General features: G+C 31.9%; 5 protein-coding genes across 8 annotated transcripts in view; 3 read left to right on the top strand and 2 right to left on the bottom strand.

Moving 5' to 3' along the window:
• The window catches only part of LOC125072960 (DC-STAMP domain-containing protein 2-like), a 10,849-nt gene extending 4,282 nt beyond the window's left edge, over positions 1-6,567 (top strand). The window contains exons 3-14 of the mRNA XM_047683596.1: positions 576-735; positions 1,332-1,592; positions 1,988-2,201; positions 2,535-2,688; positions 3,123-3,291; positions 3,512-3,679; positions 3,977-4,120; positions 4,311-4,410; positions 5,775-5,897; positions 6,012-6,051; positions 6,122-6,265; positions 6,544-6,567. Coding sequence (XP_047539552.1) covers positions 576-735; positions 1,332-1,592; positions 1,988-2,201; positions 2,535-2,688; positions 3,123-3,291; positions 3,512-3,679; positions 3,977-4,120; positions 4,311-4,410; positions 5,775-5,897; positions 6,012-6,051; positions 6,122-6,265; positions 6,544-6,567 — 1,701 coding nt within the window. The remainder of the gene's footprint in view (positions 1-575; positions 736-1,331; positions 1,593-1,987; positions 2,202-2,534; positions 2,689-3,122; positions 3,292-3,511; positions 3,680-3,976; positions 4,121-4,310; positions 4,411-5,774; positions 5,898-6,011; positions 6,052-6,121; positions 6,266-6,543) is intronic.
• A 4,164-nt stretch (positions 6,568-10,731) lies between these two features.
• LOC125073037 (ubiquitin-like domain-containing CTD phosphatase 1) lies at positions 10,732-14,257 on the top strand. Its single transcript, XM_047683716.1, has 5 exons — positions 10,732-10,957; positions 11,186-11,367; positions 11,614-11,749; positions 12,466-12,677; positions 13,249-14,257. Exons 1-5 carry the CDS (start codon positions 10,786-10,788, stop codon positions 13,558-13,560), a joined length of 1,014 nt encoding a protein of 337 aa, XP_047539672.1. The 5' UTR covers positions 10,732-10,785; the 3' UTR covers positions 13,561-14,257.
• Positions 14,258-27,818: 13,561 nt separating this feature from the next.
• On the bottom strand, positions 27,819-53,297 carry LOC125073021 (inositol polyphosphate-5-phosphatase A). 4 transcript variants are annotated; one of them, XM_047683693.1, is made up of 14 exons: positions 53,007-53,297; positions 49,805-50,035; positions 40,442-40,609; positions 40,126-40,251; positions 38,615-38,743; positions 38,016-38,177; positions 37,253-37,377; positions 36,826-36,906; positions 36,553-36,649; positions 35,937-36,073; positions 34,118-34,292; positions 33,766-33,802; positions 29,766-29,802; positions 28,826-28,955 (listed from the first exon to the last, which is right to left on the bottom strand). In XM_047683693.1, exons 1-14 carry the CDS (start codon positions 53,085-53,087, stop codon positions 28,952-28,954), a joined length of 1,590 nt encoding a protein of 529 aa, XP_047539649.1. In that variant the 5' UTR covers positions 53,088-53,297; the 3' UTR covers positions 28,826-28,951. The 4 variants fall into 4 exon arrangements, with proteins under 4 accessions (XP_047539648.1, XP_047539649.1, XP_047539646.1 ...); XM_047683692.1 differs by lacking the exon at positions 29,766-29,802 and having other exon boundaries at positions 27,819-28,955; XM_047683690.1 differs by lacking the exons at positions 28,826-28,955; positions 29,766-29,802 and having other exon boundaries at positions 31,302-33,802.
• A 649-nt stretch (positions 53,298-53,946) lies between these two features.
• Positions 53,947-61,448, top strand: LOC125073001. The gene is made up of 10 exons (XM_047683643.1): positions 53,947-54,094; positions 54,281-54,410; positions 54,486-54,628; positions 54,876-55,024; positions 55,573-55,704; positions 56,606-56,780; positions 57,589-57,830; positions 58,445-58,513; positions 60,051-60,149; positions 60,621-61,448. The coding sequence occupies exons 2-10, from the start codon at positions 54,284-54,286 to the stop codon at positions 61,051-61,053; spliced, it is 1,569 nt and encodes a 522-aa protein (XP_047539599.1). The 5' UTR covers positions 53,947-54,094; positions 54,281-54,283; the 3' UTR covers positions 61,054-61,448.
• A 2,001-nt stretch (positions 61,449-63,449) lies between these two features.
• Positions 63,450-132,199, bottom strand: LOC125073000 (mycosubtilin synthase subunit C). Its single transcript, XM_047683642.1, has 17 exons — positions 132,058-132,199; positions 79,077-79,204; positions 78,258-78,405; positions 76,468-76,601; positions 76,153-76,329; positions 71,578-71,804; positions 71,190-71,466; positions 70,849-71,016; positions 70,523-70,681; positions 70,016-70,155; positions 68,468-68,558; positions 66,803-67,015; positions 66,381-66,522; positions 65,128-65,270; positions 64,558-64,704; positions 64,130-64,287; positions 63,450-63,873 (listed from the first exon to the last, which is right to left on the bottom strand). The coding sequence occupies exons 2-17, from the start codon at positions 79,195-79,197 to the stop codon at positions 63,733-63,735; spliced, it is 2,586 nt and encodes an 861-aa protein (XP_047539598.1). The 5' UTR covers positions 79,198-79,204; positions 132,058-132,199; the 3' UTR covers positions 63,450-63,732.
• Between the last annotated feature and the right edge of the window lie 11,980 nt (positions 132,200-144,179).

The raw sequence follows: 144,179 nt of genomic DNA, 5'->3' as shown, positions 1-144,179 counted from the left end.
ACAGAGACTTACTGTTAAAGTCTATATATCAGTCAAATCCGCAACATTCGTGAACAAAAGTTGTGAAGTTAAATTAAAATAGGCATACTATAGCAAGTGTGCTTTATTTAAAGAAAAAAATCTTGAAATTAATAGCCCGTTAAGCCTTTGGAATTGCCACTGGAATCTGTTTTGTCGCATCAGATGTGTTCCGTTAGATTTTAAGCGTAGGTACGAAAAGAAAGAGTGCACTCTTGTTCTTTAAATTATCTCTAATCTAGTATTCACATAGAATTTAACGCCTAAACTGTTCGATAATAATTTGTTCGTAAATAATATTCTATTTAATGTATCGTGTAGATTATGGATATTCCATTATTCGTTTATGTTAATATTTTTATTTTTATATCACGAAAGAACATAATGGTATTGCATTTTTTTTGCTTTTCATTGGTGCTTATGCACACTGCAGGCCATTAGTGACAAAAAAACTTAAACAAAATGAAAAGTTTTATATTATTTCAAACTTTATTTCAATCAACATAAAGTTTCAATTAGACTCTACATTTATAAGATTTTTTTGAAATCACCTCTAGGAACAAATAAAAACAAATGTTCGACACATTACCGAGACCGTGAAAAAACCTTTCAACGCAATGAAAGAGTCCATAAAGTTAATGGTGGCTGGAATAAAACGGGTCACGTCCAAAATGAAAAAAATTATATCTAAAATAAGTTTAATGGTTACTAGTATTGGTGAGTGTTGTATTAGTTATAAAAAAGTTCAATATTAATAAACCATAAGATTTTATTAATTTTATTGGGATTTTTTCAAATTATTAATTTAAGATATGAGAAATTCATATAGCCATCAATAATGTTTCTCTTTTCTATTGTATGGACTAGAAATAAAACAGACACAAAAACATTAACTTAATTATTAAGATAACTTAAGGGTAAAATGCGTAAGTATCCTTTGGTGAGTTTGCTTTCAGCACGAAACAGTAGGGTAAAACAAAAAATTAGACCGATAAATAAGAGACGTGCAATCAGTATGTCTACATTTTTATAATATAATAAAATATAAAATACAGTATATTTTATATACTGTTTTTTATATCAATGTGAATACGTTAGATCAAAATCTGTCTCGTGAGTTTGTAAATATCTGAAAGATCATGAAAGGTGATTTTGCTTACAATAAAACGTATAAAATGTAGGTAGATAAATTCTGTAGAACCTAACTTAGGTTAGACTATTTATTATTCAAATGAAATTCGACAGATTATAGTTTATCGAAAAATAATGTGTTAAGTTTGTAAGAAGTATATTATAGCACGTTTTTTTTTCAGCGGACCTTATTCAATCATCTTATTCTTGGTTAAATTATGTTGCCAATGTTTGCCACCAAAAGTTTGGAACTCCTTATGACCACTGTCTGAAATCAATCGATAGAGGAACGAAGTACTATATTAAGAGCTTAGGAAAAGATTGTTATTGGCTTTCCAATAACTCTGCGGCCAATTCGGCATGTTTGCCTGTGAAGTCGTATAAGACTATTTGTATTGTCTCTGACTACGCTACTACTTCATTTGCTGCAACACTCAAGAGAAGTATTCATGTTTCGATTTTACATATTTAGCTATTTTTCAAACCCTGGGTCGGATCAATAAAAGTTATGGGGTTTTTATTTTTATTATGAGAGGAGAGGCACAGGCAAAACGTTTGATTCGAAACCATCTGTATTTGTGGTGTGTGTACGTGAGTTTGTGTGTGTGTAATATTTGCTGCGCCGATGGCTAATGAATTCCTTAGAATGGCCAGCGTGGACAAAATCAGCTAGAAGATAATCATCATAATAGGTTCTTGAGTTTTTTTTTTGTAGGAAACAAGATATTGCTATAAATAAAATACTTATACCTAATCTTATTTATATGTATTGCTTTGATAAATATCATTATTAAGGCTTAATATAACATCGGTGATTTAACATGGGTCTGGTTTACAGGGCTGCGGGAATATATAAGTCGCATTAATACAACATTCTTCGTCAACGCCCAAATTCATCACATATATTCCTACAGCAGTAATGAAAGTAATACTTCTAGCCTAATGGCTGCTGGTATCGTGACTGAGATCAGGAAAAGGGCTGATCCTCTGCTTACTTGGTTATCTTGGAGTTCCTGTATTACTAGTTTGTTCTTATTGCTCATAATTTTCAGGTTATTATCATTTGATGCCTTTTTAGTATGGAGTATGTTTTTATTTTGTCCTAGTCTTTTTAAATATACGTTCTCATCATTAATTTCATTGAAGTACATTAAAAATTAAATATAGAAGGAGAAAGAATAATAAAAAGAGGGTTTAGAGTTAATTCCATTACGCTGTTCGGTCCAAACCAATCCGGATTGGTTATATACGGATATACGCTTAACAGATTTTTATTTGAAACATGGCGGTTTTTTCATGATGTTTTTCCTTCATTAGGTGAAATGTACGTGTTCTAAATATTGGAACAATTTGGCTCCACGTCATCTTTTTTTTTGTTATTTCAGAGCTAAATATTATCAGCACATGTTCGAAACGAGATCTCGCTATGACAATCGCTATGTCACAAAGGAACTGCGTGATTTGGATTTCAAAAGGTATCAAGAAAGACGAGAAACTGTTCTTCCGTTGAATAGAAGAGAACAAGCCAAATATATTTGTGTTAGTTTTGTTTTGAAGCTCTATTTTATAAAAAAAAAACTTTGTTAAAATGCCTTTTAAAATTGTATAGGACATAATATAATAATTGTATCCCGATACTATAGATTAGTAGTATGGGATTCGAAAAAACGATTCTATAATTTTCATTTAATTGTACATAAGCACAATTTATACTGAAAATATAATGTAAAAAATCAACTTCCAATAATAACTTTCTAAAAACGAAGGTTCCTTCAGTAATTTTCTTACGGGTTAAGTATGAAAAATTATCGAGTAAGTGGCTCTATACGACTGGCCAAAAATTAAATGTAACGTTTAAGGAATCCTGTTCAATGTGTGTAAGTTTCTTTATTGTACCGTCACGTACATAGATAAGCAGATTTAGATGTATGGGGTATGATTATATCAATTATTTAGTATCGTAATTTTTTCAGATATCATCATTCCGTCTAGTTTCATCAGAGAGGGTGTATTTAACTCGTTCGATAATTTTCATGGCGATAACTACTTTCAAGCTCTTGATACACATGGTAGCGGATTATAGCCTGTATTGGGTTTTAATTACAATACGTCATCATGGAAGGTCACAGACACCTTTATCACGTAAATGTCTCGTTTTAATTTTGTTACTACATTATTTTGAGGAAAAAAATGCTTACTTGAAGTTTTAGAATTTTCGATAAATAATAAATTAAGGCTGAAACATTTTTGTTTATTATAACTATAATATTAAAATTGATGTTCTATATTTTGCTTCATTATATTGTTATATTTGTATGTTGAAGTTTCCTAAATATCTTTCTATCTATAATATCTGATTTAGCTGGTCCATCCGACGCTGGCGTTCATGTATCAGGATCTGGTATTGTTCGAGATTTTATAAGATCAATATTGGATTCTATAACATCGCCCTTACTGCCACAAAGGTCGATTACAGTAAATTGTCTTCCCAATCCCTATCCGCCTGATCTACAGCGTTATGTACAAATTGGTAACTAATGTTGAATTTGATTTTATATTGTTGTTTTTTTTTTTGTTATATTGTTGTTGTTTTACATGAGATATTCAATTGTCCGAAGCAAAGAATATACTTGAATTATGAAAGATATATAGTAGTAATCAGTTGCATTCCCTTATCCTAGAAAAAAGGGTTGGTTCTTGTTTCACCATGATGCTCAAAAGGTGGAATTATTTGTAACTTCACTCCCCGACACACGCCAGTTTCTTTACATATTTTTCATAACCTTCAAACACGACCAAGCATTGTAATATGTTCATAATATTACAGCTATATTAATAATACTCCTGTGGTTTTTTGCACTATTCGAGCCGTATGGACTTCGTTTCCGTCATGTCATCGTGGGACACTACCAACCTGATCGAGCGAAGACGAGAGCCGTATGGCTTTACAATCACATTCTAAGAACTAGAGGTAAATTCCGGCAATATTAATCATTGATTCTGTCACATCATGACAGAATCCAATCGAGTTCTAATAATTAAGGAGATTTAAGTCGTTCTTAAAATTGTTTTTCTACTGACGTATTTAAAAAATGCATCAAGTCTGAAGTCATGAATAATAGATAAATGTATTGGTCTGTACGTTATACTGTTATTTACAGGTAGTTTTATGAAATTGGCCAGGAGAAAGTTACATCGTGAATATAAATATTCGAAGCATGAAAATCAGACATTTCGTTACTGGTTGAACTCTATTTTGCCGTAGGTTGAACTCGCTTTATAAAGGTCTTTTTTTATTAGCAATAAAATATTTTCTCCTGTCTATTTATGATTTAAGGTGCTGGCATTTGAGATATATATTTGGCACGCTACCAAAGGCGCCCCATTGCTTATTGTGTAAAACGTTTGAGGAACTGAATGATTCTGATACGAAATTAACAAAGTAAACATAGACGGCAATATTTTTGGTCTTATATTTTTAAATTTAGTTACTTTGAATAGTATCCTATAGATTAGATAGAAAATATATTGCCTCGATTAACTGGGGTTCATAATATTGCCTCAGAGTGACCCAATTTGAACATATCTAACTAATATGGGCAAAAGGCAAATCCCTCCGAGTATTATAGTAAAAAGACTAAATGTATTAAATTCACTACTCCCAATGTAAGATGTGTCAAAACGAGTGTACGTTTAAACGGGGAAGCATTAGATGTTTTAGAATCAACAGAGTTCCTTGGTATGACAATAGACTCTAAGCTCCAATGGGGCCCCCATATAAATAAATTGGCGAATAGACTTAGCTCTGCAGCCTATGCGGTAAAAAAAATTAGACTTTTGACTGATGTGGATACGGCACGCCTTGTGTACTTCAGTTATTTCCATAGTATAATGTCGTATGGCATCCTACTCTGGGGTAATGCAGCTGACATTAATACTATTTTTGTACTGCAGAAGAGGGCTATTCGTGCAATTTATAACCTGGTCCCAAAAGATTCGTTAAGAGGTAAATTTAAAGAAATTAAAATAATGACTGTCGCTTCTCAATTTGTTTTTGATAATGTTATGTATGTACGCAAAAACATAAATGATTTTCCCAGAAATTGTGACGTACATTCTATTAACACTAGGAACAAGAATAAACTTGTTACTCCAAGGACCCGATTACACAGGGTTAGTAACTCTTTTTTGGGGCAATGTATACGTTTTTACAACAGGATCCCAGAAAACGTTCAAAATTATTCAATTATAAAATTCAAAAGAGTCGTTAAAGAGCGTTTGTGTGCTAAAGGATATTACAACACTAATGACTTTTTAGTTGACTGCACACCTTGGGAATGAAATGATCGCCTCCAGGCTGTTTCAAACAACTAATATATACTTATCATTGTACCTACATGGAAAATGGTTAAAAAAAATGAAAAAAAAATATATCCCGCTGAGTTTCTTTCGCCGGTTCTTCTCAGGTCCGAGGTGCTAAATTCCGAACCGGTGGTAGATTTTTGACAATCAATAAGCAAGTGCAAACACTTCTATATTGAATAAAGATTTTTGACTTTGACTTTGACTTTATTATATATTTGAGGCCGATTTGTCTCTGTTTTGTCTTTTATGTGTACTTTCAGTTGTGATAAATTAAATTGCCCGGGAGTATATTGTATAAGATGTTTCTCCGATATCGGTCGTATGTGCACAGTTTGCTTATCGCCTAAAGACTATGGTGATTTGAGCGACATTAGCCTAGAGAAGTAAGTAGAACCTCATTACTTAAAAATATTTAACATTTCAAATTTTTTGAACTTATACAATTGACTTAATTTTTAAGTTCATCTTCATTCCTTACACATACTTGCTTATTTTAGAGGTTCGTCAGATGAAAGTGATATTGACGGAGACCTAGAAGTTAGTATAAGTAAAAAATGCTAAATTTGTTTCTTATAAATAAATAAATCAAGTATTGATATATTTGTAGTCTAAGCAAAAAGGGACTGAAATGGAAAGACTTATTAAAAAACCGAAATCAGAAAAGACAAATAGCTGCGAAATAAAGTCGGAGAAAAAGAAAAACGAAAGTAATGAACAAGCCATATTACCAGACATTGAGGGTCATGAGGATGTAAATGAAAGGAATGAAAGTCATAATAGTTCAATTACAAATACGAACGATGTAAATGGATATGATGCCATTGAAAAACATAAGGTTACCGAACATGAGCAACGAATACAAAAGAACATTACAAGACAATATGATAACAAAAGTAAATTTGACGATAAAGATGATTGTAAAGCTTCTACCGATTCTCCAAAATATAATGATCATTTAAGAAATAAAAAAAATTGTAAACAAGTTAAAAAGTTAAAGGCTAAAAGACACTATCGGACCTTTTTACGCAGAAAATCAAAAGTCCGTGTTCATGAAAAACATCCTGTTTTAAGGAATATGATATATCAATATTTACGGCGTTCGCAAGCACTTGGGCGTATAATATTTTCTAATAATATTAAGGCACGAGCAAAAACAATTAATGCATGTAAAGTTATATTTCAAACAAGAATCGCTAAATATTTAAAACTACGACACAAACGTAGAAATAACAAGTCCAAAAGAAGAAAATCAAAATTAACACTTAACCCTAATGAGAATAATAAATACCAAAAATATGCAAAAGGGTTTACTCAGAGTGGTTATTACATAGCTATTAACAAAAACAATGTTTCCAATCCCACTAGATCTTGTAACAATAAAAACACTAAAAAGTCTTGTGAAGAAGGTGAAAATTGTAAAGAACGCAATATCAGAAACAGTCGTCAAAACATAAACTTATTTCTTAGCACGTGTTCCAATTATTATAGAACTTTTAAATCAATTTCTTCTTCAAGAAAACTATACAATATTCGAAATAATGACATAGCCATTTTTAGCAATAAAATTAACTTCAAACGCAGGAAAACAACAATTAAGGCTGATGTTAATGACAACACTAAAATTAATAATAATCCAATTACTAAAATATGCTCATATCTGTTGGATAATGCTTGGTTCAAAGTTAAGAATCGTAATGAAAAGGAACTTAAAAGTAAAAATAAATCAAAATTAGAAGATCGTGGTAATGAAGATAAATATAAAAAAACTGCGATAAATGAAGTACACGTATGTTGTTAATAATTAATAAAATTACATAGATGCTAACAGTTTCCTTGAGGCCAACTTTATAAGTCATTCGTCAGCATATTTAATAAAAAAATAACTATTAACATCTCGACTTTTCACGGATGTAGTTGGAATTTTTTTGAACTTTCCTAAAGCAGTACAACCGGATTCACCGGTTAACGAGGGATCTATTCAGAAATACACGAAAAACAAAATCAAAATCGGTCAATTAGGTAAAGTTCAGTGACATAAATACATAAAGGTAAATTATATTATAAAGATGAAAAACCACCATGTTAAAATGTCGTTTGAAATAAAAATAACTAGTTTCCAAAGTTCCAACTGTATTAATTAATTTGTTTAAGTTAGTGAATTATTAAATTTTAGGCGGATAGAATTGCTACTACTCCACAATCAAAATTAAATGGTCCCCTCGATTTAAAAACTTGCGAAAAAACTTCCGAAAAACCAGAAATGGTTTACAAAGATGACAATGAACTTGATATTACAAAAGGTACGTTTGACAATGTTTATTATTTACTTATTAAAAAAGGTACAAAATACAAATCAATATATTAAATGCCCAAAATAACTAACATTCATCTGAAAAGGGATTAATAATAATAATAATACTTAATTTATATCAGACTAAGCCCATTTTGTTATATACAAGCGGTCAAGTCTGATGGCGATCACGCTTAGGATGCCCTTTGTGCTGTTATTGACTGCGTACTTAGATTGTACACCTTTTACGCATGGTGGCATAAAATCTATACGCACTATAGAATCGCAACTGCCCCAACAGCACCCCGGATGCATTGTTGTATAGGAATTGATATAGGAATATTGTTTCGCATCAAACATATAGTAGTAATTAATAAAAAAGTTAATATTATACCTGAGAAGATAGACACATACTATTACATACTTTTCTGTGGGACCTTTAAGCAGCTACAATTTTCTAGTACATTGTACTGCTGTCCGTAGGAGATCTACGAATGGTTCTTGAATATCTTCCTTGTTTATCCTCTTTTATTTGTAAAATCATATAAAAATCCGTTGATTGGTTAAGAAAACATTATACAGCCAGGGGCAGAAACTTCTTTGGACGCAATTAGACTAAAATTTCGAATCTGATAACAAAGTTTATTCGTGTAACGTTGTAATTGATATTAATGAGATGCAGAAAGATTTTATTGTTGTCGCTGAAATTCACTTTCATAGAAAACAAAAGAAATAGCATTTACTTAAATAAAATAACACAGCGTGTAGTTGTAGTTTGAATATTAAACAGAATTGTTAGATTAATTAATCTAACTAAAATACTGCTTCTTACAGAATTTGGTGATCCGGTTAATGATTACAATAATGAAATAAATGAAACTTGTATAGCTCTAAGCTCGTTATCACTTAGCTATGATACGAAATCAGATACAAATACGTATTCAGCGGAAGATTATCAAGAATCACCGAAACCTCTTCGAGCTATGAGAAGAAAAAGAAAAGTCAGAGTTTATTCTAGGGCTAGTTCAGAAACGTCCACACACAGTAAGGTTTCCGATATGAATGCAATTAAAAATGATTGGTGGAGTCCGATTCTTGAAAGAAATGTAAAAGGACATTCAAGAAAAATCCGTGTTGATTGAATTACAGGAGATCTCTAAATACAAGTGCCAGGAGAGCAGGAGTGTCCTGGTATTCAATTAAATCGTAGGACATGAAAATTTAAACAAATACTTGCAAATAAATTGTGCAATTTTAACATTATCTACATGGTACGTGATATTGTGAGAGGTTTATAAGTGATCTTGCGATATTTCCACTAACGCTTGAAACTTAACAATATTTATTATATTTATAATCATGTGTTTTTTATTTAATAAATGATGACATCTGTTATTTTATTTGTCACTTCGAAATTCAATATCTCCAAAGGTATTACAATTTGCCAAAAAATAATTCGTGTACTAAATTTCATTACTATTCAAAAGTATATCCATAAAAAATAATAGTTTACTATATTTTTCATATATATTGCGTACTGGCAAATGGGTCATCTGATGGTAAGTATTCATCATCGCTCATAGACGTTGCCACCTTAAGAAAAATGAACGATTCCGTACCTTTAGTTACACTGGCTTAGTCATCCTTTAAACCAGAACACAACAATTCTAAGTATTCCTACTTGTAAATGTGAATCATTTATTAAGAAACAGGTTAAATGATTTAATTTATAAACTGCAAATGTTTAATTTTTAAGAATCCATTGATATAAAAATAGAATCGGGCTAAAAAACTTAATCATCTGAATTATCATAAAATAGATGCAGACCCAAATGATTTATGTAGCACTTAACACTGAGAGTCAATAGTTTGAAATTACAGTATAGTGTGTATGACAACTGACAACGATTGGCATCTGTACTCAATTATTTTACAGTATTTTAAAATCTGCATTACATTAATAAATCCAAGAAGTGCCAAATATCCTGGTTCTCCACCTTCAGGTCATCGGACCACCATCGGACAGGTACTTGCTGAATCGCGTTCTCCGCTCTAGGACTCTCTTTTTCGAACTACCTGTCCAGCCAAAGTGCCTGTTCAGTCGGCTAATATGACGGTAACTCAGGTTCATATCCGATTTTATCTTTAAAGATTCTTCGAGCATAGCAAAAATGGATACTAATTGCGGTTATGGTTCAAGCATAACCGCAATTAGTATCCATTTTTCAGCACCGTATGTTATGGTAGGTGAATTATAATTTAAGAAGAATTTTGGGGCGCCCGTTAGGTCATCCCTCGTGAAACGTGTAGAGGCACAACTTGTCCACGAGGTTAGACGAAACTACGTTCTGCGAGCAATCGTGTCGGCGATCCTTTTCAGTTAATTGACGTGGAGGACCGTAGTTTCCTGTGATACAGACATGGTTCAGAAGGAGACGTGGGAACTGAGTTGTCTCGGCACTCCAACACGCCTGACACACAGGTTTTTCAGACGACCATGAGAAAAAAGGCAATTGGGATGGCTTTAGCGTTTATAAAATTAAAAATTCTATAAAAATATTATAAGATCAAAGAGCATTTTACTTAAATAATTGATCAATTTATTAAAATGAAAAAATGCTAAAAAATAAAAGATAATACATGTTTATATAGTAACAATTACTCCAGAAATTAAAATATAAATGTATATTTTTTTCCATGAGTAACATGGAAAATCGGTTAAAATAGATTTTTCTCCATTTATTACTTAATTATTAATTATTGTATTAATTGTGTACGATTATAAAATTGTTAAAAGTAGAATTATAAATTACATGGATCTGTGCAATAATGTTAAATACCGTTCCATTTCATTTAGACATAACTAACTATAATATCGATTACCAAAACCCTAGACGAACCGTAACGTCAAAATTAGTTTGTTTATGTGTCATATGCCAGTGTCAATAGATTCACATTTTATTTCATACTTTTAATGGAAAATGTGTGATTTAAACGATAATCCAATTAAATTAAGTGTTAAGTGGAATGGAAAAGAATATGAGTTACCGGAATTGTCTCCGTCAGATTCGGTAGCGATGTTAAAAATCGCGATCGAAAATGCCACTGGTGTCCGACCCGAAAGACAAAAACTTCTCAATGTTAAGTTTCAGGGTAAATAATTCTTCTATTATTGCAACAATATCAGATATTTATACAAAAGAACAACTACAAACTACGATTGTGATTTTGGATCATACTGATCTTCGCATCTTTCTTTTTAATGATATTAATAGCAATATAAAAAAAAAGAATGTCATTCTGTATATTGCAATTTATAACTTGACTTCACATGCTGTTTTCTGATTCTCGAAACGAATAAATCACCGTTATTATCTTTAGGTAAAGTGGCAACAGACAATTTTACATTGTCTGTCCTGAATCTTAAACCAAACCTCAAGATCATGATGATGGGCTCTCTAGAAGAAGCAATAGAAGGCGCCAGAACAAAACCAGATGTTGGCGATGAGGTGATCAATGACTTAGACATTGAGGAAGAAGAAGTAGATATTGAAAATCAGGAGGTATACAATCTATTATTAAATATAAGTATTCAATTCACACTTGTCAATTCTGTGAATTGCACATTCTTATATATTAATATTTTATACTATAACCATCTCCTGTAATGTGCTGTGTCTTCTGATATAAGTTTTATATATATTATTTTAGCAGTTTCTGCAGTACGGCATTACAAACAAAACCATTTATTATAGATTAATTTGATGATAATTTCAAATGTTTAACGGGTGTTGTACCTTATTTTGCAGATTTACTTGACGAAAATAAACAAGAGAGTGCGGGATTACAAAATTAACGTGTTAAACGAACCTCGTCCAGGCAAAAGGTTACTCGTTTTAGATATAGACTACACTCTCTTTGATCACAGATCTGTTGCAGAAACTGGTAAGGATTATTTATTGTAAAACTAGATATTACTTAACTATTGTTATATTATATATATGTTTTTACAATAGACAGCATATATCAATATTTATTCTGTAGATACTATATGGATATGTATTTATATATTTTTTTTTTATATAGTTTTATATAAGTATATGCATATATTGTTAATTAATTTTTAATTACCATCATGGTTTTTCTGTTTGACCTAAAGGTTGACAGGCAGAGAATGCCTTCAGGCATTAAGTCCGCCTTTTGTCCCATTAACTTTATGGTGGTCAATAAAGCATTTAAATAAATAAATTACTTATGAGAATAATGATTATGTTATATTGCATATGCTGTGAGATTAATGATCTAATTTATCTGGTAAAGCTTTCTATCCATCGGAGACGGTAACTGAAATGTCTGTATGGCACATCCATCTATTTAAAATTTTAATGTTTTTAATGTTATTTGTTCTTTTATCAGAGAGAGTTCATTTTTAATTTCTACATAATGCATTACAATTGTTTTGATTACAAAGCCTCACTACCATACAAATACTCTTAGTGTTTTTATGTTGTTTACCTAATAATCACACTATGATGAAGATTTTTTATAAAAAAAGTCAAGGTTTTCAATAAAACGCATAATATTTTATAATCAAGTTTTATTTCTTAAGCAATTAAGTTAAATAAAAGTATTAAAAAAAATATATTTGTTTTTTACCTCAGGTTACGAGTTAATGCGTCCTTATCTTCATGAGTTTCTCACATCTGCGTATGAGGATTATGACATAGTTATATGGTCCGCAACAGGAATGAAATGGATTGAAGAGAAGATGAAATTGCTCGGTGTTACGACCCATCCAGACTATAAAATTATGTTCTATTTAGATTACCTTGCTATGATTACCGTTCATACTGCAAAATATGGAACTATTGATGTGAGTAGTAAATATTATACATATTTAAATTCTACCAATAACCTAAAATCTCTTCTAATGACCTAAGAGATCTTCATGCAGTTCCGTCTTGGTGTATAGAACTTCTTATCAATTATTCTACCATATTACAGTTTGGATGTTGAGTGTGCCAGTGTAATTACTCGTAACATCTTAGATTTCATATCTTGCATTGGCGACTTATATCGGTAAAGGTTGTCACTTAAGTGAATTGAATTTACCTTTATTACTTTATTATTACGCGAGAGATGCCATGAGCGACAACTATTTATACATAATTTTAAAAATATTGGTTGACCATCGAATTTGTTTACATTATTTTTGGCATAGGTAGGTAACAAATGAGCCACCCTATGTTAAGTGGTCACCAATAGACATTGACGCCGTAAAAAAACACAGGAACACAACAATACAAGGTATTGCTGCTTGGCGGTAGAATATATGATAACCTACCCACGGTAGACGGATTGCACAAAGCCCTACTTACACTGACTTAAAAATTTAAGAGTCAGAATTTAATCCGCTGAAAAATTTAAAATGATTTATTTTCCAGGTAAAACCTCTAGGCGTTATTTGGGGTAAGTATCCACAATACACTTCAAAAAACACGATAATGTTTGACGATATCCGTCGTAACTTTATCATGAATCCGAAAAACGGTCTTAAAATCCGACCATACAGACAAGCGCATTTGAATAGAGAAAGAGATAGAGAACTGCTGCTTTTGTCTAACTATCTAAGAGAAATTGCTTATTACAGTGAAGATTTCGACAGTATAAACCATAAAAAGTGGGAAAAATACAGACCCGAAAAGTACAGGACCCAGGCGGGTAATAAGAGAAAGGCTGAGGACAGTCCGTCTTAAACGCAGGATTGACGATACAAATAATTGTAAGCCTTATTTAAAGGGCAATAAAGCTTATAACTTATCGCTTAAAAGACTGCGGAATTAAGACTTGTGTTCACGCATCATGGATACAGTAAAACGATTTTGAAAATTTTTAGAAATATAAAGATTTTTTTGTTACGGATATAATTTCAAATGCATTGTCTTTGGATCATTCCAAAACTTTTTTTTTATATGGGGCAAAAGACACACATTCGATGCAACTTTCCACAAAATTTCCATTTATCCAATGATTGACTTAATTTCTAGTCGCGATTTTTCACTAATTCAGCTTAATTTGCCCGGAGAATGTATTTGTACTCATTTTTTACTATTTGAATGTATTTTCATAGTAAGTATACTAAATATTGAAAAAATATTAATGTTGCCAAGACTAAAAATCGAATGTGTGCTCATCGCCTTAATTATTTATAAAAATAATTTAGCAATTCAATATAAGAGGTATTAAATAAATTACGTTATTTTAAAGTGTTATGTCGTATTTTTTTTTTTTTACTGCTAAACAAATTTAAGTTAACATTAATCCATTTTTAGAATAAATCTGTGTGTTATAGTTTCATGTAATAGAACAACGTAGATAATAATTTAAACTATAAATACTTAAAAAGATAATCTTAAGGATATATTATGTAACGTTTATTACATACATATGACATGAAAAGTAAATTATTTATTTATTAAAATCTTAGCGGTTATTTACGTATATGGTTTTAAAAAAAGAACATGTCGTCTGATGTAAATTTTATTATCTGTAACGAATTTCTTTTTTAATCGAATTATTATTGTGTAGCGAACAAATAGATAAATATAGCATATTTTTGTGTATCGTAGCAATATAGCATGTGCGTAAATTGTGTGTGTTTATTTAATCCATCGTCAATAAATATACGACATAAATGTTATATTTTTCTCATATCTCCCTTTATAAATAATTACGATCCAAATATGTCTTTTTTTTCGTGATGTTAATTATAGAAGAATAAAAAAAGAACAAGTTAAACAACTTTAAATTTGTTTTACTACTCAGTACAATATTAAAATTAAGCTTGGGAATACATATATTCATAATCTATTATTAATAATATACTATTTTCCATGTCACTAGAAAGAATACAACAAAACGATTATAATCGCAATTTTCTTAGAGAGTGTTCGTAAATAAATAAATATACCCCTATTTTTTAAAATAGCGGAGAAAACTCGAATCAATATCCAAAAATCAAAAACTCAACTATTTTGTTAGGGATTATTAATTAAGAATTACATATTAAAATTTGGGTCATTTTTCAAAATTTAATAAGAATTGATTATGGTGTACTTGTGATTGGATTAATAGGAAATATCTTCGACATTATTACATATGCGTCACAGAACAATAGTGCGATTCATCTCTATATTCAAATATAGTAGAATCATAATTATTTATGAAAAGAAAATTAGTTCGTTTATAATTATTCTGGATATCCACCAATTTGTAACTTATTAGAATACAGGACAAGATATATATTTAAAATATTTTTTTTTGTTATAAACCTAATATAAAATTATATTATTATTTTATTCAACACAGCAACGAAATCACGTTTGTTTATTAAACACACGTTAAATATAAATGTATTGTCTTCATGACGCATTTCAGTGAATCATATTTATAATTATTGTTACGCAGGTTCATTAGTATTTCCTCGTTTCTTCCTGTTACTATCAATACAATAGTTCCATACATGCTCTGGTTTTCTCATAACAAACACACATTTCTCACTATTTTAAATAATTTAAAAGTAAACTGAAAATAAATAGTAAAAAATGGATCCCGATTCGGATATAACATCGCAGTCGAAACGAGTGTCTAATAGAACAAGTTTAGTATCACCCATTGAAGATAAACGTATATCAGCAATAAAAAATGAAAAGAAGGCAGACGAGTACGATTCTTCAGAAAATGAACCGTCTGAAACAAACGGGATAAAAAAACCAGTACGCCAAAGTAAAAATCTATCTGAAGAAATTTTCATAACAAACGACGAAAATAATCAACAAACAACAGATTCATTAAAACAAGAAACAGTACCAACAGAAGAAAACTTTGAACACAATGAAGGTAAGCAATCAACTGAACTAAAAAAATCGAATGAAATACAAGTAGCAGAAGCTGGAAACCTTAATATTGTTATTGAAGATGAAGGGAGACAAAAGAGCGAAGGTTGCTGTGGATGTTTTGTAGAGGTTTGCTATTGCGTAACATGGTACTGGCGAATCATGACAAATTCCATAGTGTCTTTTTTTAGAAGTTGCGGCAGTTCCTTAAGCAATTTATGTCGCACGTGTGGTAAAAGCGCTAACAGAGCTAATGAAGATTCTGATGGGAATTATTTTTATAACGGTCTAAACGATACTTTCAATAATGAAGTTAACACAGACGCTTGTGGAAATATCAATGAGGTTAATGAAGCTCCAAATGTAATAACTAATGATTGTTCGGTTCCCGATGGCAACGATGGTGGGTATGATAACTGTGGCGTCGATGCAAGTATATATGGCAAGTGTGTTGTCGATGGAGGTGTTAGTGACAACTGTGGCATTGATAGAGGTGGATATGACAACGTTGGTGTTGATGGGGGTGGTAATGACAACTGTGGCGTCGAAGGAGATGGTAATACTGGTGCTTGCTGTGACAGTTAATTTATAAAAAAACAGCAGAAACTTAAGAAAAAGTATTACCATATAAGTACTTTAAATATGTTTGTATGTATATTCAAAATTAATTTAGTTATCGTAGCGTAAACAGATCTACAATAACATATTAATTAGTATTAGATTAATATTTTGTAAGAATATATATTATCTGTGTATCTATTCATCTACCAGCTCGAGTGACACAAATCGCGGGGCGGGGGAATATATAAATTGGCGCGGTGTCAAGTGAAGACGGTGTGTGCACAGCGGGCTGGTACCTATACAAAATATAATATATTTCTTCTAATTTTTAATACCGAACCTACATCATGGATTAAAAGATGAAAATTGAAGTAATATTTTTTATTGTTTTTGTGTATTGTTGAAATGAAAAACAAAATAATTTTCTACTATGTATACATAAATATATGTCAATGGATTCTTGATTCTTATGCATAATATATAGTATATATTTTTTTTCAAGGCGTGAAATAAATTTATGTCAAATTACTAAAATAATTTTACTCTAACATTTTATGTTAAACGTTTAAATACAACAATAATTATTCGTCAAATAACGCAAGTTATAATAAATAATGGAGTCGATCCGAATTAACTATTGCACATTTTTGAGATAGTTCATGTTGCAGTCCGAGATAAAGCTGTCTTAGAGCACTTTTAAGCGAGCATTACCATAACCTGAACCTATTACATACCAGATTTGTTGATCTTCAAAATGTCTACAGAAAATAATTATGACAATATGAATATTTAATTCACAACATTTTTATAAGGCTTAAGCAATGTTTCTGTGTTATCGGTTTTAATCTTTATTATAATAAAATAAATTGTAATTATAAGTAATTTTCAATGAATAAAAAAGTACAAAAAACTTTACTATTAATCTGTGGTGCAAATGCCATAGTTGTTTACTTGTTTATGTATATTATTCAACTTTTAGATAACGTTATCTACTATTAAAACATTATCGATTTAAAAAAAAAAAACGTTATCGTGATATTTACTCTTCAACGATACCAATTGTTATCCAATAATGAGAATTATAGCTGAACACTTTTTAGATACGATTTTGTTTTTAATTATGATTAATATATAAATATTGGTAAGTTATTATTCCCAATATTTCTAAATATACCATAAAAAGAGGAGTAAGTTTTTATACCAATTAGATGAACAGGCATCATCAAGCATATATGCAGTAAAGGCTTGGCGAAAACTAAATGGTATTATTTTCCCTAAAAAGGCGAGGAACCCAGCCAGTGGGACATATACAGATTGTAACATAATTAACGTTTACTTAGAACAATTGACAATAAAAAATATCGCAATTTTGTTATAGGACATAAAATTGTAAATATATTTTTAATTACTTTTCCATCAACCAAAAAATAATGCTTTTTAATATTTTCGTTTTATTTATTTGATACTTTTAAGCGTTGCTGTCAAGTGTCAAAAGTTTTTAAATAAAGTGACGGTAACAGTAAAGTGTCTAAAACAACAAAACAATGATACCTATAATATACATATATACATAATAATTATTGACTATCGTAAAATAATAAAATGTTACTATTCACTAGTTCAGAACTGGCACCGATTGAGTATAATTATAAACTTCATAAGGAAAATTCACGAACGACTTACAAACCCGAAAGACAAGGATTTGAATGAGTCATAGAATATTTTAAACTGAGTGCTTTTTAATTATATTACGAATCAATACTCTAATAGATACGCAAATAAAATATACAGGGCTTTATAAATGTAAATGTCTCTTTAAATATTTGTCTAATAATTAAACTGATTATACTTGACGGTACGTATAAAAAATATTTTAGATATTTTTTAAGTGTTAAAATGTCAACCGTTGTTACGTCACAACCTCGAGCCCAGGACTCTACAGAGAACCAAGATGATGGTGCAAAGACAACAATAAATCATGATGACAAGAATGAAGCATGTAAAAAAACAACCGAAAACATAGACGAGATAGGGGAGGCATGCTGTTGTGTTTTGGAGTCTACCGAGGATATGTGGTGTTTGTGTCAATGTATAACATGGTGCTTTCGTAGTTTGGGTCATTGTACTGAAGATTGTTGTGAAGGTTGCGCTGAATGTATAAGCAATTGCTGTGAAAATAGCGGAGAAACAAGTATCCAGGCTGATGATGGATGTTTTTGCTGTGACTGTGATTGTAGTGATTAGGGGAACTCCAAAGTTAAACTTTTGTATTTATATTTAATGTTTTATTGACAAAAAAAAGCTTTACATATTTTCCTAATTCATTAAAATTGGTGAAATCTTGATGGTGACCCTTGAAAAATATCCATCTATATGTAATGTTAATATGTGGTAAAGTTGTGTACTCCATGCTGCTCCTGGGCTGTGCTTCGGTCAGCCCTCATAATGGATCATTTGACAAACTCTCAATTTAAAAATATTTGATAAGTATTGCATAAATATTTTATGCTTTAACTCCAACATCTGACCATTTCTGTGTCAAATTATATTATAAGAAATGATAAATAAATTATTTATAGCTTCAGTTATTTGTATTAAGATGAAAAGTAATACTCACAATTTTGCCAAATGATGACAAGTTTTTCATTTGTTTTTTTTTTTAACAAATGAAAGAATTTTATACATGTTATAAAGTAATTTTTGATAAGATGACTATTGTCAATCTCTCGGTAACCGAGGTGTTTACTAACTAGTAAGTTAATAATATATTTGTCGACAATAATTTTACTACATATTTTTAGCTACTTCATTGAAATTACAAATTTCTTTGTTTTTATATTCCATTATTGAATCAATTAACTTTTTAAGAACAATCTTCAAAATTATTATTATAAATTTATTTTATAAATTTAATTTTTCACTTTTTATACATTTACATAAATATTTTAGCAGATGAGAAAGTTGTACAAATATACTTTTTTATATTAAAATCTGCATCGTTGCCAAACTTCTTTATAGATATAATTATGTAAAAATATATATATCTGTATGTTAAAATACTTTATTAATTGTTAGTAATTAATAAATATGAATAATATTAATTGACACTTATATAGTCCATATTATAAAAATATATACAAACTTAACCTATGTTATGTAGAATTAATTTATTCATGTAAGTACTTAAAAAATATTACATTTTTATATTGTGACTGTTAAACAGTAATTATTGTTATGCATTCATATGAATAAGAATATACTTTTTTATTTTGTTTTAATTGTTTTCGTTTTTTACAGTTCTTAAAATAAATTGGTTTTTAATAGTCTATTAGCGTTATAGCGTTAAAAACTAGTATATTTTTCGTTGGTATCCATTATTATGTAGTTATGATATGGATTGGTTATTTATATAGCTGCTGCATATATAATACTAGTAGTACCCGCGGCTCTGTTCGCGTTTTGGGGTTAGTCGTCAGGTGTGACATAAAAAAAGCCCATATACTTCCTTGCGGGTCAAGATTGCTCCATACCAAAGTTCATCAAATTTGGTTAAGTGGTCTGGCCGTGAAAGAGCAACAGACGAGAGTTACTTTGCATTCATAATATCAGTATAGAAAGCTGTATTTAAATATAAAATTTACTTACTATTAAACAGTACTCAAAATTAAAATAATTCATACAGATTTGTAAATCTTGTACCTAATGGAAACAAACAAAACAGCAGCCTACAACCATGCCAGAGGTCACTCACAAATTGCGCGCCCCATTAATTATTTTTTAATAAAATAAAATTCCATTTTTTGAAATGATTGATGTGCGCCACAGGATGATATGAAAGCTACATTGTAAAGTAACTTGGTATGCCCCCAATAGAGAGGAAAATCTGATGGCAGAAACTGGGTAATGTAGAATTCGTATCCATTAAAACCACCGCCATTGCTGTTTTCGCCACGGATCGGAGGATCTGCGGGGATCGTGTCGATCTCTTCCAGCGTGCGTGCTAGGATTAATGCCGCCTCGTAGGATATCGTGCAATATATGCCGCCGCACTAATCGGACGGCACACTCTTCGCTGCGAACTTTCGAACTTAGTCCTGCAGCAGCGGACGCCCGACCGTCTGTGTGACCAAACTTTCTCTCTTGGTTCCCCAAGGTTAGGCGGCATATTTGTCTGTCCGACTGGCTGACAGTGCATTTGTGCATGGCACCCGCTACATACTTGATCCGGGAACAGGGCACTCAAAACCTGGAAACTACCAACTGGTAACTGGTTGACTACCAACGCGGACGTGCGAGTCGGGTGGTTTCCTTCGGCAGTCCCTTTTCGGCAGTTTGTGGAACCATAGCGTCGCCGTCTTATGAGATGCTATCCGTAAGCCCAACCGCAGAACTTACTGACGACGGTTTTTATCACAAGTTCGGTGAGATCTTTGGTTCTCTTGAAACTTCTCAGATGCCAGCAAACGTGTCGTCCGTATAAAAACGACGCTGATACCTTCAGAGAGGATGATGCGCCGGACTACATAGTACATAGTAGTTATATTCCACAACGGAATCTCCTAAAATACCCCTGTGGGACCCCGCAGAACACCGACATAGACCCTACTCTAATAAAGCCTTCTGGCGTAACTAATCAAAGACAGATCTTGACATTTTACTACTTATTAGTAATGGTTGTATTTCTATAACTAATGTTCACGATCGTAAAGTAATAAAAAATGTAAACTTCATAACAGATGTATATCGATTTTAATTCCTAATATATAAGCACATAGTTATACTAGTACGTCCTACATAAACCATACATTTGTATTTATAATAACATTTATAGATTTATACACTGATCAAGCGCACCACGTCCGTCAGTCACACGTGAGCCATTGGCGAAATTGGACGTGTCAGAAATATTCCTCTTGTGTGTGTGACATCTACACAAAAGCATAAAATGACTAAAAATAAAACTTCTACAGTAAATGAAAGGTTTATGATTTGAATTTACAATTTTAATTTTGGTCCTTCGAGCCGGATAAAAATATTACACGAGTTATGGAATAATAAATACTTCGCAATAAAATTAAATCTGTAAAAAAAGCCGTAGAAAAATTCTCCTCTTTCTTTAATAAGAAATACTACTTCGCTTAGTGAAGAGGAACAGTTTATTGTTAAGATACCGTAAAAATAAGCAACTGAAGTTTTAGGCGAATCATTTCTCCACGCTAAACGGTGCTTTATAGTCTTAAAAAAACTAACATCTAAGCGACAATTTCAATACCTTTACGCTTCAGAAATTATAGGTATATCGCACGTGCAAACATCTAGAAAACGTGCTGATCGGAGATATAGAATAGATCGATCTTCGATCGATCGATCTGGAACTACTTCTTAATATCAGAAATAGTTCCAGATCTTAGTATTTATCGCTTAAATGCTGTTACTCGTACCTGTGGTACTTCGACCGCGCCTTAAGTATTCGTAGCTTAAAACTTTTAGCACACGGCTCTTCGAACGGAGACTATTACGTCATTTTCAACATTTAATCCAATTATACGAATGAAATGACCACGACGATGCAATCAGGACATTTTCAACTTCATAAATGGATTTAAATTTTATGGGCGATTAGTCACACGGATCTACGATAACATTGTATGCGACCGTGCACCGTCGCAAACTTATCAATAACTAATGCTTAGCCATAGCAGTAGCCATAAAACCATGGTTATAGAGAAGTACTGATTTTGAATCATATAGTAAAATCAAACTATTACATAGGGCATAATTGTGGCCCACACGTCCCAAATTTCAATTTCGACCCTTTAGGTATTTAAGTCCATTTATTTTACAGCAAAAAATTTATTTCAACAACTGTGCCATTACAGTTTGAGTTAGAGGGATGACGTCATACCTAGCGTTATCGCACATCAATGGAACCAGTTTTGTGCGTCTCTGCCATTTCAGAAAACAATTTGAATATCTTGCTTTGTTATGAGTAATAATGCAATATATACAGAGATGCATATTTCGATGCCTCGCAAAAACTTACGGCTCGTTTGTACATTCGCACAATAAACCTTAATTATCATATTCAGTATTCCACGTTTAGAACATCTTGGAGGTGGTTGTATCACTGTGTGATAAAGTTTGAATTTCGCTTCACAGAAATTTTAATCATGTAATGTCTTGGTTAACTCCACGATAATATTTCACGGTTACCATTAGTATTAGGTTGGCTGCGCATGCCCCTAACATTAAAAACTTTTGTTCAATATAGGACGATAGACATTCACGATTTGACCCAAGAGAATCCATATCGTCACCAAGGCAGGAAAGAAAGCTCAGCTGACTTCATTTCGAGTAGGGTTGTTAGTTTAAAGGAGCTCTGTTTTTTCCATTCGGACAGTTACTGAAAAACCTTCAGTAACAGTCTGTCTGGACCTGAGAAAGCATGTAAAACCGTGTGCCTGATCTATGTTCTGTCGATTCGGATTTCCCATCCCAAGGGATTTTGAAACTCGGCGGGATATATATATTTTTTTAATTTAATTTTCTAAGTATAGTATTATACATATATATTTCATGTTTTCATATACAATAATAATAAACATACTTTCGTTATTTGAAACAGGAACACCATATATCATAATCGAGGTTAAAATAAAACAGCATTTTCGTCAACACATTTGAATTTTAATCACATCACAATACATAATAAAATGACTAGACATCGATTTTCATAACAGTTTATAATTTGTTAAAAATTAAATCATTTTTATACCTAGTCCTAAAGAGTATTATAATTCATAAATAGTGGAGATATTCTCTAGGAACAAATCCGTAGACGTGACGCTTGTACAGTGTTACAGATTGCTTCGCAAAATCAATCTGTAGGGATCAGGCGCAATAACGATTCTGACAAAGGAAACAGACAGATCGAATTTTACCGTCTAGTATTTCATTTGTTTCTAGTATAATTTAAATATATGATTAATGTAAATATTTCGTATTTTTATTTTGCATGCGTTAGGTACTTATAGGAGAGCATTTGCGATATATTTAAGTGTGCAGATTAGTTGGCAGTCACGCTAATTCGGGATCGGATCCATGTCGGGCCTTCGAATATTCGGATGAAAAAAAAGCTATAAAATATATTAATCAATAAAATTAATTATATTATTCATTCAATTGAATTTAATTGTCAATACTATTTATGACGATTAAGATTTCAACTAAAGTACGGTTAGAAAAACAAAACATGTTAGAAAATTAAAAATTATTTACAACTTTTTTGAAGATGAGCGGGATTTATAGGTCTGCTTTTGCGAATACCTGCTAAAACGACGAATGCTTAACCTGTGTATAAACAACATATATATTCAAACTAATTTGTACGTGAGATTAATAAAAATATATTAACATATAGTATATTTGCATCGCTACATCTTCAGAGCTAAACTAAGCTTAGTTAAAATTAATGGATGGTTTATTTGCTAAAAATCTTTGTAAATTTTAGTGATGTGATATGTTATTGACAGTTGATTGTTTTGTTAGCTGTACATAACAATTGATAGATTGTTTTGGTAAATTTACAATTTGTACAAATTAGTTTGAATCGCAAAATAATAAAGTATTTATTTCGTTATGAAAATAATTTATCGCATCGCTTATTTTAGTAGGAACCAATTGCATGTGTTTATAAAGCACGTTGAAATGCAGTGCAAAATATTTAAACTTACCGTGTAATAACTTTGGAACTTATTCATTATATTTTCTTCTGTAATGTAAATTCACTCTAACTATAATGATTGACTCAATTTTGTAGAATCTCATAAAAAACAGATAACTATTGTAAAGAGATTCTATATACTGCAAAAATGCATACAATTTAAATATTTGCTATTGGAAAAAAACATATTTAAAGATCAATTTATAGAAATTTATAAATGTTTTTTTTTTTTTTTTTAATATTTATAAAATCTAGGTGTATATATATGATTATTTTAATCAAGGTTATATATGTATGGCATTGACCAAAGATTAGAGAGGAGGGAAGTAAATCAGTTGTCATAAGAATACCTTCCTGTAAGCATTAAGAATGTCTTCATCAATTATGAAATGTTTATCATTTATTTTGCTCAAAGCGATTAACAATCACTCACAGTCTATTCCAATAGAAGCAGGAATGAGTGTAAACAAATTTAGATTTACGTATTGTATGCGATTGCTAATAACTTCACTATATTTTATTACAACATTATTCCAATTATTCTTCTTAAAAGTGCAGATAACAGCTCCGTCGACGTTCAAAATTGTATTCCATAGAGAAAAATGAATATCATAGATTATATTACTCAAGCTCTCGACCAATGATATCGCGTCAATTTAGACAATAGTTTATTTGTCTTTTGTCCTCTTGCGGTTGGAATAGACTATCAGTTCACAAGTTTTCTTTGTAGATATGTGCAGAACTAGTTATGGTCTCCATACATAATATTAGTATTTTGGAACTATTCCATATACATAAATAAATAGCGTATTGCTCTTTGTTTAATGTATCTAGGATATCTTGATTGCCTTATTTAAATAAAATAACATTTTTTCAACGGCAATTTGAAACAATTACATCTACAATAAATCTATGTTTATACGGACACGTACGAGATATGATTTTATTAATTCGAACACTACACAACATTAAGACACATTTTATTAAAATACACGTTAACTCTAATATGGAATGAATTATAAATTATCTGTTGGATTATAAATATTATTTATTTATAACATTAATTTTCTAAAAAGCTAATCTCAGAACAGTAAGTACAGTTATATTTAGATTGTTGTTAGATACTTAAAAGTGTATTCGCAATTTTATTTATAATATTATTATAAATGTTACAGTTTGGACGAAATTACTTTTGACTTAATTTATGTGTATGTAGTTTATCTTTAGACACACACATACGCAGTAATGAACATGCTTAACTTTTTTCAAGCAAATTATATTATATCATTTTAAATGTAGCAGTTCATAAATGGTTCGCTACTGCTAATGGTCTCCTTTCTTAAAGTTTAGGAGTTTTATTAAACCAAGGTGCGAACAGATAGCAGAAGATAGATTGTGTGGTGAAGAAATGTTCTAACCCACAGACCCCACTGATGACATTGATTAAGATTAAAAATTGCCATTAAATAGCTTTAAAGTAATGATAACATTATGGAACATTATATATTTCCATTGGGATGGAACATATCTGCACAACGCAGTCCAATTATAAACAAATGACACTTGAAAAATTCTGCGATGGATTGTCTGAGCTTAACGCTTGGATTTTGGGTGTATATATTACAATCACATTATCCGGTGATTCCGGTCAAAAGTAGTTTAAACCGGTTATGAGTTTCATCGTTATAGATCTATTCGCTCACAGAGGCGCCACTCTACGTTAAATTGTTTTAGGTGTGTAGCATGTGTGAGTGACGTTCGTGCTTGCAATATGTCTTAGTGTGCGTGAAACAACTAAAGAGTACAGAAAAAAATTACGTTATATTTATTAAGTTTATTTAATTAAAAAATCCGATAATTTAATGAGGTAGGTTCGTCGTGACTGAATACATCTATAACATATTCGATATAATTCATATTATACTTACTATTCTGAGTATCGTTATATTTTACTAATCCTACTTTAATAACGACTTTTAACTAACTAAACTAGCTTCAATTATGGAAGCTATAGGATTATTCTTCATTATTATTACAATACGACACATAATTATTTTGTATTATAACAGGTACTGTGATAAAATCTACTAAAATACATATTTGTTAACTAAATCCTTAAAACTTATGCAATAAAATCCGACTCGGATGTCTGTTTATTGATATTGTTAAATTAAGAGCATTATTTAAAATAAGTACTAATTTTTCTGGGCTATAGATTTAAATGAGTATTGTAACACTGAAATAAGACTATGTAATAAAAAAAGTAAAACAAATAATGCCCCTAAAATGTCTTCAAAATTTAATATATTTTGTTAATTATAGTTAAACTAAAATCTAGTCTATGGTACTATAATTGAATCTGAAAGATTGTAAGTGTTGAAATCGATTTTCGCTCGAATAAAGTCCATAATATTTACATTGCTATATTAATAATTATAAAGTTATGACAACACTGTTAAAACAAATTTCAATATAATTAAATATAACGAGATAATAATATATATTTTGTTTAATCGTGCATTTTTTTTTTAATTTAACAGGAAAATAAGTACCGTCCGCATACATTCTGTTTGCTTGATTGTCTTTGTATGTTAACATACAAAAAAAATCACGTATATAAAGAAAAAAGTATTTCGTCTCTTTTAAGTTTCAGTCGGTAAAATTTATTTATATCAATTTAATTTATTTTTTTTACTACGGTGTAAACTGCACAATTACTACCTTTACTTTTATTATTTAAAAATTACTTCTCTATGGTTAAAAAAAAATGACAATAATTATACAGTTCTATGATCTAATTGCCAGAATATACTTATTGATGCATTTAGCAAATCAATTACCCTGTGGTATTACTTTGGCTCAATTTTACATAAGATTCATTACGTCATTAAATTCGAATTAAAACGTTTTTAAAAGAATGAAAAATTAAGGATTATTAAAGTATGATAATATAATTATATTAATAGATTAGTCATAGACACCAATTAAGATATGTGAAAAAAGATTAGCATATTTTTTGAGAAATATAATTATAATAATTAATTTAATGTCGTTGGAAACAATATCATAGTAATTGACAAATATATTAAAATCTATTAATAAATTATGACTTGAACATTGATCTGTCTATTATGAGACAGATTAAAAATAAATTAGCAACCTTTAAGCGGCCATTTTGAAAAAAATAAGCTTCAAGGATAAATTCGTACCCTTTTATTATTTTTCATTGTTACTCAGTTAAAAAAAAAATTTTACTCAAAATTAAATGAGTGGCGCAATTTAAATTTATAACGAACAGAACCAACTAATTTCTATCTTTTTTTAACTTAATACATAAGAAAGAGATAACAATTTAGTCTGGACAAATTACTTTAGAAAATTTTATAGTGCTTGATTTAATATATTTACCAGTTAGACGGTTGTAGTTGTAGCCTTAAGAATGTTTAGAGAGAGATAGAAAATCGTTTTAATAAATATTTTAGACAAGACAGAACTTTTTATAAACGAGAGTATCAATAATTCTAAGACTAGAAGTTTTAATTGATTTCTAATTAAGTTACTAGACAGCGGATTATTCTGCAAGAACTCACTTCTTATCTCATTCGTGATATTAACATGAACAACGGTCTTATTGCGTCATTTAAATTAAATTATAATCAATGTAAACGTCGCATGTTACTTTTTGTCATTTCACGTTGTTCGATGAGTTCCGAGTTTGTTCTTACAGAAGAGCACGACTGGTGACTAGTGAAAATATTTACAGACTTCTAAGTAAATGGCCTCATTATATTTAATAAATTATTATTATTATAAAAGTAAATTTATTAATAATATAATGCGTTAAAAATTCAGAGAAAACTGCAACAGTTTCCTAAGAAATGTTTTAATTTTTTATTATCATGTCATGTTACGAAAGCGAAATATATAAGAAGCAAAATAGTGTTCAAAGCAATATCATCTATAAAGCTACGGCAACATCTTCGCGGTCAGTTAGTTTCCCATTTTGTATGCCGCCTATATATCGCCTTGAAGGATGTTATCCTTCTTATACATAACTCCTAAGATAGAAGTGTAACTTTATTTTGATGTAAAAGGCATAGTCAGTGTTGCCTGCCTTGATTTTCGCGAACATTGGCTCAGATACACGCGTTTTAGTTTGGCTCATCTAAGCTTTCTAAGCTCATCTAAGTATCGCCTAGTTTATCATATATTATTTTATTATAACTATAACTGATTTGAATTGGATACGCAGTAGTGAACTATTATTATTAGTAAATTATCATTTAATATACATTACATTTATTGAAATGATGTGAAAGGGAGGGAAGATGTATGTCCACCTATTGTCGTGTAGTTCTTAATCATACTTTGACAGCTAAGTGTGTGTCATAGGTAATGAAACATTTTATTAAATCCAATATGGCGGACATAATGCAATATGCCAACTAAAATAAATATTTGTCAAACGTGATTTTGGTATTATATAATTAAGCCCGGTTTCTATAAATAACCACTCGTTTTGCTTACGAATAATAGAATTTAATGATATTTCTTTTATCCAAAAGCAAAACCAATCGTTTCTAGAATACGGTAACCGAGCGTTAAAACTAATTAAGATATTACTACAAGTATTTAAAACGGGATATTTCTCATGTTTCTTATTTTTATTTGGTGGAGCTATTATCGAGATCCACCAAATAAATGGTAAATACCCCCTTTTAAATACTTGTAGTAATAAATATAACCATGTTAATTTAAATTTTAAATTTTTTCGTACGTTGCTTGTGTGTACGTTAATTACATAAAACACATAAGTGGGTACTCATCACTTATATATCAGTTTCCTTGAATATGTACGGTGCTGTATTGAACTGTATGTAGCGTGTTCCGGGCGACTCCAGCTCGGGTTCCGATTCGTCCGTCGTAACATGTTTAGGAGACGATTCAGAATGATACTCGTGACGGAAATTACCTGGAAAATTTAAGTTACACTTTGTAATATACGTCAGAAATTTTACGTTCATATAATTATAATAAAGGCGTGTCCGGACTGTGTTTTGTACATATTTTATAGTGCACAGATAGAGAACTACTGGCTATATCAAATCCTATTCGACTTGATTGGGGGTATTTGTTAACAATATCGTCTTCCTCTTTCAAATGTCAAATCAGTGATGACAGAAAGGGAGAAAACATCGTTTATAAGTGAGACCGTATGTGTCCACGCAATATAGTGACGGGCTAATGCTTCGACTATATATTCGTTAATGGAGTTAATTTATCAGGTGTGGAGGTAATTGATGATCTGTCAAAGTACTGTCAAAGATCTGTTAAGATTTCAGTTTGATTACTTTATACAAAGATCAAGTAACACTGATCTGTTAGTATGATTCCAAATCTATCACTTTATAGAAAGGTCGTAACAGACACAAGGGAGATGACTGAGATAAATTTCTATTATCCCTTACACAATGAATGCTACACTTGGCAATTACTTTAATTACTAATAATTACTTTGGCAATTAAAATGTCGCTTGTGACTGTTTACACGAACTCTTCAAACTAGCATAAGCTTGGTAGCAGTAGTGTTGAGTGAGAGGTCGTACTCTATGCCCTAAGTTTGTTTGGAATCTGTGTTTATATTATTGAATATCCAATTGTCATATTAATATAAAAATAATTTATCTTTATTATTCATAGATGTATATATTTAATGGGAAATTAAAACTAACATAAATAAAGCCTGCAACAGAAGCCCACGTAACTAAAACAAGATACTTACAAGCAAAGCGTCACAGGTGCGGGTACTACAGTGGTATCTGAAATTAACTAAAAATCAACTAAAAACAATAAGCAATAACTACGACAAATAACGACATAAAAATAAACCTTACTCTATTCATCATAGGTACTATATTTCTTTGCAATATGATAACTATGATGATCTCTATGTACCTTATTATAATTTATTTGTATTAAATGGTGAAATCGAATATATTTATTTTTGGAATCTAATGGTGTTGCCACGCTGCAGTTTAAAAAAAAAATAGTATTTGTTAATAAACATTTTCTCACTTTTATAATTTTTTTTACAATATTCATTCAACAAATAACTTTGAACTTGTAAGTTTTCCATCGTAAGACATATTTTTGATGTTGATGATGATGAGATCAGAATTTACTTGATACATAAATAATAAAATAAAAAAGTTCTCGTTCGTTCCATATTTGAAATTATATTTTTGTTGTTGGGTATAATTTCAATATAATAATAAAATAAATATACTATGGGTAACTTTATAGGCACGACTTTGAGGATATGAGCAGTATATATAAACGTCAACTAATCTGCATCGTCAAATAACCGACAGCGGTGACGTCACGGCACGTGAGTAGGGGGACAATTTTCTGCTTTTTTTTCTGTAGTTTAAGAACCAGCAAAGGATATTACTGTCCAGATGGTAATTTGATAATGATACACATACTCAGACGTAAACACGTACGCACTCCCCCCACACACGCACAACACATATGTACGCATGCACACAAACACACGCATAAACAATGCACACACGGAATTGTACAGATAATAACTTGATTTTAATAAAATTCCTCTTATGTCGTTTTCGAAACAAGAGGACTCATCTTATCCATACTAATATCAATGTGTGATTAATATCTTACTGAGTCAACTGATTTATCGCGACGCAAAACAGTTACAATGTTTGTCCCAAAAATTTGTTTTCATGAAAATATTTTTAGTTTTCAATGTTTGTTTGTTTATATAATTTTCAATGTTTACTTATTATTATCACTTTAATTTTATATAATAAACATAACGTTACAACAGGCAGTATATATATAATGTAAGTTATGTACAGGTTGCGTATTATCAGCGATGCGGCCAAGTCGTCTTTATACGATATAAGTTTAAGCGTTGGGCATTGGTGTTGGACGAAATATACGCCACCAACCTTGGACTAAGACGTTATGTCACTTTTGCCTGAAGTTACAAGCTCACCCTTTAAACCAAAACACAACAATACATATTGCTACTTGGCGGTAGAATATCAGATGCGCGGATGGTACCTACTCAGACGGACTTGTACTAAGCCCTACCACCAAGTAATTTCAGAGCCGTACAAGAGATGACTCACTATCATTTATTATTGAAACTAAGAGTTACAACATTTTCATTACTGAACTGATTGTGATGAAAACGTTCTAGGCGATAAAATCCTATTTGTTTTTTAATAAATTGTTAAATAGTCAAAAAAGGTCGTATATAATATAAACATTTAAAAAAAAAAATTAAACGTTCAGTGGGGAATGTTTATTTTCAATTGTAAAGCACCACGTGACAAGATTTCATTACACACAATCGTATCATTTCGATAATGTCGACTTAGAAATTAAAACAGGAACTCGTTGCTTCGTAAAGTATTCATTTATAAAACAGTTTTCACAAGCTGCCTAATAATATAGAATTCATTACTAAATCAACACAATCGAAAGTATAAATAAGACGGAGTCTTAGTGTTAAAAAAGCGTCAAGATTAAAAAGTTATAATTTGGTTTATTCATTTAATTATATATATATATATATAATTTTATCCTATTTTTGAAACGAAGTTCTTTCATTTTAACAGTAGAGTGAACTGACAGAAATCGTAATTCGTAACCTGTTTCTATTGTATATATATTTTTTTTCTAATAACATTTTTTTTGTCATTCACATATTCTCAAACTTTGAATGCACAATATATATCGAAAGCAACTTCGTTCCAACTGGGTGTGCCACGATCCTTATCACACCTCACGAATTTTTATTTTAAAATATTTGTAGTATAGAAGTATATTTGGAATCAATTCTAAAATAATAAACCATATTGAAAACATTGTTAAAGGTTATTCATAGAATACTCGTCAATACGATTCTATCGAAAAAACTGTGATATTTTATTAACGGTCTCTGTAGAATCATTTCGAAGCCATGCTGGTTCAATATTTAATTGTATCAAATGTGTACCGTAAAAGATTTCTAGAATTTTTTTTTTGTTTCAGAAAAATGACATAAAAAACAACACACTGTATTAGACATCCCGTGTATCATGAGTTGTCTCATGTACTCCTTGCGCCATTTTAATTAACATACACATAAATTAGTGGAATCAACTATTGAGTTTTTCTAGTGTTTTGCCGGTTTTTCTCAGTAGAATCTACATTCGAAACTGTTTACTTTTATGATTTGAATGAATGAATGAATGAATTAAATAATATTTTGTATTTAAACTTCTAATCATATTCTTGGTAAGGACTAACCTTTCCAGCTAACCATAATTTTTTTTATTACGATGTATTATATGAATATCCCTTAATTTTTGCATTGAATATATATTTGGTGAAACGTATGTACAACTGTCCTTATCGCACATCATGTGTTAGAAACGATCAGACATGTCAAACTATTATATATAAGAACCACTTGAGCAGAACTAGACTAGATTAATAGACCATTTGGTATAAAACTTGCACTTTTGGTATAAAAAGTTTCATTTTAAATAGCACAGCTGAACTTACAACTATTATGTACGTTGCTATTATTAATAATTGGTTAATTAAGTTATTAACAGCCGCGCTGTCGTTATATTCTAAATAGGAGTCAACGATAAATCTAACATACTTATTACTCAAATCTAATATTGCAACATAATGCATGCTTCATAATATAATTAATACTATTGTAAACAATCATGCTTCGGAACTTCATACTTTTAAGTAAGCGTCAAATAAAATAAAAATGGTACACTACCACTTGTAACAATAAAGGTAACTAATTAAGTGCTACATCAAAATACAATTTCAGCAAAAACGGCCTTCGTTAATCGAAAAAAAAAAAAAAAAACAACAATCGAAATTTAAATTTGTATCGTCCAAAATTTAACTTTGATTTCGAATTATAAATGTTTTTATTGGTCTGTGTAATGTAATGTCAAATTCAAATTTCGATCTGTCAAAAAATTGACATAAATTCCAACGAAAGCGTACGACGTGTGGGTGTTCGTCAATGCGTCATGAGGTGCAACATTTCAAGCCACTACAGTCACAGGTCACCGTCCGCGCCCTCCGCCTACAGAACCCGTAACATTTCAAGGCGAAACAGCAGAGCCCGCACTTTTTACTACCATCCGACTTGCAAGACTCGCGACTATTCAGCCTTTGCAGCTCGGGAACACCTTCGTCACACATCCTGCCCTTCTCTTTCTCGTCATTCCCACTCAATAGCATGTCCAGCCTGGATTTCAATTGGGACGGCGATACGCTTCTGTCCCTCGTCAATTTATTCGATTTGATATCGATATTCGGTCCCACGATATCGATTATTTCCGTCAAATCATCGGAACCGTTCGACGTGTCCGCGTTCGGTGTGTGAGATTCTACACTCTCTGGTGTGTACGGGTCGAGAAATTTGGTGGGACTCAGTAGTGTTGTATCGATATCGTTAACGAAAATGCCATCGCAGCTGGAATAGTCAGCGCTAGTGATTTCGACGAATGGTATTCCAGATGTCTTTTCGTTCAGGGAGCCGGTTCGGGTGCGTTTGAGCCTTTGGTCGTCGGATAGTAGTTTGTCGGGATGGCTCGTAGAATATTCAATATTTTTTAATTTTTTAGTGTACAAATCGGGATCTGTAGGTAGGCGGGGAATTCTCTGCGTTGGGGTCATTCTAGCTGCGCAAGCGCACAAGGCACAAGACATACTCTCACAACACTGTACGATACCTCGATCGCTTTGCAGCATCACGCGGAGATAAATCGGCTGTGGAGAGAACATTTTCAATTGGTAGAATGTGAGTTTAATCTTAAAATTAACTATATATTCCTGGAAGATCGTGTGACTAGCTTCGATATTTAAAAAATTACGTTAAGCTCGCATATACAGCACAATATTAGTTTAAAAAGTATTCAATGACTACCGAAATAGTAGCGGAATTAATCTACTGCAAATGAGTTTTAAGTTCAAATTGGGTGAGTTTGAGACAGTGGTAGGAATTATAAAGTTTTTCTACATGCAGTGTTTTATTAAAGATAAATCGTTTTGGTGGGGGTATGTTAAAGTTGGTGTATGGCTTACCTTATGGTCACCCATGCAGGCTGCGTCTCCTATCACGCCGTATTCGCTTCTACGACGGGTGGGCGCATCTACTAGTCGTCTGAGTTCAGCGGATGTTTCGCCGGATTTAGGCGAACCTTCTGATTGGTTCCTCACTAACTTACGACGACCAGGAGAAACATCAGAATCCGATACTCTGAAATTGATTTTTATGATTGCTGTTAATCATTTAGAATAATTTTATATTTTACCTTCTCTTAAAAAGAAGAGGTTGCCTTAGCCCAGTAGTGGGGCTTTTAAATAAATTACTTATATTAAATAATGGATTTTCTAATTTAAAGGATATTATAGCACGCGATTTTTTTATTTTTTAACAGTAAGTTTAATTTATACTATTAAGAAATAATAAATTTTAAATTTCTCTGCAAAAGGGCCTAAACCCAGCTAAAAATCAATTAATCATGATCTAAGAATTAATTCATCACAGCATATACACGCACACCCATTTTAAAAAACATCCTTCGCGCGACTTTTAAACTTAACTGCTTATAACATGGTTCAAAATGGAAAGAACGTTTTATATCTTGTTTATATATTGAATACAATGAATTACAAAACACAATACGACATCAACATTCCGGTAAATATGTAATCATACACCTTGTACGGAAACTGGAGTGCTTATTATTGTCCGGAAATAACAATTGCGATTCACTCTTTGATACTAAATTTACTTTTAATATCAAGGATTTAAATGAGTATACAAATCAATATTAAAACAGTGAATCACAATTCCGATTCTCTGGACGAAAAATGAACTATTCCTCGTGTCTCCAGTGGAGACGATACGACTTGGTGCTACAAGTTTGAGAAACGTACTACTACTTAACTACTTAACTCCAAGGTCAAAGTGGTTCAATTGAAAACTTTTGATACTTTACGGGCCTCAACTTATCTTGTTTTTTTTTAGGGGATTTTGTGTTAAGCGCATTCCATCAATCGAGCACGTAAGCGTTCCAAACACCCGTATGGGGTAGCAACCCATTAAAAGCAATTACAAAGAAAATAAGGGTTTACAGTTTACAAATTGTGCTGACCCCAGTGAATGGGATAAACGAATGGTGATGAAATGATCGATGATGATTTAAATATGTCGTTATGTATATTGACTGACTCATCACAGTTTTGTTTGACAAATTTACATTATACAAAAAAAAAAAGCTACCTAAAAATAAATATAATAATTTTTATGGATTTCAAATTCCTTTGTTAGAAATTAAAAAAAAAAGAACATTATCAACTTCTTGCAGACATAACAGTGAAACAATAACTACGAGTCACGTGACTAACGGGAAATGGTTATTCTAGTAAATTAGTACTAATCAGTACTTTCGTCGCTGAAGTACATTGGATCAATTACGGGACACTTTTATCACAATCGTTCCATGACTTACTGTTTTTTATTTGCGAAATAAGTCCCTTTCAACCTGTAAAATTGCTCCTTTTAAAAATAGTACTTCTTTTTTTAAATCAAGGCAAAGATTGTGACGTAATAATATGTTTATCACGATGAAACTATTTAAAATAATGACTGAGTTCATAATGTTAAAACTATGATGACTCCTTTAGCACATTAAGGTCACGGTGATCACAATCTCAAGACTTGTCGGTCAAGCTTTACGTGTAATTCAGTACTATAAGATGGTTGAATCGCCATCTTATAGGTGCTTCTATGAGGCTACTTGGTTCAAAAATGTTTTGAATTTGACCAGCAAAGTCCTTTAGCTAGTCCTTTAGGGAGAGCTAGTGTAGTGTGGGGTGGGGTGGGGCGGGGTCTCACCGCGCGTTGATGGCGTGCTGCAGCGCGGTGGGGTCGGCGATGCTCTTGCGGCCGACCACGGCGGGCACGCCCAGCACCTCCAGCTCCGACGCGCTGCTCTTCTTCTCCAGCGTCTTGCCGGGACTCATCTGTTTGTTCTGGTCATTTTATTAGTCAGTCTGGCGAGCGGACTCCCGAGCGAGGCGATTACGTTTGCCCGGGACGCTGGCATTGCAAGGCCGCTTTCGATATCATCGATGCCCCACCAGTCACAAATGTGTTTGATATGTTCCTTGCATCACGAAATTGAAACGTCGTAAGTGCCATGACATTCTCGGTGCTTACAACTTTTCGTTTCGTCGTTCTTTTCGTGGTCACGAGAAAACTATTCCCTATGATATATATGATGATGTTTTAATAGCTGAGAAGATGTCATCATGAATATTTATCGTTGCAGCGAACTTTAGTTCTAATTTTTACCTGTTTATTTGAATAAATTGTTTACATAAACGTTTTTGTGTATCGTGGAATATGTGTATAAAAGTAACGATCGTTAATTTGATATTAAAATGAATATAACTATAATCGAAATATTCTGTTTGTAAGTAAATAATTTTTGTAAATCCGGCAAGGCTACCTGACTGTTCTGTCGCGCCGGCGAGCCGGAGCGAGCCGGGCTGCTGTCGGACGACGATATCCGACCGCTGCCGCTATCCGAGTCAGCCACTGACTTCCTATGAGTCGAGAACATTTATATAACTTTTCGACCAAATGTGTTTTTTTTTTCAAAGAAATTTGGTCGCTTTTGAGGGAAGGAAAGATGATTAAAAAAAATATAATTTATCAGTAGCTGTGAAGTAGGAATATGGAGCGAATTAGAGGAAATCTCATCGGGCCAAAGTCCGCGTACCTGGAGCTGTGCCTGGCGTCGGGCTGCAGCAGCAGGCGCGCCGACTGCGACAGCAGCACGCGGTCGCACCACGCGGGGCACCTGCGCGAGACACACATACACGTCAATCTAACAACCCTAGTCACGAGCTGACAAAAAAGAAAGAAACTCCTGGAGTTTCTTTCGCCGGTTCTTTTCGGGTCAGGGTATTTTCTTTGCCGATAAAGTAAGTTTAATGCTTCTGTATTTAATGATTTGATTTAATATGTTTGTTCGTTTTGACTATTCTCGAGTGAGACTAGAAGCATTATTTATTTTTTTTGTAAATAATGCATATAATTTTCTTTTAGGTCTGTATGCTAGAACCGGTGATTTCTCGGAAAATTATGATTTAAATATGCTACAAAGGCCTACTTGAGTAAAGTCGGGCTGGCCGTGAATAACTTACCTGGTTTTCATATAGTGTGTGGGGAGATGCACGTCCTCTTCGAAGGGGTAAGTAGGGGGGAATTTTACGGGAAATTCGAACAAATGAGATCGAAGTGATTCCAGCTCGCGATCGAATTTTTGTAACTGAAAGAAATGGCAATTAAGAAAATTTAGAATTTAAGACGACTTCATTTATTATATATAGTACGTATTTGTCAAAATCTGTCATTCTGTGGAGAAGATTTGACTGAGTTTTAACTAAATTGACCACACTCAAATGGCTCTCCACGACATTCATGCACGTAATCGTAGTCGCACACACGAATCAACCGTATGAACGTAAATCAGTTTTCAACGATTCACGTGAGATGGGAAATGAGTTCCTACTGAAGCTGTACCTAGTGTTTCTTCGCATCTTTACAAGTCAAAATTCAGTACAGGGGACTTGTGTTATATTTTTTTCAAATTGTTCTTTTTCCAAAAAGTGTACTATAGTGTAGTGTACGAAATTGGGCATGGGATGATGATGATATCGTCCAACCAGCCAACTACTTCGGCCCGATCTAGGGTTTGAATCCAAAACCTCAGAATCTGCGGCATTATATCAAGCCACTAGACCTAAGAAGGGTACAATTTATTCCAACTAGAAGAGTAGACTCGTAACCAACTTCGACATTGAATTAACGCGATATTATCTAGATCTTAAATAGTCATCAAATTTATTTGTAATCATTCTATGATCGGATCAAGGCACATAGTTTTTGGTTATTTCTTCAACTTACCCAAGGTTCCCTGAATATCTTCTGATGGTCGACATGGGCGAACTCCTTCTTGCCAACAGTAAGTACTATGCGATCGTCGGACTTGGATCGGTATTGCAGTTTGGACGAGTCGACGTTGGCACCGTTTTGTAGTCGACATGATGCCAGTTCTTCTGTTACTTTCTGCGATAACAATTTTATACAAGGGATTACTTTTAATTAATTCTAGCCATATACCGCTCAGGTATACTACCGCAAAACTTACTATTGTTTGTGTTCCGATCTGATGGGTGAGCCAGTGTGACTATAGTCAAAGTCAAGTCAAAGTCAAAAATCTTTATTCAATATAGAAGTGTTTACACTTGCTTATTGATAGTCAAAAATCTTCCACCGGTATAGGTAAATGGAACGTAATATTTTAGCGCCCAGTATTGCAAAGCATTGATTATTTGGCCTACCTAAACAGTCTTGGTAAAAGCTTAAAACAGTTCGTTACTCGTAAATCATTTTTTTTTCAGTCACTGTTACAATAACGATTCGTTAAAAACAGTAACCGGGTATAGCAGAGTAACCATTTACAAGACCAAATCAAAAATAAAACCTATATAATAAGTACGTACCTTAACTACAGCTCCTGTATCCGTCCTAAAATTGAAGTCTCCGAATATAAAGTATGGTGCGGCGTTCACATCTGAGTGTAAATGACGGAGAGTGTGTCGTAACGCACGTCTTCGACTTCGACAATATACCTGACAAAGTATTTATTACTTATACATTAATTCATATAATACTTAATTAAATACGATGATAAAAATGATTAACATTATAAAAAAAGCGTAATGTGAGTCTCGGGACGGAAGACACGTGATAATTTAAACTAATCTAAGTTGAACTATTTACCTAATATTGAAATTGTTTAACTTAAGAAAAACTTAGGTTATTACCAGTGGCGTAGCTAGGTGGGTAAGGGCCCCGGTGCATAGAAAAAGAATCGGGCCCTCGCCCCCTCTTTAACGTATATTGGCATTCAAAATCATAGATAGTAATAAGAATGGGATACAGGATACAGTGAGTTGAACATATCATTAGTAAGTTAAATCCATACTTCATCTCTATTCAAAGCTCTTTTCGTAGCTTAGGTTAGAGGGCCCTCAGGGGCCCTGGTGCACTGCACCACCTGGCCCTACGATAGCTACGCCACTGGTTATTACTTAAAGTTTATGTATATTAATATGATAATGTAAGGAAATATTATTTATTAATAAAATCTTTTATTGGTTATAGAATATATTTATTCGTAGTTACGAATGTCGTTTGTACATTATTAGTATCATTATTGCCTGCTTACCGCTGCCATATGCGCAAGAGAAAGGGAAGCCAGACAGACTGGCGCCGTAACGCGTTACGTAACGAAGCGACTTACCATAAGAAGTTATCACTTCAATTATCCCAGTATTAATATAGTAAAATATATAGTAGTAATCAACATTGTTTAAATATCTATTCATTCACGAAAGTATTTAAAATATATTTAAATAAAATAAACTTAATAAATATAATCTAATTAGTATTGTTTTTTCTGTCTCTACTCTTAGTCGTCTCACGCACACAGCTTTACTAAGAGACGTCAATTAATGTCGATTGACCATTTTTACAAAACGGTTTTTGAAACAATAACAACTAATTGAGGCTCTTAAGCTATTGTCAGATCTTTGGAAGTTTGAGACTAAGACCTTCGTTAATAACAGTTTCAATGAGGTTGGAATGATTTTAAAAATCGTTTCGTATACATTGTTAATATGACATCTTGTAAGCCTGAGCACACTCACTCATACTAATGCACGCCGATAATAATATCGCGGAGGGGCTTTGTCAGTGATTTAATATAGACGGATTAGTACCTAAATAAGTTTAAAATATTATTTAATATACTTGGAAACTGTTAATAAATTATTTGAGCATAACAAACGTAGTTTACACGTGAAGCGTTATCAGAATATATTAATCTATGTAAGTAGTACATAATATAACAGAACTTGCAAATCACATGGAAACACGCGAGCATAGGACATGCAGATACATATATAACGAGAAAGATACTAAAAAATGCAACCAAATAGTTTTTACTCACCGAAGGAAAAGGCTCCATAGCCAACAGATTCGACGCATCGTGAAAAAGATGTATATTAACGAACTCGATCGCTGTACCACGGATAGACCATCGCGTCCTGAGGAATCCTTTCCGAGACCACTTGCACTAAAAAAAATAACTCAAATATTAATTGTATTTCTTTGTTTTATTTTATTTGAATTTAGAATACGTTACGTCAAAATAAACGTATATTTTTTATAATAGTAGGTACTTTTCAATTTGGTGTTATAGCTAAGGTCTTTCATGGCAAAGCTATTTATTTATTCAAGTGCTGGTTAAACTGTAAAGAACTTACTTCGGGAAAGAAATGTTGAGGAAACTTTGCCTTTTCCTTCGTCGTAACCTTCTCAATGTTCCCACTATTCACCTCCTTCCCCACCACATCGACGTAAGACTTCAGCTCGAAGTCCCACATCTTGAGATCTGTCAGAGTGGAATGCGCGAAGTACAAGTTGCCTAAAGCCTAAAATAAATAAATACAAAATTTAATATAAATATTCTCACTTAGTGGTCGCATATAGTAAATAGGCAATCATTGTATAGACACGAGGAGGAGGGGTAAGCTGATTCGTTTCTATAATAAGATCCCACAGTGATTTTCACTTGGTGGTAGCTTACCATTAAATTCAACAGTATAACATGACGATTCAGAAGTACTTTTATGAGTAATATTATGTACCAAATCATATGCAACTAAATTAAGCTTCGACTATTAACTCTAGCCTTTATATAAATGTTGTTTAAATGTATGGTTCCTGTTTTCAACAGAACGTTGCTTACATTTCAGAGTATATAAACTTCCTACGGAAGAAACGTGTTTTCGAAGGATGTTTTTTTTTTTAATAAAACGGTAAAGATATATATAATTTATATTCCAATAATTAATTCCATTATCTTTATTCAACATAGAAGCATTACACTTTCTTAACGATTGTCAAATCTCTATCACTGATTCGGAATGCTTTTATTCCTTCTCAGGTCCGAGAGGAACGACGAGCATGTTTATTTTGGAAAAACATAATTTACAATTTACTTTTTAACTTCTAGAGGTTGATATATGATTATAGTTTATTTTTAATATGATTACGCGTAACTTTCTAATATATGAGACAAAATCAAATGAGACAACGACGCTTATAGTAATCCCTATTCCCTATTCGTTTTTACCTTAGGAGGTCCACCTCCTAAGGTTAAAACTATAAAATTGGTTATACCACGAAGTACCTAATTTTAGTAATAAGAAACAAAAAAATTGGCGTACAACCAGATAATTCGGGTAACAAAATAACTAACAAATATAATTATTATTCGGGGCAATTGAAAATATTGATACATATTATTCTTATTAGTTTCTACGAAAATAATAAAAATGGGTAAATTAAAAAAAAAATCGCGTGTTATATTTCACACGATGTAAAACCTTTTTGAAACACAAACTATTCGCTTTAAATTCAACCTTGAAATACTCTCTTCGTGACAAAAGATGTCACACTTCAATTAAAAAAAAAGTATTCAAAAGATGTCACCGCAATTAGAAAACCGTAGTCAAAAATGTGTCATTATAAAAACATTCTTGTTTCTTTTGCTGACGTACCTAACCACTAACCGCGAACCAAGTGTATGCCAAAGTTCACGTACAAGTTGGATGTGTGAAATAAAATATTAGCTTTTGTAAATATGTCAAGATTTTTGAAACTTGCTATATTTATATTATTATGAGAAAAATAATGTCACTGATATCCGAGACGACCCATTATTGGAACATGGAAATCTAAATTGGAAATTACGTTTTCAAATTTGGGTAAGCACCATCAGAAAACCTACATGTGTTGAATAAAAAAACTGCCACATGTATGTATGACCTCGCCGGTGAAGGAAAAAACATGAGAAAACCTACACCCTATCGGCGATGGAAAACATCGTAAGAAAACCCACACCCTACCGATAAAGGAAAATATCCTGGGAAAACCTACATGATTCGGATGAAAATCTGACATATACCTATATCTAGCAACCGGTTTAATGCAGGATTATTGCATAGGCTTCAAAGCTCCACAAAAGATTAAATCTTAGAACAAAATGTTTTTGACTTTTCGATATACAAATCAGTTCAAATTAAATTAATGTATTCTAGAAAATTCGTCAATAGAACATTTTTAACTAAAATGCCTGATAAATCAAGCTACATGAAAAAAAAAAAAAACAAAAAAACCTTTTTTAAACAAGAAACTATTTTGGGTTCATCGTAAACAAAACATTTGCTTTTTATAACCGCATCCCGTCACATAAAACTATTTGTAATTCGAACGACAAAATTACTTGCGTCACAATTTTTCTAATATGCGCTCGTGTAAAGATTGAGAGCCTACCCATAAACTAATATCAGGTTATTGATCAGATATGATATCAGCTTAATCCCTGACTTAGCGCCGCGTTAACCTATTGTTCCTATTAAGTTATTAACCGCTTTAAGCACAAGTTTTTATTGCTTTTATTATAAAAGAAAAGCCGTTACACAAGTGGTATCAACATTAGATCAAGTTTCACCGTTACCCGGATATTAAATTAGTAGGACCACAGTATATACCGACTATACCGTGACCTTACGTCCCGGAACAAACTCGCTTTCAAGGTACTTTTCTAAAAATACTCCCAAACTCTCGTTATGACAAAACGAATTCAAGAAATCAATAGACAGTAAACTGATATTAATTGCTTTAAAAATAAAACTTGATTAATTGAAATATGTTCTTCTAAAAAATATAGTAAACTGGACAAAAAAATATCGTTTTTAAAGTAAAAAATATAAAGCCCGATTAATATAAATATCGGAATAATTTTCTTGCCTTCGTCGCCGCTGCTGTGATAGACAATCAATTCAAATCAATATCCATTATTAAATACTACCTCCTTATCCCGACTTCACTCGGCTATATAAAAGATTCTACCGATCTACTGATTTTTTACTATTAACTTTAAATTTTAACCATTTACGTAGCGCACATACGTAACAAAAGCACTCAAAAGCAAGAATATTTCAAATCGGACCAGTAGTTCCTGAGATAAGCGCGTTCAACCAAACAAACTACTAATGTTAGTATTGTATGAAAAGACTAGCACCGGTTCGGAAATACCTGAAAAGAACCGAAAGAAACTAAGAAAAATGTGAATCTAACTAATATAGTATAGGATCATTACCGATTGTTTTATTAGAGCGCAACATTAAATGTTTGTCGAAGTAAAAAGGTATTATTATGATTCTAATTGCAATCCACTTTTAGAACAACTGCTTCCTTTCTATTTCATATGAGAGTTATATCTATCTATCTAATTTGTATATTGTGACCATTTTTAGGATAAAAACCTAATTTAACCTCTTCAAAATAATAACCATCATACTATGATTTGGAACGCTGTTCCTGTCTAAATATTTAGTATTTTATGGAATTTGTATACTACGTCCAAACAAAATACGGAATCAGACAATGATGTCATTATTCTGTATAAGCTCATTATTTTTCTTGATATCGTTTCTATGTATTGATTCATTGCACACACGCAAACAATATCTCACGTGTTATTATTTTCTTATATTGAACAATAAGATGAAATAGTTTGACAGAAATGGACATTTATTTTAGTAAAACTTGTCCTCTTATCGCTATATCATACAAATATCGTCCGTGGAAAGGAAGAAACACTACAGCTCCAAAATTGTACTTTTGGAAAATGAGCTCTAAAGTTTTATGTATACCCTACATTCTTAGAAGAATTTGTGCTGAAACGAGATGGTTATAAAAACAAAACTGAAGAGAACGGATACCTCTGAGTCTAAAAGTAATCAGAGAAAATTTATTCTCTGCTCGACCAAAGATTTTCCTATTGAGAAATTTTATTTTTGATTATGCCAATTCATAGAATCAAGTAAAGCATACTATTCAACACTAGATGATGATAAAAAATCGTGTAGCTAGTACTTGTTGATGTTCAGGAAAGATGTTTTATATAACTTTAATAGTATTTGACTGACGTAACTTTGTATTTCTATTATTGGCAAAGAGTAACTACTAAGTTTCATGTCGGTTCTTCTCCGTAGAATCTACATACATACTATGTTCTACATACTGATTCAAAAGTACTTGTAAAAGCCTACTTGAATAAAGTATAATTTTATTTGATTTGATTGAATCCAATGGTGAGTCGGTTACATGTTGCAGATTTTCAACCAGCGCAAACAGATTTCCACGGGATGTTTTTCTTTCAAAACTGGGCTCGAGATTCATTATAAACACAATTGGTACATCCAAATAAGCATTGCGTGCTGGGTTTGAACTTGCCTATATAAGTCTATCAAAAATATACTTTTCATAAAGTACTATACGTTTGCCATATACTTTTTAGACCACTTTAAATTCCCCTACTATATGTATACTAAATTTTTGATTGCTGGTGACTCGCTCGACTTAGACAAATAATAAGTTTTTTTTTAATTACTTTAATTAAATACTTGGTCTTTTAGATAATTATCCACATGTATACTTGGCGGTAGGGCTTCCACAAAGCCGTCTAGGTACCACCCACTTGTCAGATATTCTACTGCCAAACAACAGTAGTCAGTAATGTTGTGTACCTACGGGCATAATGGACATAACATTTTAGTTCCCTAGGTTGGTGCCGGATTGGCGATGTAAAGAATAGTTAATATTTCTTACAGCGCCATTGCCCATCGGCAGTGGTGACCACTTACCATCAAGTGGCTCGTCCGCCGACCTATGCCATTAAAAATGTTGACTGATATATTCTGTCAGTACTTACACATATTACTCAATGACAAGCTCATTACTGTTGGAATAAAATTATTATTACTATAATTTTGGCGAAGCGATCCCATTTCTTCTCAAAGGAATACTTCGAAGTCTGTTCGCGAGAATGTTACCACGTAGGCCTTATTTAGTTGTGGTTATTTATAATACTATAGTTTTAAAAATACTAATACAACACCCATGTCGTTACATCACAAATTTGTACATTATGGTTCAACAAATAAATTATGCCATTCTAAAACACGTACGTACATCACATGTATCATTGTGTATCATGTTATTGAAAAATAAACTTTATTCCCAACGGGATAAAGAAGATTCCACAATAGAACAATTGCTCGATATTGTTTACGAAGGTGCTATTAAAATTAGCACAATACCTTTAAAGGTGAGTTAGTTCAATAGTTTTACGTCATTCGGCCATATTGGATTTATTTGGTCCTTCGACCCGCATTCCATTCCACATTCCATTGAACACGTAATATTACGGATATATTAACAATTAATACCTACATACAATATCCTCTAAATACATCATTCCTGTAATTCCATTTAAAAGTTGTTTTCCATATTTTCTTAGAATATTAGACGTTTCAAGTGTAGCACGGTATTTTATATGTTCACCGTCGTATTCGACGTCACTTGTCACGTCATGATTTGGATTCATTTGTTTTCTTTTTGACAAGTTCCATTTTTAAAATGGCATTTCTATGAGTTTCAAATTCGAATTTGAGAACCTCTACTTATTTAAGGTTAAAATATGAGACGTTCACAAAAATAGAATATCACTTCTGTGACGTCAAGGTTTTGTTACATTTATTTCTTTGTTAATTTTAGATTTTCAAGTGGACCTTGTATAGTTTAATATCTCAATGCCAAATTCGAGGGCGACATTTCTTCTAGAAGTTTCTCTTACACGTGAACTTAACATACGCACATACGCACAACTTAACATATGCCTATAGCTAAATTTAAAACTTGTGTAAAAAGTAAACACATAACAAATTATTTTGTACAGGATTATATAAATGATGAGCTTGGAGTTAACATTTGTTGATGTCCATACATAATACATAAATATAATTGTATATGATTATTACAAGCAAATTGTTATTAATTGAAAAAGGCGTAAAAGAGAGTAAGAAACTACTGTGTTTATTGCCGTTTCTTCTGAGTATCAACATTCCGAAACGGTGGTAGATTGATATTCAAGTTATTTTAGGAGCCAACTTAAATAAAGTATATTTATTTTCAAGCCATTTTTTTTCCTTATTAATATTACAATTGAAATGAATGATTTTAATTTTCATTAGATTATATCAAAAATTTATACAATTAATTTAATTTTAAATTGTAGATATTAATGCTAAGTAAAAGTCATTATACAAAATAGAATCTTCTCTAATAATTTCTCATCGTACCAGGTAGTACCAGTACATTTTAACCATTTTCAAAAAAAGAATGGGTTCCAAATTCCGTTATATTTTTATTTATATTTGTTACGCCAGAACAGCGTTCCATTTATGAACCGATTTGGAACGATATTGTTTTGTTTCACTGAGTATATAGTATACCGGTTTGGACCTATTTAAATTTGAAAAAAATAAATCTACCTTAGAGGGTGAAAACATACGGGATGATTTTTTTCTATGGGCTCGTATTCACTTATCAGACTACACACGTTGAAGTCGGTTATTTCTTTAAATTTAATATATTTTCACTAAATTTTCTCGACATAACACCAAATCTGCGTTAATGTTCCTAAAGATCGATTTGCGTTTTCTTTTTAATTTTGATATAAAATGAGAAAAATATTTCGACATGACAACGCTCGTGAGCGATGTTCCGTCTTGCATAACTTAAGTACAAACGATGATTTAAAATTCAAACCACATAGATATAACAATAAAATAGATACCTCAAGTCCGGCTAATTGTATGAAAATTTACCGTTGCATTTTTTTGTAACTGTAACGTCACGAAAGCAATTGTTTAATTAATATTATCTCGGAATTAAGTCAAAATTCTCGGATATTGATCTATATAGTCTACATTATTATAAATCATACTTTTATAGTTAATTTTTTTTTATATTAAACATACATTAATGAATTAGATTTTTTTTTTCATTATGGATTTTTTTATCTGTATTTTTTATGCTCATAGTGTGACGTTCAACAATTTATGAGTAACCTGTATAACTTCTGAAGCGACATTTTATTTTACAAGACAGTCGCCCCGACTTCTCACGCGCAGAAAATATAAGTCATTAATTTATTTCGTAAACACATACGTATTTAACATATAACTCAATTGGTCAAGGCGCACACTAGTAAAGGTCCCGTCAGAATGATTTTTCCGATCTTCAGTAATCATCGTCACATATCAGCCAATATAAAGATAACCTTAATAAACTATATCTACTTCTAAACCTTCCTCATTAATGCCTCTGTCCATCAGTGAAAGCCGCGTAAAAATCCGTGCACAAGATCTTGAGTTTATCAAATTCAAACATTCAGACAAACTTGGCATGAATTCGTTTTATGTATATGTAGTAACGTTACAAAAACTTCCATACGAATATATGAATACTCAGTAGTAATAATTATTAAAGTAATTCTAAGAAATAATATGTTAAGTAGGCCATATATTTTTTTAACATCCTAAGTATTCATTAAAAGTCTTCGAAGGATTATTTTTTTTTATATTTTCATAAAGATGTAGGCAGTTATACTGAAATTAACCATCAATTATAAATCTTATATGTTTTTTAGTATAATTTGTATTAATTCACTGTAAACACAATTTTGTTTTCAAATCAATAAGGAAAAAGTTTGAGGCCTATTTTTGTCTGAGCAAGGATACAAATATCATAAAACTAACCGTTTCGCTACAAATGCACAACTCCCTTTTTTGCGAAGTTTGTATTTGCGTAAACATTTTTTGCAAATATGGGATCGATGTGGCTTTTTCACAATTTCATCATTATAATTGAAAATTTAGTCAAAACGTCACCGACGTTCACGTGAATTTTCAGCTTCTTGGGAATATATGCAAAGATAGCCTTATTTTTCGAGCTAATGTGACATTTTTTTAAACTTGATTAAATTAATTTCCAAGCATTATTCGCCTAATTATATTTTTATCCGTCCCAGTCTGTTTTAAATACTTTAATGTATGAAAAATACACGCAAGTACGTAATCTTGACCAGTGATTAAGACTTGACATCCAAGTGTTCTGTAGGCTGGACCAAGGACCGCCAAGTAGCTATCCAGTTATATAATAAATATAATAGTATGTAATCCAATAATATTGTAAGATATTATACTGCAAGTATTTCATATGTATGTTTTCCGCCCACTAAAATCCCCTATGACGTTGGATATAGTCATATGATATTCCTCTTTTGTGTGTTAACATATTACGATTACTGTATTTAATATAATTATTCGCATAGTATATGTGTGTGTGATCTATGATTTTAGATAATACAAATTAGTATTCTAAACTGCTCCGCCTGTTGCGTTATGCTCGCTGTACGATTGCTTATAACGATTTTTTTTATGGATTTCTCGATACTTCCGCTCAAACGGACGTGATATGAAAACTATCAAATATTTTAACACAAATTTGAAGATGCCGTTAAGACAATCTCTGTCTGTCTATGACGTACTTTAAAAAAAATATTCCCAGCGAGATGTATTTCAAATGTTGGAACAGTGTTAGGAATATTATATATTAGTAAATAGGTTCTATATAAGCCCCATTGTTATATTTAATAATTATAGTATGTAATTATATACATGTACGAAGCCATAAAAAACTTAAAGAAATACACAGATATAGCCTGTGGTGCAATAAACTCAAAGAAAAATGCGACTAAAGCTTTCCACTTTAATATTTTCGAGATCGTTTAAAGCTTGAGAGTACTCAAATGTCTTTGAGACGACGATTAAAACCTCTTTGTACTTCCATTCGCATCTTGAAATCTCTTTATGTTGACATTTTTAGTGACGAACTATATTTCTATCTTTTTGATTTAACAAATTGACTGCCTCGTTAGTCGAATGGCTCACATAAGGTCCTAGTTCAAAGCCTACGTCGGGCTGTTGACATTCAGATTTTTGTATCGAATAAATTTCAGTCATATTTAACGTCTGTAATTTCGAAGTGTGTACACACTCGTGCTTTGGAAAGCACGTGACAGCTTCTGCGCCTGAACCGTTTCCGTTCGTAGATTTGCCGTCCCATCGGATTATAAGAGTGGGAGACTGCATCAGCGTTTGCGAACAAACTTGTGTATTATAATATGTCCTGCAAAGTTGGCTGGTCTCATTCAGCCGTCGTGACTGAAATCGTTCAGGACATCGTCATGTCTATACAACCCTGCACTACTTCAATGAATGAAATCTTACCTGTTATATAGTATAGTTGTCTAATTTAAGCAACATTTCGTTTTGTTTTTTTTTTTCAATTAATTTTCGTTATATTTTGTCATTCTCTACCATGGAAAACACATAAATAATAATTGTGATGATTAACACAACGGCTTCATTAAAATCATTATTAAAAATACTTATGTTTTTTTATACTATATCCTTTAAATATATAACCCGGTATCCACCAAAGGAAAAACGAATAAGTTTTGCTTGTCATATCCCTTTTCAAAAGTAGTTATAACTTATATAATAATATTTTATACTAAAATCTTCTCCGAAACGCATTACATCTTCTGTTGCAAGTTCTATCTATATTGGTTAAGTAGTTTTTACAAATAGGCATAACAAAACAAAAGTCTTCTTATTAATTAGACCAGATCATAAAAATATAAATACCGTAAATTTTTCTGGAGAGCTAAAATCTTCATCTAAGAATATCCTGATCTTGTCGTAGAGTCGTAGTTCTGGACAGTCACAGAGTCTTTGGACAAAATCTTGGACATATTGCATCGACTTCTCGTATGCTTTACCGCCGACTTCTTGTAAATGAAGCGCTATAAACTTTGGGTCCATGCGGGAAACTGCTTGAAGGAACTCCGATGTCCATATTGGGAGCATAACAAATGGCTGAAAAAAAATATAGAAGCTTTAGTACGCTACGCTGCTGATTAAGCTGAAATTCATGTATTTTTTGTAAACATATAATAAGTTTTATTCGTTTCAATATTTGAACCAGCCTAGTGAAATAACCTTTCCAGACCTTCTTCTGGAGAGGCGAAGAGGCTTTAGCCCAGCAGTGGCTCATGTACGGCTCTACCTTTACATTTAATATCAAGTTTTCTTTTTTTATAAGGCTGGCATCATTATATGGATTGTACATAACACTGTTATAAAAACATATTTACAAAAATATCCACCGAAAAATATTTTCGGTTTTCTCTGGAAACCTTTGCATAGATATTATATAAATAAAAAAAATAGGATCTGCTTCGTTTATCATTATGTTTAGGAAAATGAATGTATCATTTTCCTAAGCATAATGAAAATATTAAGACAACCGATTACATAATAGGTATATAACCCAGTCCTTTCAACCGCGGAAAAGCCTTCATGGCTTAATATAAAAAAAAATATATAAATACATTTCTTCCTCAACTCATTTGTTTACGCCCAAAAACGTATACGACAATATTTATTTATGATAATATTATTAAAAGTGTAAAATCTAATGTACTTTAGAGAGAAGTTTAGTGCATCCCTTAAGATTAAAATTGTACAAATTTCTTTCTTACTGCACTTTCAAATTACGTAACGAAAACCCCAATCTCGATAGTCGTAAAAGGTGTGCGATGATAGTTAGCCAGCTATGGCCTTTTTCAGTTCCGAATTTAAAGATTACAATATTTTTTTCCTATTTTTATTTCAATATTTTTTTTATTGGTAACTCTAAAGCTTCTCAATAGCTACCCACCCATAATAAAACTTAATTGTTTTCAATCGCAAACAGAGAAGGACTTGAAGAAATATCTTTACTGAACTGTTTAGAGTTCCACTAATTATATATAAATTTGGCATTTCAATATAACAGTAGTAAATATATTTCTCTCTCTTTCTAATCTTTAGGATAAAAAAGGCAAGTCATATTTGAATATGTCATCTTTTTATTCATCATAATTAATTTTTAAAAATGGAACAACATGGCAGTGATAACCATACAGACAAATTTCAATATGTATTCCAATTTAATTTTTTTATAATTAAACTCTTTTCAACTTTATCATACTTATTAATTTGTATTTCATAACTTAGTTATTCAAATATAAGTAAAGAAGACAAAGTTTTGTATGGCAAATGACAAAATCACTCGGCTATTAAGTCTGCATACAGTTGTATATTTATATTACATGTAAAGTGTTACACAAATATAATGATAATATCTCAATTACAAACGACATATCTATCACAAATTAAAACTAAAGACTTAATGCATCATTGTTATCTAATGAAACAAATAATTAAATTTGAAGGTGATATTTGTAAAATAAATCAAATTCTCTCATATATATAATGTAACATTAAATGTATGTATACATCATACTAATTTTATAGGGAAGCCTTGTTGCTTTTTTTATATTTTTATAAGCAAAGACTATTTGATAATTCATCTGATTGAATTTTTTATAATATACCTTTTATAAATAGATGTATGTACAATGACAATTTCATATATCCCTTAGATGCATTACAGGCATTAGTATTAGCAGCCCGTAAATGTCCCACTGCTGGGATAAAGGCCTCCTCTCCCTTTGAGGAGAAGGTTTGGAGCATATTCCCCCACGCTGCTCCAATGCGGGTTGGCGGAATACACATGTGGCAGAATTTCGTTGAAATTAGACACATGCAGGTTTCCTCACGATGTTTTCCTTCACCGCCGAGCACGAGATGAATTATAAACACAAATTAAGCACATGAAATTTCAGTGGTGCCTGCCTGGGTTTGAACCCGAAATCTTCGGTTAAGATGCACGCGTTCTAGCCACTGGGCCATCTCGGCTCTTACATCGGCATTACAGGGTATGCTTTGAAATCTGGACAAGAAGTTAGAGAGAAACAGAATAATATTAAATAAAATATATGTGCTAATAAAGACAAAGCGATGAATACATATATAACTGATATATCAATAATACCATAACAGAAGGAAGTCAAAGTCAACGTGCTGGTCATTGGATCAACATCATCTGGATTGATACTACTCGTTTGATAGTATATTTTTTTTATTTTTAAACAAATATCATCGGGTTAAATATTGGGTTAATAAAATGCAAAGTAAATTAGTATACATGCATTCAAAAATTCATTTATAAATTTTTTTATTTTACTTTAAATACATTCTCATCTCATGTAGGTCTTATAGCTGACATAAACATATTATTTTTTAATGCTTATTATGTTATGTTATGTTTTAACACAAATTGAAAAAAATTAAATGCCACAGGTGTTCTGCATAAGGAAATATATTTAATTGATTAGAAGCATAAAAAAATTGTTTTTTATTTTTGTTATTCTACCAATTATTAACATTTTCCTGTTTATGTGATGCTCATAACAATAATCCTGATTGGCTGGTGATAAGGCTTAGACGGACTGTAGGATATAAAAGTATATTTATGTCGAGCATAAAATAATAATGCCTGTACATATATATTGCTTTTAATAGATATATTTTTCAATGTTAACATAATTTCAAATAAGTAAATAAATATAACTATTGTTTTAAAGAATATTTATTGATAGGTCCTTCGAAATTTTGTAACATTTTACGTTGAAATAATTATTATGTTTCCTCTAAGACCAGTTAAATAACATAAGCTTGTATAAAAATAGAACAGGCAATATGAACCATTTAAAAAATAATTCCATCAAGCAAGCGTGACAAATTGCAATCAGCGTGCATTGACATGTAAAACACTTGTTTCAAAATTAGAACAGTTGACATGCGCAACATTTTAATTAAAATTATGTAGGTAGGCAATTATTGTGACTTCCGAACGTAACGCTGCCTTGACAATTACGTGATTTAATGAAACAATACTCACGTCCTCGAATATAGATCCGACGTTAGCGGTCACAAGTAACAACGGCACTTTATCCGAACCCATTTTTTTGAACTTCAACATCCCGAAAACGAAGTAAAAACAATATCGCTCATACAGAAGGATTGTATATGTAACGTTATATTAAAAGTACTGGGCGGATTTGGCGGGTGTACGCCATGACTCCGAGCATCACTGATAACATTATTATGGTTACTATTTTTTTTTATACAATTTTAACGCGATATCGCGAAATCGGCCTCCTCGCCCTTTCAAGTATCTGACATTTGTAAATGTATGAATGGGTGACGTTATGTTTTATGTCTGATCCGTAGTAGACTTCATGGCAATCGGCATACAGTTTTACGCATTTAAAGCACAAAGTAGCCTTATTATTGTGCATAAATAAAAATTATACCATTTTTTGAATAATAATCTACATTCTGTGTCTTTATAAAACATTTACCCTTTTTTATGTTAAGAATTTTGAATTCATTATTGTATGCTGACCAAACATTGGTGAAACGGAACGTAACATTCAATAACAAAACACTGTTGGATGTTGACCAATGACGTCGTTTCTAGTTTTACGTCACGCCCTGTTTTCAGGGACGTACTCGCTTATTTTGATCGTTAACGTAAATAAAGGGGAAGTAAATCTTGAGTTAATAAATACGCACGCAAACGAGGAATGACGACAACATTTTTTTTCCATTTTATTATTAGCTTAAGTAGAATTTCCATTAATTGAAAACTTTCCTATAGCGCATACCGGAAATTAATTAATTAATTTATGAAAGTATAAACAAAAAACATCAATTTAATTGTAATAAAATACGTTTATTAATAATCTATTTTGATTTATCAGCAACTAAAATTGTAAAGCAGGAAATAGTATTAGTTTTAATAATCCGACGACTTCTTCAAATACGCCTCTGTGGGGCGTGCCGGTATCTTCTGCTCATGTGCGCTAGCTATTTCGTCCCTAACCTTTCATCAGACTTTGTAGTTTATATTTTAATATGGAAATCGATTGCTCCATGTCTATTCTTGTGAAATAGGTCAGTTTTACTGTTCACGTTATTTTACAGGTAAGCTTCTCATAGTTATTAATAAAACGAGCAGTAAGTAATCGTATCTCAGTCAGCACTTAGATAAAATATTTAGTTTGTCACTATAATTCTATAAAATGTTACGTTTAATTGTGTTTAATTCTGAAGCTTAATTTTTGAACGATGTTATTTGCTCGAAATTATATTTTTAATTTAAAATTTCAGAATATGGCGCTAATATTAGTATGGATGTTGTTATTGGCTAAAACGGTATTAGGTCATGTTTACAATGCGGTTGAAACGGAAATGTTTGCGATACCAATCAGCCCTAACTTATTTAACTGGACCTACCAGGGTAAGTTTCTAATCATTTAATATTTTTTGTAAAGGTATTAAAACTTGATTCGAAAAAATTATACATATTTTGCAGAATTCGACCAGCAGTACCGTTTCCATGCTTCGTTGATAGGCAAACCCGAGTTACCATCTTGGCTGCGATACATATACAGCGGGAGACACCACTCCGGGTTTATTTTCGGCACACCGCCACGCAACACCAAAACACCGATCACTGTAATTGTTTATTGATGTTTATGTTACAAGGTTTTAGTTTATTTTATATTGGTATTTATAGAAATCGAATAGGTGTAGGGAATTATATTTTGCCACATGAAAAAATATTATAGATAGTAGTAATAGCTTACTTATTTGTTTTTTTAAAAGGTATATTTCCAACAAACACTATTCATTATTTTTTACCAGACAAAAAGATATTCTAAGAAAAAAATTGAGTCTTAAATTTTTTTATTTTTATTTTCAGTTGGAAGTTATTGGTTTAAATAGACAAGACTATGAAACACGACGAGTGCTATTGAATCTTAAAGTTCAACCCAAAGAGAATATGGCCAAACACGAGGTGGAATTAAAAATTGACAATCTAAATGTCGAAGACCTATTGGATGAGCACAGGTAAACAGTTTCAAAGAGTTGTTACACGTTGTTATGGTTTTGTTGTATCGTTATTGCTTCTCAGCTAGGGTAACTCAAGTAACTTATAAGGCCTTCTACCCTAAGGTCTTGGGCTCAAATTCCGGATGGATCCAATAAAAAAAAAGCGTTTTCTGCCAAGAACTTACAGCCTACAATAACATTGTTAATTAAAGATTGCTGCTGAATGATTTTCATTAGCAAAGTTGTGTTTTAGTATAAAAGCAGGATTTAAAAGTTGGCAAAGTTTTGCATTCTCGTAAATCCGTAAGAAATTAAATCTTGTGATCACTCTCTGCGAGGGTTGAGTTTCCATCCCATCAATTTATGGGAATAAGGTAATATAGAATGAAAATTGGTCACACAGAGTTTATACTCTCAAAACTAAACAATGAACAAAATATCTTTTATCATAGGTATTCAAATTACCAAACTGAAATAATTATTCAGAGTTTAGCATCTAAATATATAGCAGGTACACTTACAATATTAATACTTATTTAATTGAATTGCCTATAAAATCTTTACAGAATGACACGTCTTAAAGATATTCTTAGAACGAAACTGTGGACGGAGAGCAGCAAAGATTTGTATCCAACTTTCCTTGCGTCTGCCATTGATTTAGGGGCAAGATTGCCGTTAAAACCGAGTGATGGAGAGGGGTAAGATTATAATACAAGTTCTTTTTTTAAAATTACTAACAGGATACGTTAAAATGCCACTTATGATCACTTCTCATCATGTATGATCTAGACCCTCTCTTAGCGGTCTAGATGTGGGCCACTTAGACAGTGTAGGTAACATTGTCTTATCCTGGTCCTGGTCGGCCCAGTAAAAAGTTATGGGGATTTTCTGTCGAGGAATTCGCAGTGTCAGCCCAAAGTTTACATTGTGCTATTCAAAGTCGTGCATAAAGTCGTAGGTCCTGTTCCTGAACACTGTGAATACAATCAGTCAAGAGGATAGCTTCATAAAACGACAATATAATCGGGACCCTAACTCGATGTTATTGTATTAAATAATTATTTCGATATTAAAAATACCAACCAATGGTTTACTATCAGATCTCGCCCGTCCACCTGATTTTTATTATAACTTTTCTACTATAACAATCTAACTAATAGGATACGCTGTCGTAAGAAATATCTTATTCTTTATGGATTATTTAAAATATAATACTTTTTAATTTGTCTTCGTTATATTTTCATGGAATGGTCGACGGGTCAAATTTGTGACAATCATATTACTTGGCTGTTTATCTACATATTTTTAAACATTAAAATACTTACATCATTTTCAAGCGCCTACGACTTTTGTCAAATCAAAACAATCATAACCTCATATTTATTAAATGAACGAACTTTAATGCGATTTGTGTCATTTATTTTACCGTTTTAGTTATTATTTGTAACAATAGGAATGTGCTTTAATATATCTAACTCTTAAACTGGAATCTCTAATCTGGGAAACATTATTCTTGTGCTCAAATACTAAATGTGTACTAAACATTAAATCTATATATATATATATATAATTATTCACTATTTATAATTCGTATTTCAGGCTCGTAGTCAGGTTAGGTAGTTCAGTGCCGTTCTCCTCTGAGTTAAAGCGCCTGAGGGAAGAAGTCCGTCCACTTTCCCGTTTGCCGAGCTGTCCTCGAGATTACAAGCGGACCACTGTCGAAAGACTGTTCAGAGATGCTGGACTTAATCTGGACTGGTGCAGTTTTGAATTGGTAGGTTAACATTAACTTTGTTTCTTATTCTATATCAAAAATGAAGCAATTCATTGAAGTAGAATTGTTAGTACTTTCAACTAGCATGGATATAACGTGAAGTTTTTACTGGAGAATCTACAAAAGAAGAACCGGCATAATACTGAGTAGTTTATTATTTTTTCTTCAATCTCCTACATTTAAGCGTAACTATTGAGTTTCTTGCCGGTTCTTCTCGGTAGAATCTACATTCCGAACCGGTGGTAGCTTTACTTTAAGTAGTTTGTTAAATGACGATTCAAAAGTGGTAGTAAAAGCCTACTTGAATCAAGTATATTTTGAATTTGATTTAAAAAAAAATAAGAATACTAGCTTCAACTTATTTATCTCTCATATCTTGTATTGTTAAGTCCCTCAATAGGACCCGTATCCTAGAGAACCAGTGTCGGTCTATATTGAAAGGGCAAGGTCATCGATGTGATATCAACGTCGTCATCACAACTGATTTAAATGCCAAGAGTCTATTCAACGTAATCGTTTGGAGAATTTTGGCGAAAAATCATTATATAATATATTTCTCTCTACGATTTTTATTATCTATAACGAAATTACGCAGACATGCTTCATTTCGTTATAGATAATAAATCATGAGTCATCAAATCATGAGTCACAAAACATTACGAATAGTTCATAGATTTACTCTAAGGAATCTTCCAGTTCCATCAATTGTAGAATGCATGCATTTTAGTAGACATATTATATCTCTATTATTATTTTTATCAAAATCCATTACGACGACGACAACTCGTCATTTGTTTTATAATTTCAGTACAACACAATCTACAAGCAACGCACGACGGAGCACCTCGAGTACCTGACGGAGGCGACGGAGGCGAGCGCGCCGGCGCGGGGCGGGCCGGCGGCGCGCGCGTGGGCGGCGCCGGCGCGCGCCGGGCTGCCGTCGCGGTCGCTGGCGCGCGCGCTGTGGGCGGCGGCCGCGGGCCCGCTGGCGCTGCTGCTGCTGTGTGCCGCCGCGCTCTCCGCCGCGCTCTGTCTGCACTACGCCACCGTGTACGTATGCACTCACACACACACACACACACACACAGCACACGCACGTGCCATTCAAAGAGAGCAGTGAGAGTGAAACACACACTCTTTTACGCGTATATCACGTGTTGTAGTGTTATTTTTTATAAATATAATTGCGTATTTGTAGTAGAAAACATCAAATTATAATACTTTTATAGGTATCTCGTTGAAAATTGTGTTGATTGCAAGGCACGGTAAATAAAGTTTTGTCTTGGTTTTTTTTCAATAAATGTGTACTAAGCCTTATTAAAATACAAGCCTACCGGGATTATGACCATAGCCAATTATGTTAGGAATAATTCATAATTACTTATCAATATAAGCTGGTTTAAAAAAAAAAGGAATCCTAAAACTTACAGCACCGTTTTAAAATTCAAAATATTCGTTAAACTTGCTGTTTATTACTTCCCAGAATTTTATCATCTTAATAAACAGGTGCTTTCTATCGAAATTCGACGGGTTCAATTTCAAAACAAGCTATTTCAAAATCAATATATAAATAGGTACATCACGAGATATATTATCCAGTTATAACATTAACAAAGTTCCATAAAGTTAAACTCCATTCTGACCAGTATATCATTGATTTACAGACGTGACGCTGTTTCAGAGAGATTTGTTGACGAAATTTATCATATCTGCGAAGATTACAGAAATCGAAGGTTTGATTTGTATTCATGAGATAAACTAACCGAATTAACTGTTTTATAGATGAATATTAATATCAGTAACAACAACTTAACAATATATATTTATTTATTAAATGGTGTTGTAACAATTTTAGGTATTTTCTTAAGCACAAAAATGTCCTCCTTTGATTAACTTTAAATAACAAAATAACACTATATTAATATAAAATACAATAAAGACATTCGGGATTCGTTTATCTTATAGTTCTTTGTTAGCTAAAGCCAGCGTAGTTAGGGGCCTCAGTCGGGCTGCCAGGGACGCAACCTTCAGGGGGCGAGGGGGGGGAGGTAATGTAGACCCTGTTGGCTGCTGGATCACAGCTGTATATAAAAATCTTTCTCCTTTATTACATAGGCGTCGAACACTAAATAACATGATGGTGGAATTCAAATCTATCCAAAGATGGTCATGATCCTAACGCTTCTGCCTAAAATTTAGATTTAACGCTATGTCAAAGTGTATGCTTTTGGTTTACAGGTTAAAATTTGTATATTTTATAAATTATATCAAGTTCAATGGCAAATATATTTATATATTTTGTTGTTTGTATTACTATATAGAATAAATTCCTATAGTATATAACAATCTGCCAGTGAATCAGTTTAGTTGATAGATATTCATTATTTATGTTCTATTGGTAGTATTTTACTGCCGTGCCGCGAAAAGCATAAATGTGTTGATGGGGGAATAGGTATTTGCGCACACACGACGCACAGTAATATTCCCTTCGCAGCTGATTCCTTGAAACTGGACGTCATGGCCACCAATATTTATTAGCTGTTTGCACAGTGGTGGTCAAGGTTCGACCTCGAATGGGTATTAATTGTTACAAATTTGAGAAAAAAAAATTATGATATTGTATGTATTGAGCAAGTTTATTTCTAGTATTTGTTTAAACTATCCCTATAGTTTGTCAGTAGCTATCGAACAAAAACTTGAAAAAAGTAGTTCGAAACAAACAAATGAAAAAAAGTTACTGAACTGTTTTGTCTTTTCGTATTATAGTTTTATGTACAATGAAACTTAATAATCATTATCATTACATATTATAAAACAAAGTCGCTTTTCACAGTCTGTCTCTCTCTGTGTATGCTAAGATCTTTAAAATTGCACAACGGATTTTGGATATGGTTTTTTTTAACAGATATATTGATTCAAGAGGAAGGTTTACATGTATAATACATGCAAAATATAGCAGAGAAACACTGATTTTATTAGAGGTCTCTAATGTGATGTCGTAAAATAAACACTTTTTTGCACTTACATTACCAACGCTGGCTGAACCCTAGAAGAAAGATCAAAATAGTGTACTATAGTAATGTACACTTTAAAAAGATCTTCAAAATAGTCCATTATAGTATATATCCATCTCTTAGGGATAACCCACAATAAACATTTTTTATGCTTTACTTTTTACGAGAAATAATGGCTTATTTCCGAAGCGATTTTAAGCAATAGCCTCGATTTACTAGAATGTCGTTTATATGTTTGCATTTTTTATTATTATAGAGCTCATAAATCTGCTAAAGTGGAACTGTGCAGATACGGAACTGGCAACACCGAGCAGACACATGCAGATAACAATAGTAACAAAAGTGTGGGAGTAAGGTAATCATTACTTACTTTATACAATGCATAATACGTCTATTAATACATTTACTTGGTGGTGTAGCTTTGTGCAAGCCCGTCTGGGCACTACCTACACATATTCTACCACTAGACAACAATATTCTGTATTGAAGTGAAGATTTGTTAATATCTCTTACGGCGCAATGTCTGTGGGCAATGGTGACCACAAATGCATTTGCTCATCTATCTACATATATAGTAGTATCTATATTATAAAAAAAATACAAATACATTTGCAAATGTTCACGCTCTTAAAAGATCGTACTAGTTTTAAGACATTTAGTAAATCTACTTTTTTAGTTAGGTTTGTGATGATTTTTCTAACTAGATTGACTTTAATAATTAAACAAGGCTTGTTATAAAAAAATATATAAAAATGTATATATAGCTTTTCATTATATTATAACTAAGAAGTCATATACCTACAATTTATTTTTAATTCTATTTCAGCCCCAATAACAGTCTCGTCAGACCGTACAGTCCAAAATCGACAACCAACCTCGCTGCTAACTACAACCGCCCTCAACCACCTCCTTACATCGGCTCTACCACTAACTCCCTCCACCACAGGAAACCAACCGACAAAACTCCAACGAGCTGTCACACACCTGAACCCAACCGAGGACACATGGCCTTGGAAGAATCATTAAAACTCCTAAACGAAGCGAATATTTCAAGCGAATTCGACAATTTAATTCTCCGCGATCAAATTGTCGACCCAAACGACGGTTCAGACGATTACGTACCAATAAAATCGGAATCGGCGGGTTATTTGTCGATGAAAGCGGATAAAACTGGTTATGTCAACATGAAACCGGATTTGGACGATATAGTTGTACCGGAATTGGCTAAATATGGAATTTCTGGCATTGGACCGATTTGACATGAAGCTGACGGTTCGCAGCCGCAAGTCAAAACTTGGTTTTGTTAACCAATCCGTGACTGGTTCGAAATAATATTTATCAAACATGTCTAATCAAGTAAGAAGCACGATAAATATTAACGTGTAGTTGTACCAATAAAATTAGCCAATAACGTGTTGAATAGGGAAATTACCGGACTATAATAACGACTGGTTCGATAATGGCGCCAGTCCTGTCAAAAAAAGTTGATACATTACTACCAAGTTTCGCTTATTTTCGTCTGATATTAATAAATCATCTCTGCCTTTTACTAAACTATTTAGATTAATGGACATCAAATTTGTTTCTTACTCTACTGTAGTGGCGGACTAAGCCCGTCAGTGACCTGGGGCGGCAAAGGTGAGGCCCCCCATTCATTCACGGATTCCTAGGGGAGTACCCAGTACAAAAACGGGAATACCCCAGCGTATTGAACGCGTTCAGTTACCGCGGGATTTGATTTGGAGTGCCCCCCCTAAGACTGGAGGCCCATGGCGAGCCGCCCCTTCCACCCCCCCCCCTGTTAGTCCGCCAATGTTCTACTGTTGGATGTTTAACTAGTCTTAATAGAATAAAAATAAAAATATGAGGGTCAAATATTTTTTGCGTCTTGTATATTTATACTATGCTTTATTTTGCTAATGACACGCAAACCGAAATAGCATTTACACGTGTAGTGAGTTGCATGCGTAGGTTTTATCATGGTACTGTAATCGTATAGAAAACATTTTAGATATTTGTGAGTATTATACATTTCTAGTCAAATTTACATAGTCAATAAAATAGATATTAATCTGTTGATGCGTTTGTTATTTGGACACCTGTACGAAAAACAGCCTAGGGGTTTGTAAACCTAATTGAATCGATAGTAATCTAAGAAAAAGTATTGTTGTGTTTCCATATAAATGGTGAATTGTGTGATTACACAATTGAGATCCCGTGGTTGATAGTGAATTGTCGATTTGTGAATGACAACCTTAATCACTAACCGTCTTGCTACATTACTCAAAAAAAAAACATTTTTTTTTTTAATTTTATTTAATAACAAATACACTGAGATTACATTTAAATTTTCAACATTTTTCACGTCTTTGTTACAACTTTGTCATTTGATAAAGTGATCTCTTCTAACAAATTTAAGAGTAAGCAAAGATCGTAACTACATTAATAATTCTAAATAATTCATGTATATCTTAAACATATAATAATCACAGTAAAACTAATCATAGCTTTAAAAGTTAACTGATCAAAAATATGTTGCTAGATATTGTAATTGATAAAGAAACGAAAAATTTCTAGTATGCAATTGTAATTATTTACAAAACAATATCATATTTAACGACACATTGCCATTATCATTAATTTCTGTATCCATCCTTGGCTGCCGAGCGACCGTGGGTAGGCGGGCGAGGAGAATTAAAACCACGTGTTTGAAGGTTTTACAATATAACAGTAATACAATCAGCACTTTCTGTATTATAATTAACGACGCTACACCAGGCAGGTTTTGCTTACACGATATGCAAATGCATTACACAAAAGAGCCTGAAGTTGCGTCAGAGTCAACAAACGTCCAACTCCCTTATATCCAATGTTACTGTCAAAAATGTCATTATTACTTTTTTCGTTTCTTGACACTCTCAAAAAACAATGGCCCGTCATATTTTATTTGAAAATCTAAATTCATGTCTTCCTTATAAAGGAACGAAACAACTTAATATGGCAACATTTTTCAACTGTCAAGTAAGATAACGGGTCAACACAGGTAATTTTATATATGCTAGGTTTGTCTTACTTATGGAGCATAGAGGTTAGAAGAAATAAATATCTCGTGACCCATTATACTTCACCGAAAAAAAAAAAATAATTGAATTTTATTAAATAAAGATTTCATAATTTGTCAAAATGGAGCTACTTAAGCTAGGGATTACTTGAAATTAAAATGTATGCGACGATTACTTCGGATTTATGAATATCATTTGCAATATCATTGAAATAAGCGCTTTCAAAAGCGTTTGCCTAGCTTTCACTCTATAATTCACTTTAAACATAAATTTTGATCAGTCACTTTAAACATTAATTACATAAATATATGTTTATAATTTCAATCATACTGACCAAAATTTACATGGATATTTTATCGTGACAATTAAATTAAACGAAAAAACTAAGACTTAAAATTAAGAATACACTACTTTGTACTAGATCTAAAGACATAACAATTTATCACAATTTTGAGGTTTTATTTTTTATTTAATTACATATTAACATTGCATTCATGCAACTGGTATTGAAGCAGTTCTATTGAATGAAAGATTGAAGGTAAACTGGATTTGTCATTATTAGCCTATAACAAAGAATACATTTTTGGTGCAGCTTAAAAGTAAAGTTTTTTTTTTTAATTGAGTGTTACCAGTAACATTGTCAGTTGAAATAAGTTGGTATTTGAAATAATTTAGAGGCAAGTTTCATATTCAATTAAATTAAACGTAATGGTAGATAACTGGGTATAATCATAATATTTATACGACTACGTTTATTACAAGATATAATATTTTTTTAGAAAAATATATTTTTCAACTATTCTATTTAATAAAAACTGGAATGACTAATTCAATGGTTATACGTTTAAAATTTGTAATTACAATAAATACTTTTGTTTACTCGACCGGTTTCCAGCAAACGACGGCACGCATATCGTCGGGGGCTTTCCCAAAGGTCCTTTCTCCATTTGAATCCACGTACTGGTTTATTTGGTAATCGAGTAGTGTTTGGAAGCCGAGAACGTCGGTACCTAATTGCTGTAATAAATAAATACAACTTTCATTTCAAGCACAGCTTAAAATATAGAAAGATTTCGAAATTTAAATTAGTAAAGCAGCTGACTGTCACACTAGTCAATTTAACATTATGACGTCACATCCGTAGCCAAAATCTGCTCTTATTGGGATCATTTTTTAAAATTATATTTTAATGACAATAATATTAATTTTAATATAATACATGAATTAGATATGACATAAAAATAATAATAGTATCAACGTAAGCGTTTCTCACCTGTGTGAGCGGGCTGGTGTTGGTGGTGAACACCCCGCGGAAGCGGCGCTCGCGCGCGACGCGCTCGGTGCCGAGCTCCAGCGCGCGGATGGCGGACACGTTCTCGCGCGCCGACAGCTCCGCGCCCGTCGCCATCATGAACGAGTGCAGGATCGCACCTGCGGAAAACTTGCTATGAACACCTGGGGCATCATCAGCCATTCGCCGCGGCAGCGTCGCTCGACTTCGACTGTTAATTTTCAATTGTCAGCACAAGATTTGAGTATGTCATCACTCTACCTAGCGTAAGCGTGTTCTGTTTCATATTTAACGTGTGGTCGGGCCGAGCAGTCTAGCGTTCCGTATGAACGTTATAAAATAGGGCGTCAAAATTACTAACTTCGACAATTTTTCGGATTGAATGATTAAATTTAACGAGTGAATCTTACCCTTTCCTTCAGGCAGCATGGTGTCTCTTACAGAGCCCTCGACGTATTCGAGGAAGGTCATGATCTTGGCGAGTCCGCCGCCGAGCTCGATGTCGGGCTCGTCGCGCGCGTCGAAGTTCAGCGCGACCGCTACTGGTTTGCCGGACTCTGTGGACAAATAATAGTATTGATAGTGATGTTTTTTTACCTTTAACTTTAATTTGAATGGTTAGCGATTTTTAAGATACAATATTAATATATCCACAACAAATCAAAATATACTTTATTCAAGTAGGCTTTTCTACTGAGAAGAACCGAAAAGAAACTCTGTAGTTACTCTTTTTTAACATCTAAAAATACAGTTATGTTAGTTAAATACTATTATATATGTATTTTCTGCCTGGAAGTCAACAAGTATTAACTCCACGCTTTTTTATCATCTATATAATCTTGTATCGAATAATATGCCTTCTTTACCAATGTATTTTCTACAAATGATTTGAATTTATGAAACGTCAAAGTTAAAAATGTCTGTGGAATGTTATTACAACGTATAATTTATTACGTAAGACAGGCTCTAAGAGCACTCACCGTCTTCCAGCACGAGGCTGAGGCCGGCGGCGAGGAGCGGCGCCCAGCAAGCGCCGACGCACAGCGCGTAGTCGCCGCGAGATATCTCGTGTCTGACGAACTGCTCCAGTTCTGCCTTTTCGTAGAACGACGACACTATCATCCTGGCAATGAAAATATTCAATCAAATTATGTTTATTTCAACTTTTACGGGTATTATAGAATCTTTTACGCTGATCTCATTACTATTATTTAAAAATAATCGCAGAAAGACCATGAATTTTTACGCTAGAGTATTCATGCTAGTTGAGCAAAACATTCTGCCAATGTTACTTGTAAATGAGATGTCAGGAAGTCATAAGCGACATTGACAATACCATTGTATCGTATAAAGCATCTAATCGACAAAATAGCGTATCACTGTAAGAATGTTTTCGACATTTCACGAATGATGCGAATTTATCCTAACAAAAACAGTTAAACCTCTTAGAGGACGAAGCGCATAGTACAAACAAATCCGTATATAACTGTTCTACACATAGAACGGATGCGTGATTTTTCACTTATTCCTAATTAAACTCTAATTGACGCTGTCATTGACCTCTTAATACAGTAATTGACATTTGACAATGTTCGTGAACAACTAGACAATTTTAGTAACCATATGTTGTGAGAAATCGTACCTACCGATTTTTTAATGGATAAATAAGAACAATTATTTATATATCTAGTAAAGAAATAAGAGCTCTTATGAGCAGGAGCGGTCCAAGGTCAGAGGTAATAGGAGTCATGGCATCAAAACGAAAACACAAACCTTCTAAAAATAAACTATTTATGTAAGTTTCCTAATAATCAGTATTAAGTCGATGTTTGTCTAGACATTTAAATCAAAAATATCTGCTATACTGTCGAAGATTTTCTACGTTATAGCGTGTAAAACTTTGGTTGAGAGCAGGGATGTTAGAAAAAGAGCTGTCAGGTTTAGGTTCTAAATATTCATCCAGGGATAGACGTCTCAAATATAATATGATCAACTGATTGGTCAATAAGAATTTATTCATAATATTATACTCATTAATTTCTCATATGTTCTTGGAAAAATTAATCAAAGTTAATAACACTGACCCTTCTAAAATCTTTGTCTACGACTACGCTCGCCTAAGAGAACGTATGTTGGATGTGTGTACAGACCTTATAGTTTGTACGAAGACCACGTTGTACTCGTATGACTGTCGCGACTAAACGGTTCTATTTTGAATAAAATATCTACTCACTCGATAACTCGTTCCTTGTGTTCGTTCCTCATGGGCCGGATCGTGAACTGCTTTTCGTCGCCATCCCTTGAGCTCTCAGCGTCGGTCGTCAGATGGGACAGGACCTCGCCTAAATTGTTCGCTTCTAGGAAGTCACTTATTTCTGTTCGGAAATTTAGGAGTTACGTACATTTAATATGTCATTTGTAAAATTTAATATGTATCACAAATTTATAATAGTACAGTTTATGTATACATCTATATGCTCTTTCGTAAAGGTCTTAAATAGGAACCAAAGTGTAGGAGTAACGTAGTAAGTATTTGTTGATACAAAGTTCAGAGACATTTTGATATGCATTTATTTGCACTTTCGTAAACTATACTTCTGAGGAAGCATCTCTTGAGTTTTCTTGTGTTTATATGAAATAAATTTATTCACTTACCGATAAAATATCCCTTGTCTCTTAGTCTCGTTATCGTGTATATTGAATTGAGAGAATTTCCTCCCAATTCGTAGAAGCCAGCTCTTTTAGAAATGGCGCCTCTGGCAGCTCTGCCGAGGACCTCACCCACGGTCTCGAATAACACCCTCGCTACTTCCAGGTCGTTTGGGTTCACTCCCGTATAGTCTATTTCCAGAGGAATTGACGTATCATCTGTAATTGGGTGTTGGCGTTTAAAAAATATATTACATACATTGTTTATTTTTTATCTGTGAAAATTTACTTCTATGTTCAAAATACAGATACGTGAATAAAATACTATGAAGTTCTTGAAATTAAATTTTTGTCTTTTTCCAATAAAAAAAAAGATCAGTTACTACAAATTGACCGAAATGAAACACTTTTCTTAGCTAGGTATAGATATATACATCGAAGAATTTTTTCGAAGAAAGAGGTATGTCATAATCAATATTAAGTATTAGCACTATTGGTCGAAAAAAAAAACATAAATGCATTTGCAGTGTACCTCATTTTTTAAATTCCGAAAAAGATCGCGAAAAATTATGCATATATTATGTACGTAACAATTGTTGGATTTTACTGTTAATAAAAACTTTAAATATATCCATTGTATAAAGTTGAAAAGTAAGATACTAAGTATCTATATTTCGAAGTGAAAGAGTCATCCAAACAAAAATTATGTTCATGTTTTTTCAGAATCATACAAAAATCTAAAAAAATAGGGTTTATTTGTTGATGTACTTATTACTATTAGTCTATGAAGTCTGGTGCCTGGAGACAGACAGTACATCGTAACGATACGACGAAATAACATCAACTATTATTTTAATTATCGTTCATAATATAATTAAAGTTAATTGTAAAATAATCAATACTTAATCGATGTTTAACATCAATTATTGTAGAGGTTAAGATTTTTTGTTTTTATTTTGAAATCGTCTTTATAATTATAATGCCTATAATAATAGTAATTGCAGAGTTTCTGGTAGTTTATGGAACACAGTTGGTGGAATACATTTTAAACGATTGTAGCTTTAATTTTATTTTACACTTTATTTAAAATAGCTATACAACAGTGCTCGTAAGCGCTTTTTGTATAAAAACTGTGAATTTACATTTTTGCTTTTGCCATTTTTTTATCTAAAAATTACACTTCGTTAAATATTTTTACATTAGAGCTATTCTGTTAAAACAATTCGGAGCAGAAGACGGTTGTGTAATTTCTAAATGATTGCAAATATCACATGAATAGACAAACAATTTTTTGCTTATTGGAACTGCTTATTAATGCTTTTGTACTAAAAATAAACTCTCTTTCTCGTATTCTACGTTAGTTGAAACTTAATTGTATTCTGCAAAATATTTTAAAGCATATTACATTTTATTGTTTCCATTGTAGTAGGTCTTTGCATATGTAATATCATTGGAATAATATTATTCCAAAGTTCATATCTATATAATTCAAATTCTAAATCTGTTCATTGATCATGTATAATTACAGCCCAAATTACGTTTGTAGGGAAAGGGATTTTTTAAGAGTTGCTGTAATATTGAGATATCCGGGAAAAACTGATAGTAAATTTTTCTATGGGATCAGGTTGTCAGGCGGGTCAGCTAGTTTGAAGTAAAATGAAATCAACTCACCGTTGTTATTCGTATTCTCGTACATTTTAAGCAGTCCTTGACGATCGACTTTACCGTTGACGAGGAGAGGGATCTTTTCTATGACGATCACCTGTAATCACGATCACCTGAATAAAAATAGTCTAAACATGGAAATCAACCATGTTTAGACTATTTTTATTTCACTGAGCAAGCAGATATTCCACCTGATGGTAATTTGCTTAACATGTGAGGACTTAGAATGCATCCTGTACACTTTACGTTGGGATTCCCCCTTTTTGGAAATCACCAACTCAGGGAAAACTACACGAAAAGATAATTTCAATACTATTTATACGAATCAAATAATCTAAAGGTTAAATCTGCAGAAGTAGCGCTGTGTTTTGAGTAGTTTTTTCATAATTTATATCCCACAGTGAGGAGCCTTTGAAAAGTATAAGTCATTACTAAAATTTTTGTAAATGGTGGTGTTGGTTCTCAAATAGAGTCTCAAATAAATTAAAGGAACAGTAAGCCTTGATATTTTTCTCAGCACTCGGCGCTGTCATTATCAAATAGGACACAGGGTGAGAAACTAGATTTCACAAAACACCTGCACTAAAATCGTGATTATGATAAATTTAACTTATATAAATTTCCGTAAACCTAATTGTCAAAAGCGGAGTTAATATAAAAAAAGTAATGGACTGATTTTCATCGTGATAAAACTTCAAGGACTTGAATTAACGTATAAGAATTGAATTAAACATCACTTATAAGTAATTTTGTAAATTATTTTTAAGTGATATTTTGAAGCTATGAACAATCGCACGACTCACATTTTATTATTAAGGCTATAAAAACCAGTGTACCATTAAGATTTTCATTGTATTTGTTTACCCGGATCTTTAGAACTTTTTCTTTAAATTGGTTTATGTCAGTCACTATTTAATTCTGGATCTCGTTTAGTGACTATTCACTCCGGCATAGATCCTACTCTAACATAGTTTTCTTATAAAAGCCAATGAGATTAACACAACTTTACTACTTTGTTTTTTTTCTTATTTATTTTTGGGGCTTTGGTACGCCTGTGCAATTATCATCCTTCTTCTCCCTTCTTCCTTTTGTTTAAATATTTTTTAATATTTATAGCTATTAGATAGAGTTCCAGGATTCCAGATTCTGATAAAATATCTGATAGAATACGCTGAACAAATCCAAAATCGAACAAACATGCTTTTAAATTAGTTAAGAGTAACTTTCTCTGATTCTGAATCCTGTCACATTCCATCAACAAGTGATATAGATCTTCAAAACTTCCACTCTTATCACAATTAGGAGAATCATTTTTTTTTCATACGGAACCTGAACTTTTTGATGAGGTATGTCCGGACCTAACACAATGAGGTGTAATAATATACCTCTAATCTGTTTATTACTACAGTTAATCGTCCTTTTATTACTTTTTAATGAAATCATTTATTCCTGTTTCTTTCTTCTATTCCTTCTTTCTCCATTCTTAATGGTGTATATTTACTAGTCAAGTTGTTACCACCTAGTTAACTTAATTAGGGGTACCTGTAAACTTACCTGTGGTATCATATAGTTTGTAAGTGAATTTTTCAGAGCGGATTCGATATGATGTCCAGAGAGTCTTGCATCCGGTTTCACGGTCACAAAAGCCAATATCTCAGGGTTGCCAGAAGTTAATCCGTAACAAAGGACTACAGCTGTTGAAGAAATAATAGATGTATTAATATTTTTATCGGGTAATTAGTAAAACCAGAAGAAAATACAGCGTGTGTTCTTCTTTAAAAAATGAAATCCCGTCGTGATGTCTATCACCTAACAGCAATACTTAGTATTGTTGTGTTTCGGCCTAAAGGGTTATTGTACCAATATAATGACAAAGGGCAAATTTTAGTTTCCAAGTTTGGTTATGGAAGAAATGGGTAAAATTTCATACAGTGCCAGTGTCTATGGGTAGTGGTGTCCGCTTACCATCCGGTGTCCCACTTACCCGTTCGTCTATCCATGCCATAAAAAAAAAATCGAAACATTTTACATATAAGTGACTTTGGTATAATAGTAAGTTACCTTTATCTACACCCTGGATGGAACTGACAGCGCGCTCGACTTCCTGAAGATCCACTCTATGTCCTCTGATCTTCACTTGCGAGTCTGTCCTACCAGCGAACAAGATAAGACCCTTGTGAAGGATACCGAAGTCTCCAGTGCGGTACAGACGGCCAAAGTCTATAGAATGATAGTACAAAAATGTAAAAATGTTGATTTGCAGTATTATTTTTATTGTATTTAATGTGAATTTAAAATTTGTCATATTCTTTTGACGTCAATTGCCTTTAATGGATCAGTTTAGAAGTGTGGTCAATTATGATTTATTGCTTAATATTTAGACCTACCAGGATGTGCAGCATATGGGTTATCGCAGAATTTATCAGTTCCCTGTCCCCCCACATAGCCTTTCGCGAGGTTCCTCCCCGAAACCCAAACTTCACCCGGTTCTTCTTCCCTCGATGGATTCATTTCTTCATCCAGGAGATAAACGGCACAGTTATCAAGGGGAGCACCTGTTTCAAATTTAATAAATTAAATCAAATTCTTAGAATACATTTAAATAATTTAAATAAGTTAAAGCTTTTTCAATGACACAATAACAAAATTTGTCCATAAATATAACCTTGTTGTACACCAGTATCTTTAGTCTTTAATGCCTTGTACAGTATAAGTAATATCGACAAACCTATCGGTATGGTCGGGAACATGTCCAATTGACCAGTTTTCTCTAGCACATAGTAAGTTACATCTCCCATAACTTCCGTACTGCCATAAAAGTTGGCAAGTTTGTAGTCATTCTGATCGCCAAAGTATTGAAAGAATTGCGAAGCGAGTTCCTTGCTTAGAGTTTCTCCTGAGCACACCCAGAGCTTGAGATGTTGTAGGGGCCTTTCAGAAAGGTTCAGAGACAAGTACATAAGAATCGAACGTAGAAGTGTTGGTACGAGAACTAGACGTTGAATCTGAAATACACATAAAAAAAGTATTAAGATTTAATGTTTAGTTGACAAAGTTTGAACTGCACCATAAATTAAGTAGGTAGAAAATTATAAATAAAGACATTAATTATTTACCTGATATTCAGCAAAAACTCGCACTAACTTCTGGGGATCTCTGGTGGTCTCCCTTGAGAGTATCAACAGTGATCGTCCGTGCAACAACGGTCCCCATATCTCGCAAACAGAATCCACAAACGTCAAAGCCGTCTTCCAAACGCAAACTGATTCTGTGTCTGCATATGGAAATGTTCGGAACTGCCACCAGAGGCGGTTACAGATTGCCGAGTAGGGCAATCGAACTCCTACAAACAAATGAATTTGACAATTAATATTAATGGACTTAAGAACTTAGATTGCTGTTGGTAAATAATTAGGACTATGAACTGAACTCACGATATATTGTTTTTTAGAATATGATTTAGAGGGTAGAGTTGACCCAATTATCATCTACGAAATAATAGTTACCACAAAATTAAAGCAGTATGTTTGGAATTGATATGTTTTTTTTTTAGCATTAGCATTAGCAGCCTGTAAATTTTCCCACTGCTGGGCTAAAGGCCTCCTCTCCCTTTGAGGAGAAGGTTTGGAGCATATTCCACCACGCTGCTCCAATGCGGGATTGATATGTTTAATAACTACCCATTCGGTTTCATACGGGTAAAATAAGGGTATATTGTATATATACCCTTAGTTTGAATTGTATTGTACTTTTAGATTGAAAAATAAACAAAAAAGAATAATTATTTTTCTGGCTAGGAAAGTTGAAATTCTCGGCTATTCTATATTATCTCTCCCTTGAATTGCTCTGTTTATTGATGGTAACTCGGATGGAAATCGGTTGCTTTGTTTGAAAGATAAGCCTATAGACGGCGGAAAGCGACTTTGTTTTATACTTTGTAGAGATTCAAGTATGTTTATTTATAATTGGTAAAACTTAAATGATTTCGATTTGATTTACATCACATAAAAGATTGGTTAGATATAGTTAAATTTATTCTGAGCTACTGAGTATCAATAAATTAAATCTATCAAAGTTAGTTATTAAGTTATAGTCTGGCCTCTGTTAACATTAAAACTAGTTTTATCATTAAATATTTAATAGAATCTTGATTCCATTAATTATATTATTTATTTTAAATGATATCAGAAATGAATTGTGTACAAAATGAAGGTCCATTTGCAATATCCATTTAAGAATAATCGATCTTCAGAAATTAATGTAAGCTTTGAATTGTATGAAACAATTAAATTACCCGTGACCTCAAACGCGCGGAACATTACGGGTATTAAAAAGTATTTTATGTTTATTGAGTGAACAATTGCCATCAACAATAATTGAAATCATTTATTATATATAGTAAATGAAGAAATAAGTGTCTTAAGTTTCAATTAGGTTTGATAAGTTCTTGATTAAATATTTTAAAATGGTTGTGCTTTTAATGTTATGAGTAAATTTAATTAAAACATTTTCAACTGTTTTTATAATGCAATTAAAAGTAATTTTGAGCGGAAGCAATTGCGGTTTTCAACGTGATTACTAATTATCTTAAAAACATATATATAAATACATAAATTATGGAAAGTCTTTATACAAAACAAAGACTCTCCAGCGATCATTTTTTTTATATTCCGTGACAACTCCCTTCGTATCTCGTGAAACATTTTTGATAGGTGTTTTTGTACAACTTTTTAATGATATAGTACACGGGTGAGCAAACGGGCCACCCGATGGTATCTGGTCACCATAGACAATGGCGCTGTAAGAGAACTTAACCAATCCCTCCATCGTGAATGCGCCACCAACCTTGGGAACTAAGATTTCATGTCCCTTTTTGTAGTTACTCTGTTCACTCATCCTTCAAACCAGTTTACAACAATATTACTGTTTGACGGTACAATATCTGACGAGTGGGTGGTACCAACACTGGCGGGCTTGCACAAATTACTGTCAATGTCACACGTTATATTTCGGATAGTGCTTTGCGATGACAACAAAAGACAAAATTAAGTGATATTTTAAACATCGTTATTTGTAAATGGCAAACCATATATAATCCTTTAATGGCTCGCTGGCATTTGGAAAATACATAAAATTTTTTAACGATGACTTCACGTAGCCAGCCAATTGATTTATAAAAGGGTATATAAATATATATGAAACTAGTTGTTGCCGGCGGTTTCATTCGCGTTTGTGTTTGTGTGGGATTGGTCGTCAGGCCGTTGGGTATAAAAAAGTAACCTATGTCCTTCCTTGGAGTTCAAGCTTTTTGCATACAGACAGACAGAGTTACTTTCGCATTTATAATATTAGTAAAGATAAAATGTATGTTTTAAGTACTAAATACATCGTTGGTTTAGTGGCCACGTGCTGAATCCAGAAGTGATAATTAAATTAAAAAAATATATGTTTATTTTTCTTTTTAATTTATCTTTCAACATAAACAATAATGTTTACTTTTAAATGGACAAATACTTGCCCTAACTTTATGAAAATTGGATCAAAATACTATTCACTATTAATATTTTTGATTCGTTACTTTATAAGGTTAAATTAAACATAAAAAGCTTTACGACGGCTCGCAATGTAATTTTTTCTGAGAAGAACTAGCAGGAAACTCAATTTACCTCTTTTATATGAATTAATGTTGATGGATAACATAATGACGTATTAATTCTTTATAATTAAATTAAGATATGTTATTATCACGCACACAAACACAAAAGTGCGAGCGTCACTATTAGTAATGCACGCCGATATTTGACGTGGGGCGGGACGTCTTTGTAAGTGTAATAGGTCTGTAAACTGTATTCTATGATAGCAATAAATAATTTGTAGTACTATATATTTTGGTACGTAGCCTTGTGCAAGCCAATGTAGAGCATTTTCCAGTCCGCCTAGTTATTTAAAATAAAAATAAAAATGAAAATGTGCAGATTTAGTTATTGAAATTAGTTTCTAGTTCGAAATTGTAGATATATTAGAATCAATGTAATTGCTCATTACGGGGATAGGACTAGTAATATATAATAAATATGGCTGAATTGTAACAATAAGCGAATACTAATACTTTTAAAAATGCTTATGTCTACGGTAGAAGTTGTCACCACTTTAAATAAGTGGGTCTAGTAAACTGCGTTCTTATTATAAACAAATACAACAAAAGCTTATATTTGCATTTCAAATTACAGTGATGAGTATGACGACGTGTCTATCGTAGCGAGGCATCTTTTTGTTTAAGAAGAAATCGTAATGTCACCAACGCCTCATGACAGGAAATTATCTATCATTGTTTTTTTTTTATGAATTAAGTAGGCAAACTTGAAAATGGGTTAACTGATGGTAAGTGGTCACTACCACTCATGGACATTGGCTGTGAGAAATAGTAACAACTCCAACAATCTCGGGAACTAAGATGACATGTCCCTCATGCAGTTACATGAACTTACTCTTCAAATCGAAACACGACGATACTAAGTATTGCTGTTTGGCGGTAGAATATCTGATCAGTGGGTCCAGAAGGACTCACACAAAGCTCTACCAACAAGTAATTGATTTAATATTATTGTTAATAACTTTATTATTAATTAGTCTGACATTTTTATTAATCAACCACATATCTACGAATAGTTTCGATAAAGGCCATCCCGTGCCTTAAGTACAAACAATTTAAATGTGTATTTTATGTAAATAAATAATCTTTACCGTTAGTTTTTTCCGTTTTATGTACATACAGGTAAAATTCTTTCCTATAAGTATAATTGCATGTGGAAATATTCATCGAGGAATCAAGAAGTGTTTACTATAATTGCTTTTTTTGCGCTCCATCAATTGATGACGAGATTTCATTGAAATTGTTTTTTTTGTAGCATTGTTATAATGTATTGTGATAATTTTTATTGTCACGGCAACAATGTTTTGATGCGTTTGTTATTGGCAAAAAAGTAAAAATTTCACTATCGTTTTCAGGAGATACCTCCTGAATTTTATGTTTCCTTGGTGATGTACGTGTGGTAGATTTTCATGCAACTCATGCAGGTTTCCTCACGATGTTATTTTTCTCTGAGCACGAGATGTATTCATCTTATTAATTTCGCATAAATATCAACAAATTAAGCACATGACAATTCATAGATGTTTGATAGTTTTAAGTCCGCAGTCTTCATTATAAATTCACATGTTCTAAGCTCTCGCGGCCGCGGATTACGGAATCTTGTAAAGTTTATGTTTGATAAATGATATCTCTTCAATTAATTTGATAAAAATCAAAGTAATTTATCAAATTAATTGAAAATATATCATTTATCAAACATAATACTCATATAAAAAACCGTTTCGATTTTATTTTATCGTTAGAACGAATAAGTTTATACCAGAAGTTTAGTTTAACATTGTCACAAAGTTGACTTTTTATTGAACGGTAGTTTTTCCTCATTTCATCAAGCCTAAAAGACTTTTCTGTTTCAATATCTAGCCTCTGTTTTGTTGGTATGTTCAGAACCAATAAAAAATTAAATTTTCTGTCACTCATTTATTCGGTCATGTACATTTGACCCTGTAAAGTTGTTTTTATCTTTTCTCTTCCCTCTTAACAATGTTAGAAATCTTTATTATAGTATTGTCCTGTCAAAAATGAAAAAAAAAACTCTTACCTTTTGGTATTCCCGTACTCCCAGATGTATAAAGAACAATAGCAATAGAGTCTGCATCAGTTTGAACCAATATTTCATCTTCATTTGGTCTGTCAGCTGGTAACGCACTGGCTTCTAGCGACAACTCCTCAAAAGAGACTGGTGGCACTCCACTACCAGCAAACATTGAGGGATTGGCTGGAAAATATTATTCAATATATTCCAAAATCTAATCGTAAACTACATTAATCTGATAACTTTTGTTGATCAACAAATGCTGCTCAACTAAAATCGAAGCGAGTGAAAGACAGTCTTCCAATAGTTTCATTCATTTACCTGTATCGTCGTAAATAATAAGAGATGGTTCAGCGTCTTTTAAAATGTGTGATATTCTTCCTTGCGGGAAACTTGGTTCCATCGGCACATATGAGGCCCCTGCCTTCCATATCGCAAGGAGAGCTATAACGGTACTGAAAGCAACAATTAATCATTACTGATGTGATAAAGCAGGTGAGCATTTGTGAGATCAGAAGTTTGCGTTAAATAATTTTATTAATGGTAGTAATCTTAAAGGTCTGCTTTTTAGGGTCGGTGAGCCTAGGGAACGGTGAACGAACATGGAGAGAGTTAAGGTACATAACCTTAACGTCTTTCCCGAGTTACTGTGTGATTGTGAAACTTGAGATAAAATTTAATATTTGTTTGGCCCGACTCACCAGCCTGTAAACTTTTAAACAATTCGGATCCATTACTTGATTAACGAGGCCGTCGCAACTTAAAGTAACCTTCTTAAAATCATCGCTAGTTGGGTGCAAATTGCAATTTAATTATAAATGAAAATAATTCTAAAATGAATTCATTATTGGAATATTACATATTAATTATATAAAAACATTAAAATAATTATAATAATTATTACTTTTTATAATACATTTATTTAAATAAATGAAGAGTAAAGATATTCAGGAGGAATGTTATTTAATTAGACGTTGAACAACTGCGGAAACAAATCGTGAACATCCATGAAGTTTTTCCATCTAGTCATAACATATCCAGTTTTATGATAACATGCATTTTTAAAATCTTTTTAATGTATATGCAGATTGGTGAAGCTTAAATTAGTTATAAGTCTATAAAATCAACGTATCGATCAAATTTTACACACATTTATAAGATTTATTACATCCTTAGAGATTTATCTACGACACGAGAAATATAGATTTTATTAAATTCGTTTTTAAAAAAGATTTATTTCTACGCAGTCTTCTTCCACTATTAACGTTTCATTTGACGCAACTACACATGAAAAATTTAAAAAATCGATTCATTTTTATTTACTCGAAACGAAAATCGAACAAAAATTCAATCACATACTTTTTAAATTATCAAATCTTCACAGACTGTCTCGTGTATTTGATGTACAGATGTATTCATTCAGGTTAAATTTATTACAAGCCCCTTTACGTTAAATTTATTATTATCGCCGTTTATTACTATGAGTGATGCTTACAAGATGTCTTAGTGTGCGTGAGACTAAGAGTAAAGACATAAAAAAAATGCAAAATAGATTATATATGTTGAATATATATATGAATAATATATTTTATTAAAAATTAATTCATTTAAAGTGAGCAAGCATGCCTTCGTGAGTAAATAGATGTATATCATTTATTTATTTTGATTGAGTTTTGTACTTTTTAATTCCAGTTCTTTGTATTAAAAATTTAAACAAAATAATTAAATATATAAAATATAATTCAAGGTGTACGAAAGACTAAGCTTCCTAAGCGATCCGCGTACTACTACCAAAGTTTCAAAATTAAATGTAAATAAAATGTATATTAATTTACTTGTTATAGGTAAGTATTTATAGTAATATTAGACGACCCCCGTGGTCGAGTAGTGTGTACATCGGTTTTTATGGGTACGCCACTCCAAGGTCCCGGGTTCGATTCCCGGCCGAGTCGATGTAGAAAAAGTTCATTAGTTTCCTATGTTGTCTATGTCTTGTTACTAATGATTTTCTATAACACAAGTGCTTCAGCTATATGCATTGGGATCAGTGTAATGTATGTGATGTTGTCCAATATTTATTTATTTATTATTAGTATTCAACAATAACTCACTTGTGTGTCGGCTGCATGCATACAGCGATCACATAGTCTTGATCCCTGTTGGGTCCGGTGGGGCGCGCATGTGCAGCGATCGCGCGCGCCATGGCATTTGTACGTCCTTCTAGCTCCGCGTAGCTCATGCGTACATTGCATGTCTCATCTAAATTAAAATATTTTAAATAATATTTCTTATATTTGGATGAGCCGAGATGGCCCATTGGTTAGAATGCGTGCATCTTAACCGATGATTTCGGGTTCAAGCCCAGGCAGGCACCAATGAATTTTTATGTGCCTAATTTGTGCTTAGAATTCATCTCGTGCTCGGCGGTGAAGGAAATCATCGTGAGGTAACCTGCATATGTCTAATTTCAACGAAATTCTGCCACATGTGTATTCCACCAACCCGCTTTGGAGCAGCGTGGTGGAATATGCTCCAAGCCTTCTCCTCAAAGGGAGAGGAGGCCTTAGCCCAGCAGTGGGAAATTTACAGGTTGCTAATGTATGTAAAAATGTAAATATTTGGATCAAATTATAGAAATAGCGGTATTAGGAAACATCCTTTAGAAACCGGCAGAATTCGGCATCTGTCCAGATAAGAAAGATCTAAAGTAAAATTATATGCAGCAGTAGTGCAATCTTCATTCCTTTGTTTCCATCTTTCAATAGTTCAAAAACATTAAACAAAGCCATACTCAACAGATCTTGCCGTTTTTTTTTAAATGTAAAATAAATTTGTTTAATTATTATTCACCTTCAAAGTTTTTTCGACTCTGATTCGTGCCTAAATGAGTTCTGAATTTTTGTAAATGAAGTATAGTTTTAATTACAAACCGTAGTATATAAGAGCCGTTCTCTCAGTGGCACCCATGTGTTCCAGATGTTTGGTGAGAGGCGCCGCAGGCAGCGGGACCCGTTTGCCTGTCACCACAGACATTCGTGGTAGGGAACCCATTGTTTAACTGAAAGAAACAAAAACACTATTAATTGATTATTAAGAACACATATCAACGAAAACCGGTTACGATTTTTAATTCTATCTTAGGGCGGTCCCACGCTGGTAGCTCTCGCATGTAGTAACAAATCAAGAATCGATTTTGAAAATGTTAAAAATCGATTACTGTGTTTGCAATACGAAACGATCACATTGAGTGCCGAAATATTGACTCGATAATGTTATTTATGGAAAAAAGACAATCGAATCATAAGTGCTAAGAATTTTTACAAAAAGGCACGTATAAGATGTTTTAGAAAGAATCAGTCGACCCATCGTTACAAATTGTATCGTTACACGTTGCGCACTGTAACGTTCAGTTCTCTGCGTTAATGTAACACTCGAATATACAAACAGACGAATGCTCGCGGTGTGTGACTGCCCTTAGATTAAGCTAGCTTTGCTCGGTAGCTATTACAAATACGTATACTTGTATTAGTAATGAATATAATGAGCAAAATAAATTTAAAGTAATATAATGAAGACGAAAAAATCAATCAATTTTTTTAAATAACTAATACATTGTATATATCGCCGAGGAAACACGCCATGGAATGTAGAATCTCTTAAAAATGTTCTCAAATATTTAAATATAAATTATCAAATTATATCTTAAATATTTTTAGCCGTAAGGATAGCACTGGGGCACTGCAATGACAAATTATTCTATAGACTTCCTTATATAGAGTTAATATATGATGTAAAAAATAGACAATTAAATTAGTGTTTTTGATACAAGAATCTAAAATAGTCCGGTAATTATTTCTTGACTAGATAATCGTCGTTTTTTATTTAACACTAGAGGCATCACGCAGTTTCACTGGCTTTAAACTTCCATGAACCGTAGCGTGATAACAAATCAGGTTATAACCTTAGAAAATGGGTTATAAAATGAGAAATAGTTCCAGAGACAAGCGCGTACAAACAAACAAAAAATTCAGCTTTTATTTTATTTTAATATTATTTTTGTTAGCTTGATAAATCTAATTTTTAAATCAAGATAATTCGAGTGCAAGAAGACGAAATATAATTACAGTTGTCTAGTTATAAAACAACCTACGTACTTTTTTCAATTTGATCGTTAATTATATGCAGTAAAAACTTATTTGCATTTAATTGTTTAATCACAGACTATATAAGCCAAGCTCGACGATAATATACCAGAAAATATAACGTTCCTGATTTTACTATTAATATATGAACGTAGTCAAATGATTATTTTAAAATTGCGTAAATGTTCACGCATAATTCGTTTATAAATCATATCGTTCTCAGCGGTGAAGGAAAATATCGTAACGAAACCTGCATATATCATATGAAATATTGTTACTTGGATAACCCACTTTGGAATAAGTTTTAATCGTTATCCTCAATTAACCAAAATCTATTATAATAAGAGATTAAATTTGTTTGTTTGTATAACGGGGGTAACTAATGATGCAATTATAAAAATGTTTTCACGTTTAGAAGCAACTTTATTCCTTTGGTTATAAATTACATTTATATCATATATTTCATTTTCTTATAAATAAATTGCTAGTATTAAATATACAAGCATTAACTAGAGAAAAAAAAATGCAGAATATAATGGAAATTCAGTGGAATTATAATTAGTTTTTATTATGATTTTTGTTTGCAATTGTTAGAAATACTTTTTATGCAGTTATATTATTATTATAATATTTAATAAATACATATTTGTCGATTTTAGAACGTTATTCGTATAGTATTTGAAGATTTTCCTGCGTTTAAAAATAGAATGATGATCACCGGATTCAAGAAAATGATTTTTGACAATTTGATTAATTCGACTTCAGAATTTAATAAAAATAAATAACAATAAATAAGTAGGTATTCCGTGTACTGGTGTATTTATTAGAATAATTTCAAATTTGGAACATAATGCAGACGAATAGATGACGCCTTTGCCTTGCAATGACATATTGACAATTATATTTTAAACGACTGACATCTTTAATTTGATAATTATTTGATTTCCACAGGGAGCTGCTGGTAATATAATAAATATTCTATTATTTCCACATTCTGTCATAAAATGTGTTTTTATTAAAATATTATGCATAATTAACCTTGAGGAAATATAAAGACATACGTGGGTGTAAAGAAGAAAAAACTGGTCCTGTGCGGTCATTTGTAGGTAACGTGAAAACCTGACTTCGTCGGGAATTTAACAAAGACAAAAAATTTGCTAAGTTCAAAGTGAATTCGCGACAGGGTTCTGTATTATTAAATTATGTTTACAAGATGACAAGCATTATATACAGAATTAAATATAATTTTAAATCTTCTATATATACTTATAATAAAATCGGAGTGTCTGTTTTAAATATTAAAACAACCGCTTTTTACTAAATGCATATGTATGTATACACGGTACATATACCAAAATAACATCTTTTTCAATTTTAGCCATTGGCACTGTAAGACATATTAATCATTCTTCACACAGCTAATGCTCCACCAACCAGCTAACGTGTTATGTCCCTTGTGCCTGTAGTTATACTGGGTCACTTACCCAACAAATCTAAACACAAGAGTATTACTGTTTGGTAGTCGAATATCTGATAAATAGGTACCAGATAAGCTAGCTCGAAGCCCGACCAAGACATACGATCTTCACGATGCTTTCCTTCAAAGCCGTTTACGAGATCAAGAAACATAAATTGGGCATATAAAAAACTCATTGGGGCTCGCCTGACAATCTTCCGAAAAAAAAGAAACAAACCGAAGAAGTTTTATGAAGTACATTGAACTCGACCAAAACTTTTTAAAAAAAAATTTTCTGAATTATAAAAAACGAAGGTGCTTAATTCGTCCTCATTTTTCTCATAAATCTCCTGTCATATTTTGGAAGACAGGTCATAAAGTGAGGATCTTTTCTTTTAAATAAAAACATTGAACTCAGTAATAAGCCTTTGAATTATTTGTATATTTATGTACATACATATTTAAAAAAAAGATACTCAATTTATTTAAACTATTTGAGATACCAATTATATTACTATACATTTTTGTTTATGTTTCGAAATAATCAAAGTAAATAACCAGTAGATGTTTTTATTTGATAAAGGTTAAAAAAATAACGTACAACAAAAGAAAACATTAAAAGCTTCGCGACGTGGGATCTTCGACATCTTTGTGACTTTTAAAAACAAAATATAAAATGTCGCGGACTCGTTATTTTTTTATTGTTCTATGTCTGCCGCATCAATTATATATATTATAACTTAAATGTCAACTCGAACAAAAAAGGTCAGAAAGTTCTTTTGAAATACGCTATTTATATTACTACTATCTACTAAACGTTTATATTATAATACATTCAGGGGCGCCGGGAAGGGGGTGCAAGAGGGTGAAGTTGCTCTACCTGGTAGAGTCTACCATGAGAGAAAGACCAAAAGAAATGAAGAAATAAAAATGAAAAAAGTACCATTTGCTTATTTTCAAGGAATTTGACTGCAAGGAACAACTGTTTCGATTGCTTTAATAAAAAAAATGCTTACTTGGTTATAGGGCTTTGTGTGTGTATCTTAGTACTCACTAATATAATATATTCTACTATTAAACAACACTTAACATTGTCGTGTTCCGATATAGAGTGAGTGAGTCAGTGTCACTACAGGGACATCTTAGTTCCCAAGGCTGTTGGCGCGTCAAGGGTTTGGGTTGTCTATGGTCCAATGGTGCCAAAATCTATGGTCGGTGTTGACTTACCAATAGATGGCACATTTGGTAGACTGCCTACATATTTAACTCCTTGTTTATAAGATGCGCTACGTGTAATTAGTGGTTCTCAAACTGTTATATTTGTTTAACTAAATCAACAAACGCATCGAATAACGTGAACTTCAAAGTGTTAACCACAAATAGGTTGTGAATGGAAGTGGTCAGCGGAGGTGTCATATCTATTAAGATTTTCGTTTCGCAATTGTTTCGGATATGTATAATGTATATATTCAAATATTTATGCAGTCGTATAAATATATAGGCAAAATAACCCATTGGTCAAAACACGTGAATCTTAATCGAGTGTGAGTTCAAAACTGGAGCACCATTGGACTGTTCTCGTTGACTAATTTGATATAATTTGGTCGCTTAAGTATCCGCTAATTTGCATTTACGTGGAGTGGTGAGGCTTCAAATCTTCTACTCTTAAAGAGAATGGAATAATGGAGGAAGAAAACGAAAACCCAAAATGGTCATATCCCTTCTCAAAATATGGCATTTGCGGTTCGCAGTTCAAATTATTTGTAAATATTTAAATCAATTGAAATTATTTTATTACTGTTAATCAGATATATAAAATGGACTACAATAAGTAAATAGGAATTTAAATTCGGAATATAAATTCTACTGAGAAGAACAAATCAGAAAATTTGTTTTAACACTTTTCCACCAATTAAATTTATTTACGAGTATGTCTTGCATAAAAATCAACGAATAGGTACTCACTCAACAATTTTCTATCGAATTAAATGCTTATAAAGTCAAATACACATTATATATACACACATACAAATATCCCAAGCGATTTCTCATAAAAAAAAGTTTACAACACTTACTCGTAGATTAGAATCGTAGATCGGGATTGAGCAATTATCTAGACTGTCTGACAATGGCACTTCAACGAAAGCCGTACAAGACCCGCATATAAATACAACTGGGTTTACGAACAAACTGCAGCTTGAATGTTAAAAATAAACAGCTCCATAAACCAGTTTTATTTAATGGCGGTGCATCAAAATAATATGCATCAGGCTTTATCGATAGATGCTTTGTGTGGATTAATATTTTACATTAACATTAACAGCCTGTAAATTTCCCACTGGTGGACTAAGGCCTCCTCTCCCTTTGAGGAGAAGGTTTGGAGCATTTTCCACCACTGCTTCAATGCGGGTTGGTGGGATACACATGTGGCAGAAATTCGTTGAAATTAGACACATGCAGGTTTCCTCACGATGTTTTCCTTCACCGCCGAGCACGAGATAAATTATAAACACAAATTAAGCACATGAAAATTCGGTAGCGCTTGCCTGGGTTTGAACCCGCAATCATCAGTTAAGATGCACGCGTTCTAACCACTGGGCCGTCTCGGATTAATATATGAGTTATTTTTTTTTAAATTGCTTTTTAATGCTCTACCTAGTAAACTAGAATAAGCGTCTTCAAAAAACGTGCCGTGACTTCGCACGGGTGCAATGATGATTATTGTAGACCTTTCAAATTGTACAATGCATTATTATGATCTAACTCGTAGGGTTCAGCCAGCGTTTGCAATGTAAGCGCAAAAAAGGTGTTTATTTACGATATCACATTAGAAACCACTAAAATTATCATGTACACTATATTACACAAAAAAACCTTACTCTATACTCACTCTATCTATTAAAGGAAACCGCATCAAAATCCGTTGCGTAATTATAAAGTTCGAACAGACAGACAGCGGGAAACGACTTTGTTTTATACTATACAGTGATATACATCTCTATTGGTCGGCATATTTTTCCGATAACTTCAATAATCACCAAATTTCAGCCAAATTACATCCAAATGTTAATGAATTATACACCTAAACCGGAATGTATCGATTCATCTACAAGAACATAATTATATACCGTATAAAATTGTGTTTATTTGTTTTTGATTTTATCGCGTACAGACTCACCGGAAAGTTTTTTACATTTTAAGTTAAAAAAAAATTGTCACCAAAATATCAAAAGATGACTTAGTATAAAGTACGTGCTTATATCTTGAATGAATATATTCCGGCATATCAAAAAACCAACATAAAAATAAATATATGCACAGGCAGGCTACCGTCCTGTGTTTTAGGCGATCGGTTGTATGGTATAGAAGTTGACCAAACAGCGAAGTATAAAAACCACATATATCAATATAATTGCCAATTGCTTGACATCTTCTACAGAATTTATCATGGGGAATGTTCCGAGGAATTGTTCGGATTAATCCCGGCTGCTGAATTTCACCTTCGGACATCTCGTCAAAATTCCAAATATCACCCGCACCACCTAGATGTCCGAAAATCCACAACAGCGCGATTTTTAAGACATTTTCTGCCTCGCACAACCACTCTGTGGAACCAGCTTTCGCCGGCGATTTTTCCGAACCGATACGACTTGGGAACCTTTAAGAAAAGAGCGTACTCTTTCCTGAAAGGCCGGCAACGCACCTGCAACCCCCCCGGTGTTGCAGATGTCCATGGGCGGTGGTAGTCACTTTCCATCAGGTGAGCCTCCTGCTCGTTTGCCACCTTATGACATAAAAAAAAAAAAAAAAAAATTAAAAATTTAATGTGTGAACGCCAACACGAACGGAAAGTGTTCAGTTCACCGCATTCTTCTAAACTCCTGACGGAAAAACCGAATAAATTATAGTACAGATCTTGAGTTCGAACTCAAGACCTGTAGTGCTAAGAACTAGCCATTAGACGACGAGGCCGCTAAAATGCTACCTATTATGAGTAATCTTTACCGCAGTGGGATAACAACTGCTGTTTTGATTAAAATAATTAAATAAGTATATTCTAGCGTACACAATTATAATCATAAATATTTATTATATTTAGTCATATATTACTATGAGCGATTTGTTTCCATAACAGAGAATAATAACTTAATGCAAGTAATTACTATTAATCGATACAAAACGATTAGATTATATCTGTATCTCTAAGGTGTAGCGTGAACTTTATAATCATTTAGATAAAATACATTTTACAAAAGGTGTTATTTTTTTTTTTAAATTAAATATATGATTTCGTCAAAGGAATAATAACAGAGTTTTTTTGGTTGACAAGCATTCTTGATCTGAGAAATGTTGCCGTTTAAAAAAAAACATAAACGTTTTAACCCGTTTATAAGGCTGCATACAAGCGTCTAAAGTTTATTAACAACTAGGTGTCGCGCACGGCTTTGCTTGCGTTTTAGGGGTTATATAAAAGTATGTCTTTCCGTGGAAACTTACTTACTGTACAAAATTTCATAAAACTCGATTCAGTGATTTGGTCGTGTAAGAGCATCAGACAGAAAGAGTTAATATCTCAGCCGTCTCATTTAGCGTTTGCCACTTCACAAAGCAGTGCTACTTTATTTGACATTTGTTGCTCAAGAAGATTTCGTATACAAATTAAAATTGATCAAAAATTGATTTCCTTCATCATCTCAAAGGTAAGTGAACCCATGTAATGTTGGCTGTAAGAACAGCACGCCAAGGTTGGTGGCGCACTGTGGCAAATTGTCTTTTCGCCTACGAATGTCATACAAAATACTTTTTATTTTTATTTACTTTCAATTGGCTATTTGACTAGATTTTAAAATCCATTTTATATTATTTAGTAGAGGTTAAGGAAGCCAGTAAAAGTAGTTTTTTTTTTTTATTCTAGTAAATATTTGCTGAACAATATCAAATTAAAAAATCCATATTTAAATATCGCGCGAAAACGCTACTTTGACAATATGGCGCTACAATGGGGTCGGTGACGTCACTTTCCTGTATTGTAATCTGTGGCACATATAATCCACATACAGTAGGCAAACGATGTTAACCAGCAAGTGACGTCATCATAAGCCCGACCAATCAGTAGCTGTGTCACGTGACAAACAAAATGCATTTTTATATTTGAATAAATTACTTATAACTTTCGTTAATAAATAATAATTTTTAATCTCATAATACCTATACACTGATTACAATAATTGACACTTTATTTTTCGCACTGTCAAATAGCCTATTATGCACATAAGAATGTTCTCATTGTAGACATTACCCACACCTCACATTGTCAACGCGCTTCCAACCATAACATAGCAGTCGTCATGTAATTTTTATATAATTACACTGTAATTATTTGTACAAATAATATGTAATATTGTGATATTATCTAAAAAATAGTATTATTATTACATACAACACTGCTGCGATGAATATTCGTTTTAAACGAAAAAAAATAATAAAATAAGCCAAGGCTTTGAGGAAATATTACGATCAAGAATCTATGCATCATTATTTAAAATTTTGAAAGTAATTTTACAAATAATCTTATTTCCATCAAGCGTTTTGCGAGGTTCACCTTCTTTTTTTTTCATAGGCAGACAAATTGTGACTTTAGGTTAGTGCTTAGACAAGAAAAAACAATTATAATTTAAATAAAAATAAAAAAAAACAACTCTATACACTGTGTTCCCAACCGTAGTCTAAAATTATATCTCTTGTACCTGTAATAATACTGGCCCATTCATCCTTCAAAATATTCAAATATTGAAATAAATCAAAGTTCATTAGATCGAAGCGATTACCTTTAAGGAGATCAGCATTTCTGCTGTTAAGGAACCAAGTTTATTAGACAAAAGGAAAAAACAACACGATACGAAAAACTGTTAAAGGATCAGACGCCAAGTCAAATTGGTACGAATGTTAGTATTTCTTTAATGATTCCTTCGAATATGAAACTTTTATTGTACATTCTAACAAGATACCTTAAAGGCGTGAGCTTTGTAAATAACTAGTTATCAATGCGGACATACCGAGCCATTATTTTATGTAAAGATGGGAATGATCTGACGCAATAAACAGGTATAAAGGCATCATTTCGCTGGTTCTGTTGTGAGATTATGAATTAAATTAAATACGAGGGATTGTAATTCATTAATTCATTTATGTTAAATAGTTTTTTAACCGCGACCTGCTTAAACTTTTATTGTACAATCTAAAAAGATATTTTAAAGGCGTAAGCTTTGTATAAAACTCGTTACAAGTACGGACATACCAAGCCATTAATTTTTTGTAGATTTTTTTTAAAATCCTAATTTTGATATATCTTCTAGTTTTGAGGTTGTTAAACTTATGCATGTCCGTGAACTAACCAAGGCTCATGCATAAGGAGCGGGTGCAAGTTCTGGCGATCTCGTCTTAAAAAAGTTTTTCTGGGGTGCCTCTCCGTCGGTCAAAGACTTAACCATCATCGGTGAGGCACCGTGAACATTTCCTTCGTAAGTAAATTCTAAGTGTTTGTAATCGAAGCAAATGGGGGATTTAAAGTTGAATGCAAAGATCTTTTGTTGTATTCATCTATATAATGGGTTCTATCAGCGGTTTAACCGTCTTTTTATTCTGTTAGTATATGTCGGTCGAAGGACCAGTTTATAGCGCCAAGTTTCCAACTCCGTTAAGTCAATAAATCCATCCTGGGTAGTGGTATTCCTTTTAATAATGAAACTCCGCAGATATTTTTAACTTTGCCAATTAATATATTTATTTTTTTTGTTTAAAAACAATACTAAATAAGACATTATTATCATAATACATAAAAAAAATTAGTATTTCTTTGTACTTGATATGACGCAAAAGATTAACTAATGAGTTTTTGCCGGTCCTTCTCAGTAAAATCTACATTCCGATTCTGTAGTAGCTTAACATTTAATACATATAATCCTGTAAAACTGGAACAATGTATATTTTGATTTTGAATCTTAGCAAATAACTGGTTTAAACCAGTTCAACCTTCCCAATTAAATTTAAAATTGGTACTGTTGATATTTGTCAATGATAATCTAGTTATATTGTAACTACAACGACGATAACTTGATCAAATTAAAAATAAAAGCATGTTTTGATTTTTTTATTACTTACAAACTCTTTTGTAGAATGGTGGAGTTAGTTTGATTCCTCCTTTTGTAAGGGGTCACCACCGCCCATAGACATTGGTGTAAGAAAATATAAGCACTCATTATATCGCCAATGCGCTATTGACCTTGCGATCTAAGATACTAAGACTCGTGTACCTGTATTTACACTGGCTCACTCATCCTTTCAACCAAATCACAACAACGCTTTACATAAAGCCCTACCACTTAGTAGAAAAAGATTGTTAGGAAATCCATTCGTGCTTATATTTTACTTTTATTTCAACACGGAAATAAACCTTAGACATCGAAGGTAGTGGTAGACTAAGCACAATAGAAAAAAAAATCTAATAATAATATAATACTAAAATGTAATTTGATATTGTGTGCAGACAAAATCTCACCCACACTGACAACATCGAAACCGACAAAATTGAGAAGCTATATACGTACGTACCTATTTATAAGCCTCCAGCGTGTAACAATTACTTGTACTTGTAAATGTATGCTTATAACATTAAATCTATAGTGACTGTATTCAAGTATACATTTATTAACACGGGCTCAACTAAACACTTCCTTATATCACTTACGTATACTTAGATAATGAAAATCATTATTCGTATAACCTAGCCCAATCGAAGTAGGAATAAAGATAAACAAACCTTAGATTTACGTATTTCATTAGATTTCTTAATAACTCAGCTATATTGTGCACTACTAAGAGTTTATGATTAATATATATTTATTTATAATACAGCACTATTACACTTAACTAGGTATATCCACTTTAGTTTTTCTTCCGAAATTCTGATAAGTTTCGTCGACGTTCAAAACGCCATTTTTTCGCAAATCCATAGTGAATATCATGGATTAATCAAGCTATCGCGTCAATTTGCTGTCAAATATTGTTTATTTAGCTTTACAAATATTATGGTTGGAAAAGAGTATTTTATAATATCATTTAATGTACGGCCGGGATACGGTATTCATTTCCTTAATAAAATTTCATAGTTATGTTTAACTTGACCTATTAAAAAATTTAAAGCTCATGTCAAAAAAACATTGATAAATAAGGAATATTAATCAATACTAGATTACATTAAAAATAATACAGCATGGACTTCGAATATATTGATTCAGGATATAGAAAAAAAATTGTACTATAATTAAAATGGTGGAAAAGAGTAACTACTGAGTTTCTTACCGGTTCTTCTAGGTAGAACCGGTGGTCATTTTACATTTAATTAAACACTGTAACATCACGATTCAAAAGTACTTTTACGAGCCTATTTGAATAAAGAATATTATGATTTGTATCTTGTTCTGAGCTGAGATGGTTCAGATCTGTGTGACTGAAATTCCACTACTGAATTTCCAAGAGTCAGTAAAAAGTAAAAGTAGCCTTTAAATGCTCCATTGCTGGGATTAGGCCTCCTCTCCATTCGAGGACAAGGTCTGGAGCTTACTCTGGCAGGCTGACAATTATTGTTCTAAAAATATTTTATAATGTTTACATGTAATATTTTATTTAAATAATGATTTATTTTAACGCTTAATTGCTTAATAAAACTAAATAAATAACCTAGTTAGTGCGATGTTCAATAACGAATATTATATTGTTAATTTAATTTTAAATACAAATTAAATATCACCTCACTAACTATCAATTACATAGACAATACATATTATTACTAAGTAAAATTATTCATATAATTTCTAGTGTTACTATACAAAACACATCTGTCTAGTAAGGAGTAAATGACTAAAAATATCGAAGAGTCTGTTATTAAATACAATTATAACTCCAAATGAACTGAAAACATACCCAATCTCAGTTAGAAGAAATAATTATTACGTTTACGTTATTTCATTTTACAAACTGCTATTTTTATTAGAGGTCGTTTCGATAATGGTGCACTGGCTGCAATCCGATATAATTGTAGGGGAACGCTTCATAGAATAAAGCAAATTATTTTTAATTCACGCGAACTATTGAGAGTATTTCGTCATTTATTTAATGAACTTCTTTAATTTCTCACGAACGGTTGTATTTTTTTTTTATTATTTTTACATGAACTGTTATTAAACAAAGACATTTTTTTATATGATAATATAGATTTTATTTTGAATTTTGTAATTTATACTAATATTATAAATGTGAAAAGAACTCGGTTTTTCTCTGTCCGTTGCTCTTTCACGGCTAAACTACTGAGCCGAATTCGATGAAATTTCATATGACGCAAGCTTGAACTTGAAGGAGTACTTTTGCTTGTTTATTTCTAACACGTGAATACTAACCCCTTAAACAAATGAAGCGGCAAGCAACTATAAAATATATATTAATTAAAATACTAATTACAATTAAAATTTACTGTCGTAATAAATCTTGAGCAATTCGAATCAATTCACGTTGAAACATTGACAAAACGAAGGTTTATATCAACTGTTGGAATGTTTAACTGTATATTTTTCAGGTATTAAAAAACACATACATAACGTATAAATATTCATTTTTATTTATTACGAAGATATAATTTAATTGATTGTATATAATATCTTAATTTTAACGTAATTTTTGTACTAGTGACAATTTAATTATAATATCAATTAGTGCCCTATAAATTAAATTAAATTAAATGAATTCAATACAATTTTAGATAAACTGTTACAATGGTTCTAACTATCGTAATAATTTTCAAACTCAATGAATTTTCCCACCAAAGTGATTCAATGCGAACATTGTTCCATTAAATTATAATTTAAATTATGTTATTCAATTGATTGCTTAACCCGAGTCAATGAATCAATAGTATTATTCATTTAATAACAATTGTCAACGCTTAGCATTAATTCTTAGATAATACTAGAATCTGAGTGAACTTTAATTCGTGCAATACAATGATACTGTAGTATCCTGTCACAAAACCTTTTGCTTATAAATTACTTTATAAAATATATATATATATATAAATTTTAAGAATAGTATTCAATAATTACCAATGTGGTAAGTGTGTATGACTAATAGAATTTTCAAGCTCAATATTCCGATGCAATTGCCATTTCTGCCGAGAAAAAAAGGCAAAGAATAAAAAATAAACTACAGAAAAACATATTTGGTTTATTATAAAGAAAAATATATGGTTTTCTGCCTTAGTTCAGATGAAGGACTCGATGCCAAAACTTGAAAAAACGCTCGTAAATGTGATGTTTTGAGTATACTTTTTTCAAATGTAGTTTGAATATCTTCCTGCACTTTTGCGAAATGTATATTTTTTTTTAATTTGTGTAACATTACTAATTGTCAAATGATGAGATTTCTGAGACGGGCAACATATTTTTGTATTCCAATGAAAATCACACATTAGCATATACACTAACATGACAAAACCCGATTTAAATTGAAATTTGTAAAACTGTATAGCCTCACAAACGTTAACGCCCCCATTTTAACTCCTTTGCCTAATAACCCTAGGACTCAAACTATCAACACACCAAATGTTATCTAAATCGGTCAAGCGTGAAGAGGTAACAGACAGAATTACTTTACCATATAATATTAGGAAGAATAAACAAATACTACTTTACATAATATGAACAAAACGCCGGCGTTACCGCGTAATTAAATATACAAAAATATTTATATACGTATTACTTTATAATGGCTACATTACATAATGGTTGGTGTAAAATCTACGTTCTCAACGCGTTGTGCTAGGTTAGTTTTGAACGCGTGAATGTTCGGAAACCGGTTTATACGATTTGTTTTTATTGACATTAGAACGCAATGATTAATCATACTTTTGCGTTTAATATATTTTTTTTTAAACAAGCAATGCAAAGAGAAATTAAGACATTTTTAAATAATCAAGATAAATATGATATCACGTCAATTTGTAATATATCTATTTATTAATAAAAAAAATGTCTTTGATTTTAAAATCTTATTCAATTAGCGATCGTAATAGGAGTCGACAGACATCAATTACCAATATCATATCGTAAAATAGTGCATTGAATATTAATTAATTTAATACATGTATAAGGATACCATTCGTTTTGTTTCCACAGGATTGGTCCTCATTTTTGGAATACCAAAAAACTCATTCCTAGATAAATATATAATCTTGATTGTATATAATATCTTTCTTAACTTCCCAACGAATATTATGAATAAAAAAGATGGAAATAGACCACCAGATCATAAATAATTGTTCGACACTGACCATAGACATTAGCGCCGTAAAAAAATAATTCCTCACATCGCTAATGCGTCACCAACCTTGGGAACTTGAATGTTATGTCCCTTGTGTCTGTAGTTATACCGGCTCATACACCGTTTTCTTTCTACCCTTTTATACATAATAATATCAACCTTATAACAAAAATATATCAAAAGAATAACACCTCGCCTTATTGCCTCCACTGATGACAGGAGGGCTGGTTCGTTTTTGGCCCAGAGGATCGGAATTGCGACTCAACGGGGAAATGCTAGCTGGCATTCTTGCCACCATTCCACGCAAGATTTATACAGTAACTATTTTTAATTCATACTTGTATATATTTAAGCACTTATGTTAATAAATTATAATAAAATTACCGTAGATTGTGAACGTCCTAAGATTTCTCTTGAAATTGGCGAACCCTACATGTTAACGAAACTTTGAATATAATTACAATATCTTATTTCGACTGAGTGTTACAAATTGGGCTCAATGTTTGTAACTTGTCACATCAAAGTCGATTTTAATTTCAATTAATTAAGCGGAATTATTTCTAGAATTTCCTAGAATATGACAGATGTATTTATTATTTATATCGTTTATACCATACTATTGCTTATTTATGTTTATTTTTGTATCATTTTCAGTTGATGGAATGTTGTTACGTCATCATTGTGCTACACTGAGGTATCTAAGATGTTCCTTGTGCCATTAATAATCCAAATGAGCACACGACATCTTCCTTCATCACCAAGCATGAGTGTAAAAAGCAGGAATATAATAGCGCTGGCCTTTGGGTTTGAATTCAAAATTATCGGTTAAGATTTATTGTGAATGTATTCAGCAGTGCATGCTCGGTTTTGAACCAACAATATTTGCTAACGAGACCCGTGTTCTAATCACTAAGCTATCTCGACTACATGATCGAATAATAACAGTAAGTCGATTATCATATTAGACAACGTTAATATATAATCTGTAGAAATTTTATTTATCGACATTGTATTGCATTTAAATTTTAAATACATAATAATTGCAACAAATAATAATTCTAATTATTAATATATTTATTTATTCAATAAATATATTAATAAAAGTACAGTGAAGTACGCATTTTATAACTTTATCGTGCAACGATTTGATAACTTCCTTGATGTAATTTTTTAAATTATATTCTAGAGAATATAAGGAAATGACTGCAAACATTATGGTATTATGAGGTTAAATTTATTTTGACGTTCTATTGTATAAAAGTTTTAATATATTTTTTTATACAATAATTTTATAATAATACGTAGAGAGCCGAGATGGCCCTGTGGTTAGAACGAAAAACTCGTGCATCTTAACCGAAGATTTTGGGATCAAACCCAGGCAGGCACCACTGAATTTTCATGTGCTTAATTTGTGTTTATCATTCATCTCGTGCTCGGCGGTGAAGGAAAACATAGTGTATTCCGCCAACAGGCGGAATTTCTTTAAAATTAGACACATGCAGGTTGCATGTGTCTAATTTCAGAGAAATTCTGCCACATGTGTACTCGACTAACATGCATTGGAGCAGCGTGGTAGAATATGCTCCAAACCTTCTCCTTAAAGGAAGAGGAGGCCTTTAGCCCAGCAGTGGGAAATTTACAGGCTGCTAATATAATAATACGTAACTTATAATATTTATGTCGAAACTAGTTAGCCGTCCTGACGTCATCCGATTCAAAATTTTATTTATTTTACTTGTCGAAGTATATATCTTGAATCCGATCGCAGTGCTACCGATCCGGTTCATTTTAAACCACCCATCCTTGGATGCATTCCTCGCTTAAAATAGCATTTAAAAAAATCCAAAAAATCTATCTCGGTTTAGGAGTTACACCAACAAAAGAGATTAAAGGACTTTAAGGTCCTCCTTTTAGGATTGATAGAAGTTTGTTATCCTTTTATAACCCGCAAGAGGGAGATGACAAGAGTCTTTAATCAATGGAATTTAGTTTCGTGGCTGTTTGTGTAAAACAGATTAAATAACAATACATAGTACTTGTGAACAATGACAAAAGGAACGAGACTATTTAATAGAAGTGATGCGACCATGAAAATAAAGTGTTTGTGAACTTAATTTTTTGAAACTTGACCGATTTTTTTTTCTATAAAGTACACTGAACCATCGAAGCGTGTCGTTTTGCGCTTGCTCAATTTTTTTTTTCTTATAAATTTGTAGGCGAAGGTCGATCCCAATGGAGTGGGCTATGTAAATGATTATTGTTATAACATTAATTGTTATAACCGTTATAACTTTACCGATTGCTTTTATTACAATAAATTATAATCTTCAAACGATTTCAATCAATAAGGTCTCGTTTTGCCGTCATTTTATAATGATATATAATTTTATTATTTTATATAACTGTACGGATTTGTTCACTCACGAAGGCACGCCCCTCCAATTTAAACTATCGACTTGCATTAGTATGAGTGACGTTCGTGTTTACAAAATGTCTGTGTGTGCGTGGAACGATTAACATACGAGTAAAGACAGATAAATAAAAATATAAAAACACAATTGTCAATGAACATCGTGCATTTTCCTATAATGATGAACATGAGGTGACGATGACCCCTTGGCCGATTTTGGTCACGGCGTCCAATTTTAACGGAATGCATATATCAAACTATGCATGTGATATTAATGTGCTCGTATGTGTGCGTAATCACGCGCACAAGTCCATTCTCTATTCGGTCACTGATATATATTATACAAGGTATTGACAGATTGAACGTAAATAGTTATTTATTAAATCTTTGCTTTTCAATGCTGTTTTGGTTTGAAATGAGACTGAGGCAGTATAACTATGGGCACAATGGACGTAAAATATTAGTATCGTATAGTATCTCAAGGTTGATAGCGCATGATGATATTAAGGGATAGGTTTTAGTATATCTCAAACATCGATTACACTTCTTGTTGCAATTTGCTTCACCGGCTCTTAAATTAGTTATTTAAAAGTCAATTGTTTGTTAGATTAATTTTTAATGAAAACTTTATTCGGTTAGTCGATCATAAAACTGCATTCATAATAACGAAATTAAGCAACTTTATTTAACAAATAAAATTCCAAGGAGTAAGCGATTTTATTACTTTCATTTTTTAATGATAAAGATACTATACGTAGTATCATTAAAACGCACACATATTGCACATAGCGTTCGTTAATCTCTATGAATTTAGGTTCTGACTTCTTGTCCAGTCTCTCGTCAAGGTTATTTTGTACCTCGGACATAATACCTTGGAAGTGCCATCACGCGTCAAGCATACTAAGAATTTATGTTTGATTATTTTAATAATTAAATACTATATAATTTATTTATACAATCGACTGTCAATTTTTTTAAACTTTAAATTGTTTGTGCGCGTATTCGCCGCCCTGAAATTATCTGTGTCATCATTGGACACATCTTGGCACAAATAAAAGCTGAACCAAAAAAAACAAATTGAATTCACTTCGTTTCTCTCGTGAAATGATACGTTGCCCTATACATTTTATAATTATTAATCAATGTCGCTTCATATCACACAATGTCATTCTGACATTTCACGCTTAAGTTTTGGGAGTTGAGTTTCTTACAAAATAGCTTTACAGATAAAGATAGTCATACTGCCTAGGCTACACTATACAGAAAATGATAATAGCTTTTGACAATGAAAGCACGTAGAAGCAGACAAGCAATTCGTTGTATTTTTTTAAATGTTTCTTACTCCAGAAATCTGTTATTTAAGATCAGATTTGAGTTGGTTTAAGTCAGTTATTTTATTTGTTAAAATTTTATAGTATGAGTTATCATTTCACAAGGTTACATTGAATATAAAGCTACTGCCGTTACGCTGTATAGATTTTATCGAGAAGCACCAACAAAAAACTCAGTAGTTACGCTTTTTATCATGTACATGTAATTATCTTACACAATAAAATTTACGTTTACTGTAAAATAAATCAAAGATAACTCCACTATCTTTTATCTATATAAAAATACAAGGAAAATTAACAATCGCTGTCTAGATTATGCAGCCAGACCAGCGCTGCGGTCTACTAGCATTTCTAGTAAAGTATAAGTAATGTAACAGCTTGTAGATCCCACTGCTGAGCTAAAACCTCCTGTCGTATTGATGAGTTTTGATATTTATTGGTAGCCAGGTATACCAACGTGGTAGAGTTTAATGCAACATTCAGATTTGCTCACGATATTATCGTTAACATACTAACACGATAAATTATAAATACTAAAATACGCAAATAGAAATAGAGGGATTGTCTGAGTTTGATTCCGAAAACTTTGCTTAAGATTCAAGTGCTCTTACCGCTTGGTCATCTCGGATTTCTATTTACTAGCTCGCTTGTATCATTTCCCTTATAATCCTTGTTCTGTGACCCGACGTAGTGCACTTTTCACGCTCGTTGAACTGACCGTTATTGCTTATTTACATTTGATATTTGCGATGTGTTTTGTTTTTATTGCATAAGGATGCTTGTTAGACTTAATGTTTTTGTTGGTTGTTTCCTAGTAAAAGTATTGAGAATATAGAGCCAGAGGACTTAGGTATAATGTTTTGCTACCGTTTTTAAAATTCAAGGACTAAAGTTTATTTAGTTGGTGATGGGATTTTGTGCAAGTCCGTCTGTGTCACCACATAACTCAACCGACTACTACACAACAGTTGTGTAGTATTATTGTGTAACAATTTGATAGGCTGGAATGTGGCAAGACTCAGAATCAGAGAAAGTTACTCTTATTAATTTAAAAGCATATTTGTTCGATGTTGGATTTGTTCAGAGTATTCTATCGGATCCTTTATCAGAATCTGCTAGGATGCTCCTGGAATTCTATTTAAGGGCTATTAATATTAAATAATATTTAAACATAAGGAAGAAGGGACAATGGGGCTAACGTACCTATGTAGGACCAAGTCCCAAAATTAAATAAGGAAATAAAAATAATAATAATTTGGTGGGCTAGTGAGCCACATGGTTCATAAGACATAACATCTTGGTTAGCCAAAACATGTTTCTATTATGCGATAAGGTTTTCTTCTCAATAGCGTATCTAAGGTGTATCTATCTTTTCTCTAAGTCTAGAATTAAGCCTTTGTATGAATATTCTTGAACTCTGAATGAGACTCATCTCTACAAATAATAATGTCAACTCCAATAATATTGACTGTGATTACTTTTGTCTCGTAATGGCGTATAATTATCAAAATTTATTATGTTATTTTAAATATGAAAACGCACAAAATTTACCAAATATTTTCATTAAAGTTGTAATACGCGGCTTGAAATATTTAAATCAAGTATAATTTTTTTTTAAAAAAAGAACGTTTTTATTTGATAACGATTGCGAAAAACGATTGTTTTTTCTTACGTTAACGTTAACATAAATTTTTAGGGACTTTCATTATTTCGTATAAATTTTATGTTATTTAGGAGCTGAGGGGCTGAATTTGTTGCTAAAATACATACCCGTATTTAGAGCTTCGGAGACCAGGTCAACAAAGGGACCTAAAAACTTTCAAATAATTTATTATTAACCGAATTTAATTCTTTTAACATAAATTTAAATTACAAGAATGAAACTTATATTTCATTACATCTAGATATTATTATTAAATTAAAGTTGTCCGTTTATTCTAAATCTTCTTATATTATTAAATTATATTTGTTCACTGTCCTCAACCTCTTTCCTATGGAGGCCCGATAGCGTAACTCTGTTCAATGATTGGCTTCCCTTCTGGTTAATTGATTATGACGACAAATAGCTGTCTTACCTAAGTCACTTGTAAACAAATAGATACTAAATACACGTTTAGCCATAAATCCTGTGGCTTATCTCTGCCCGGCTGCATTCGATTGCGGTCCGATCGATTGAAAATTTAAGGAATAGAAAGTACACCTGTATTGGCGCACGCACACTACTGTATAACTCCTGAACAGTTAGCTAGACTCCGTGAGAAAGGCAGTTGTTACGAAATTCGGTCAGGAGAATAAATAGTATCAGTTTATATTTATTACTAAGTATCGCCCGCGGCTTTGAGGGCGTTTATGGAGTTGGTCGTCAGGTGTAAAAAGTAACCTATGTTCTATGGGTTCAACCTCATAACAAATTTAATCAAATTCAGTTCAGTGTCTCAGCCGTGGAAGAGCAACACATAGACAGACATTATACATATATACTGAATATTTGAACCGAGGTTGCAGATGTCCATGGGCGGTGGTAGTCACTTTCCATCAGATGAGCCTCCTGCTCGTTCAGTAGTTAGAACGCGTGCATCGTAACCGAAGATTGCTAGTTCAAACCAAGGCAAGCACAACTGAGTATCCATGCGCTTAGTTTGTGGTGTTTATAATTCATTTCGTGCTAGCCGGTGAAATAAAGCTTCGTGAAACTTGCCTGTGTCTAATTTTAATGAAATTCTGTCACATGTGCGCCATCAAACCGCAATGGAGCGGGTTGGTGAAACTAGCTGTAAATCTTCTCCCCAAAGGGAGAGGGTGCCTTAACGCAACTGTGGGACACCTACAGGCAACTGAATATTTATTTATAAACATAATGTAAATTACGTAACATAAATTTAAATATGTATACACACGGGGCAAACGTAGTATATAAATAATCAATAATAAATTAGTAAGATGCACTTAGCGTATATTTGAATGCAGTTCGTTTGCAGATTCCGATTTAATGCAACATGACCACTACTATTGTTTTCTATTATATGAGATTTATTTAAAATTCTCACAAGAATCACGTATGAGAAATTTAATGTGTTAAAGGTAAATAACATAACAGGTGCACTTGAATCCGAGGGTGTATATAACAAAGACAACATATCTGGAAGTGTTAAAAATTGGTTCCAATTTAAGAATTAAAATTTAAGAATCTATTGGACTTAATAACTTAAGGGACTTTATTGTATAACTGAACTCCTTGGTGCTATAAGTTTATTTTTTTAATATATAATATGCAACATACGTTTATCATGTGAATAATCTAAATTTAAAGCGGATACTTATATAATCATATTATCGTATACATACTAAAAAAACCTGCAAGGCTTATATTGTTTAAGTCGATTTTTTCCGGTTAGATATTAAAAAACGACTACTGATTGATTACTATGAATATTTTTATGAACTGAGGGTCAATTTTACTAACAAAATGTCATTTTATCGCAAACGAATATTAGTAATCGTTGCCGTTTAGCTGTTCTACTAAGATATCCAGTCACGATTCTGTCGAAGTTGAATCGAAATAGAATCGAGAACTTACTGGTCTTTGCATGAAAAACTTAAATTTGGATAATTGTATCGGACATTTTTTTTAAAAATTATTATATAATGCAATCTATATATATTATCACCCGTTATATTGTCAAATTTGTCGCTCCTTTTGAACTTCAATAATACATTAAAGTCACGTTGACATCCATTTGTCAAATAAACAGTGAACGTACTGACGTTCGATGACGATGCCGTCGGAGCAAGCTCAAAACAAACATTAAGGCTTAATCAAAATCCGAATGTGAAACAAATTTGATGTGTACGTTCACAATTAAGTATATTTTTTAGACATTACTAGTTCGAAGACTTTAAAGTGAGTATAGATCGAAAATCCATAGTAAGGTGTCGGTAAGTTTCGTAAGCAGTCATTAAATTCATAAAACGCAGCGGCCGACCTTCGTTTATTACACAATAGTTTTGGGGGCAATTACTCTTGTATTTTATGATTTTACGTCTAACACGTATTTTTTGTTTTATATCATTTCATACTCGTATACTATATATTATTTCCATAAATATGGCAAAAAAAAGATTTTATTTGACAACCTGGTCAATGTTCCAAAGACATTGTATTGCATTGTGAGAACTATTAGCCATCGCTTTTTCCACCAATGCGTCACTAACCTTAAGAACTAAGATGTTTTTATGCCTGTAATTACACTGGCTCACTTAACGTTTATACAGTATTAAGGGATGTGTTTTTGTTTTTTGCCTGTATAACAATAAAATATGCAATTATTTTTTAATTTTCTAGCATAAAATAACAAACGTCAGTTGAAAAGAGAAATACAAAACGAGTATTTAATCCAATGATAAAATTCAAGTTATAAATTGGACAAATAAATATTCAAAACTATCTGAGTATCAAATAATTAAGTTAACTTATATGTATAAAATAAGACTGCATTTCTCGCTACCAGTAAAAGAAAGTTGCATTTGTTTTGTCATACATCTTGTATCATGAGCTACCTAAAAAAGGGGGAAGGATCACAGGAACTACAAAAACAATAGTAACCCATAATCTTCTACTGACGATTCCGTATCGATGTCATAGCCTCATAACATACGAACGTTCCGTAGTTGTCAAGTAATTGATTAAAGAAAAAAAAAACACATCATATAATTATTTATAGATAACGTAATGAAAAATAAATATTCCATTGACCTTAAAAATCGTATTAGAATATTTAAAAATATATATATAAATATATTGGATAAATTATTTTCTATAATTACCTAACATATTTTTTTATAAATTATAGATAATAAATACATGAATAAAAAATACTCGACTTATGTAAATATAATTGATAAATGTCATGATTTAAACATTATTCAAATAACCTTTAATTTAATTTAACAACCTCTATTCTATTTTTAAAAAAGGCTATTTTTATTATTTTTTTTATCCAAAATAACTCGACCTTCGTTTTCTAAATTTGATATTCAACGGTACTATAATAAATACGTTTTTTATTTTAATTACTCTATAAATAGAATATCTAGTTAAATGTACTAAAATGAACGTACTTGGAATTAGAATACGTAATGTCTTAATTGGAATTTTGTAATTATTCTCATTTATTTATAGAACTTGGCAACCATATTTGCACAACTCGAACGTTGTGATATTTAATTATTGCCTGTTAAAAAAAATCGCACATCACTCAGCCGTATTTTTTTATAATACTAATAATATAAGCGAATTATGAGCTTCTTGACCTGATGTTATGTCCTCAACGTCCATATAAATTGGCACTAGGACTAATAATTCTTACACGATCAATCCAATGTCAATCACAAAAATTAAAATGCAATGTTATGTCCGCTCTGTAATTATAAACCAGGGTAGGTTGTATTATTATATCTAATTGTAAAAAAAATTATAATTGTTTAAACCTACCGAAGCTTGCAATAACCTATAAGAGTAATTTTGAAAGAGTATTATAACTCCAACAAAATCAAGGTCTACAAAATTCAAATAGGCTGATCCAGCATTTATGAATTGTCATTTTATAAAATTAAATTTTGCGATTTAGGGACTTTATAAGGGGTTTCTACGTAGTGATAGGTATTGTTGTCTTCCGGTTTGAAGGGTGAGTGAGCCAGTGTAATTACAGGCACAAGGGACATCGTAGTTTCCAAGGTTGGTGGCACATTGGCGTTGTAAGGAATGGTTAATATTTCATACAGCGCCATTGTCTTGTTGACGACCTCCATGGTCGAGTAGTGTGTACACCGGTTTTCATGGGTACGCCACTCCGAGGTCCCGGATTCTATTCCCGGCCGAGTCGATGTAGAAAAAGTTCATTAGTTTTCTATATTGTCTTGGGTCTGGGTGTTTGTGGTACCGTCGTTACTTCTGATTTCCATAACACAAGTGCTTTAGCTACTTACATTGGGATCAGAGTAATGTATGTGATGTTGTCCAATATTGTCTATGGGCGATGGTAACCACTTACCATCAGGTGGCTCATTTGCTCGTCTGCCTACCTATATCATTAAATAATATTAAAAAAAATAAGGGGAAGAAAAGTAAATGTATGTATAATGTCTATAAATCAAAAAATAACTACTCCAACTAAAATAATAATTATATAAAAATACATTTGAAAATAAATTTTAAAGTAAATAAATGTTAATGATTTTGATGTCCGACATACCGAGGAGATACATTGTAATTTTTATAACATGTATGCGGACCGGCAAATGCTCACCACCGCCGGCATTGTCTATGTAAGATATATTTACCATTGATTACATCGCCAATACTCCACCAACATTGGGAACTAAGATGTTATGTTTCTTGTACCACTATACTAAAAAAAAAGGCATGAGCACCTACACAGATGGATTTGCTAAAAGGCCTACCTACTAAAGTACATTTATTGAAACCATATTTTGAATAATAAACAAATACATTCTTTTTTTGAAAATATTTTTTTAGTCGTACTATACAGACTGGCGTAACAAATTATATTCGTATTAAATCGTACGAATCACTTATAATATGACGCTCTCGATATACGAAAGACGCATGAATGAAGAGTACATTTGGTCACAAATCGTACCGGACAATGTATCTCCTTGGTTTGTCGGAAGTGAGCGGTCCACAAGGTCTATCTTACACATTTAGGTCAACAAACTTTGTACAAACGATATTCGACCTTATCACCGATACATGGAGATAAAAATTCAATAACAAAATACAATTGCATCTTCGCCTGAAGATCCACAGATTGCAATTCTTTGGTACTCGTAGGTCAGGAAACAATCAATCAGGATGTATGTTATTCTAATTTGTGGTTTATCTTTAAGCTTTAAGACGTATTTTCGAGTGCACGGAAGAATTTGATTGTTTATCGGCTACGATAGGATACGCTGTTTGTCTTACACGAGCATTGACTTCACTTTTGTTCTTGTGTTTGATTTCGAATAATAAGAGACAATACAATAATCGTTAATTAATTGGATGGGGAATCATATATTTTTTTAAATTATTATTATTAGTGTCGTAAACACTTAAGTAAACTGCCAAATAAAAATCCATCAGTAATAAAACTTTTAACGCGAATAATTTCCAAAAATTAAACAATACAATTGTTTTTAAATAATATTAAAGAACTTTTGCTTTTTCGTTTAAAATTTGTTTTTTATTGAAAGGACACGCTCGCTTTCACCACAGATATTAAATAAGAGGTCACTATCATATTTGCTTGTTGGAAAATTAAAAAATAAAACTTTACTTAGCCGTATCATTTGATTTTTTATCTGTTTTATCTATATTTACATATTAATTTTTACATTATCTATACTTTTTATATATATTATTGTTACTTCATTTAATAAATTGATAAACTTTTTTTTTTAATCTACACTTATTTAAACCTAAGTTTATGTAATAAAAATAACAGCCTTGCATATATATTTACTTTGCGAAATATATGTTTCTTCGTTTCTACGGTGAAGGTCTTATTTAATTTCAATTCTAAAAAACACGCGCCAAAACACGTGGACGAGAGTTGTCGACAAAATTGATCTGGATTGTTCTCGTGGATATTTTGTATGCACGACTTGTTATATTACAACACTGACAAGACGTAACACGTTGAATTGTACGTCCATTGAAATAAGGCGTATACGTATCCGTGGATGTATTATTTTATTTATATGCAAATTAAATTTATATATATATTAACTTGCACAAATTGTATATATATGTATAAATAAAAATCATTTAAAGTTGAACTCTTTTTTAGTGTGGAAACACTTGTATAACAAGGACTCGCATCCTTATAAAAAAATACATTAACAATACTTTTAAGCTACCAGCGTTAGTTATTATCATCTTATTATATATATGTATATATAGTAATTTAAATATTTATTTGTATTAGAATAATTGTGTTCTTTCCCACGTATTTTATATTAATTCCTTTTCCCAAAGGCTGGCTGGAAGAGATCGTAGTTTTAGCGATTAGGTAGACCGCTGTTTCATTTCATGCAAGTTTTGTAAATAATTGATGTAATATTATCTTGAATTAATAAATAATACATAAGCGTTTAGTGGAGTGAATATATTTAATTTTTATCTGTAGATATCATTTTTATTAGAACTCAAAATTCATCCAAATCTTTGCTCAGCCAGGTAACACACATACGACCAACTATTCATTTATTTTATTCACCTAGAATGCAAACCATGAAGCGTTTTTTTTTTTACAATATAATTCGCAAGATAAAATAAAGTGCTTATTAATATTCATACAATCGAACGTTCAAAAGAGCGTTCTAGAAACCAAAAACTATATATCCGCCAAACCAGTAAGCGATTCGTTAAAAAGTTAATCGCTGATTCATAACAGCAGTGCAGTAGCGTAAATAATCTCCAATCCTTGTCCTTAATAGATTACCCTTAACTCATTTGGTATATTAATGAAGACTGTGATACAATCTATTTTTTAGGCTCACGGGGCTGGACACGTGAACGAAAAAAAAAATACGCCTACATTATAGTATTCGTATGCAAAGAATGTCACAACTCAATTAGCAATTCAAACTATTTTCGGACATTTTAATGTTGTAGTTTTTATATTACAGTGCTGAATTTTTTATTTTCTTTAAAGCGAGATTAGCGTAACGACTTCGTGAAAGTAAAAGTATTTTCCATTTTCCCCCTTCTAAGTTTCGAAATTCTTTCTTAGCGTTTGCATACGTTGTGGTTGAGTGCATGTGTGGCAATCGGCAGTCAGGATTATTGTATCGTCTACTAATGTCAAAGATATAGGGTCGGTTCTGACCCCTTGGTCTATCATCATATGTCAAATCAAGCGTTACTTTTAACCAGAGGAAAATAAGATATTAATATATTACTGGGAAAAAGTGTTGCTAGTTTGTTCGAAGGAAATAAAAAAAATATCCAAAGCAAACGAAATATAAATCGTTTAAATATTTCCCTTCTTTGGTTTTATATTTCCGTACTTAAGACCTAATAAATATATTATTTGAATTGTTAAAAATCAAGGTCTTGTATTTGCATAATATCAATTAAATCGCTAAGCGTAAAGTCTATCAACTTTTATAATATACGAACCGATTTTAATTACAAAATGTAGATAGACGTTTTGTATTTCCTTTCTTTGTTTTATTATGTATTATATAAAATGTACACAATACCTAACGCCTCCTTGGTCTGGTATCAGGCTATAGAAAATGAAATATCGAGTTCAAATATCAAACCATAATTATTTATTGAGTTAGTAACTTGTCAGTGTTTAAACTGCGTCTGATTTTTATCCGATCTTGTCGAGTCCGTTAAACTATGACGAAAATTGTATTTGGTTTTGCACACGTTTGTGACCTATAATACATCCCGCGCGGTTGGTCTGTTGGAATAGAAATCACTACATTTAACAATTATTTGACAGAATATATATTGATGGTTAGACCAACAATAAATGTACGTACATCAACATTAAATTAATAAAAATAAAAGCAATAAAATTGCGAAAGTAACGATACCATAGAATTATACAATTAGTTTTACTTTCCCCGAGATGGTTCAGTAGATAGAATATGTTGATTAAAAGCGAAGATTACGCGATCAAATCCGGTGAATTTATTTGTGGATTATTATAATTTTTTTCAGTTTAAGTCAGTCAAACATTTTAGCGTAAAAACGTTACATAAAATCGTTGCACTAAAATTAGACTTTTAATATTCTAGTCTCTTACCGTCGCTCTGTGATATTTAACGGTTAGTTAAGGCGCTCTTAGCATAATTTAAGCAAAGTTAGCAAAGTTTAGATTTATCATGAACTCTCTAGAACAACTGTTCGTTCTTAATTTAAATATTCATAACACAAACATTTAAACAAATTTATTAATGCAAAACATATGCAAAACGTATTGCATAATTGAAATTTCTAAAAATGTTTGCGGTAAAACAATTATTTATACTGTTAATACAAGTTAAATTATATTAACGTATGAATAAATTATAATAATTAGACATTACTTTAATCACGAAATAAATATTAAATGTATTTTAATTCCGATCCAGTGACAAGAAATGTTGGGTCAAAAAATCGCCATCATAACATTGTTGACACAACAAAATGGCGTTTTTAAAGTGCAAAATAATTCAGCTAATTGGAACTATATCCTATATAAGGATAATAATCAGACTCCTAAGGTAACGTACAAGTACCCACGAATCCGAAGCCAATTAACACGATGGAATAAATTATATTTTATTTACCACAAAATTTAAAAAAATAGATTTTAACCAAAGAGTTCTTTACTCAGCGGTGATTTTAGAGCTTTTTATTTAATATCTCAACAATTTTTTTCATGTAATAGTTAGGTGAACCAGCATATGCACCACCTGGTGTTAAGTGGTGACCACCGCCCATAAACATTGGCGCTGTTAGAAATATTTACCATCCCTTACTTCGGCAATGCGCCACCAACCTTGGGAATTAAGATGTTATGTCCCTTGTGCCTGTAGTTACTGGCTGGCAGAATATTCGATGAGTGGGTGATATACCTACACAGGGTTTGTACCCTACTTTTGTTTAAGCCCCACAACTAAGTCAATTAATTACTGCTTAATATAATAAGCTTAATACCATACATATTATACCAATACTTTAAAATTATAATTAATATACTGCTTGAAAATTTTGTTCGTGTAGATAGGTAATGAAAATGTATTACAAACAATTATTCAAACGACTGAACGTAGTTCCCTAGTGTACTTTTAGAAATGAAGTCTGGCTTTATTTATAGGTTTAGTTAATCTATGAGGTCCATAATGTCACGGGAGCTCGGTATATTACTCAGTTTGAGTCTAAAATGTATGTACAAATTTGAAAGTGACATTAAACAGTGCCTAACATTCTGTAAGAACTCCACTTGAAATGTAAACTAATATTATAAACGGGAAAGTAACTCTGTCTGTTGCTCTTTCACGGGTAAAACTGAACTAATTTGATTGAATTTGCTATGAAACAAGTCATAGTCTTAACGCCAAAATCTGAAGACCACACGACTAAAACACGAGCGAAGTTACGTACGATAGCTAGTATGTTATAAATTTACAATCAATATCGCCATGTCGTTTTCTGACATTTCATAATCGTGCTTCGAGTTCGTCAGTTTCGAGTATGTTCTCCGGAACAGCTCTAGCGTTTTCGCAAACTTATAATGCGACCAAATAAATATACATTTGCATGTATATTGTGTGCGTGTGTGCGTATTTGAATTTTAAAGTTGTTTTGAATGTGTAACATGTAGTTGTGTGTCTCGGTATCTGATTATCCTACAAAATTACGAAGTGGCTTTGCAGCGAATTCTGAGCATTGGCTAGTTACAGAAACTTATATTAATTATATTATAAATTAATTGACACATCCCTTCTTATCGATACATCGCTTTAATCCCCTCCCTTAACGCTGATAATTTTAAATAAAAACTTTTTACAGAATTCATAAAAATTATATACCAACTCATCATTTATATACAAATGATAATCAATCACAAGAGTATTTTACTATATTAATTATATAGATATTTTCATCGCCGGTCAATGGTGAATATTATGATATGTTTGGGTTTGATAATTAATGGTTCAAGAGATCATCAACGAGTCGTTTATCCGAGACAACGCGTTTGCTTTTGTTAATGAGTGAAATAACACTCTAAACGATTTATATTGATGTGTACTGATGTATACCATATATCTATATGTATATCTATCTATACTGTATATAAAACATCCAACAGAGTATAGAAAAATTAAATTTCGAACGTAGATTTATTATACGTTAGTAACCGCTGCGAAAGGGTTTCTAGAACTTACAATTTGAAGGAGGAGAACTTAACTTCGTATAATTTTATGCCGTACTTAAGTTAAGACAGCTTATCTTTGGATACTTTGAAAGTTTTATTTAAACGTATTCCGGTTTCAATTTAAAGTTATATTATAATTGAGCTTAATATTATTAATTATTAATAAAGAACTACTATGAATTAATTGCAGTATTAAATATCACTCTGTCGGCAGCATGTACACTCGATATTTTTGTAAAATTTATTAAGGAAGTATTCAGGGTCAAATAGATGTCAAAGAATTATTATTATTTATATTCGATAGCTACGGATATCGATAAATAGAATTTATCGATAAAAAATAACATTATTAATAAGCTCAACATTCACAAAACAATTAATAATATAATAATAAGCATTGCTCAGTCAATTGCAATGCATACGGCATCTGATCAAAATTATTGACTGAACATTTATGCAAGATTGGGTAAATCCTCTAGTAATTTGTTAGAGACCTAAAAATACAACTACGCTAGTGATTCTTCCATAGAAACTACTAAACGTATATACTAAACACTACACGTTACTAACGACTAACTAAAATAGGTATTAAATGTTAATTTATAATAACCAAGAAAAACTAGAAAGATGTATTGAAAATCAAATTATCAAAATCATATCTTTAATTTAATTTATGCGTTAACCTTTTTGCAAAGTATATTTTTTCAGTCTCGATTTCAAATCACCTATTGTGAATCTCGTGTTGTATTCTCTCATAATTTCCTAATTACTATTTTAGATAACCAGAAGTCTTGTCTTATCTCAAAATATCACAAGTCATTATCATTAGTAAATAAATAGACAGGCGTATATATGAGCGAAAGTCGAATTACCAAGGGCTTAATTCCAGTGGATCGACCTTAAATTCTTTTCCGCTATTGTATCTAGAAACGTGACATAATTTTTATATTACGATGCTATTACTACAGTATGTTCCAGTGGAATGCGTAGATTAATAAGAAGGTTTATATATTTCAGTACTGTCTTTCTCTTTCTTATATATAGTTACCTAGATCTATTTAAAAGCTGTCTTCAAGCACTTATAAAACAATAATTAAATCGTATATACTATACGGAGTTACGCAAGTTAGCGTTTTAGGTCCAACGTTATTACTCATATCTACATTTGGGGATGCCTTTTGTTCTGCGTAGACGATAAGTTGGTCTTTGTTAGCAAGTGGCATCCCACTTGGATAAGAATTGACATAAGAAGGCAAGTTTTTAAGTCTGACTAGACATCAGTTAGCTAACACTAAAAATTGATTAATTTTTCAATTATATACGCACTCAAACACAAGGATATATAAAAGTTCTTATTTTTTGAGCCGTAACATACAAAAGTATACTGATCTGCAAATTGGTCATATAAGTAAAATATCTGAGTATTATGGTCGAGCAATGACAACGCATACACATAAATATATGTTAATGAAACGAATCAGAAGAATGGTCTCGATATTGAGAATACTGTGGATAAGTAGCTACAAAAGGACTATGAAGACAAATATTTTGTACATCCGTAGAGCAATCTATCCTGATCTGAACTTGACTTATATTCCGGTTTGGGACTTTAAAGGACCCAATTTTTTTATAATTTTAGTCGTATAACTTGATCAATAAATACCTAGAATTAAGGAGACGAGGAATGAAGCAGACTGAGGCTCATAAACTGACATATTCTAAACTCAGTGATTTTTTTTCATTCCATCAAAACAATAAAAATGAATATACTTACACACATACACCAAATTTTGTTGTTTGATATGTGTGTGCAATAAATATATTATACCAGACAAAAAAATAATACCTTGGAGGAGGCTAAACTACCCCGTATAATATTAAAATTTTAGATTTGATATTTCTTGCATCAAATTTGATACCACTTGCGACTTTTTATGTCGAATATATTTTATCTATTATTATTAATGTATAATTTCTCTCCGGCTTATATAAAAAGATCATATCAATTTTCTCAAATCAAATCAATGTTATCTTATACTAAAAATATACTTGGTTTTATTTGTAATTCGTTTATACATCAATCAATCCGAGTTGAAGCTTTAAACAGTTCTCGTTGACACTCGCCGGAGGGTTTCTGACATAATACTGTCAATACTCAAAAGGTGAGCCGCAATAATTTGATAATTAAGACGAAAAAAAATCCAAAACTAGGTGGTTTCGTGAGCAGCGATTTATTTGGCATTCGTATGCTGATTAGTCCTTAACATTTATAGCACTGATTTAATTCGAAAGGTACTAAGCAAAAATTTATCGAATTTTATCCGACGATAATATTGAGCAAATTTTGTCCGAAACAATTAAAAAAATAGATAGATTTAAAGGCTTAAAATTGTGAATACGGATTAAAATCTGCAAAAGTAACTGTCAAACTATATCGTACAAAAAAGTAAAATGACTGAAAAAAATTGGCAAATTTCAAGTGAAATATACTTAAATTAATATACTTAAATTTCAACTGAAATATAACTAAATATACCTTAAGCGACATAGGTGAATATTAATATCTTAACAATAGTAATATCATAAGCAGGAAGCTTTTTATTAGGCCTAGTATCATTTCCGAAATATTTGTTCGGCTTCCTGACAGCGTTTTTATATCCGGAACGCGATAACAATTCAAGGCGTAAAACGTTTGAAAAGAACAAAGCAAAATACTATAACGTAGAAAATTATAAAACAGGCATTTGAGAAATAAATATTTTCGAACGAGTGTTAATGACAATTTAAAAGTCAGTGCATGACCTGCTGACCTAATTCAATAATGTTAAGATATGCCAGATGATTGAAACTCAAGTACATTGTTTTATTTGGTGGTTGGACTTTGTTTACTCGCCTGGGTAGGTACCACTCATCAGTCCTTCAACTGCCAATGACAATACTTTGTGTTTTGAACCGGTTTGAAGGGTTGAATGAGCCCGTGTAACAGGCATAAGGGACATAACACCTTAGTTCCCAAGGGTGGTAGCTTCACTTAATATAGTTTGTAAAATGAATATTCAAAGTGCTTGTGAAAGCCCACTTGAATAAAGTATATTTTAATTGATTGGTGGCGCATTGGCGATGAAGGAGAGGTTAATATGGTGGTGACCAAGCAGTGGCGATCAGCCAAACTATATCATAAATACATACATATAAGTCTTCCTAACAAACAAATAATTGGTTGCGACTAATTCGTGCAAATTTTATAATTTAAAAGAATTATATTGAATGTAGTTTTTTTAATACCGGCTGATCGATTTATTAGCGTTGCGTAGGGATATAAAGTGTTAAAGATTCAAGTTAAAAAAAAAACAATTCATTATATTTTTATAAAATAATTATTTAATTTATAGTATATATACTGTACTGATTATCTCGCACAAAGCCAAGGTTGATCACTAGTATAATAATAATAAAGAATGATATCATTAACTCAGTTACTCTAAAAATTATACATTTTAAAGTAATAATGGTAATGAAAAAAGTTGAATAGGAGAGTAGGAAATACACTTTTTTTTTTTTTTATTTAAAACAGAAAGTACATTCTCTTTACAAATATCTGAGTCGTTAATTGCAAGGACGTTGGCAAATACGTATACGAAGTAAAATATTTTAGGCGTTCGTTTAAAAAAAAAAATTTGTTCGAAAAATTGAATTTTGGGTTGAAAGTACCTACTTCCGCGCGGAACACTATAGATATTTTCATTTTGTAGTTTTTGATTCAAGGTTTTAATAATATATATATAAATAATTAATAATACTTAAACGGTTTGCGCAAAATAATGTAATAATTATTATTTTATGCTGTAACTATTTTATATTTCCAAGTATACGAACAAAATGATAATAAAACAAACTCGCAATTATAATCCGATTATACCCAAAAGCGATTGTAATTGCAAGGGCTTCGAATTTATGAAATTATGAACGGGTTTAAATTTTAAGCTGATGAGCTACGATGCATGCTTGATTGGATATTAAAAAAGTATTTTGTTTGCACTAAAGAGGTTTTATGATATTTTTTGTAACTTTAAGCTTATTTCTTTATTTTTAACCTACAAAATCTATTCTGATGGCAGCGATGACCTTTGATGTTTATGCGTTTGGTTGGTGTGTATATCATAATCATGTATATCTATCAAAGAAATGAGTATTAGCTTTGTGGTGCTTATTTATTCGTAACTTGACAGATTTCATGTTGCATTTGTTTTATTTTAATTTTTATTAATTGGCAAATCTGTTAGACATTTTAAAATGGAATTTGGGAGAATGGTTAGAATACGTGATTCATAACCGAAATCCACGGGTTCAAATGTTGACAAGCACCTTATTATATATTTTCATATAGATTTTATTCGGCGGTGCGAGAATACTTCGTATACCTCACTTCTGAGAAAGGAAGTTTTCCGAGACAGAACGTGGCCGGTAAGGTGGAGATCTCTTTTACTCGTGGCCCTTGAATTTCTTGATTATTACAATTAATATATTATTAGAAGTACTATTCATATGACAAATATTATTACACTTAAATGTAGAGACAACGGCTAATAATAATTTATTTATTTTACAAAAAAAAAAATCAAAATATACTTTATTCAAGTTAAGTTAGATCATAAAAGCAGCTTTTGTATGGTCATCTTATAATGTTAAATCAAATGTAAAGCTACCGCAGGTTTAAAAAATAGACTCTACTGAGAAGATCCGACAAGAAACTCATCATTTTTTTCACCATTTTAATTACAGAATATGTAAGTAAAGAACAATTTATTTTTTATATATCCTATCTTGATATCAATAAATACCAAGTCCACACTTTTTTATCTTTAATATAATCTTGTATTCATGTAAAATATTATGGACAATTACATGGTTGATCTAGAACAATGTAGGTCTCTCAGTGTATAATAGCATAGTCATCAACGAAATATCGAATAAGTACTGGCTATCCTAGCTAGGCTAATTTAATAAAGAATCGATAACTTTGAAATATTATTACCACAAAATAATTACATACAATTTTTTATCTTGATATGACGTAAAATGGAAGGCGAGGTATAAGAAATATTAATACAACGTACATTAACCTACGTATATGATTATAAATACTAGATATTGATTGGATTGATTGGAGATAGATTGAAGTGTGTCATTTTTAGTAGACGTAGGTAGGCCACGTCACGAGTGCAATTTAATGTTGGGGAAGGACACGTACTCGTACGTCAAACGACAATTATGTTGTTTCCGCTAAGCTTGCTTTATTAAAGTATGTTGAAACGAATTCAGACTATGCGTTTGTACAAATTATTTCATAGTATGTGTGAATTGTAAAACTTTGTAACTGAGTTTTACTTTATACAATCAAATATAATTTTATTATTTTTCAGCGTTTAAGTTGAATTGTGAGTGTGTTTTTAAACATTTTTGGAACAAAGTTCTTTTACGCGGCTTACATTTGAGTGAACTGGCAAAAAGCGTCACCTGAGGCAAATGCGTTACGCCGACAGGCGAGCTATCTCTCTCTTTCTTTCTCTTCCACTCTCTCTCTTTCTCTTCCTTTCTGTCCTTTTTATTACCGTTTTTTTGTCATTGTTTAAATTCACTCGGAATTTTTAATAACATTTTTGTCATTCTCATTTGATTATTCTCTAACATAGTTAATTTATTTTATTGTATCTGTTATTTAATATATAATATACATATACATATATATAGAAAGCAACTTGATTCCAACCGGCTATCCCACGATTACTACTAAAATTTATTGTAGTCATTGACATGTCAATAACAATAATATTGCACACGTGTGTGTGAGTAACATACATTCACATTGTAGGTACATAATAACACAAATTATACGAAGAAAAACAAAATACAAACGAACAAAAACCATCGGTTTAGAAACAAAAAGTATAAATAAGGATACACAGGCCAATTATACGTAGATTAAACGAGACTTGTTACACACACGTTGAACTGGGAGCTGATTTATAGGTATCTGTTCATTTCTGTGTTCATGATGCCATTTCACGTTCCGTATACACATAAAGCGATCTAATCTTATAAGGTTTACAGCATTAATGCTGTTCTTGTTTATTTATTCAAATATAATTGATCACTGATAATTGCATGGCACAGATGACGGACTTATGTTCTGCTTGACAACCTTTAGCTAAGCAGGTATTACATGATCGCGTCAAATGTCTATAATTTTTTAATGTTTATTTCATTCATTCATTTTAGAAACGATCTCGAAATTTGATAAATATTTTTTTATGAGTTAAAATTATCTGCCGTAATTATGTGTTATCGCTAGGACTTTTGAAGCGGGCAACATTATTAAAAAAAAAAAAGAAAATACTGGCGGGAAAATTAATGTTCTCTTTCACGTTGGAAGCGGGAGCATTGTTGTAACTTTATCTTACATTACTGATTTTTTTACATTAATTGCTTAACTTAACCAATATATAAAGAATATTGGTATAAATTGACGACCTCTGTGGTCGAGTAGTGTGTTCACCGGTTTTCATGGGTACGCTACTCTGAGGTCCCGGGTTCGATTCCCGGTCGAATCGATGTAGAAAAAGTTCATTAACTTTCTATGTTGTCTTGGGTTTCGGTGTTTGTAGTACCGTCGTTACTTCTGAATTTCCATAACACAAGTGCTTTAGCTACTTATATTGGGATCAGAGTAATGTATGTGATGTTGTCCAATATTTATTTATTTAAAAATAACGCTATTAATGAATTTCGAGAGTGACACATACAACTCGTACTAATACATTTTAAAATGAACTATAAACAATTAATTAACAAACAACTTCATCTTACATTGGTTTTATTAACAGGAACATTATCATTTTCCTTTTTTCATGTATAATCTTGTATTTATCGTATGATAAAAAATGAAAGTTAAAATTTTAAATATTTTGAATAGACTCAAAATAGCAAAAGTCATCACTTAAGTAGTAAGTATTTTTTCTAAATAGCTGAGCTGACCCATTTAACCGAAAATATTAAACCAAATTCTTTTATTCAATAAAAAAGAATTACACTTACTTATTGATTATTAAATTTAACCCAACGAACGGTTTGAAAAAAAAAATACTCGGACCTAAGAAAAACCAGCAAAAGAAACTCAGCGGATCTTTTTTATTTTTGTCAATTAGTCATTGTTTACAAATGTTCAATATCAAAGAATAACCACTAGGCGATCGTTTAATACCCAAGGCTGGTAGTGGTAGAGGTGAGAAGTCTTCAGATGAAAATCAGCTTGATGGAATAAGTTCTTTCTGCTCAAAAGGATAAGCGTTTTATTTATTCACTTTACTTTTAGTTTTATATTGTTTAAATGATCAATAAGAAAAATGAGACCATATTATTCTGTTACGAGTACAAATAATTTAACTCGATTACAGATCTGTTCATTCACGAACGCGCGTGTCTCCGTGTTAAATTAGATCGGCGCTGGTTAGCAAATATAACCTCATTTGTACTTTTTTGTCGAGCGATTAGGCTTTAAGAGTTTTGGGGGATAAGTTCACAAATTGTTTTCTTGATACTTTACATCACAAAAGACGAATCAGCCAATCGGAATATATCTATAAGTATATATTATACGAGTAGGTACACTGCAGGTGCAAAGTGCACAACGATTCCATTTACCTGTTATTAGAATTAATCGTTTATTGTTGCTATCTGAAAAAAATGTGTTATTATTTCATAAAAACATTATAAAACCGTGTCACAGTCAGCGCAATTTTTCGTTTCCTTTTAATTTTCCAATTACCTAGTATAACTATAAAGCAATTGCAGGTTAAGGCTAAGCTGGCGACCTTAATTACGGTACAACAAAGAAAGAAAACGTTTACAACAATTGGTTATAAATTAAATTATCGTTACGGTATTCAATAAAAATATTATTGAATTAATAGCAAACTAGACCGTACAGTGGCTCTCAATCATTTCGACGCGGGGTATACTTCAGTTTGATATTTTGTTACTAAGAACATGTAACCTATTGGAATACATTCCATTGGAATGGAAATAGGAATTCAGATAAACAAACCTTATATCTACGTATTAGATGAATAAATCAGATATTGTGCACTACTAAGAGTTTATGATTAATATATCTTTATTTTATAACACAACACTATTGCACTTAACCAATTATTTCCACTTAAATTTTACTTCCAATATTCCGATACGAGTTTTGTCGGCGTTCAAAACGTCATTTTTTCGCAAATTCACAGTGAATATTATAGATTAATTTGCTGTTGCTATCAATATAATTATGCTGTTTATATCAATGCTGTTTGTTAGGCTTTTTTCCTGTTATGGATGGAATAGAGTATATATATATACATATAGATCAGTGGTCGTCAACCTTTTGATTTTCAAGGACGCGAGCAAAAACTCATATCGTATTGCGAATAATTTATATCACTGCTTCTGAAGCAGACAGCCTTATTTAAAAAAAAAAAAGTATAACAATACTATGTATAAGTAAATTCGTCGCATGGATTGAGAATAACTGTCAAGTATTGTTATAAACAAATGAATATGTTTTTGATTTTAGTTATAATGATATATTCATTATTACTTAAATCAAAAGAATTTTTAAGAATCTGTGACGTCATAATCTAATATAAATATGGCGGATATGAAATATCGCGAAGTGTATTTGTACAACAAAATTCAATAAACACAGTAAGTTATATTTTATAAACCCGTTTAAATGTAATTGCCATACACGGGTGGACAGATTTTAATTCTATAAAGCAAGATCCAATTAACTTTCTTTGGTATACAATTAATTAAACAATTTTAAATGTTAATCACGTTATAGCTGTCAGTCATTACGAATACGGTCTAGTACGGTGTAGTTTGTTTCAAGCGTATCTTATTAAATGCATTTATTTAATGCAAAACTGTATTGAAATATTAAAGTTATTAAAGGTAACAAAATATTTTGTCTCTTTGTTTTAGTGGTAAGCTTAGGAGGGGGCTCAGGTTCAGGGGGAACTACTAGCAGTAACTCGTAGTCTGGAAGTTGGAAGTGTATAGACTCCCAAGCCTCCTTCATCCGAACTCCTCCCTTTCGAGTCCGATTCTCTATATCAGCTTACTCCATGTTTTCACTACTATGTCCGGTAGAGTGCGTCAGTTGTGATTACAAGCAATTCTGACGAATAATTACTATAACCTCTTGACAAAGGGGCCGTGGAGGTCAAATGGTAATAGTTAAAACCTATTAAATCTATAATAAGTCATACATACAATGGGGTAGACTATGGCCCTCATGCCAGTTATTCTTTGTAAATGGAACGTAATGACTGGGTTGGTTAGTTAGACCTCCTACCAAGAAATAAAACCCAGATAATATTAAATTGTTAAAATAGAAAAATCTAATGGATACATAGAACAAAGAACGTTTTAATGCAATCATATTATTAATATAGATCTTATCAATTTATATACGACAAGGCGATTTTTACAAATTAAACAGGAGTAAAAGTGGGCGCATTACTTTTGGTAAAACGCCTTTCAAACGTTTATTAAAAGGCGCAAAAAATCATTTACGTATTATATCATTTCATACATTTACATATTACAATTGTAATGAAGTAAAAATATTAAAAATAAAGTGGTTTAATTAAGAATGTATTCAAATAATGAATAACACACTACACTAAATATTAGATATCTTTTTCCAAAAAATCCTTCTGCAAAACCAGACTAGGGCACTTGTTCTGTACAATTGACGGTGACAAGCAAATGTGCTTCCTAATGTTATATGATCACCTACACCTATAGACATGGACGCAGAAATTTTGACTACAAAAATTACGAATTTTTTCTTACAACACCAATTCGCCACAAACCTGGGTACCAAAATGTTATGACCTTTGTGTGTGTAGTTACACTGGTTTTCACCCTTTAACAACACTGAGTATTGTTGTCTGTGGGTAACATGTGATGAATATCAATATATAAATAGTTCTACCGCCAAGTGAATGACTTTAGCTAGTCTTTAGTATAGAAAAAAATATTTATATTGTATATTTATACATACTTATATAGAGATATTGATATATAAATACAGTAATGTACTTATAATTGCTATAATAAATCTAAAGAAACTTTAATAGACCGTTATCCGGACACCATGAATTTCCGTTTCCTAGTAAGATTTCTTTACCTATTATTAAAAAGTAATTGTGCGATAGTGGCTTAGGCGTACCGATTCATGTTTCCATGACCTCTTGGTGGGTACCATGACGTATCGGTACGATTTTTTTATGGCATACGTTGTTTCTCACTCTTTCTCACTTTCTCTACTCTGCTCTCTCTGTTTCCCTCTTCTAATTATCTCTTATCGTACTTCTATTTTGTACTCAGTATTAGGTTTTTTTTATGTAATAGGTAGGCGGAATGGCAAATGGGCCACCTGATGTTAAGTGGTCACCTCCGCCCATAGACATTGGCGCTGTTAGAAATATTAACCATACTTATTAAATAAAATATTATAAATGGATGAACATATATATTTTTTTATAGAAATAGTATATAAAATTATGATTATGTATATATTTCCAACATTCGATTAATACGAAGTGGTATTTCTGGTTTTCCTTACCAAGTCTTGCAGTAACAAAAAAAAAGTGATATTAGGTATTGAAAATATTTAAATGGCAACATTTTTCGAAATAAAAATATATTTATAAACTACTAAGCACAAATATATGCCATATCATATCATACTGTGACACAAATGATGATTGATGATTTTATATATTATATGATTATATAAAAACATAAATAAGAATGTATATAAAATATGTAGCTTTAAATCCAGGAACTAGGGCGCCGCGACCTTATAAACTAAGCACTATAGCAATGAGGTAGTCTAATAATATAAAATTAAAAATAAAACGTACTTCAAATAATACGCACAGAAAATAAAATATAAATTAAATTCACGCCTGAGATACGAATTATTAAAAAAAAAACCTAACCTCCATCATTTTTCCAGTCGTATAAAAAAGCAGCACAACCGCGACTTTTTTTTTCCTTATTTAATAAATTTGGTGTTACACTGTGTGAGAGTTGCTCAGTATTATGTCCTCGTACCGTTGGTGTATTTTTTATTATTTTTGGAACGAAGTTATTTTACGCTTATCCTACATTTTATTACGTTAGAAACGCCAGATGACCTCTCCCTATCTTTCTCTATATTTGTTTCCATTATAAATGGCATAATACAACATTATTTAAAGGTATTTTTTTAATTTACACGGGTCCCTAATAACATTTTACAACAATACAACACTATTACAATATTATTGGACAACATCACATACATTACTCTGATCCCGATGTAAGTAAAAGAACTTGTGTTATGGAAAATCAGAAGTAACGACGGTACCACAAACACCCGAACCGATACTACTGGGAACCTTCAAGAAAAGAGCGTACTCATTCCTAAGAAATATTCAATTATTCGACTCTAACTCTTATTCTAACCAAAAAAAGGCAAAAGATATCAATTCCGTTATAGCTAAAGATTGGTACCACAAACACCCAGACCCTAGACAACATAGATAACTTTTTCTACATCGATTCGGCCGGGAATCGATCGGGACTTCGGAGTGGCGTACCCATGAAAACCGGTGTACACACTACTCGACCACGGAGGTCGTCAAATAACAATTTTATTTCTTATCATTTAATTATTCACAAATATTGTTAATCTATTTAATTGTGTTTAATCTTATATATTAACAGCGTAAGCCAATTTTTTTCCCAGTGATTATGGGGCGATAGCTGCACATAAAAAAATCTATGTCATGATCTAGGTCAAATCCAATCTAGGATATGATCTAATTTTGAAGAGCTCCAGCCGTAGATGTGCAGAATATTAAATAGGATTCTTAATGGCGTTTTACTTAATTGTTACGAATTATCAAAGAATGAATGAATTAATTAATTTTAGAGAGCGGAAAATAGTTACTAGCCAGTTAGAGAGCACTGCTGTATAAGAAAAAAAATGAAAGTAAATTGTTTCCGAAAAACTCCAATTCTATAGGACGTATACTATTTGTCATTATAAATTTCATTCAATGAGGTTTCATAATTTTGGCGCCAAATGTACATGAGTGACTTGCAGTTTAAAATTAAATTAAATCTAAATAAAACCTGACATAGGAGTTGAAAATTTCTAAAAAAATCTTTTAAATAAACGCAAAGAGTCGCAGCAGGCTTGTACAAAATAAATATAGCGAAGGAACTTCGTTTCAACCGGGTGTTCTAATCTCTTTTTTGTGTTATATAAAGTTATTATAAATAAATACAATTTAGTGAATAGCGATTTTAATTTCATACGGATAATTATTAAAGCCCAACCACTTCCATTCGTTTCGAGGTATAGCATCTTTATACATTTTTTTTACATTAACAGCCTGTAAATTTCCCGCTGTTGGGCTAAGGCCTCCTCTCCCTTTAAGAAGATTCGGAGCATATTCCACAACGCTGCTCCAATGCGGGTTGGTGGATAGTTTTGATTACTTGTTGTCAAGCTTGTCTAAATTGACAAATCATTCAGATTGAAATAAAACTAGTTTTTAACGGATTTAATCGCGTGTATTAATTATTTTATTTTAACATCCCGACGTTTCGAGCACTTTGCAGTGTTCGTGGTCACGGGTCTGCCCGTTTATTGCCCGTAGTTTTATTTCAATGTGTAATAATCGCGAAAATCTAAGACAACATTAAATCATTCAGATGAAACTCAATATAGTTTACCTGTAAACTATGCCAGATTCTTTATACATGTACATATATAATTCTTCGGCACGTGTTTATGTCATTGAACTGGACCGTTTTTGATGTTTTTATGTGATGATTGGCTTAAATCGGACATGATATAACCCAGATCAGTTTCCAAGTCAACAAAACATACAATCATTTTTTTCCCGTACAAAGTCGAGGCGGATATCTAGTATTAATATAAAAAAAACTGTGATATCAATATTGTTCGTTTATTTACGTTATTAATATAAACTGTATTTAATATAATTAAAGGTTATTTACCGATACAATACTAGTACATGTTTTATCTACAATTTAATAACTTGTGACATTCAACGGCAAAGGGAATTAACAGGTTGAAATGTCATGTCAGTCGGCCAGTACGGGTTTTCCTGTTCTGTCATCAATAAAGGTCTATTCGCACAGTGGTATTTTTCAAAACATCGGTATTATCATGTACAGATAAGTTGTAATGAGTCATAATTTATGCGTAGTGCGTTCAGAGATTCACACATAATAACATTTAAGCATTATTATATAATTTTTTAAAGTGCGTATTATATTGTTCTGCGTCTTTTTTTAATTTAATATATAAAAATGTGTAGAACTGCCTGTAAATTTCCTGCTGCTGGACTAAGGCCTCCTCTCCCTTTTGAGGAGAAGGTTTGGAGCATATTCCACCACGCTGCTCCAATGCGGGTAGGTGGATAAACATGTGGCAGAATTTCGTTGAAATTAGACAAATGCTGGTTTCCTCAGAATGTTTTACTTCAACGTCGAGGAGGTAATGAATTATAAACACATATTGAGCACATGAAAATGCAGTGGTACTTGCCTGGCTTTGAACCCGCAATTATTGGTTAAGATGCACGCGTTCTAATATCCTCATCTCAGCAGCTTTGTGGTGGAATAAATGATGAGTGGGTGGTACCTAACCAGTGATACTTTCACTAAGCCTTACCACAAAGTGAATCTGTTACGAATTGGGTATAAAACAAAAATGACACAGCATGCACAGGACTTTATTATAAATTGTAACATGACTATAATATTATTGTCTGTTAAGATACTGGAATGGTTTTACCGGTACGATAATTTATTTAGATGCTGTACGAATATATTTATAAATTATCTTAATAATGACCATCTTGCTCGTATAAACGTATGAAATGCGCCTTTAAATAAACTAGATGACTCATATAAAACAGATAAGAAAAAAATGTTTAATTTAAAAATCGAACAAAGGTATATTGTCTTTCAGCCTTAAAAAACGGTATTTTATTTTAAAAAAATATCATAAACTGTAACGATTATATAAAAATGATCTTAAATAAAATACACATTACCACAGCAGGTTAAAAGCAATGACAGCTTTATCACAATAGCGATCTTTTCCGAACAAACTTTGTGTCTTATTTATATATATTAATAATTAAAAATAGATTATGGCAGATGAATACTCTAGGCAATTAAAAAGAAAAAATAAATTAACATTATATTTAGCTATAAAATGATAATAATTATAATATTTAATAGTAATAACATAAATTGCCTAGGCGGGGGAATAAAGTTTATATTACTATAGGTTTCTTGTGATAATGGACATATAGAGGTCACATGATCGTATTAGAAAAAAAAAAAAAAAAAATATATATATATATATATATAGTTACTTTTTATACATAGAAAAACCCGATACTATAAAATATCAATATCACAGTATAAAGCAAAGTCGCTTCCCGCCGTCTGTACGCTTAGATCTTTTAAACTACGTAACGGATTTTAATGAGGTTAACATCGGTAGAGTGATTCAAGAGGAAGTTTATATGTATAATACATACGTATTATAGCAGAGAAAACCCAAGAATTTCAACTTTCCTTGTCGGAAAAGGCCGGAATATTTTTAATAAGTGTTGCCAATAGAGAATAAATATGCTTACGTTCGATTGATTATTTAAATTTTAAACAAAATTAATAATTGTTATTATTGCACTAAGAGTTAATTAAAAACTTTGTAAAAACTTTGACATCGAACCAACGACCCGTGATAAACGTGTCACGGATTAGACCTTGTATTTTTTTTTATTTACTACCCACAATTATTTCTTAGGTCTTAATGTCTGTAACATTTAAATAAACACCATAATTTTTCTGAAAAATTTTATGTATAAAACCTTTTAGTCTAAAACTCATTTATTGATCTTGTATTATATAAATAAAAACTACTTAATTAAAAAATAAATTTTATGGTCTGATTTAAATGGAATTCTTACTTTTAATGGATGAATGGAATGTCTTTTTTTTCAAAATAAAAATAAAGAAATTTCGTACAGTTTTTGTTTTGATGACGCTTCATGATTACGAACGTTTGTCAGACATGTCATTTTATCATAAAACAACTTATGACATTTTGTCATAAAACAACTGACAAAAAGTTTTTTTTTTAATTGAATTAATATCCAGTCCCGTTTTTTTATTTTATTATTGATTTGTATTTTTTTAAATATTATTATGTAATTTAAATTCTAAACCAGTATGTATATAGAAATAAATTACAAATTGTTCATCTACATTAATAAAATCTATACACCATTTTTTTGATACTAGTAATATATTTTTGCGCGTGTAACGTGTACAATGAACCCAAAACTCCATATTCTTTATGGTAACATTATCGTCTGTCATTTACGCCATTTTTTATGTTGCCCGTGCATTAAAAATTATCAAACATTTATTTCATAATATGTAAAAATGAATATCCTTAACTTATTTCGACCTTGAAAGTAATTATTTAAAAAAAAAAACTTAATAAGTATAGACTTTCTATATGAAGTCATATAATTCTTTTTCAATCAATGTTCATACAATCTTTTACCTTGTATAATAAAACTAGTAATTCCCGGCGACTTTATTCAGGAAGGTTTAATTGTATTACTTGGCTATTTTGACTTCGTTTTAAGGTGATATATATATTTTTTTAATTATATAAGTTCGCGAATGGGCAACCCATAGAAATGTTCACTGTAACTCGCCACTGCACCACCAACCTTGGGAACTACGATGTTATGTCCCTTGTGCCTGTAGTCACTCACTCATCCTTCATACCGGAACTTAACAATACAAATTATTGCTGTTTGGTGGAATAATATTAAATAAGTGGGTGGTAGCTACCCATGTTTCTTTTTTTTCATAATATCGGTCGGCGGACGAGCTAATAGGTCACCTGATGGTAAGTGGTCACTACCGCCCATAGACAATGGCGCCGTAAGAAATATTAACCATTCCTTATGCGCTACCAACCTCGGCAACTAAGATGTTAACCCTTCAAACCGGAACACAACAGTTCTGAGTACTGCTGTTTGGCGGTAGAAAATCTGATGAGTGGGTGGTACCTACCCAGACGGGCTTACACAAAGCCCTACCACAAACCTGCGATCTAATATAAAATAAAATAGGCGATAAGGAGCATTCTGTTACTTGCATCAAGAATACTGTCTCTCTTACGGGGAAAATAAAATTCAACAAAAACCTTGAATTAAGTAAAGTTTTTTTATTAAAGTTTATTCAAATTATTCAAATCGCTTTCATTTCAGCCGAAAAATTCACATTATTATCTGTCAAACAAGCTTAGAATTTTATTTTAGTCACGTTGTGTTACCTATACAAAAATGTAATAATTATTTTCCTAATTAAATCATATTTAATAGAAAAAAATAATAAAATATTTCAATGTATATTACGGATATATTAAAAATAAAACATTAAAGTTTACTTAAACGAGAAGAAAATTTAAAAAAATTACTCCTTAACCAGAATTATAAGAATAAAAAAAACAAATCACGGTTACGAAGTAGAAACGAAACGTAAAAATAAAAACAAATAATTCTTTATTTTAAATAATCTTAGCATTATGGAGGCTTCTTTCTCCTATTAACTGTTTTTCTTGAACAGGAAATTACAGTTTATGTCCCCGTAGGAATTCGCCTTTCATAACACAGGGTTAGAAGTTCTACGCGTTCCCGGAAGCTGTTATCTACAGATCTTTGAGGATAACTCAAATTATAAGTGACCATATTATAAAAATCGTGACTTTTGTTACCAAAGTTACTGTAAATCAATTTTTCTTATGTATGAAGTAAACTTGTACTTGTCCCACTTTTGTACAGACTAACTTGTCACCAGAGAGTTTCATAAAAAATATATTTTTAAATGGCATTGGTTTTTTTTATCTACCATAATAAATGACAAGAGATAGAGAGGAATAGTCGAAGAAAGAAAGTATGGACACAAAGTCTTTGAAAAAAAAGTAATAAAAAATTAAAAACTGTTAAGTATATAATAACTATATTACAGGAGTTTGTAATATGTTGCCAGAAAATAAAGTAACATTTAAAATTATGACCTTCATAGCATTCTTTGAAACGTTACAGGAAGTCGAAATCTTTGTTTTATATTGAATCGTGTTCATTATTAATTAGAATAATGAGATTTGAAAGAACTATTATAATTTATATTTTGCAATCGCAAGGAAGGCAACTGGCACAAAACAAGAAATAGATCTTAAAAAAAAAGATTAATTTGTATTGCGAATTACCCATTCCATGTCCAGCGTATCGCATATTATTCATGCTTATTGTTTAATTGCTGTCAGCTATTAAGACAGGTCCAGGAAATAAAAACATACCAGCACATCAAACTACTAATTCAATCGAAACAACAGAAAGCTACACGAAGGGTAAAAACGTCTGTAGAGATTTGAAATTATAAATAAAAAGAAGTTTAAAAGAACTGCTGCCTAGCTGTTCGGTGAACGTGTCATTTTCATCATGACAAAATATGACAAAAGGCTATTCGGACCTTTAAAGTACTAGCAGAGAGCTGTCTTCGACACAAAGATTTTATTAAAAAAAAAAAGTCCTGTCTCGTTTCATCATCAGGAAATAAAACGAGCAATGTAGATTAAAGAGAAATATTTTGCGTAGTTGCTCTTCTTAAACTCGACCTTTAACTTCTAAGAATAAACGAATTATATATGAAAATATCAATTATATTAAAATGTGTATAGGATGCGAATATAGCTTAAGATTTAATTCCAAAACACTTAACTAAATATGATGAACTGCAAAATTTAGTATTAATTATTAATGAGGTCAAATCGTGCTCGGCTCTGAATCAAGTGCTCTCGTGAAAGACGCTGAGTTGAGCCCAGAAATTTCATTATAGAACAGAATCAAAGGAATTTTAAATGAAGATCCAAGACTTACGGTGAATGTATAAAATTCATACTTCTATAGCCTATTCCAATGGGAGTAGAAATAAAGATAAACAAACCTCATATTTACACATTTCATGCGATTTGCTAATAACACAGCGATATTGTGCACTACTAACTACTTACTACTACTTATTTCCACTTAAATTTGACTTCCAAAATCCCGATTACATTTTCGGTGACGTTAATCGCCATTTTTCCGCAAATCCATAGTGAATATCATAGACTAATCAAGCTCGCGACCAATGATATCGCGTCAATTTGCTGTCAAATGTTATTTATTTGGCTTTTTTCATGTAATGGTTGGAATTTATATAAATATAACTTAATTTATAATTGCATGCTAAGCTGTTTGAAATCACTTATCACTCAAGCGGTTTATTGAGAAACGGTTATAGACTATATAACATAACGCTACCGTTCCGTGATGTTTGTAGTAGCGTGCTGGAGGAGTGGCTTTAAAACCGGGTAAAACTACGCGGATCAATCTGTCAATATAAAAAATCAGTCTGAGTTGGCCTGACTGCCTATAAAACATTTATAATTGATATTGTAATGAGACCTTCAAATTGTTATAAGTTTTGATTTTAAAACTAATTCGCTCTCTCGATCTGCAAATTCATTTTAATTACCCGTTACAGTGTCATTATTTTTAGGAATTCAAGATAAATAAATAATATGGTTATATACGTATTTGTTTGTTGTGTGAAAGTGCGCTAAACGCTCTTGAATGGTAATTTTAGGCCTAAGAAATGGTGATGAGTAAAAATTTATTTCGATCATTACGCATTTGAAATATCACACGGTAAATTATATCAAATAAAATCTCACCGTTTGCTCACGTCCTGAAAGAAAAAAACAAAACACAAAGATTTTTAATGAATATACAATAGACGATTTATAATTTTTTTTTTTATTAGGCCTTCGCAAAATTGCGTTACAGATTAAAGGAGTAACGCTTTGTTTTCGTTTACGAAGTTTTTCGTGTCAAGGATAACGCATGATTCACTTTAACTGTATAGAAATAAGGTTTAAGATACTTTGTGAGTAGGTTTGGTAAGCCGTGAAAATATTTTTAGATTGTTCTATCTTTGATATGATCAACACTTGTATGTATTAATGTGTAATCTCCTCTTACCAATTATTATCACTGGAAGTTTACACCAAGTTCTCAACTTAAACTGTCACTATTGCGATAACGAAAAATTCGTAATAAACACGCAATCAACGGTGTTGCAAACATGTCATCAAGTAAAGCATGCGCAAGACATGCGAATTAACGGTTATCACAATCATAATCAGAATATACTTTACTCGAGTAGGCTCTTACTGGCAATTTTGACTAATTTTACAACACTAATTCAAGTTGTCGCGAACTTTCGTCTCAGTAAGAGGACGGGTGGACTCTGTCTAGCTAAGCGACGTTAACGGTACGAAAATTAACACAGTTAGCTCTTTTTTAAAACATTTAGCATAAAACTTAAACATTTAGTAGTAAACTTAGTATATCATCCACAGTTAAAAAGACACATCTATATTATTGTTTCCTCAGAACACAATCGACATTTACAATAGGTATAATAAGATCATTCACCTTTTGTTAAGGATAATCCACGCTTCACGATATTTTATGGATAAATGAATCTTTATAGCACTTAGCCTGCCCTATAAAAATGAATGAAGGTATAGGAAGGTTATTTATCAGTTTGAGTGGTAATATAACATTTTAATTTCCATCGTTCGTGGAGCATTGGCGGCGTACGACTTTATTAATATTTATCACACGGATTTTGACCACTTGCTATCAATACGTCAGCTAACTTAATTTAAGCCTAGTGAAAATAAACAGTTAACCATTTTGATCAATTTCCCGCCAAAACGAGACTCCATTGTCAAAATTCAATTTTGACAGATGTCAAAATTCGTAATACCAGCTGGAAAAAAGTCAATACGTTAAAAAATAATATGTTTCTATGGTAAATAAACTCAATTTTTACAACATCTAATAGTGAAATTTAGTATAGTTCTATTGTTGAGTCTTACTGATATCGTAAAAATTATATGTATGTTATACTAAAGATAGATAACTATTCAATTCAATTCTTAGTTTAATGGCTTTTAATAGATAACTATTTTTCTCTTGGTAAGGAATCTGACATTTCACAAAGAGATCAAAAATTTGTCTGTAATCGGGATAAGGATACATAGGTACAATATGACAAGTCTCGAGAAGTAATAGTAACACTTACATAATTAAAAAAAAAAAACATTGTGTTCAATTTTAATAATCGTTTTAAAAAAGATACGAAATATTAAGTCCTTGAATCGGTTGTCCCAAGCGAAACGTTCTTAAAAAAATTATTCAACTGTAAAATGTTTAATTAAATTTACTGTTTTTCCAGGTACTGCTCATGTCAAAGTATAAAGTTTAAAAAGTAACATATATACATATACAATATAAACAAAATATTCTAAGCAAATGTTTAAATATGCTTTAATTACCTTAAGCCGATCGTATGACGTGAGTTTGTTTTAGAATGGAAATCCTAAATGTCTAACGGATACGATTTATTTACTTAAAAACCTCGTGACGTCATTCATTTAATTTTCGTTCATTTCATTCGTTTTTTACGTTTTTTGCGTCTGTACCCATTACGTTCAATCATAATTATTTATTATACATTAACCCTTACTCGCCGATTAGGACGTTTTTGCACCAAAACACTGAAAATACTCTAATAATAATTAGAGCTTAATAGTATAAAACGTAAATGACCTGTTAACATTTTTATTAATTTCAAAATTAAATAACTTGCTTAATTACTTTATATATATATATATATATATATATATATATATATATATATATATATATTGAAGAAATATATCAATAAAAAATATAGTTTTATAGTCGCTTTGTCTCATCAAAACAAACCACTTAAACCAATAGTCGAGGGTTTTACCAATAGCCGTTGAATTGTTCCACTATAAACATCCGTGCTATTAACTGATCGGCTCAATGGTATAAGGGTTATCGTATAGTCTGAAATGTACTTGCAGTTCTATATCGATATACTAAGAAGTAAGACATAAATATTCTTCTTATATATAGAACAGCAAACTACCCAAAAAGCGTGTGAAAAACGTACAAAAAGACGTACAATAAATTTAAAAATCCAAATGGTACACGTCAATCTGGCCGGACCGAAAGTGAGATAGTCAAAATAACTTATTAAAACCTTATTCTCCGTTTGTCAATCTTTTTTTTTTGTTTGGTATTACTAGCAAACATTGGTGTTGTAAATTAAAAAAAAAAAAAAAGAGAATAAAAATTTGTTATGATCTTATGATATGTTGTGGTTGTAATAAAATTTCAACCACTGTACAAGAAAAAAAAAACGATATTACAAAAATTTCCACTGGTGGTCAAAGACCTGTCCGTTAGAGGAGCTGCTTTGTCTTATTCCACCGCAAAAAGATGAGGCAAAATAATAACTTAATAATAATATTTTATTCATCTAGGATCAAATTGGTGACCAATGATTACCGATTAAATGAATGTCTTATATTAATAACGCGTTAATATTTTTTTTGCTGTCTGTAGTTTACAACACACGCACACTAAGACGTTTTGTAAGCATGAACGTCACTATCTATAATATATTTTGTTTACATCTTCCATCTCTTAAATACTCATGCGTTCAAAATAAAACAGCTGAACCTGAGGCTTTACCCGCGTGAAATTTATAAAACAAAAATTCCAAGCCCCGTTTTACTCCCTATAGGGTGGAGTTTCGTAAAATCCTTTTTTAGCGGATATCTACACCCTATAAGGAACCTACGTGCCAAATTTCAAGTATGTAGGTGTTACAGTTTTTGAGATTTCGTGATTAATCAGTGAGTGGTATTTCGCTTTTATTTAATATATTTTTAAATAGATTAAATACGTACGTACGTTTTTATTGATGGCTGAATGATCGTTACCTTTTTGCCGTTATATTTCATAATATTCTTTTCGACGTAGAAATATCGTTTTTGGAACGAAATAATATTTCAATAACATTTTGATTTAGAAACAGTTTCGTATTTTAATAAACTTAATACTTTTTTAGGTAAATTAAAAGATTATATTTATTTTTTAAATACTAATACGTTCTGTAATTAACATTTCTTAGGCTTAGTTTGAATATAAATATAAGGTACAAACAATAAATGATTATCTAATATAATTATATTTCGAACGAAATTAGTACAAAATTAAATGGACATGTGAAAAATAAATGGAATTTCCTGTTATTGGTTTTTGTTTATTATATATTTTAATGCTTCGTATTCACCGAATCGTATTACCATAGACAAATAAACTAAAGTATGAACACACATATGGGCCTATGCAATTATTGGTCATAAGTGAAGATTGAACTTGCGACCTTTGACGTATACTCATTGTAATGATCACTAAATTTATTGTTTAATAAAACATAACACCTTTGTTTAATAAAATTTTGAATATTAAGAAAATTAAAAAGAATAAAATAAATAGTTAAAGAGTAATTTTAAAAGTCGAAGTGTCAGGATTTTTTTTTAATTGAAAAATTTTAAATTTCGCATTTTAATAAATTTCAATATGTATTAAAATAAAATGGTCAAAGAGCAAGTTTAAAAGTCGAATTGTCAAGATATTTAGAAATTGGAACATTACGAACATTTTTTTGAATTTATTGTTTTCACATTTTGGTGTATATTTTTTTTTCTTACGATCAAATATTTAGCGGACAATGATATATTTTAACATAAAACAATCAATTATAACACAATATTATGTTAGTTTGTAAGATTTGCTAGGTAATTATAAATTCAATGCTCTAGAACATTTTTTGTTCCTGAAATATGCAAATAAGACTTTAAGTAGTTTCTATTATATAAATCTTTTTGCTTTGGACATTAAGTGGCAAATTGCACATAATTTGTAACAATTATTAATATTAATATTTTTAAACTAAAAAATCTATTTTATTATTTAAATAAATTATGAGCTTCATTAAAAGTATAGAAGTAACATTCAAAATATTATAGAGCATTAAACACGAAAAAGCATACATACACAATAAATCCCTACAATAAAAAAAAAAAAAAACTTACAGTGATATCCGAAAAAGAAATGCCACAAAAAAAAAGTATTCATAAACGATTCAAAGCACACTGCACTTTTCCCGCGCACACCGCGTCGCTCTTAGCGATTTTTAAAATTACTGCAAGTCTATGCAACCGGGTACAGCCAGTGCGCAGACTGTCTGCGTAATCGCCCTCTATCAACTTATATAGCGTTGTAAGCTTAGTCTCAGCACGTGCCGTTCACAGCTCTTCACTGGCCTTTGGTTTTTTTTTTTTTCTTCAGCACTAAAAATTGGCTTAGGTTTTCCGATATTAATATGAAATATTATTATAAACTTTGACTTGGTCATCGTATACATATATGAAGACGTAAGTTGGAACTCAAAATAGTTTTGTCTTTTGCAAGGATTTTTTAAATGTTTAATTAAAATTTTATAAACTGTTATTATTAAAATTTTGTGTTTGCAAAAGTAATTATTTTTTCATTTATTCGTCGCATTGCTGGGGATCCCCTTTTATAAATTACATCGTGGTTCTCTGAATAATCGCGAATTGACAATAACAATTTCAAATATTAAAATTACTTAGAACATTAACAAAAACATTAAAAAATAAAATAAAAAAAACAATCATATTTTCCAAAATCAGGATTTGTATATGGGGCAGTTGCGCTAGAAACGACAGCTGTTTAATAATTTTTTCACCAAAAAAAAAAAAACCACAACACGGAAATGGTCTAACTTACTAACTACGTATTTAAGGAAATTGTTTTATTTTTCTAGGAAATGCAACAATAGCTGTTATTAAATTTTTAATTACAATTGATTTCTCCAAAAAGTACTACAAATATTTTTTATCTGTGAAAACTTATAAGATGAAATCTTTGCTTTTTATTCTAAATTGAATTATAAATATTTTTATATTCTCTTCAATAAACTGCTATGTAACTAGGCGATTAATTATACTGTATATAAATTTTCCTTTTGAGTCATATGTGGCATTCCAGCATTAGGTAAAAAGGTACACAGTGTAGTGTTGTGTTAAAATAAAATAGCATTCCCACAACTAACAAGATGCTAGTTGTGGGAACTTTTGACATATTATTTTTTTTATTTTAAATTTTATATATATATATATATATATATGTCGGAGAAGCAGGATGCCGAACAGTTGGGTTCGGGGATTGATCCGACATTTGTAAGACTATGTGGGCGTGCAATGGAGATATTCATAAAATAAAACGTATTTAATATCGTCTAATCACTGTATTCATTGATTCAATAATCGTACACCACAATAATATCAAAGGATTACAATAATTCATCTCGATTAAGAGCAAATGGGTTTGCAAGCAACCATCGCATTCGAGAAGCTTGTCAAAACATAACGACTCGCGTTGCCATGGCACTTACAACTCCATTCGGGGTGACCCGCTCTTAAAAGTAAATCAGCCATCAAACATTATTGCCAACTATTCGATTCATTAATTATCCAAATCAACAACTAAAGTAACCACGCTCCGATATATATATATATATAAAAGCGAAATATTAATCACGAAATCTTAGAAACTATAACACTGACACACTTGAAATTTAGTAGGTAGGTTCCTTGTAGGGTGTAGATATCTGCTAACAACGAATTGCGAAACTCCACCCCTACGGGGGTAAAACTGGGGTTAGGAGTTTGGGGTTTTACATTTCGCGAGAGTATAGCCGGAGATTCAGCTAGTTTTTTATAAAATATAATGCAACGTTAACGTTTTTATTTTATTTTATAAGATTGAAAAACTTCATTGCCCAAAATATAAATATATTGTACAAAGGTTGTAACCCATTATTCTCAGCTAGCCAACCTTTTTTATAAGTACCCACACGAAATATGTAATATTACGTATAGCTATGTTATTTGATGATATAAACGAAATATAAGTAAAATAAAAAATCTTTACATTGACCACGATAATTTTTTTATAAATGATAAAGCTGCTAATCAACTTAGGGATTAGAGCGAAAATAAATTAGAGAGTAGCGAAAGAATAGAATAGATAAAATTAGAGCCATAAATTAAACTAACAAAAAAGGTAATATATCGCATTAAGATCAAGATGTACTACTCATTTACTTTATAACAATATGAAAAAATAATTAGAAATACAATAGGAATACACAAAAACGAAAAGCATATTAGGTTCCATTAGATTTACCTACAACTATACAAGAATATTTTAATTAATCTATATTATAAAATGTCAATGTCCATATAATTACAACGTAGATAGGCCAAGCTAGACTATTATTATATTTAAAAACTTATTCGATTTTTCAATCGAGTATTTTATTGTAAAGGCCCGGAATCTGAACTTTCGTAGTGTTTACTGTCCCGTACATCGAAAAGGACGTATATCCGTTGACTCTTAATTATTATATGCCTAAAACTATTATTAATTGCATCTACATTAGAGGTATTCTGTAATAAGAAACTCGAAAACCAAAAAATAGTAATTGTCAGTTTTGTTACCGTTGATATATTTTTACAACTATGTCCCACCGTTGGGCTAAAGCTTTTTTAAGAAGATTGTTTTGGAACTTCCTCGATCATGCTGCTGCAATACGATATGGCACATTTTCATCCGTCAAATATTCGTTTCCACCTGGACGCATAATTTCTGTTTCGAATATTTGAGATTTAATCATTACTGATGTTCTATAATCATGAGCTTCGAAACTCAGGCTTTTCTGTTTATAATTAGTGGTCGTAATGAAGGAAAACATCGTGAGGAAGCCTTTTACCATTAGCATTAGCAGCCTGTAAATTTTCCCACTGCTGGGCTAAAGGCCTCCTCTCCCTTTGAGGAGAAGGTTTGGAGCATATTCCACCACGCTGCTCCAATGCGGGTTGGCGGAATACACATGTGGCAGAATTTCGTTGAAATTAGACACATGCAGGTTTCCTCACGATGTTTTCCTTCACCGCCGAGCACGAGATGAATTATAAACACAAATTAAGCACATGAAAATTCAGTGGTGCCTGCCTGGGTTTGAACCCGAAATCATCGGTTAAGATGCACGTGTTCTAACCACTGGGCCATCTCGGCTCGAGGAAACCCGCATGTGTCTAATTTCAATGAAATGCTGCCACATGTGTAACCCTCTAAGAATAAGGCCCAAAACTTCTTTTTTACTTACTGATCATACAATTACAATTTGATTGATTGATTTTCGTTGATAGCGTTGCTAATTCTCGTCTCAGCTGTTCGGATCGTCGGACCTGTCACTCGCCACGTTCACGAGCTCCACCCTCATACGCCGGCGTTTGTTGCTTGCGTTCCCGGAAGCCGGAAGGAAAAAATACAGTCACATCACGAAACGAACTTGTCGACGTGTCTTGTTTCACGGCGTCCGGATTAGATAACCGTCGCGATTGCTTTTAAGCTTATTTCTGATGCAACGCGTGTACTGCATGTCCGGATAAAACACATACACAGCGTCGCTGATATCACTTACTTGTATCCGGATGACTTAACCACGCAACCACGCGAGTTTATGATTGATAGCACACCTTGGGAACGAAACGATCGCCTCCTGGCTATTTGTAATCATATTCAATACATGTATTTAATTTGATTGACAAAAAAAAGGACCCGCTGAGTTTTGCAGGTCAGGATGTTTCCTTTTCCGAACCGGTGATAGTGCTTCATTTGACTATCAATAAATAAGTAGATATAATGCTTCTATGTTGAATAAAAGAATTTGACTTTGAGTTTGAGTTTGCAACGATATCGTTTACTAATGTTTGCTGATTGTTTTTCATACTACACATGCTCATGCACACCAACTCAGGGGACGACCTTCACCCCCTTAAAATTTTTAGCCCGGAAACTCGAAGAAGTACCAATAATGGAGCTTGTCAATTTGGTATCAATTTAATCGTAAATCAAAACCACTTTAATTTGTTGCTTTTTTTCTGTAACGTTTATTTTTATAAAACCGAAGTAGTGCAAGTGATGCGTTTCCAAAAGAACATAAGTTTTATCGAAAATTACTTCAACACTTGCAGCCACAAAACAACACTACTCTTCATAGCCTTGTAATTAAATTGTAATTGTAAATAATCGCTCTATTTAAATGGCAGTAAATTGAAAGTAAAAGACTATACAATTCAAAGATTGACGACGGTTGGGGTATCGTTATTTTGAGATTGTTCAAATACACTTCACCCGACACCAGTAAACATCGTCATGTGTTGCCTTTTTTAACGATCCGCTCTGGGAACTTCAGGTGGAGGTGCTCGCGGAAGTGTACCGGTTTCGGATGAAAATCATGAAGAACGGCGATCGTTCAGGGTCGGTGGAGGTGGGGCGAGTCAGTCTGATTTGTAGGTGGGTGCAGGACCTGGGGTCCCCAACTGCAGGCGTAGCGACAGTGAAGGTGATCCGACCCCCTTCGTGTCACTGGATAGCTAGAAAAGGCGGTAGACTAACCCTTAAGCTGATGCAGTTGCTTACTGGACATGCGTGCTTTGGTAAGTACCTGCAGGGAATATCCGGGAGGTATAACCCTCCACCCATCAGTGTGGTGCGCCTTTAGATACGGCGTGCCACACTCTGATTGTGCCGTTTGGACCAGCGCTTTTCCTTGGTGGCAAATATCGGCGGAGACCCCACGCTGCCGTGCATAATAAATGCCATTTTCAGAAGTGGGAGGTATGGAAGGAGATAGTCATCTTCATCTTCATTAGTCAAGGAGGACGCGGAGCGTGTGCGTGAGGAGAGTGCCTCCGCTGACTCGATTCTCGCAACGGGATCGGGGAGAAAGCGTCGGTGATGGGGGAGGGGGGATTATGAATTACTTTAAATTCGGTCCAAAACACATCACATGAAATTGAGTTTTGCACAAGTGGAAACACAAAGTAGACGAGGTTATGATCATATCGGCTATATCTGTGTTTATCAATCAAATAACTTTCATTAGAAAAAAGGAAATTATTTACAATTTGAGTTCATTGACCCATCTAAGAAACAGGTATTTCTTACGTCTTTAATTGCAATGAATCACTAATTCTTAATACCATTACTTATCAAAGAGCCGTTATAATTTTTGATATTATACTTCATTTGGCGCGTAAAAATATAATAGTTTTATTTAAGATGCGTGCGGTCGGGATTCACAGGGTAACTTGGAAGCTACATGATGAAGTTGCTCCCTAAACCCGCCTCTTAAGTGTCGGATTGAAAAAGACGACTTCACAACTTATGTTTCCTTCTGAATTCTCCGTTGAAAAAAAGTAATTATCAACCTACCGATATCAATATTGACTATCCCACACCAGTCCTTTGTTTTAATTGTAATTAAACACATCCAAGCAGTATAACTTCTCAAATCAAATCAATTTTATTCAAGTAAACTTCACAACGAAGCGTTTTTGAATCGTCAATATTAAAATACTACCACCGTTTCGGAAAGCAGCCTCCAGCGAGAAGAAACGGCAAGAAACTCGCACAGTTGCTCTTTTCAAATAAACAGATTTACAATGCTGTTTTTTTTTACAAAAATTAGTGTCCTGTGATGGAACCCAAGCTTAGGCTCGGGTTCCATCACAGGACACTAAGGCATCCAGGCATTTTTTTCTAAAAAGTACTCATTTAATGAATAATAAGATTTATTTATTAATTTAGTTTTAATAAACTTTTTAAATTTCGTAAATGGTAAATTGGGATTCACGTAACTTTTATTTTGTACAGAAGCAGCACACACACACAGAGCCGCGCACCCTCAATTCATTGTGACGTGTTTCGCTCTAAGCCCGGATTAATTCAAGTTCAGTCTTAAGGGTGGAGGGGTTGGACTTAAGATACAACAGGGCTTACCACTACCCTTTAACTTTCAAACTTGAACGTACGACAAATTCAAACAGATTTGGATTAGGTGCATTATGTAACGTCAAACGGACTTAAACCAGCAATACCCCTATTTTTAATTAAGATTATGATAATTAAAATTATAATTTTAAAATACAACAATATTTTTCTACTTTATGTAATTAAATTTTATTTTATAACTCAATTCTGTTTTTAAATTCGGAAAGCGCATTTTTAGGCCTTATATCTTATGTCTTTCATCATAATATTTAAAAAAATGAAATGAATTTGATCAAATATAACGATAACAATCATTTGTAGTATAAATTTATTCACGTTGGCGGATCCATTTACTTTACGATTTTCTCAAAAAAAAATATCTAAAATCTAGTTCTTCTAGAGAAATCATCAATTATTATTGTAAATTTTGATATTTAATTAAGTAGGTATCATTATTCGATACGTGATAAAATGTTATAATATTTGACAAATATTTTATTATTATAAAAGAAACACCGCTTTTTGGATAATCCGCAATAACCTTAATTAAAAATTAAAATGAAATCCATCTGATTACAATAATCCATTAACTAATCACGTTGATAATGTTAATTTTTAATTTTTAAATGAAAACAAATAGTCAAATGTAAATTGATAAAATAAAAATAATTTTGGCAATAAGTATCCGGCTACCGCATGATATTTTGGATAGTTGGCCTTTTGTTTTGAATAAATAAAAGGATATTTTATAATTAAATAAAATACAGTTTTATATCATCAGTCGGCGTGAAACAAAAATGGCGCTGTAAGAAATATTAATCATTCATTACATCGCCAATGCGCCACCAACCTTGGGAACTAAAATGTTATGTCCCTCATGCCTGTAGTTACACCGGCTAACTCACGCTTCAAACCGGAACACAACAATACAGATTGCTGTTGTTTGGCGGTTTCAATATTATAAACCGATTCATTATTATAAATTAATGTTGTCTGCAATTTATATATTATACAACGAAACGTACAAATATTTTCGTTAAATAACATTTTATTATTATTATTATTTACCCGGAGGCCGAATATTAATAAAAGATCCGGATTTAAAATCTGGATGCCCTGGGCGATAAAGGAACGGAGGCCCTAATTATTATTTTACAAACTACAAATTTGAACATTTTCGTTTCTGTTAGGTTAGTCAATAATGTGTACTCTTTGTATAAGTAAATTTATAAACAGTAATTATATATATCTAAACATATATTAAAATTGATAACTATTTGGAATTATGTTAATCTCTATTGTGGAGGCTAACCCATTCTTGTGGAGGCTCGGTGGCACTCCCGTAAATGCGACACCGATTTAAAAATATTCGATATTCGTCTCTATGCTAATATATATACGTTGTTTAGTTAACTACTCAACTTTAGTTTGAGTATTGTATTTAAAAATATATAACGAGCGTAATACAGTAATCACTTAGACTTTTTATCAACCTCAATTAAACAGCTACATTATTTAGAATGATTCTCAAAATCTCATATAAGGTTTTTTAGTATCAATCAAAATAACGTCGTTTTTTTTCTATAGGAAATATCAACTGCATTACAGGGCCAGTTTAACTTCCCACCTTTTTATAATGTCTTAGTATCTAGAGATTCATACGCGAACTTTGTACCCCTTATTTTACCAAAACGACGCGGTCGGGGTTGTATGACATTTGAAAGCTAATATTTTTATAAAATATGCATTAGAATAATCAAAGAAAACATTACATAAACTTCGATACGTTTAATACATTTATCATAATAATATTTAATATGAAACATTCATAGTTTACGTATATATCGACAATGACAACACACGTCATGTCAACGTTGAAAATCAGTGATTTTTTTTTTATTTGTTTTTTTTTTTTTTTTTTTCTATAGTAGTGCCAAGATATTATCCGGATGAGCCTCATTTTTCCCACGTATCTTCCGAATCAACGCATCTTATGATTTATTAGCATAGAAATACGATTGAATTTCGACCAATGGGCGATCATTAGTATACGTAAATACCATGGCTGTTATTATAATATGTTGATAAGAGATCGTCCTTCACCCATTTGCTTAAAAGATGAAAAGTTTTATCAAACCCTAGGTGTCGTCCGCGGTTCCTTTTAAGTTTTAGGGGTCGGTCGTCTGGTGTTTGGTATAAATAGTATCCTTCCTAGGAGTTGAAGCCTACTTCTTCGTTGAAATTAGGCACATGCAGGTTTCCTCACGTAGTTTTCCTTCACCGCCGAGCTCGAGATGAATTATAAACACAAATTAAGCACATGAAAATTCAGTGGTGCTAGTCTAGGTTTGAACCCGCAATCACCGCACACGTTCTAACCACTGGGCCATCTTGGCTCTTAACAAGTAATTGCACCGATCTGCTTTCGAGTGAAAATCTAAATCTATATTACAATAAAGGTAATTAATTTTATTGCAAACACAACTACAAGTGAGATAAGTAAGATAATATTTGTTAAGTTTATTTTATTGAAAAATGATTAATTAATTCATTTAACGTAAGCGAACAAAATAGACGTTTTCAAAATAGTTTGCTACCCATGTCACCATGTTTTCTTTTCTTTTTTGTTTGGAGGGTGATAATAGATTTAAGGTATTCATTGTATTTTAAGAGGACTACAAGAGCTAAGTGCCCTTGAGGATCGCACGCACACACTTACAAAATTAAAAAACGGCAAGCCCGTGTACTAAGGGTTAAGCGAGGTAACGAGATTACGCCCAAATATTCTAATAGATGGCGCCAAACCGAGCGACGTAAGATCAATCATAAATCTCATAAAAAATAGATAGGACAACAGAATTATTTTTATTTCTTTCGATGTTAGTTAACAAATGATTATAAAGTAAAACTGATTCAATTAAACTTACAATATTTTTATTAATATTTTGTATACAATAAAATAGACAGTTAGTTTTAACCTTTTTTTTTCTATTATTTATATTATTATACCACAATTAGTTCTTATACTAAATATTGAAACATACCAATTTTTAACATTTTATAAAAGTTTAATGATCTATTTATATAATAAAATCGTAAGTGTTCGAAATCTGTAGTGTAGTGACCGTGGGGTAACATATAGCGTAATATTTGTTCGTTTTGTTTTTTGGTTCATAAAGAAAAAATATATATTCAATTTAAAAAATAAAAAGCTAAATATTTACTAGAAAAAAATGTTGTCAATTCGATTTGGTTGAATCATTGATGAATAAAAGGTTAATCATAATAGGTTTAATCATAAATCTCATAAAAATAGATAGGATATTAGAATTATTTGTATTGCTTTTGACTGTTATTCGAAAATGATTAAAAAATAAAACTGATTTAATTAAACTTAAATATTTTTATTTATATTTAGTACTACAAAAAAAACATTTAGTGTTAATTTTTTTTTTATTTTTTTTTATTTAATTTCACTTGTATGTATTAATGTTATTACATATGTCCTGGAATCTTGGAATAAATATTACACCCACTTTCAGCTGAAAGTTGGCACACATATTTAATTTCGATGACAATGCACGATTCATGAATTGCTGCTATATTCAATCCAATATGGCGGACGTTACAAAAATATTTAAATTTATGAATTACGTACAAATGACACTTCTAAATATTCTAGTTCTCTGGTTCACAACAATTACATTTTTTTTGTTAAGACTTTACTTTTTTTATTATCATTAAAATTAGTTCATACATAACTTTAATTCTTATTATAAACAATCGATAAAATTAAACTCTTACGCAATATAAATAGCTTCCGTGTTATTGTTTTCGACTTTCTTTATTCTGTAAAAAATAAATATATGTTAGTAATTACATTTTTATTAATTATAAAATTATGTATTTAAAAAATATGTATCTTAATATGTCATAGTAGTTATAATGAAAAAAAAATGTTTCGGGTTCATGGGGATCGAATGTAGTCACTTGATCCCCATGAAAGTCAATTGATGTTTTCCTTCCTTTGACCAAATACTCTATCGTAATTATTAAGAATGACTCGAAAAATCTGATTATATGCGAACTGATTGCACATTTTTCTAATAGATGTTTTCAATATTCATAATTTATAAAAAAAAAAATATGTTTATTACTAATTAAATACTCTTACCTTTTAATATCGTTCATATGTATGTTCGGCGCTTGATTTATATAAACGTTTTTTAGTTTTCCTCACGCGTTTCACTTTATTTCCCATATTTACAAAATTAAAATTTATAACAAATAATATAATAAAAAAACAAATGCCTAATTACTACTACACTATTTTAACATAATATATTTATTTACAAGAAAGAATAAAATTATTATAAGAAAACATGAAACAATGAATTGTAAATTCATTGTTTCATGTTTTATTAACATTACAAAAAAATATCTCGTAACGTAATGAATGATGCGGCGAAAAGATCGACACGTCTGTATAGCATCAGGCCTCGGCCGGCATTGTCTGTACACGGCGTTTACGCACACATGCGTACGCATTTTGTTCGAAAATAAGAATATCGGATTTAAAAAAAATCTATTGATTTTACTAAAAAAGTGACACCCAGGTTAAATAGTATATTGCTTGTAGAATAATCTGACAAAAAACCAGAATTATGGAACGTATATAAGTATAGTTATTATTGATTAAAAGATCTTTTTAGAGGTAACTTTGTGATTTTTTTCTATCGTACCAAATTAATTACATCATGTTTTCAAAATAACAAATACTTAGCATGTATCCTGAAGATTATCATATATTTTTTTCATTTGGTTTACTGCATTGGATCATATACTTTTTTGCATTATAAAACTTGCATTTAGCTCATGTAGTCCCCTTAAGCACTAAAATAAAAAGGTACGGGTCTGGTTATATTGGTCAGATTGTCGCTGAGCGCCCTCTCCCGGCCGCTATCCCACTACTGCCCGATACGGAGACTTTTGGCTGCTGGGTTTCCCCTCTGGCCCGGTTCGCCCCTCCTTAGTGAACCTGCACTCCCCAGATTCCTCTGGGGAGTCCATATTAATACCAGGCTTAGTGTGGACGTCCAGTCAACGTGGACCACACAGCGCCAAGACTCCCGACCTCAGACCATCCTCCGGCCCCGACCTCCGAGTAGCCGGATTACAGGAGACGCCACGCTCCCAGTCGAAGTACGCGACGAAATTGTGCTCCTGATACTTCGCTGTAGTTGAAGATTCAAATCTTTAGGTTTTTGTAATTAGTTTTTTTTATACCTTATTTTTATTCAAGAATTTGAGCTTAATATTTAAGAAAATAGGAAAACCGTTATGTTATTTTCTAGTAAAACGTATTGACCACGTACGTAAATAGTACTAACTGTCTTATATGAAATAAGCTTTTGATGGTTTTGTTATTTAGAGTTTGTTTCATCCGATAAAAAAACAGGAATATTGTACGTGCTACGTTCTTTGACCGGCGTGTGTATATCCGCTAATAAAAACTGAAATATTCATTACAATAAAGTCAATTTTATTTCAAAAACTATAGTATCATATTACCACCAAAATACCGTTCTGAATCACTTTTTTTTTAAATAAATAAATACTGGACAACATCACATACATTACTCACACCAAATACTTTCTCTTCTGTACTGTGTTATTGTTATTTGAAAAAAAAAAGTATATTGGGTTTTCTTCCGTATCCCGATCATCGCGGGCCTTATGCATATATAATCCTTTAATGTTCAGGCAATAAAATTAAGAAATGCTTATTTTCATATAAAATGATTCAAATCTATATCGATATCCAAATTTCTCACAACTGGAGAGGACGATTTTTCGTGTGACAACATAACATTAATTACTTTGATCCCAATGTAAGTAGCTAAAGCACTAGTGTTATGGAAAATCAGAAGTAACGACGGTATCACAAACACCCGAACCGATACGACTGGGAACCTTCAAGCGTACTTATTCCTAAGAAATATTCAATTATTCGACTCTAACTCTTATTCTGACCAAAAAAGGCAAAGATATTAATTCGGTTATAGCTAAAGATTGGTGTTGTTCTTAGTTATATAATTACAAATTAAATATCAAACATCCCTAACGACTCTACGTCTGCTAAATATAAATCAAGGTCAAAACAAAAGACAAGACAAAAGTATCCGTTTTGATCTTTTGTCGGTTGAGTATTATGATCAAAATAATTAAGACAAAAAATTTTAGATCATGCAATTATATACAAAAAATGTTTTTGTAATTTTTTTGTTAG

This window comes from Vanessa atalanta, chromosome 23 (genome assembly GCF_905147765.1).
Source record: "Vanessa atalanta chromosome 23, ilVanAtal1.2, whole genome shotgun sequence".
Lineage (NCBI taxonomy): Eukaryota > Metazoa > Arthropoda > Insecta > Lepidoptera > Nymphalidae > Vanessa > Vanessa atalanta.
Note: the sequence above shows the minus strand (reverse complement) of the source record. Positions and strands in the feature narration are given on the sequence as shown.

Excerpts from the sequence above, each read along its gene's own strand:
- LOC125073037 (XM_047683716.1), top strand. The coding sequence starts at position 10,786 with ATGTGTGATTTAAACGATAATCCAATTAAATTAAGTGTTAAGTGGAAT. Across the intron at positions 10,958-11,185 it reads TCTCAATGTTAAGTTTCAGG|GTAAAGTGGCAACAGACAAT; the intron begins GTAAATAATTCT and ends TATTATCTTTAG. Across the intron at positions 11,368-11,613 it reads TAGATATTGAAAATCAGGAG|ATTTACTTGACGAAAATAAA; the intron begins GTATACAATCTA and ends CTTATTTTGCAG.
- LOC125073021 (XM_047683690.1), bottom strand. The coding sequence starts at position 53,087 with ATGTTGAAGTTCAAAAAAATGGGTTCGGATAAAGTGCCGTTGTTACTT. Across the intron at positions 50,036-53,006 it reads TCGGATCTATATTCGAGGAC|CCATTTGTTATGCTCCCAAT; the intron begins GTGAGTATTGTT and ends ATTTTTTTTCAG. Across the intron at positions 40,610-49,804 it reads GCTCTCCAGAAAAATTTACG|GCTTTAGGCAACTTGTACTT; the intron begins GTATTTATATTT and ends TATTTATTTTAG.
- LOC125073001 (XM_047683643.1), top strand. The coding sequence starts at position 54,284 with ATGGCGCTAATATTAGTATGGATGTTGTTATTGGCTAAAACGGTATTA. Across the intron at positions 54,629-54,875 it reads ACACCAAAACACCGATCACT|TTGGAAGTTATTGGTTTAAA; the intron begins GTAATTGTTTAT and ends TTTTATTTTCAG. Across the intron at positions 55,025-55,572 it reads GACCTATTGGATGAGCACAG|AATGACACGTCTTAAAGATA; the intron begins GTAAACAGTTTC and ends AAATCTTTACAG.
- LOC125073000 (XM_047683642.1), bottom strand. The coding sequence starts at position 79,197 with ATGGGTTCCCTACCACGAATGTCTGTGGTGACAGGCAAACGGGTCCCG. Across the intron at positions 76,330-76,467 it reads TATTATTTACGACGATACAG|CCAATCCCTCAATGTTTGCT; the intron begins GTAAATGAATGA and ends AATATTTTCCAG. Across the intron at positions 63,874-64,129 it reads ACACCAGCCCGCTCACACAG|CAATTAGGTACCGACGTTCT; the intron begins GTGAGAAACGCT and ends TATTTATTACAG.